Here is a 109,394-nt window from a genome sequence, read left to right as displayed (position 1 = left end):
CTCACCTGTTGCTTGTTACATTTTTGTTTGGATGAAACCCTGTGTTTTATTGTTTAAATGGTAATGGGTAGAGTATGATATTAAGGTACACCACCTTACCATAAGTATATTATCAATTTATGAACAGGATAAGATTAAAAAAGAGGAACTCCCAGTAAGGTAGTCATTTTTGCTATCATTTTGAACTAATATTAATTGAAAATGTGAATGTGATTAAAAAGAAAACCAAACCCAATAGAACTTAATTTCCACATAAATTGGGCTGTTTTGTGAAACACAATTAAAGAGGAATATATGATTTGTTAATTCTCTTTATTTCTAATATTTTCACTGAAAACTTCATTGTATTTTGTTAATATAAACACATTTAAAATTTGATGCCTTTAACATACTCATAAAAGGTTGAGACAAAGGCATGCTTACTCCTGTGTTACACCTGCTTTTCATATGAATGAGACTTTTTATTGGTTTGGGAACTGGGAACACTAATAGCTGCAAAAGATTTGCAAGTGGAATTTTGTTCATTCTAAATTTATATGAATCTCCAGCTGAGTCCATGGTAGCCATCGTCTGATTTTCCTCTTCATGCTACACCATACATTTTTAAGAGCTCATAGTTGCTTTTATATTGTTGTTGTGCAATCTGTCTGTCTTACATACAACCACTTCTGCCAATTTCTACTATTGTATACTAATATATACACACCAATCAGCCATTACATTAAAACCACCTCCTTGTTTCTGTCCATTTTATCAGCTCTACTTACCATATAGGAGCACTTTGTAGTTCTACAATTACTGACTGTAGTCCATCTGTTTCTCTACATAATGTTTTAGCCTGCTTTCACCCTGTTCTCTAATGGTCAGAACCACCACAGAGTATGTATTATTTGGGTGGTGGATCATTCTCAGCACTGCAGTGACAATGACATGGTGGTGGTGTGTTAGTGTGTGTTGTGCTGGTATGAGTGGATCAGACACAGCAGCGCTGCTGGAGTTTTTAAATACTGTGTTCGCTCACTGTCCACTTTATTAATAGACACTCCTACCTGGTTGGTCCACCTAGTAGAGACGATCGCTCATCTGTTGCTGCTGTTTGAGTTGGTTATCTTCTAGACCTTCATCAGTGGCCACAGGACGCTGCCTACGGGGCACTGTTGGCTGGATGTTTTTGGTTGGTGGACTATTCTCAGTCCAGCAGTAACAGTGTTTAAAAACTTAATCAGCACTGCTGTGTCTGATCCACTCATACCAGCACAACCCACACTAACACACCACCAACTATCAGTGTCACTGCAGAGCTGAGAATGACCCACCACCCAAATAATATGTGCTCTGTAGTGGTCCTGGGAAAGTCCTGACCATTGAAGAACAGCATGAAAGGGGGCTAACAAACCATTTAAAGTAACAGATGGACTACAGTCAGTAATTGTAGAACTACAAAGTGCTTCTATATGGTAAGTGGAGCTGATAAAATAGACAGCGAGTGTAGAAACAAGGAGGTGGTTTTAATGTTATGGCTGATCAGTGTATATTAATATTAATCATTTTACAAACAAAACAAAAAGCAAAGCAACAATCTTTTCCCCTTAACATGTTTGATAAAATTGCTTTTCAATGTAATGAAAAAATGCCAAACATAAAACAGCCTTTAGAAGAAGAAACATAATCTCATAATATCACCAGAATAAGGAGATTTTTTTTATATAAAAACTAGTTTTTAAGGTAGAAAAACAGTTTAATGATGTTTTTCAATTTATTACATAATGTAAAGTAATTATGTAAACTACAGATTAATTCAAGCAACACACAGGGCACCAATTAATTGCGGGGCAACACACCTTTACTCACTTATTTAAACATACTGTATGTGCTGTTTAAAAAAAGAACAAAAACACACAAAAATAAGGTGAACACACAAAGCTTACAAACGTGACAGAAGGTGAAGACTACCTTATGCAAACCTGAGATTGTCAGACATTCCATTTCAAACCATGGACTTTCATAAGGAGTTACCCCTCTGCCTGCAGCTATAACAGTCTACACTCATCTGGTAAGGCCTTCCACTAACAGATGTCTGTGATAATGTGCTCATGTTTAGTCAGCAGTATTACCAAGATCAGGCACTAATGTTGAGTCAGAGGGCCTGGCCTCATGAGATCAGGGCTCAGGTCAACAGTCAAAAGGCCAGTTCATATACCTGTTGGCAATGGGTGGTTAAAATTAGGAAGGGGGGCACTTATATATTGTGAAACTTTGTGAAGCCTTGACTCATACCAAGATCAGATCATAATAGTATTAAAATACTGATGCACTGTTACATTCAGCTTACAGACATGCCAATGCCCCACCTTGTCTACCACAACTTCATGTAGGTTACAGTTCAGTTCAGAAATAATGAGCTCATGTCTGGTTTAAAAAAAGCTCATAGTTGTTTAAATATGCATTAGAGCATGTCTAATTAAATCTGGGTGCTGCCATAACTTTCCCTGTTGCTGTGTTGTAACAACCAGGTGTTATTGTGTCTTGCTGGCTAAGCTCACTCTTCAGACTGTCTAATAAGCAAGGGAACGTAGTAAGCTTTTTTTCAAGTTTGTGCAACAGAACATAATCATTTCCCCCCTAAAAGTATTGACCTACAATGTGTATGTCATAATGATGTGGCTACCAATAATATATTATTGCTAAGTTTTGAAAAATATAATAAAGAAATACATTAAAAAGCATCTGTGAATTTACTGACTGGTAAATCCAAAAACCTACAGTAAAAATAATTAAAAATACAGACAGTAGTAATTAGCAAATCTTTTGACCTACATTTAATTAATCAGCTTTTTTTGTAGACAAAAAGCTTATTAAAAATTTTGATGGCTTTATTTCCGAAAAAAGTTGGGACAGGCACATGTTTATTATTGTGTTACATCAACTAAGGATAGTAAAAGTTACAATGTAATTTTTCATTCTTGTCTCCATCGTCGTATACAGTGGTACCTTGTATCTCAACGTCTCCTGAACTCAAAATCTTTAAAACTCAATGCCCTTCGTCAAGAAATTTGTACCCCTAAACTCAACATTTACCTTAAGCTCAACGTGTTCTGCTTTTTTTTTTTTTGTTAAAAAAATTGATTCATTTAATTTCAAATTAATAATGAACAGTTGCTTTGCTCTGCGCTTGGCTTGAGCGGTGTAGTAAAATGTCATCAAAGTGCGCATATGAGACGAATCTGCATTTGTGTGGAATAACCAGCAAATCCACTCTGAAAGCGTCCACATGAATCTGTGTTAGCTGGATTTTCCTCCTGTTTCACTTGTGTTACAGCTCAGGGTTCTGAGAAATTGTAAGCTTTTCCGAGAGAGTTTATTTATTTATTTATTGAACTGTTTTACATCGGCAGGAGGAGTAGTACATTTTAATATCAGTCCATATTCTTGTCAAGCATTGTTTTAGTGCGCTGTTTTATATGCGTTCTTTTCCAAGAGACTCAAAAACGCTTATCGATAAAAATAAAAAAAAAGCTTAGCGTTACTTGAATTAAAAGAATGACACAGGAACGCTAAACTTCTCTTAATTATTACTGCTCATAAATTCTTTCCACTAATGAAATTCCTCACTCGTTGTTTTAGTACAATAAGTCACATTAAGTTTTGTGCACCGCCACATTCCATAGGAAACTTCAATGCCTTTTAAGCTCAGCGCCACTCCCAGAACCAACTGATGTTGATTTTCAAGGTACCACTGTATTGCACTCTCCTACTAGAAAGCAATGCTGTTGTAATACATGCAGAATGAATCTTGATCAAATGCTGCTCTAAATGCATATAAACCTCTCAACATTAATGGTGACATTAAAAATGTCCAAGTTAAGGCATAATGCAAGCTGGCATAGTGCAAGATATGCAAGAAGCAGCATAGTACCTTCACATTCATGCAATTGGCACATACACATCTCCATACCATGACAGACAATGGCTTTTGAACCTTGTATTGGTAACAGTTGGAATGGTCCTTTTTCTGTTTGGCTCAAAGAACACAGTGTCCATTATTTAAAGGTGGACTTGTCTAACTACAGCACACATTCGCATTAGTCCACCCCAGATGAGCTTAGACCACAAGAAATTAGTGGCATCTAAGTGTTGTTACTGAAAAGGGTTTTCAGAAGTATTTTTGAGCCCATGTGGTTTATTCATTACAAAAGCATGTTGTTTTTTAATGCAATGCTGTCTGAAATAATAAAGCTCACATATTTAATATTGGCGCTGACAATTGTTCTAAAACTGTTGGGTTCTTTTTTTATGGAGACCATTAAACCATCTTTGCTTTTATTAAGTTCCTATTTCATACAATCATGATTACAGATGTTTTGATTGTTTCATAACCTTGCCCTGTCCCAACCATTTTTTAAGATTATAATGTTTAACATTAAATATCAATTATTTGTGCTGTTTTTTTTATTAAATCCATGTAAAAGACTGTTAAAATAAGTGCTTTTAATTTTAATTTGGATTTTACCTACTTTCCTAACTGTCCCAACATTATTGTGCTGGTTTCTTAGGAAGAACAATAAACGTGTGTATCTCAAACATCTGCTTCCCCAATTCCTGGTGTTCTATTTCCTCAAGCCTCTCTTGCTCCTGGTTCCTTTGGTACTAAAGAACAGACAGAAACAGAAAGAAGGAACCATTATGTATACTTTGTAGTGTATGTTATTTATTATTTAATGATAATAATGCTTAATCATATGTTTGTGATGTTAGTTAGTGTAGGTAAACTGGTAATTTCGCACCTAAAAATGTAGCCAATTTTGCAAATGTTGATATCATGTTTACTGAGTTTACTTTGAATAAAAGACACACTATGTGGCCAAAATTTTAAGAAAACAAATATTTTTTTGAAGGGTGGGGTTTGAACCAGCAGTCTTCTACTTACTAGTCCAGTACCTTAACTACTAGGCTACAACTGCCACTTATACAAATTATATAAGCACTTTATAATATTCTCCTGACAACAGCTTGCATGATTGATATGACACTGCTAGTCCACCACAGCCAGGATTCGGGTGTGAATCTTAGCAGTGCTATCAGCGAGCCAGGCTTCTATACAGATGTGATGGGGTTTGTCTATGGGGAAAGAGCTGAAGCCTTGCAATTGATTGGTGCCTCAGTATTCCTGCCTTGCACCCAGTGTTTCCAACTGCAACCCTGACCAGAATAAAGTTGTATATTAATTATTAAACACATAGTTCCTTGTGATGTGACAGCTTTTCGTTCTTCTAATGTGAAGAATAAATGCATTTTTGTAAAGTATCAGGTCCAGTTAGCTTGTTTAACAGTAATCCAGCACTGTTTTGTAGTCTATGACCAGAGGAATTATCTGATAATGTAAAAAAGGAATTCTGACTCCATTTTACTCTTTGTTTACATTTACATTTACGGCATTTAGCAGACGCCTTTATCCAAAGCGACTTACATTACAGTTACAGTATACAGTCTGAGCAATTGAGGGTTAAGGGCCTTGCTCAAGGGCACAACAGCAGCAACCTGGCAGTGGTGGGGCTTAACCACTAGGCTACGGCTTGACTGTTTATCCCCTTAAAATCTTTTAACCTTTGTTAAACACTGTCCATAACCTTTGAACTTTCATTAATCTCTGACCCAAAGGTGACAGCTGCTGTCACTCACATATTTCCTCTCTCTTTCCATCTCACATTCTCTCTCACGTTCACTCTCTCTCTTTCTCCCTCTCTCTTTCAGCTGCCGCTTACTCATCGCATTGTCCTGTGCCATCCTGTCTAAAACAGACTCTAATCCCTTTGGCATCTCTGATGTACCTCTGACACATAACCCTGAGAGAGATAAAGATATTATGTGAACGGCTCCAGTCAGGGAGGAGTCTAATGAAACTTTTGAGAACAAATTTACAATAGAGTCGGCATTTGTGCCATCATAGTTGCCAAACTAAATAAATAAAACTGGAATGTAATATTGGGCTCCTTGTTAAATACGAAGGACTGGTGGTAAAATAACAAATAGCTCAGAGGCTTTCTTTATTCATAATTTTAAATGCTTTGGCAGACATCAATTGGTCTAAAGGTGAAAATAATAGGACGTTACCTTTGCAAGCTGGCACAGATCTGGTATGAGTCAGTTATCACGAGAATTAGCACGGAATTACAACCTACTCAGCTTTACTAACTTTAGAAATGAGAATTATATTTCTATAATTATATATATACCTTTTTAGCCTGCTTTTACTCTGTTTCAATAGTCAGGACCCCTACATGACCACCACAGAGCAGGTATTATTTAGGTGGTGGATGATTCTCAGCACTGCAGTGACAATGACATGGTGGTGGTGTGTTAGTGTGTGTTGTGCTGTTATAAGTGGATCAGACACAGAAGCTGCTGGAGTTTTTTAATACCGTGTCCACGCACTGTCCACTCTATTAGACACTCCTACCTAGTTGGTCCACCTTGTAGATGTAAAGTCGATCGCTCATCTATTGCTGCTGTTTGAGTTGGTCATCTTGTACACCTACATCAGTGGTCACAGGCCGCTGCCCATGGGGCACTGTTGGCTGGATATTTTTGGTTGGTGGACTATTCTCAGTCCAGCAGTAATAGTGAGGTGTTTAAAAACTCCATCAGCGCTGCTGTGTCTTATCCACTCATACCAGCACAACACACACTAACACACCACCACCATGTCAGTGTCACTGCAGTGCTGAAAATCATCCACCACCCAAATGATACCTGCTCTATAGTGGTCCTGGGAGAGTCCTGACTATTGAAGAACAGCATGAAAGTAGCTAACAAAGCATGCAGAGGAACAGATGGACCACAGTCAGTAATTGTAAAACTACAAAGTGCTCCTATGTGGTAAGTGGAGCTGACTAAATGGACAGTGAGTGTAGAAACAAGGAGGTGGTTTTAATGTTATGGCTGATAGGTGTGTATATATACAGTATATACTGTATATATATTTGTTTTTAAATACCCACCTTTGAGTTGACTCACACATAGTCAGTTTCAGCCCGGCTTTACAAACAGCTTTACTGAAGCTTCTCACCTGTTCTTACTGCTGGCTTTTAAATCCATCCAGTGCGTTTATGTGTGTTCTTTTTTTAGACACCTTTATTTAACACAGTAGTTTAAGTTAGTTGTCCCAGTGGACAATATTTTTAAGCAGTAAGTTATGGAATGAGCAAATTTGAAGTGACTGACTCGGCCCAAGGCATAATCTTTTCTCTAAATATACATTACTTACTAATCTGTTAACTCCAAAACAGCAATGTTTATTAATTGTTTATTTATGTATTATATAGATTTATTTATTTTTTGTAACCACTTTATCCTGACCTGCACCACATTGCCCTCAAGGTGTAAATGAGTGTGACTGACTGACAACGAATATGACTGAGTATGATAAATGTATGAGTGATGTGAATGACTGGAGGTCTGTCAGGATGAATATGTGCCTTGTGGCCGGTGTTCCCAGGATAGGCTGATGTTGTTCAATGTACACCGACCAAACATAACAGGTTAAGTGAATAACACTGATTATCTCTTTATCAGTGAACATTTTAACCTCAAAGTTGATGTGTTAGAAGCAGGAAAAATGGGCAAATGTAAGGATTTGAGCGAGTTTGACAAGGGCCAAATTGTGATGGCTAGGTGACTGGGTCAGAGCATCTCCAAAACTGCAGCTTCCAGTCTTCAGTATCTATCAGTGGTCAGTATCTATCAAAAGTGGTCCGACAGGGTCAAGGCTCATTGATGCACTTGGGAAGCGAAGGCTGGCCCATGTGGTCCGATCCAACAGACAAGCTACTGTAGCTCAAACTGTTGAAGAAGTTAATGCTGGTTCTGATAGAAAGGTGTCAGAATACACAGTGCATCACAGTTTGTTGCTTATGGGGCTGCACAGCTGCAGACCAGTCAGTGTGCCCATGCTGACCCCTGTCCACTGCCGAAAGCACCAACAATGGGCACATGAGCATCTGAACTGGACCATGAAGCAATGGAAGAAGGTGGCCCAGTCTGATGAATCACGTTTTACATCACGTGGATGGCCGGGTGTGTGTCGCTTACGTGGGGAACACATGGCACCAGGATGCACTATGTAATGGGCAATGTTCTGCTGGGAAATCTTGGGTCCTGCCATCCATGTGGATGTTACTTTGACACGTACCACCTACATAAGCATTGTTGCAGACCATGTACACCCTTTCATAGAAATGGTATTCCCTGGTGGCTGTGGCCTCTTTTAGCATGATAATGCACCCTGCCACAAAGCTAAAATGGTTCAAGAATGGTTTGACGAGCACAACAATAAGTTTAAGGTGTTGACTTGGCCTCCAAATTCCCCAGATCTCAATCCAATCGAGCATCTGTGGGATGTGCTGGACAAACAAGTCCAATCCATGGAGGCCTGACCTCACAGCTTACAGGAGTTAAAGGATCTGCTGCAAACATCTTGGTGCCAGATACCACAGTACACTTTCAGGGGTCTAGTGGAGTCTATGCCTCGACGGGTCAGGGCTGTTTTGGCAGCAAAAGGGGGACCAATACAATATTAGGAATGTGGTCATAATGTTATGCCTGATCGGTGTATATTGCTCATGTTTATACTAATTATATTAAAATACAGTTGATGATTTAAAAAGAATGATGTACATTGATGGATAAAAACAGCAATTAGTGTATATTTATTAAGTTAAAATTAAGTTCTTTATGTTTATGTTGGAAAAGATGTAATTAGTTGGGAAGATTTCATGCAACAACTAGCAATCCAGCGAGTTACGAGCTTTCCTGGTTTATACTTGTCAAGAAATTAGTTTTTAAACAATAGCTAAATTGAAAGGTCACGAGCAATCAACCTGAACATTCTGTCTGTAAAAACTGGTTTGGCACACAAGATTTTTCTGATGTGCTCTCAGGCTAATAGAAAGGAAAGTTTAGAAGAGAGGGAACAGTCAGTGAAAGTAGCAGGAAGTGCTTCTAAAATTTGCACCTAAACATTTTGACAAATTAGAACCACGGTCAGAATTCTGGCAATAATTAAGTTAATCATGTCTGGAAAAAAAGTGTTGCTTGTATGATACTAAGAGCCCAACACTCACAGTTAACCCCCCCCCCCTTCCCCCCCCCCATCTACAGTAGGCTCCACATGCATCTTGTTTTCATTACACGTCTGTGTTCCCCGCCCTGTCTACACCCCTTGTCTGTTATTTGCTCTTGTTTTATATACCTGTGTACACCTGTGTCCTAATCATTTTCTATGTAATACGTCTGTATATATATACCTCACTTGCTGCTTTGTTCTTGGCCATTCCTTGCATTTTAAAGCGGTTACCGTAATTTTGCATTTGTGTATCTTGTTTTCTGTGATCTACCATGTTTTTATATATTGTTCTCCCAATATTTACCCGTTTGGTTTTTGATTTTCAGTATCGATTGTGTCTCAGTTAGAGAGTTCACGATTTAATGCACTTGTGTTCTGCCTTCTCTGTCTGCCCAGCATTACAGATTAATGTAACAGGTCGTGTTGGAGGAGAATTAAATCGTATCGACCAAGAAATACATGCATTGGGTTCATATTGCTAAATACAGTCCACAGAGATTGTGTGTAAATTTAAAGTGAATAAATATTAAATGACACTAAAAATATGAAATGACTAGGGCTGTCGAAGTGAACTCGATAATAACGCATTAACGCGATCTCAATTTAACGCGATTTTAAAAAATAGTGGCGTTAACGCAAATTCTATTTAGCTCTGCGAGTCATCGGTTGTTCATGTTGAGACTTGACCGTGCACGGCATCTCTCATTAAGACAGCGTTTCTCAAATGTAACCGAGCGTCGTAGTGATGCACTTTCTTAATAAAGAAATAAATACACGGTATATTCACAAGTTGTCAGGAGCAGAACACTTTTATTACTTTTTCTGTTACGGTACCGAATAGCGGACAGCTAAAGTCGTTAGCCAAGCATGCTATTCCATGAACTATGGAAGCCCCAAAGGGTCAAAACACACTCACTTCGTGTAGAAACGTCCATCAAACCATTGTCACGATACAACCACAGAAAAGTCTGTTACAATAACTACGCCTTATCCCACCTAAAGCACCGCTGATCTACAATGTTTGCTGATGGAGAAATTTTAACCTACAATCTGACATATATACGAAATCAAGGGTCTCTGCTGGATAGTATTACTGCCTAGTATGTGAGTGAATAAAACTCCCTTACAGTTTTCTCTTGTCCCAGCAGTTTTTAACATGAGTACATTTAGCATAAAATGTGTTCACCATTTTAATTGTAACATTTCACTTAAAAATCCTTGTTTTCTGTAACATTTACACAGATTTTTTTAATGTGATTAATCGCGATTAACTATGTGAAATTCTGAGATTAATCGCGATTAAATTTTTTAATCGTTTGACAGCCCTAGAAATGACAAAATTGAAGGTGGTTCTAAATTATATACTTGGATACAGTATTTAAAAACTCCAGCAGTGCTACTGTGTCTGATCCACTCTTACCAACACAACACACACTAACACACCACCACCATGTCATTACCACTGCAGTGCTGAGAATCATCCACCACCTAAATAATACCTGCTGTGTGGTGGTCCTGACCATTGAAGAACAGGATGCAAGCAGGCTTTAGCATATTCAATTACCCAATTGCATTAGACTTCCTCTCTACTGATGCTGATCCCCGTCTTGATTGAGGAGAGCGATACTGACACCCGACACGTGTGCAGTAGCCGACTGCATCTTTTCAACTGCTCGAGGCGAGTTTATATGCAGGCGCACAATCAGCCGGCAAAGGTCGTAATTGCATCAGTTATGAGGTCCCTGGAGGTATCTGGGGCTCCCACCCTGTATGAACAACAGCCAATCGTTCACGTAGGCGCCCAGTCGGATGGCAGAGCTGAGTTTTGAATCAACGAGTTCAAAATGTCAGCTTTGGTGTGCTAGCATGTTTTACCGCTGCGCCACCTGAGCGCCCTTTAATATTTGTATTTTTAATAAAAGGTGTAGAAATGTTTCTGGGCTTTTGTATTTTATACAATTATAATTAAATGATGTATTTAATCAAGGCTTGATCAAGGCTCTTAGCCCTTAGTTGCTAAGACAGTATACTGTCACAGAACTGTAAGTCACTTTGGATTAAAGCATCTGCTAAATGCAGAAAATGTAAATGAATTAAAGACAGATGAATATCAATATGTTTCAGCTACTCACGTCTTCTGATGGTCGCTGACTCTGTTTCTCAGGACAGTGACCTAAAGTGACAGAATATAACAGGTATGAGACAGTTTCTTTGTCTCTGTGTGAATTTTTTCTCATGCCAGTCAAAAGTCTGGGAAGGCATCCAGGGTTAAGATACCCAACACAACCAGCCTCTCCTGCCAAGTTGGTCGAGGTGTAAATAGCAGTCTTGATGAGTTATACTTTAATGGACCTGTCATCACGCATTCATGTGAAAGTTAACAGAGAAAGCTGTTCTCATTTCATGCTGGTAACAACATTGCTAAGTGTTTTACGTGTGATACTCTGGAATCTCTTTCATGCTGAAAACCAGCCATACCTCATACTTTTGTCGCATGTATTTATACTGTAGTTCAAATTTCTCTGCTTCGAGTTCGTACATCCACTTCCAGAGTTCATTGGCTTTCTCTCTGTGACATGAGACATGAAAAAAGAATGAACCAGCATTACCGTTGACTGCATTATTTATGTTAAAGCATGTTTACATTCGGATTTGTTTGTGTGGGCTTTTCCCTTTGTCTGCCCTGTACCTGAGCTTGTCAGCATTGAGGTTGTCAATATTTAGCTCTTTACGTCGCTCGCTAAGAATCTTTTTCTTCTTCTCTCTCTCTGTTTGTTTCCTTGCACCTCCCCGCTTTTCTGTCTGTTAGCCAAACAAAATAATGAATGTCAGTAAAAAAAAAATCACTCATGTTTATCATTTCTGTAAGGATGTGCTGCTATTACCCTTTGCATGTATCCACTGAACTGAAAACCTGTCAGAACCTTCTTCTTCTTGGCATCATCCTCAGCTTTCCTCTTTGCTTCTTCCTCCTCTTTTCTCGCCCTTTCTTCCTGAGGATAAATACTTTTAAATGAATGCTCTCTGGACACATTATTAAGATAGTAATGCTCTGAAAAGTTGTGACTCACGGCTAGCTTGTTCTGTCGCTCCTTTTCTTTCTCAGCCCGGATTCTCAGCTGCTCAGCTCTTTCTGTCCGGCGCTTTTCCTTATTTTCAGAACAGAAGACAACCAGTACAATATTGACCACAATAATATATTTGTATATAATATTTGGAAATTTTGGATGCTAAATATTCATCAAGTTTTATATTATAACTTCTCTAGAAAACTACAGGTCACATTTAGACTAGGGCTGGCTCGATACCACTTTTTTATGTCAGATACCGATACTGCAAATTGAGTATCTGACAATACCAATACCAATCCGTTATGTCATTTCTCCTCTCAAACAACTAAGCAGTAATAATATGTCTCAATGCACCATGGTTAAACTATCTATCTAAATAACAATGCCTACAACATCACACTTATGCAAAACTGCTGTTTTTATTTTAACTGTTACACACAAAACATTTAGCAGCATTTTTGGTTTCACTTATGTTCGGTGTGTTGTCCAAAGTGTCTACAATTGGAAGATGTGGATGTCAATCACACGTGATGGACCAATTAAAATTGACGCAGAGATGAGATTTTCCATTAAAGTTCTGTCAAATTTTTAGATTATTAAAACCTGCTGAATTTTGAAGACGTCTGTGGCTAAACGGGAAACGATGTAGTTTGTTTTATTTCATAACACTCATGGATTAATCGTTGAGGATGTGAGAGATCTCCAAGCCGGGACAAGATAGGTTTTGTTTGTCTCAGCTGACTGATTTATAAAGCGATTTTTATTGTTTAAACAGTGTTTTTAGATGTGGCAGTAGTACATGATTTTTTTTAAATGCTAAAAGTTTAAGTAGATCAGTGTTTTTTTTTTGTTTTTTTTACCCCTTTTTCTCCCACTTTAGCACATCCAATTTCTACCCGTCAATCATCCTCTCACTAATGCTGGCCCCTGCTCCTGATTGGGGAGGACGAGGCTGCTCCACACCCCCTCCGAAACGTGCACAGCAATCGAACATCTTATCACCTACACTTGACGAGTGCAGTGCAGTAGAGCGCTGTGCACGGAGGGCCACACCCCCTACCACACTCCTTCCTCATCTCTGTGCAGGCGCCACCAACCAGCCAGCAGAGGTTGTAATCGCACTGGTCTGAGAGAAAGTCCCCATCCGGCTTTTAGTCCCGCCCCTTATCTGAACAACAGGCCAATTGTTGTTCATGTAGCCATTCAGCCTCAGTCGGCAAGGCAGAGCCGAGATTCGATACGATGTATTTGAGATCTCAGCTCTGGTGAACAGTGTGCGCTTTACCGCTGCGCCACCTGAGCGGCCCCAATCAGTGTGTTTTAATTTCTGAATGGCTGTTGCAGATGAGTTGTAGATCAGTGGCACATGTTAATGATGTCATCAAGATGCACCTTGATACGGCAGTTGCAGAGTGAGCTGGTAATAAACAGCACTCTGTTGGAACGTATCTTCGTGTGTTATTTGCTTTACACACAAACAATGGCCTTATTTACATTGTGTTATTTACTTAAGCAACAGTATCGGATTAGATTATTAGGGGCCAGTGATAGCTCAGTGGTTAAGGTACTGGACTAGTAAACAAAAGGTTGCCGGTTCAAGCCCCGCCACCATCAAGTTGCCACTGTTGGGCCCTTAACCCTCAATTGCTCATTGTGTTCAGCTCATCGTGTAAGTCGCTTTGGATAAAAGCGTCTGCTAAATGCTGAAAATGTAAATGTAAATAGATTACATGTGGGTTTCCTTCTGATATCCGATCCAGTGATTTGGGCCAATATCGGACCGATACCGATACAGAGTTTCGGATTGGTGCCAGCCCTAATTTAGACACTTGAGAAATTGTTTAAAGCTAGCATCTTCATCCATGGGCTCAAACTCTTCTGAGATGGACAAGTGCAATAGATAAATGTGTGCCATGGTCTGACAAGTCTACCTTTCAGATTGTTTTTGGAAATTATAGAGCTTGTGTTCTCCAGACCAAAAGAAAAAAGACTATCCCTATTGTTACCAATGCTTTGTTTAAAAGCCTGGATACCTGGATAACCTGGATATCTATGAAGGCATCATGAATGCTGTGGTGTACCTTTGCATTTTGGAGTAATCCATGCCTTCATTTAGTCATATTTTACAATAACATTGCTGCTTGTTTCCAAGCCACATTCTACATGTGTAGCAACAGCATGACTTCATAGTAATATAGTGCAGGTGCTAGAGTGGCCTGCCTGCAGTCCAGATCTGTCTTCTCTTTATATTTACATTTACATTTTCGGCATTTAGCAGACAGAGCAGTTTTATCCAGAGCAACTTACAGAAGTGCTTTCATAGTGAACATTACCTTACTCTAGTTTAAGTAGATAACAGTCCAAGAATACAGGACTGTATGAAACCCTGTTAGAAACAAAGGGTGGGAGCTAGGAGGTGGGTTTAAATCATCTTTTGAAGACAGCAAGAGACTCAGATGTTTGGATAAGGGAAGCTCGTCCACCACTTTGGTGCTAGTACAGAGAGAAGCCTTGGTGCTTGTCTTCCTTTAGTTCTGGGTGGAGGATCAAGTCGATCAAGACTAGTGGCTCGGAGGTTGCGTGGTACAGAAAGGGGTTTTATTAGACCTTTAAGATAACTTGGGGCTGGTCCATTTTTGGCTTTGTAGTCGAGCATCATTGTTTTAAACTCCTAAAAACTGTGTAGCACATTATATACTGTAGCACTATTTTAGCAATGGAGACCCTGGGCTGTTGAGCAACTAAATTTTTTAATCAAGCAGTAATATTAAACTGTAATGGGCCCATCGGCTGTATAGACCAGCAGAAGGTGTGAATTATGGTATTGTGGATAATGAGGCCAATATTTAAAAGCTTTTGATTTTTGTTGGCATATATGTCACCTTTACTTTACATTTCAACAAAGTAATCAGTGTAACGATAGACTGGGAGAAGTGGCAGGACACAGGTGTGAAGACGTAATAAACATATTGAATTTATTGAATTACAAGAGCATAACAATAGAATCTACAGGTAAACAGACAGCAAAACTAAGAACATGGGAAAACAGAACATAACGGCTAACCCCAAGAAAAACATGAAACCATAATCCCGACGCTAAGCTACGCTAATTGCTAAACTAGGAAAACATGTCATACTTATCCCTATGCTAAGCTCTGCTAATCACTAAATGCTAAGATTCTTAACTAAACCCAACAAAACCATGGACTGTGGAAAAACACAAGACCACAGAAGGACACGAGGAGGTAATGCCTGAAACTAGGAGCTAAAGAACAGAAAGGATAAATAATCAACTGTAAAACAAGGCTGCGAAAAAATTAAAATAACAAGAGAAACCAAGACAAGGACATAAGGAACCATAATACCAGAGATGAAGAAACAGAATAAAATGGGTTCTTTCATATACTGTAACTAATCACAGACAGTAACAAAGGATCATTGTAATAGTCCATTTCAGAAAAGGGAACAGAACAGAAGGTTACTATATACACAGAGTAATTAGAGATGACATGGGGAACCAGAAACTCTACCACAGAATCTTCTGGTAAAAAGTTCACTGTTCCGTCATGGTATCATCATGGCATGGCGCTTAATATAAACCAGCAATTTATTTATTAGGGTTTTAACATCATGTTTTACACACTTCGGGTACATTCATGACAGAAACGGTAGTTACAGGTTACACAAGATTCATCAGCTCACACGTTTAATGTCAAACACAGTCATGGACAATTTTGTATCTCCAATTCACCTCACTTGCATGTCTTTTGGACTGTGGGAGGAAACCCAAGCAGACAAGGGGAGAACATGCAAACTCATCACAGAAAGGACCCGGACCGTCCCATCTGGGGATCAAACCCAGGACCTTCTTGCTATGAGGCAACAGTGCAACCCACCAAAACACCGTGCCACCCTTAAACCAGCAAAGCTTGCTCATTCACTTAGCTGGAAAGGTTTTTAGGGGAGCATTATTTAGATTGGAGACTGGTTGCGTCTAATCTAAGTTAACACAATAATGAATTACATTTGGTGTTTTGGTTGATTGAGCAGCAATTACTTTTGTCCGTCTAGTTTTAATCACATTAACCAGATACAGAGGAATTCTACTTACAAAATTGAAGAGATTGTTGTAAACAAACAAGATGCTTGTGTGTTTTTTATAGTTTACGGTAAGATAAAATGAGTAATGATAAAATAATGCATTATAAATTTAAATAACATGATGGTCATTTGGAATTACCTTCAAAATATACCCTTTTTATGATGAGTATTACAGTCAAGCCGGAAAGTCTGCACACCCCTTTCACCTTCTCCACATTTTATTACATTACAGACTCATTCTATAATAGATTAAGTTTATTTTATGTATTATATGAATTATGTATTGTATTATGTGAAAGCAGGTTTTTAGACATTAGTGCTAATTTATTAAAAATCTAAATGTAAAATATCATACGTGCACAAATGTGCACACCCTTTGATATGACACCCAAAAGTGAGCTGAGATGCATTTTTTCACTGATACTGCTTGAGATGTGGCTACAATTTAATTAAAGTACACCTGTGGTAAATTCAATTGATTGGACATGATTGGGAATTGCCATCACCTGCCTATATAAGGTCCCACAGTTGACAGTGCATATCAGAGCAAACTCCAAGCCATGGGGTCAAAGGAATTATCTGCAGACCTCAGAAACAGGATTGTGTCAAGGCATAGATCTGGTGAAGGGTACAGAAAAATTCCTGCAGCTTTACAGGTCCCAAAGAACACAGTGGTAATTTTGTAAATGGAAGAAGTTTGGAACCACCAAAAATCTTCTTAGACCTGGTCGCCCGGCCAAACTGAGCAATCGGGAAAGACGGGCCTTGGCCAGGGAGAAGAGCAGGAACCCGAGGGTGACTCATTTTCCCGTGAATTTAGTAGGGCCCTAATTATAACCAAGAGTTTTGAACCAGAGTACTATGTAAAACAACAGATTGCAAAGAAAAAGAAAAAAACCTTTGTTGTTTACAACAATAACAGTGACTAAAACTTAATGGATTCTCATTGTCATTAAAGAGCTAAATATATCATACTTTCTTTCAAACCAGTTGTGAAAGTGCTGTTTACAACTTCATGAGTAAAATACCTTGTGACTTTGTGACTCACCATACGGGCACTAAGGGCAAGGAGCTCCTCTTCCTCTTTTTTGCGACTTTCAAAGTGTGACTCAATTAGTGACTGTAGCTCAGTCAGGTCCTTCTCCATTCGCTTACGGTGGATATCCTATGACCATCATCAAATGTTAACTTATTTATATTAGTGCCATCTGTTTAATAAAAAGAAACTTGTGATGATGTAAATTAGCCGAATAACCTACTGACAGTTTTATAGGAAATAGCGTGAGTCCAGAGTATCTAAAAGAATCCAACCCATGTGATCATGGGAAGAACTGTCAATACTGAGTACATACTGAATACATAGCTAGTGTACAAAATTAAAGCATGGACTTTGGATTATAATACAATTCTAACAAAGCTGCAGATGATAATCATTGCACCACCCTATGCTTGCTGTGGAGGGCTACAAAAAAACACCCATCTTCTTTAATATGTGTAAAATCATTGGACACTTCTTTACACTAGGCAGTGGTGGAGTCTCACTGAGAGCTGTAATATGTATGGAATCATTCCACTACTTGAGTTGCTGTTGTAACAGCAATGAAGAGAAACCCTATGCATATCCCTCCCATCATGGACACAGCCAAAGGTGTCTCTTGAGCACTCAGCCAGGCCAGTAACACTGCTGAGACTTCAACTTGATTTTTTTAATCTCTATGGTACTTACATTGAATGATTAAACCTTTACGCAAGCCATAATTATTGTATAAAAAGGAATGTTCTATCATGCAGAAAGATAATCAGTAGTTGGGAAAATTTTGGTGGCACAGCTGGAGGAAAGTGTTACACACAACAACATGTGTTTTTTACCAGGATAAAGCACGAAAAGAATGAAGGAGTTTACTGTTTAACTTTTAATACGAAGTCCCTGCATGCTAAGTGAAATTACTGCTTAAGCATGACTAAAAAGAATGAAATGCTCGTTCATGCTTCAACCTGTACTCACGTCGAAGTCAACCTTCTCCCCATCAGGTATTTTGGGAGGGACCATGGGTGGCAGAAAACCTCTGAAACAAAAACAATAACAGAACAAGAAGTTTTCTTTTGAAAAACATGAAATTTGATATTTGGATATTGTATTCCACACCCACAGTGACTCACTTTGGTTTGGGTTTTGCTTCTTCTGTGCTTGCCAAATAATGAAAGAAATATAAAGTTAAAAGGAACTAAAAACAGTTTACTATAAAGCCAAGATAAACACTTGAATTATTACAGTTTTGAAGTGATGTGCTCCTTTACCTTCGTCTACATGTTCTGTGTCAAGACATGAAAAAGGAAAGACAATGAAGTATAAAAACACAGGTTATACAATGTTATGAGAAGTGCTAAAGTACATGGGTGGGTAAATAGTGGTTGCTTCAGTTGCGGGTGCATAGCTGCATATGTTACACATGGACAAGTGGCATCATCAGAGAGCTACCGAGCTCCCGGGTCTGTCAGGAATAGGCAAATGTGGTAAATTCCCCCAAAATATAACCACAGAACTATTTCAGTATTTCACAGAGCTAGTCTTTCTAAAGATGGAATTCATTACAAGGCTGCCATTCCATAATGGATGCATAAAGACGCCTTGTACCATACTGAGGACCGTAACTGGACCCTTAAGCAATAAAGTGTGACAGAATATTTCTAACAAGTAAATACAGTGTTACCTTGTAACTCAACGTCCCCTAAACTCAAAATCTTTGAAACTCGAGAAATTTGTACCCTTAAACTCAACGTTTCCCTTAAACTCACTGTATTTAGTAAGTTTTTTTTAATGTATTTATTTAATTTCAGATTAACAATGAACAGCCACTTTGTTAAGCACTTGGCTTGAGCGGTGTGGTAATACGTCATCAAAGTGCGAATATGAGACGAATCTGCATTTGTGTGGAATAACCATCAGATTCACTCTAAAAGCTCCACATGTATCTGTGTTTATCTGGATTGTTCTCCTGTTTCACTTTTAAACTTGTGTTACATGTGGATATTACACTGCCTGGCCAAAAAAAAGGTCACACACTAATATTTGGTTGAACCACCTTTAGCTTTGATTACGGCACGCATTCGCTGTGGCATCGTTTCCACAAGCTTCTGCAACGTTACAACATTTATTTCTGTCCAGAGTTGCATTAATTTTTCTTGTATTGATGATGGGAGATTTGGACCACTGCGCAAAGTCTTCTCCAGCACATCCCAAAGATGGTGGTGGCCAATTCATGTGTGAAAATGATGTCTCATGCTCCCTGAACCACTCTTTCACAATTTGAGGCCGATGGATCCTGGCATTGTCATCTTGGAATATGCCCGTGCCATCAGGGAAGAAAAAATCCATTGATGGAATAACCTGGTCATTCAGTATATTCAGGTAGTCAGCTGACCTCATTCTTTGGGCACATAACGTTGCTGAACCTAGACCTGACCAACTGCAGCAACCCCAGATCATAGCACTGCCCCCACAGGCTTGTACGGTAGGCACTAGACATGATGGGTGCATCACTTCAGCCGCCTCTCTTCTTACCCTGATGTGCCCATCATTCTGGAACAGGGTAAATCTGGACTCATCAGACCACATGACCTTCTTCCGTTGCATCTTTTGGTCACAAAGATACCAGTATTCACTGATCAGCCATAACATTAAAACCACCTCCTTGTTTCTACACTCACTGTCCATTTTATCAGCTCCACTTACCATATAGAAGCACTTTGTAGTTCTACAATGGTCAGGACCCCCACAGGACCACCACGGAGTAGGTATTATTTAGGTGGTGGATCATTCTCAGCACTGCAGTGACACTGACATGGTGGTGGAGTGTTAGTGTATGTTGTGCTGGTATGAGTGGATCAGACACAGCAGCGCTGCTGGAGTTTTTAAATACTGTGTCTACTTACTGTCCACTCTATTAGACACTCCTACCTAGTTGGTCCACCTTGTAGATGTAAAGTCAGAGACGATCGCTATCATCTATTGCTGCTGTTTAAGTTGGTCATCTTCTAGACTTTCATCAGTGGTCACAGGACGTTGCCCACACGGTGCTGTTGGCTGGATATTTTTGGTTGGTGGACTATGCTCAGTCCAGCAGTGACTGAGGGGTTTAAAACTCCATCAGCGCTGCTGTGTCTGATCCACTCATACCAGCACAACACACACTAACACACCACCACCATGTCAGTGTCACTGCAGTGCTGAGAATGACCCACCACCCAAATAATACCTACTCTGAAGTGGTCCTGGTAGAGTCCTGACCATTGAAGAACAGCATGAAAGAGGGCTAACAAAGCATGCAGAGAAACAGATAGACTACAGTCAGTAATTGTAGAACTACAATGTGCTTCTATATGGTAAGTGGAGCTGATGAAATGGACAGTGAGTGTAGAAACAATGAGGTCATTTTAATGTTATGGCTGATTGGTGTATATAAATTATTTATTCCTGTATTGAATTTACTAGCCACTTTATTCTGGTCAGGGTTGTAAACTCTGGAAATACTGGGCATAAGGCAGAAATAGTGTTGGACAGGGGGCAATCCATCACAGGACACCACTTACCTATTTATTTACTTGGTAGCCAAAGCATCTATGGGTATGCTTTTGAAGGTAAAAAAAAATTGAGCACCTAAATGAAATCCTCGATCATACACTGAAAACATGCCAGTATTTTGGAATGGAAAGTTCAACAAGTACAGTGTCAGCGGTCCACATACTAAACTGTTGACATTTTTTAGATCAAAACATGTTCACTCTTTTTCATCTTTATTTTAAAATAAAAAGATTTTTTTCATAGTGAAATGTGTTTGTCAGTCCATGGCTGACATAAATAAATGTTACCATTTAGTCATGCGAGTGACATGATAATAGCTATTTTAGCTGGCTGTAGTGCATTTAACCTGTCCAAACAGCTCCAAGTTGCTCTAATGTCAACTCCTGTTTGTCATTACCTGGGCATGAATTTAAGTGAAATAAATATTTTGATGCAGTCACTTAATATCAAAGCTAATGTTGTCTCTCAGAAATCAAAATCCATAAAACTGGTTGATCAACCACTTTTTGGATCAATTCCAAACCTTAATTTTTGTAGCGTATGCCAACTTAACTGAGGATGGGGAACCGGATGGTTGAGATTGTTTCAGGACCCATCCCATTCCTGTGAATAATTTCAACACTTTTGCCTACTGGCATGATACTGTTGCTTGGCAACAGACTAAATGTATTGGACTTTCACATGCTGTCATTGACAATTTAGACCAGGGGGCACATATTTAATCATAGAAGGTCAAATTCTGGCAAAAATTTGTTGATTTTCCAGCTCACCTACTAAATCTGCCATTTAACCAATTGGCTTTTTCATTGGTAAATTGGCACACATGATACTGAATTATATTTTTAACATTTGTGCAAAAGTGGCACAAATGAATATTGGTAAAGTGGCACAATGGTTAACTAAGCAAGTTTTTCTCTGGTCCACTCCATTCAGTAGTTCCTCAATAACAAAAAGGGAATTTACTTACAGTGCAAGTCAATGGTTTACACACATATATAGGACACGTCTGTTATATTTTGCTAGGATTTTGATTTATCCAGCAAGGAACTGTGATGGACTTTTTCTGTGATGGAATGATTGGAACACAAAATGTATGGCAAAATATGCAGAGTCAAAGGTACAGTAAATACACTGATCAGCCATAACATTAAAACCACCTCCTTGTTTCTACACTCACTGTCCATTTCATCAGCTCCACTTACCATATAGAATCACTTTGTAGAAGTAGTTTGTAGTGGATGATTCTCAGCACAGCACAGCACTGGTGTGTTAGTGTGTGTTGTGCTGGTATAAGTGGATAAGACACAGCAATGCTGATGGAGTTTTTAAACACCTTACTGTCACTGCTGACCTGAGAATAGTCCACCAACCAAAAATATCCAGCCAACAGCGCCCCGTGGGCAGCGTCCTGTGACCACTGATGAAGGTCTAGAAGATGACCAACTCAAACAGCGGCAATAGATGAACGATCATCTCCGACTTTACATATAGAAAGTGGACCAACTAGGTAGGAGTGTCTAATAGAGTGGACAGTGAGTGGACACTGTATTTAAAAACTCCAGCAGTGCTGCTGTGTCTGATCCACTCATACCAGCACAACACACACTAACACACCACCACCATGTGAGTGTCACTGCAGTGCTGAAAAGGATCCACCACCTAAATAATATCTACTCTGTGGTGGTCCTGTGGGGGGTCCTGACCACTGAGGAACAGGGTGAAAGCAGGCTAAAAAGGTATGTAGAGAAACAGATGGACTACAGTCAGTAAATGTAGAACTTGTAGAATAATTGTAGAAGTACTAATTGTAGTACTTCTATATGGTAAGTGGAGCTGATAAAATGGACAATGAGTATAGAAACAAGGAGGTGGTTTTAATGTTATGACTGATCAGTGTATCTCTAATAGCCATTCACATCAAGTTCCATCAAATTTGTTGGATACTTTAAGAGAACTATTATTACTGCAGTTCATGATATGGTCTTGGCCAAGACTAAGAAGCCATTCTCGAGACCTAATTTTAGCATGATTTTTGCCTTTCCGATACCATCTTTAATGTGTGTTTTAGGTCATTGCCTTGCTAAAATACTCAATTGTATCCATGAATTAATAGTTCTCTTTTCTTCTGGCAGGAGAGTAAATTACTGCCAATATCATGCTTGACAATATGTACAGTGTTGTTGGGTTTGAATGCTCCACCATTGTCCTTCAAACATTTTTTGGTCACATGGGCCAAACAAGTTCATTTGTTTTACTTGACCACACTGAGGTTATTTTCTTAATCTACTGTATGTAATCACCAGTAACCTTCAGTCAAGCTTTAAGGTGCTATTTTTGGAGCAGGTCTTTTTTTGTGTAGTTGCTTTAAAACATAACGATATAAAGCACATGTGACACATGTGAATGTTGCTTCTAATTCATGGCACACCTGTTTTTAAGTGTTTCCAAGACATGCCATTGCAAGTGTATATAAATACTTGCTTTAGAAATTTCTAAGCAAAAGAGGGCGGCATGGTGGCTCGGTGGGTAGCACTGTCGCCTCACAGCAAGAAGGTCCTGGGTTTGATCCCCAGGTGGAGCGGTCCGGGTCCTTTCTGTGTGCAGTTCACATGTTCTCCCTGTGTCTGTGTGGGTTTCCTCCGGGAGCTCCAGTTTCCTCCCGCAGTCCAAAGACGTGAAAGTAAGGTGAATTGGAGAAAATTGTCCATGACTGTGTTTGATATTAAACTTGTGAACTGATGAATCTTGTGTAACGAGTACCTACCCGCTCTGTCATTAATGTAACCAAAGTGTGTAAAACATGACGTTAAAATCCTAATAAATAAATAAAATATTCTAAGCAGAGGTATAAGAAAGTTCATTTTTAAGTTTTTTTTTTTTCTTTTTGTTCTTTTAATTTAAATGTGTGTAGAAAATGCCCTCAAAAAGGGTACAATGTCATATTATATTATTTATTTTTATTCAACACATATTTTTACCCTATTATAAATGTAATTCTTCATACATTTTAGGAATATACTGTATATATAATATTGAATATATTGATACAGTATTAATATGGAAAGCAATAGGCCATTAACCAATTTACATAAATTCCAAGTTCAGTTCTCAGTCACTGTGAGGTGTTATGTTTGTTCTCACAGTGTCTGTCTGGATAACCTGAGGTAATCTGTTTTTCTCCCACACTACAGAAGTACATGCAAAAGTGTGCTTAAATTGCTCCTAGGTGTAAGTGACTAAATATGTCAGTGTGTGTGGCCCTGTGATGGATTGGTGCCCCATCCAGTAAGTGTTTCTGGCTTGTGATCAGTATTTCCATTGCAATTGAGTGGCATAAAGCAGTTAGTAAACATAAATAGATGAAGCAGTCACAGATTTGAAGAGTTCCACCCAACTTTGTTCAGAAATTATGCACAAAAACACACCTACATTCACAAAGCACAAAGTCCATCAAAATCATGCAACAACCTGTTACTGAACTGTACATAGCGGAAATAACCACGCCATTGTACCCTTCTTACACATTTACTGCTCATCTCAGTGTTATGAAAAGGAACAAATGCAAATCAAGTACATGTGAACACAGTGAATTACTCACTGCAGAACATGAACAAGGTCTAATAGTACCAGATGTACCATCTCTCTTTCTTTTTTTTCTTTTAGCTTATTCCTTTTGCTCCAAATGGAGCTTTATTACATAAGACTGAATGCAAAAGTTTAAAAGGTCCAGCTGTAGGGGAAACCTAAGCTTGTCTACGGGGAGCCAAAACCAGGAGACAGACTGAGATTAGCTTTGTGCAGCTAACAACAGCTCCTCTCTCCAGGGACCTCGGGTAACACGGCCTCTCTCTCCTAACACAAAACGGCATTCTCTCACCGCCAACCAGAGCAGAACGATTATGATTGCACTCTTCTACACATTACCTATGTGCTAGGAGGAAACATAGCAACCAGATAACATTAATCTTGTTTCTTAGGAAATAAAAAAGAGCAAAGGTGTGAAGAGTGAGAGTGAGGGAGTGTTTCTGACTGCAAGTCTTTATTACAGCTGTTTCCAAAAAGTCTTTTGTATTGATTAATGTACACATTGGAATTCGGGGAGTGATTTTGAGGTTTCTATGGAAATGTATTTAAACCCCATTTACAAAAGACCTAAAGAACAACACCCACTTTATGTATAGCTTGCCAACTGAAAAAGTAAAAAAAAAAAACATTGCCCATCTTGTGTTTCACTTCTGGATGTTTGTTCCTATGCCAAAACCTGCAGCGATTCCTGACTGGGCTGAGCAGGCATTGCCCAAACAATACCACACCTATGCAAAGAGCTAAGCCTTTACTAACAGGCATTATGGGAAGTGTAGCCCATGTGTTTAGTGGGTGTGGTTCTGTATCGCTGTTATTGTTTTAAGGTTAAGGCTCCACTGTAAATCTGTCTGTCAATGCCAGTAAATCATTACTTTTTCTCTGACAAAGGGTTTTTTGTCTATCTCTGTCACGTTTTCCTCAGCAGAGTTGTCAAACAGCAAACTGAGATTGTTATCCATGCTCAAATGCAACCAGTTAAACAATCAAATATGCACAAATAGAATGTCTTGTTTGTGCTATGTAAGATGCATCTTCGGTCATCAGTAGGCTAATACAATTTTTATCATTATTTGTTCATTTAGGTTCCTGAACCTGTTGGCAGATTTAAAAACCTTCATATTTTATAAACATACAATACTGGGAGAACTATAGATTCCATACAAACATTTAAGATACTGTTTAAGATACCATTTACACTTTTAGCCAATAAATCATTTTAAGCTTTTTATAAAAATGTAAGTTAAACAATGGTCTTATTATTCTGGCCATAATAACCAGGTTTAATTTCTGTTTATAAGTTTTGTTTGGGGTAGATGAATGATCTAGAGAGTTTAATGACTTTTCATTTGACTGACAAATGCTTATATTTAACAAATGTTTCATTCTTACCAAATGAAGTGATTTTAAGGAGTCATGCACCAAGTTATGTTGCTCTGATACTACTAAAATAAGATGTGTTTGCTGCATGCTATTACACATATACACTGATCAGCCATAACATTAAAACCACCTCCTTGTTTCTACACTCAAAGTCCATTCTATCAGCTCCACTTACCATATAGAAGCACTTTGTAGTTCTTTGTAGTACTGACTGTAGTCCATCTGTTTCTCTACATATCTTTTTAGCCTGCTTTCACCCTGTTCTTTAATGGTCAGGACCCCCACAGGACCACCACAGAGCAGGTATTATTTAGGTGGTGGATGATTCTCAGCACTGCAGTGACACTGACATGGTGGTGGTGTGTTAGTGTGTGTTGTGCTGGTATGAGTGAATAAGACACAGCAGCGCTGCTGGAGTTTTTAAATACCATGTCCACTCACTGTCCACTCTATTAGACACTCCTACCCAGTTGGTCCACCTTGTAGATGTAAAGTCAGAGATGATCGCTCATCTATTGCTGCTGTTTGAGTTGGTCATCTTCTAGACCTTCATCAGTGGTCACAGAACGCTGCCTACGGGTGCTGTTGGCTGGATATATTTTTGGTTGGTAGACTATTCAGTCCAGCAGTGACAATGAGGTGTTTAAAAACTCCATCAGCAGCACAACACACACTAACACACCCCCACCATGTCAGTGTCACTGCAGTGCTGAGAATGATCCACCACCCAAATAATACCTACTATGTAGTGGTCCGGGGAGAGTCTTGACCATTGAAGAACAGCATAAAGGGGGCTAACAAAGCATGCAGAGAAACAGATGGACTACAGTCAGTAATTGTAGTGCTTCTATATGGTAAGTGGAGCTGATAAAATGGACAGTAAGTGTAGAAACAAGGAGGTGGTTTTAATGTTATGGCTGATCAGTGTATATCTGTGTGTGTGTGTGTGTGTGTGTGTGTGTGTTTGTGTGTGTGTGTGTGTAGATAGATTGCTAGATTATATAATTTAGATTATTTATGTTAGTGATACAAAAGTAGCTCCTTACCCTCATGTTCCCTAGACATAGAAGAAATAAAAAAACAATGTCACTTTCTTACATTAACAGCTACAATGATTTATAATAATTGTTTACATTGCTTGTCCTTGTCATAATCAGTCATTCTGAATGGCTATGGAACAGCAAAGAAAACAATATTTGGCCAGTACTTACTCATATTCAGCTTCCTCTGTATCCAACATGTCTGTATTAAAATCTGTTTGCATAAAGATAACCAGTTAGTTTTTTTTATTTAATAATTTATCTGTAGTAACACAGTCACAATACAGTAATAATTATCATGCTATTACTATTAAAGTAAATCATTATCATTATTATTATTAATTGACTCATGCTTACACCTGGAAACCACACAAAAGAAAATCTTAAACATAACAAGAAAAGCTTTTTAATAACGTAATAATAATAAAAAGTTATGTGGTAACATATGAGCTGTATTGTATTAAAACCAGATTAATGTAGAACAAATAAAATGAGGTATAGTTTTACCTGTCTCAGTAGGATGTCTGTGTAGTAAGTTCAGATTTTTTTAAGAAGTTGCTATACCATTTGCTTTTAAACACAGGGCTGAATCTGAATTGGTCTATAAACTTGACTTACTATACACTTCTACTTTCACAGGTATGGACACATATAAATATGTTCACACACACACATGCCTTTGTATGGAACAAAGGGTGGGTTCAAATTCACAATACATTCATAGTGTCTATTTATACATCCAAAGCTCAATTGGTCAGCCATAAACTAATCCCCCCAACATGGCTTTCTGTCACAGAATCGGCATGAAGAGGGTTAGGGGTGAAGATAAACAGTGTGAAGCACTGATGTGAAGCTGCAGTACATGTGGCCTTGTTGGGTAAACAGATGTATCAAGAGAGTCATACAGATTAGTTAGAGAAGTTAGTCCACATGCCATCAGGATCCCAAACCTGGTCTTTGTTTACCTGGTAGCACTGGTAACAGTCTGCAGCTGACAGCAAGCTTAATAAAAGTACCATGGCAAAATGTAAATGACCCTGCTACTGTTCTTGTGTGTCTTGTAAAATAGTCAAAACAGTGGGATTTGATTGCAGGTAATTACATGATCATTACAGGAAATAGGTCCATAAAGCGCAGCCAAAAATAACAATGAATAATACCCACATAATTAAATGAACACTTTAATTACCCAGTGTGGAGGGGAACTGGCGCCACACATCATTACTTTTACTTAGTAACTTGCAAAAAAAAACAAATGGCTGATTTTGTGTCAATTTATACTATAACCTCTGAAATTAAATCAAGCAGCTTTATTGCTTTCCACTGTGCAGTACTTCAAACATGTATACTTCACTAAAAAGCAGTCATTACAGTGAGAAAATTAATTGCAATGCAGACAAGACTGTGTTTAAATCTGACTAATGTCAAAAACATGCCAAAATTAAAAGTAAAAGATCCATTGCATTGATTTAACTTCACTCAACCTCTTAACAGAAAAGCAATACATATAAGTTTGCCTTAAATTAAAAGAAATGTTTAATTTCTGCTGGTTCTGCTGGAAAACCTGCCATCCATGTGGATGTTACTTTGACACTTACCATTTACCTAAGCATTGTTGCAGACCATGTGAATTTACTGATTCCAGTTACAAGTGCATATTGTAACATTTATACAAGCATCCTGTCATTTAACTTATATCAGTCTATATTAACCTAAAAATAGCATTTAAAAAAATGCAAACGACCTTTTTACCTGCTGAAGCTTATTTGGAAAATATTTAATTCATTGTTCAGTTCTTCCTTGAATATGTTAAGCATAACAAACAAAAAAGAGACATTAGCCAGGGGTATTAAAAACCCCTTTTAAACACAAGTTTGATCAGTCATTAGACTAAGGTTTGAAAAGACAAACCCATAATGCACTCACTTTATTTAGCCGACATTCACATTACATGGTTTATCAAGTTCAGAAAGTAAAAAAAAAATTATATTTGCAGATATTTTACACGGCACCTAAAACAGCTTAATAAAAGTTCACTATTAGTTATTTTACCAAGATTTTAAATTATAATTATTAGTATAATTATTAGTATAATAATACATTAAACCATTTAAATATGCAGGGCATAATACAAAATCAACATACTACAGACCTAATTAATGAATGGCAAAAGCTTTCCACTTGTCATGCCTAAAATTAATATAGATATAAAATTAATTCATAATATACACAATGTCCAGCCTTGGTAGGAGCAGCAGTTTAAAAATATTACTATTCTGTGAAAAAAAAAAATTTGTGCACGAAATATTTAGCAATATACTGGAATAAAAGCTTTCAAGCAAATATATATATATATAATATATATATAATATATATATATATATATATATATATATATATATATAATCTTAATGATTATTTTAACAAACACAGTGAACAAGTTGTATTAAGTAGGAGAGTTTACCTATTAGTTATGTTACCAGGATTCTAAATTGGAGTTGAGTTATTATTAATATGGTCATTATTAAAAAAATAATGCTATAAGAATACATAAATATTTAAATATGCACAGCATAATAAAGAAACTATATACTACAGACTTGGGTTTTCTTGTAATACATTGTTATGTAACTGTAATGTGTATAAAATAAAATACAATGTCTTTGAATAAAAATGTGAGAAGACCCCCTCTTTGTGTTTTAAATACATGCTGTTTTACAATCATGGCTCATATTTTGCATCTTGTTATTCAGCCCATCAATCTGTCGTATTCACAATTCATGTGATTAGGTTTCAGTGTACGTTTAACTCACTGCCTCTGTGTCTTGTTAAGCTGCAGTGTGAGTGTCGAAAGTTTGGATTGACTATGTACCCGAGGGTGACCAGCTTCCAGTGACACTTGCCTAAAGACTTTCCAACAATGCATTACTGAATCTTCCTGTTGTCATTAAATGTCTAGAGTGGCCTTTATCACCCTGCCAAACCGTGAAACCTCCATGGGGTTTCTATTTATAAGTAATACCATTGTTTTGGCATTTCAGCTCTTTCAGTGATGCTGAAATGTTACACTGCTGCCATTTGCTTTATTTCCAGGTCAGTGATTCATCACACACACACACACACACACACACACACACACACACACTTATAGAGTCATCTAGAGAAATCATTAGAGACATTAGGAATTTGTTTCATTTCAATTGTCCCTTTGAGTAAATGTCTTGCAGTATATTGGTGCCCTGGCCCTACGTATTTCTGCCTTGTGTTCATTTTTTCCAGAACAGCTTCCTCACCAATCCCTAACAAAAGCAGTTACTAGTAATGAAGAAATGTATACAAATAATTGAAGATCAAATAGACTATATTTCAACATACTCATAATTGCCCAAATTACCAAAACCACTAATAGAGCTGCATAACCAATTTAAAGAACTGACTTTAAAAAGAAAATTTGTCTATTAATCTAGTTGTTAAAATTCCACAGCAAAGTAGACAATAGGTTTTGTAAAATGTAACTATTATGTCATGCAGTTAAGCTGTCAGTTCATTTGCTAAAAAAAGCATTTTTCCCCTTCCTCTGGATATTTAGACACCTCTAAATGCCTGCAGTCAGATGTTATTACTTCTCACCCACCACCACATTAGTGCTTTCCCCTGAGGAAAAATAGCAACAATGACCTGACCTACACTGTATAAACAGTGAAAATACCTGGGGAAAGCCAGTAGCTGAAGGATTAAGAAAAGGTTGGTTGTAGATTAATAAAAAAATAACTAAGCTGATAGCCTAGACCAGAAGACATAATATAAACTTTTATCAGGTTTTATTGACTCTTTTTTATGAAGTCGATTATTTGCTCGGCCTGGTTTATGTTGAGTCAAATGCAACAAAATGACACGCAATGATTGCAAGGCAGGAATACACCCTGAACACGGTGCCAATCCATTATTTTTTGCATACTATAGTAACATATTTAACACTTAAAATATTTAGGTTAATTAAATTTGAGTTAATTAAAATTGCATTTTATAAAATGTAAAACATACAGTGTAACAAACTGATGAACTGAAAATGTAGCCTGTGCATCTCTGCCCTTCTAGACGGAATAGAACTGTGCGTTACTGCATTGCGGCCAGTGATTTCAGGAAAACCGGCCCCACCACAACTCTGACCAGGATAAAGCAGAGGTAAAAGATAAAAATGTAATAATAATAATAATAATATTAACACTTACAGTTACATATTAAAGTAAAGTTGTTTTTTTTTTTTTTATCGTGGTGTATGTATATAATCCCTCCACAATTGTTGGCACCTCTGGTGAAGATGAGTAAAATATATATATAGAAAATTCACATATTACATTTTTTCTGAATTAAAATTAGCCATCATTTTTTTTATGTGCCACAATCATTGGCAACCTTAGAAACAAAAACAAAAAATACAAATCCTTTTTTTAAAGGTTGATCAGAGTTTCTAGGAACTTTTAAGCAGTAATCCATGACTTTTACATTGGGGTGCACATGAATTAGCACAGATTTCAAATGACCTTAGTCATTAATCAACATGGGGAAGACAAGAGAACAGACAAATCCAAAAAACCTCAGGATTTTATTATACAATCACACAATTAACAAATCATTTATTCAGGTCAGGGTTGCTGCGTATCCTGTTCCACTGGGAAACCCTGGGCACAAGGCAGGAATAGCCTAAACAAGACAGTAATTCATTGCAGGGCATGTGTAAAATGTTTTACACATAAAGTACATGCACAAGTATTAGAAGGAAATGTGCGATTACAAACTGACAAAATGACAGAGCAAAAAATTAACCTTGACCTTCTCAACAAGAGTTTTTGATCAACTAGTACTGATTCCTTTTAAAAACTTAACACATTTACACAGTCCTGCAATAGTCGTGTGTGTGTGTGTGTGTGTGTGTGTGTGTGTGTGTTTTGCTGGTTAACACTGCCACCTGGCATCAAACTACACAAAGTGCACTTCTAGATCAACCTCAAAAATCATGAACTTTGCATAAATAATCTGTTATGCTAAGTAGCTATATACAGATAAAATGATACAAATATATGCACTAATTAAATGATTAAGGAGTGTTACTTGCTGTATTAGTAATTATCTTTATTCATTTGACAAACACTAACTTTTTTTGATGCAAAGAGACTGACCATTTCTACTTTTCATGGTCCAGATCTGGGAGTTAAACTATCACACATATTGCTTGTTACCCTGTATGCTTACTGTTCTAACCTTTATTATTTTTACCTGTTGTAAAACATGCTCCACCCTGTGAAGGAAAGCATTAGTAGTTCTATATGAATTGAGAATATAGAGCTACTGGAACTTTATCAGCTCAGCAGTGGCTTTTCAAGGAAACAACTGATGATGACACTTGATGCCAGAGATTTATGTGTCACATAAAGTCAACCATTCCAGTTGTAATATGTAAGTCTGTTGGACCCTCAATCCTGCTGTTCTAATAAAACATTATGTTTAGCCAAGGCAGATGTATATTGCTTATTCTAGGCTACATTCATTCATTCATTCATTCATTCATCCATCCATTTAGGCTACATATTTTGCTTTGAAAATGTCTTTACTTTGCAGTAGTGAATTTGCTGAATTTTATTGTAATTACAGCATCTGGTGCAAAATGCACATCAGACTAGTATTTTCCCTTTAATTATATTTAAAGTACAATCTCTGTTGTTAAAAAAACTTTTAGGCTCTGAACGTTTTTAAGGTAAACCTGTTAAATGAATTATTATTTTACTAGTTTAAAGATGTAATCCAACCTATTTTACATATGTTGTCATGTTTAACCTTTAGTTAATTCTTTTAAAATTACAAACATTTTGAAGAAAATTTAAGCAAGCTTATTGATAAAAATGTTTTATTGTGGTCACAAGCAAACAATATTGTAAATTGACGAGTTTACATGAAATAATTGGGTTAAACATGATTCAAGAGATAAAAGTAGCCCATTCTAAATACTCAGATACAAAGGGGTCTAATTGTATACACACTTCAACCTGTATTAAAAAGAAACTATATAAGGGTAAATGTTTTCCCAATGCAGTATAGCTTGTCTTCTACAATACACCACATCCTTTAGGGTCCTCCATAGGAAAAAGTCCCGGATTGTTAAATAAGAAGAACTGGGGGGGATCATCTCTTACAAAATGTATACATTTTTGCCCCCCTCTGTATTTGGATTTTATTTTGTGCAGAATCTTTTATATGGCACAGCAAAGCCTTTTTCAAAATACAGATACGTCCATAGCAATTAAAAAAAAAATTGACAGTAAGAAACAAATATTGAATAGAATTATTTGTATACAATATATGTATAAGCATTAACATTACAACCTGTGCCAATGTTCTTCATCAAGCAGAAGTGAGCAATACCAATCTTTCATTCATAGTCAATCCAAATGACCTGTTAAAAGAAAAACTGTGTTGGTCAGGAAATATATTTTAGCGTAAAGTAATGTACTGAAACTTAGCTAGGCATCCTGTGGTCTTAATTTTGTACTTCATTTATGCAGTTGTCTTTAGTCAATAAACCATACAAAGCAGCATTAATTCAACGTTCCATTTGATTATGTTATGGCAAATACATTGTTTTAAGATTAAAATGACATATAGCAACATTATGTCATATTTAATATTAATATTATTATTATTATTATTAGTCTTTAATTTTGGTCAGACCTTCATGTTAAATGTTGTCTTGCAATATATATATATATATATTATATATGTGCCCAAAGTGTCAATATTTTGTGTGACCACCATTATTATCCAGCACTGCCTTAACCCTCCAGGGCATGGAATTCACCAGAGCTGCACAGGTTGCTACTTAAATCCTCTTCCACTCCTCCATGATGACATCACGGAGCTGGTGGATGTTAGACACCTTGAACTCCTTCACCTTCCACTTGAGGATGCGCCACAGGTGCTCAATTGGGTTTAGTCCATCACCTTTACCTTCAGCTTCCTCAGCAAGGCAGTTGTCATCTTGGAGGTTGTGTTTGGGGTCGTTATCCTGTTGGAAAACTGCCATGAGGCCCAGTTTTCGAAGGGAGGGGATCATGCTCTGTTTCAGAATGTCACAGTACATGTTGGAATTCATGTTTCCCTCAATGAACTGCAGCTCCCCAGTGCCAGCAACACTCATGCAGCCCAAGACCATGATGCTACCACCACCATGCTTGACTGTAGGCAAGATACAGTTGTCTTGGTACTTCTCACCAGGGCGCCGCCACACATGCTGGACACCATCTGAGCCAAACAAGTTTATCTTGGTCTCGTCAGACCACAGGGCATTCCAGTAATCCATGTTCTTGGACTGCTTGTCTTCAGCAAACTGTTTGCGGGCTTTCTTGTGCGTCAGCTTCCTTCTGGGATGACGACCATGCAGACCGAGTTGATGCAGTGTGCGGCGTATGGTCTGAGCACTGACAGGCTGACCTCCCACGTCTTCAACCTCTGCAGCAATGCTGGCAGCACTCATGTGTCTATTTTTTAAAGCCAACCTCTGGATATGACGCCGAACACGACTCAACTTCTTTGGTCGACCCTGGCGAAGCCTGTTCCGAGTGGAACCTGTCCTGGAAAACCGCTGTATGGCCACCATGCTGTAGCTCAGTTTCAGGGTGTTAGCAGTCTTCTTATAGCCCAGGCCATCTTTGTGGAGAGCAACAATTCTATTTCTCACATCCTCAGAGAGTTCTTTGCCATGAGGTGCCATGTTGAATATCCAGTGGCCAGTATGAGAGAATTGTACCCAAAACACCAAATTTAACAGCCCTGCTCCCCATTTACACCTGGGACCTTGACACATGACACCAGGGAGGGACAACGACACATTTGGGCACAATTTGGACATGTTCACTGTGGGGTGTACTCACTTATGTTGCCAGCCATTTAGACATTAATGGCTGTGTGTTGAGTTATTTTTAGAAGACAGTAAATCTACACTGCTATACAAGCTGTACACTGACTACTCTAAGTTATATCCAAGTTTCATGTCTATAGTGTTGTCCCATGAAAAGATATAATGAAATATTTGCAGAAATGTGAGGGGTGTACTCACTTTTGTGATACACTGTATATATATATATATATAAATATACAGGGGTTGGACAAAATAACTGAAACACCTGGTTTTAGACCACAATAATTTATTAGTATGGTGTAGGGCCTCCTTTTGCGGCCAATACAGCGTCAATTCGTCTTGGAAATGACATATACAAGTCCTGCACAGTGGTCAGAGGGATTTTAAGCCATTCTTCTTGCAGGATAGTGGCCAGGTCACTACGTGATGCTGGTGGAGGAAAACGTTTCCTGACTTGCTTCTCCAAAACACCCCAAAGTGGCTCAATAATATTTAGATCTGGTGACTGTGCAGGCCATGGGAGATGTTCAACTTCACTTTCATGTTCATCAAACCAATCTTTCACCAGTCTTGCTGTGTGTATTGGTGCATTGTCATCCTGATACACGGCACCGCCTTCAGGATACAATGTTTGAACCATTGGATGCACATGGTCCTCCAGAATGGTTCGGTAGTCCTTGGCAGTGACGCGCCCACCTAGCACAAGTATTGGGCCAAGGGAATGCCATGATATGGCAGCCCAAACCATCACTGATCCACCCCCATGCTTCACTCTGGGCATGCAACAGTCTGGGTGGTACGCTTCTTTGGGGCTTCTCCACACCGTAACTCTCCCGGATGTGGGGAAAACAGTAAAGGTGGACTTATCAGAGAACAATACATGCTTCACATTGTCCACACCCCAAGATTTGCGCCCCTTGCACCATTGAAACCGACGTTTGGCATTGGCACGAGTGACCAAAGGTTTGGCTATAGCAGCCCGGCCATGTATATTGACCCTGTGGAGCTCCCGACGGACAGTTCTGGTGGAAACAGGAGAGTTGAGGTGCACATTTAATTCTGCCGTGATTTGGGCAGCCGTGGTTTTATGTTTTTTGGATACAATCCGGGTTAGCACCCGAACATCCCTTTCAGACAGCTTCCTCTTGCGTCCACAGTTAATCCTGTTGGATGTGGTTTGTCCTTCTTGGTGGTATGCTGACATTACCCTGGATACTGTGGCTCTTGATACATCACAAAGACTTGCTGTCTTGGTCACAGATGCGCCAGCAAGACGTGCACCAACAATTTGTCCTCTTTTGAACTCTGGTATGTCACCCATAATGTTGTGTGCATTGCAATATTTTGAGCAAAACTGTGCTTTTACCCTGCTAATTGAACCTTCACACTCTGCTCTTACTGGTGCAATGTGCAATTAATGAAGATTGGCCACCAGACTGGTCCAATTTAGCCATGAAACCTCCCACACTAAAATGACAGGTGTGACAGTATATATATATATATATGTGACAGTATATATACAGTGTATCACGAAAGTGAGTACACCCCTCACATTTCTGCAAATATTTCATTATATCTTTTCATGGGACAACACTATAGACATGAAACTTGGATATAACTAAGAGTAGTCAGTGTACAACTTGTATAGCAGTGTAGATTTACTGTCTTCTGAAAATAACTCAACACACAGCCATTAATGTCTAAATAGCTGGCAACATAAGTGAGTACACCCCACAGTGAACATGTCCAAATTGTGCCTAAAGTGTCAATATTTTGTGTGACCACCATTATTATCACTGCCTTAACCCTCCTGGGCATGGAATTCACCAGAGCTGCACAGGTTGCTACTGGAATCCTCTTCCACTCCTCCGTGATGACATCACGGAGCTGGTGGATGTTAGACACCTTAAACTCCTCCACCTTCCACTTGAGGATGCGCCACAGGTGCTCAATTGGGTTTAGTCCATCACCTTTACCTTCAGCTTCCTCAGCAAGGCAGTTGTCATCTTGGAGGTTGTGTTTGGGGTCGTTATCCTGTTGGAAAACTGCCATGAGGCCCAGTTTTCGAAGGGAGGGGATCATGCTCTGTTTCAGAATGTCACAGTACATGTTGGAATTCATGTTTCCCTCAATGAACTGCAGCTCCCCAGTGCCAGCAACACTCATGCAGCCCAAGACCATGATGCTACCACCACCATGCTTGACTGTAGGCAAGATACAGTTGTCTTGGTACTTCTCACCAGGGCGCCGCCACACATGCTGGACACCATCTGAGCCAAACAAGTTTATCTTGGTCTCGTCAGACCACAGGGCATTCCAGTAATCCATGTTCTTGGACTGCTTGTCTTCAGCAAACTGTTTGCGGGCTTTCTTGTGCGTCAGCTTCCTTCTGGGATGACGACCATGCAGACCGAGTTGATGCAGTATGCGGTGTATGGTCTGAGCACTGACAGGCTGACCTCCCACGTCTTCAACCTCTGCAGCAATGCTGGCAGCACTCATGTGTCTATTTTTTAAAGCCAACCTCTGGATATGACGCCGAACACGTGGACTCAACTTCTTTGGTCGACCCTGGCGAAGCCTGTTCCGAGTGGAACCTGTCCTGGAAAACCGCTGTATGACCTTGGCCACCATGCTGTAGCTCAGTTTCAGGGTGTTAGCAATCTTCTTATAGCCCAGGCCATCTTTGTGGAGAGCAACAATTCTATTTCTCACATCCTCAGAGAGTTCTTTGCCATGAGGTGCCATGTTGAATATCCAGTGGCCAGTATGAGAGAATTGTACCCAAAACACCAAATTTAACAGCCCTGCTCCCCATTTACACCTGGGACCTTGACACATGACACCAGGGAGGGACAACGACACATTTGGGCACAATTTGGACATGTTCACTGTGGGGTGTACTCACTTATGTTGCCAGCTATTTAGACATTAATGGCTGTGTGTTGAGTTATTTTCAGAAGACAGTAAATCTACACTGCTATACAAGCTGTACACTGACTACTCTAAGTTATATCCAAGTTTCATGTCTATAGTGTTGTCCCATGAAAAGATATAATGAAATATTTGCAGAAATGTGAGGGGTGTACTCACTTTCGTGATACACTGTATATATAAAGTGGTGGAGCTCGCCTTTCTAGTATATGGGTGCAAGCAAAACCTGCAAAACCTAATACGTTAGATAAAGACTAAACATTGACCAAATACACAAAACTAATCTAATCTAATCAAACTAATCAAATCTAATCTATAAAGTCACATATGCCACTTAGCAGCATTACATATTTATGGTGGTACCGTAATATTACAAGTATGCAAACACTTTTGTTTTTGTTACTCAATAAACATTACATAAATATCCATTTGAAATTATCCGCACAATGTCTTCAGTTTTCAGACACCACAAATGAATAATGTACTTTGTTGCACAGCTGTTGTTAGCAATGACCACTTTTGTACCTGAGGTGGGTTCACACAGAGAGCAGTATAACCTATAGAGTCATGCACTGATCTCTATTATTCACTATCCACCAGCCAGTATAGGCTGTAATTGCAGCAATAATGACTAATCCATTTGGCTCCTCCACCCTCAGACAAAGCCATTTACGTTTGTACAGGTGCCTGGCTGGCTGATAGCTGAGCTGAGAGATGAAGATCCTAGTGGTGGTGGGCTAGCACATTAGACCACTGCGTTATTCCATTTTACTGGCTGTGCCGCTTGATTTAGATAAACTTTTATATAAAATATAAATACATAAATAAATATAAATACAAATGATTATTTCAGGACGTAAAAGGGGGGGGGGGGGCACTGGGCACAGGTAGAACATTTACATTTGTTCTGAACATTCATTACACTTGTTTAGCTTGACCTGTGTCAGCTGTTTGGTTAAAGGCTGTCTGGTTTTTGCTCTGTTAAGAATTGTCCAATATGTATTTTAAACATTGGGTATTATTTCTTTATTAAAATACAACTCTCCTTTTTTATTAAAATACATATTTTAAAGGTTTGTTATCTCTCTAATTTGGCAATACTTTTAAAACATTAAAGAAACCACAAGCTTTCTGAAGCACTTACTTGTTTATTGTGCAGCATCAAACATTTTCTTGCGGCCTTCCATTCCAGACATAGCCTCCACATTTTTCCTCCAGTCACTAACCTCCACTGTCTTTTCCTGCCATGCATACACAAAGATAAAAATTGTTTTAAAGCAAGGTTACAGGTGATTTTGGTCTTCAATCCTACATTTTGTATATTTACACTTTAAAAAATTAAGTCAGGATGAACAACATCTCTATTACTCACCTTCTCTGTGTCCTCTTTCTTGACAGATTTGAGATTTGCTCTGAGGTCTAGAGAAACCTTGTGTTTGGAACCTAAAAGAGAACGCAGGATGGCATCTGCTGATACCCTCACTCTTCTCAGGTTGGGCCGCTTGAATTTTCCTCTCAGGTCTAACACTTTAATGTTTAGATCTTTTATCTGCAACATAAAGAGGTGAATGTTTGCTGATGTTTTTATAATTCAAACTAAATGGCCAAAAAAACTTCATATATTTAACAGTATTCTGAAGTTGTGAAGTTCAAGGGCTGAGATTTGGTACACCTTATTTACAATAGGAAGGAAACTAAATTTTATTTACTAAATTGACTAAATTTTTAAATTACTAAATTTACTCAATTTTGTTTGTGTTCATCATAATTTCAGTGCATATATCTACGTCACATTTACACATTCAAGTGTTTATGCCTGTTTATATCTGCTTTATTCAATGCATGCAATAAAAAAACATCACCTTACCATTCATTATATTCCTAAGCATGACATACACAGTTGTTACTAAACAATCACTGCCATGCATATTTTGGGTGGTGGTTCTAATGTTTAGCTCATTAGTGTGTACACTTAAAAATGTTTTGATTGGCATCAACATATATATTTGAAAAGATAGCATTAATACTTGTGTTGTGGTGATGTGAAGTGACATAACATGTGGGAAATGCTGTCTAGTATAAAGGTCCAGATACCCTTTCTTGACTATTGCTATATACCGTATATCATACATACTGAGGTTATCACACTGCATGTTGGTATGTAATGGCCTTACATATGTAATGGGCCTGTGGTAGCCTAGTGGGTAGGGCTTTGGGCTATCAACCGGAAGATTGGCGGTTCAAATCCTGGCTCTGCTATGTAGCCACTGTTGGGTCCTTGAGCAAGGCCCTTAACCCTGTCTGCTCCAGGGGTGCCGTAAGTTGGCTGACCCTGCGCTCTGACCCCAGTTTCCAACACCAGCTGGGATATGCGAAGAAAGAATTTCATTGTACTGTACATCTGTATATGTATATATGACAAATAAAGGATATCTTTCTTTCTTACTTTAAAAGAGTTGCGGACAAGCAGCCTCACATCATGAAGCCCTGTATGATTTTGCTAATTGTTGTGTGAAATCGTAACCAGATGTAATGAATTCACTTTGTTTTTTGCAAACATGTTTAGTTTATGCTCCTTAATGCATTCTTCTTTTGTTCATATTGAAAAGGACAAAGCCAAAAGACATTATTTGTGTACACATGGATATATGCACTGAAAGTATATTAACCAACAAATACAAAGTGCTTGAATACCTGTTCTCAGAAAATTATTTATTAGCAGCTAAATGTCAAATTATACCATCCTAACATCAGCACACTTAAAGGCCAGCTTACTAATGGATAACAAATACAGCTTTACATTGGCATAGTCAATTTTCACTACGTATTTTCCTATGCTATTTTTAAATAGAAGCAAAACATGGAAATTTACATAGATATTGTTATGTAGATAATGTGAGCACATAGCTTGTAAGAAGTGTAGCATCAGCTAATAATCTGCATATAAAGGTCCCAACTACAAAATTCATTGTTATTGCAGTGTTGAAGTCTTTATTTTATTCATTATATTCTCAGCAATGTATTAAATTATAGTCAAAATATAGTAAAATAAGCAGACTTGTATATGGGTAACGTTAGCAAGAAATTCCAGCCCCACTAACAAACCACATTCAAAGTTAACAAGAACATTGTTATTCATTAATAAATATTAGATGTAACTAGACTCCAGAACTTTGTGCCAAAACAGAAATGTCCTGACTCAAGTAATATGACACAAAAACCCAGGTCAAGTTTTTTGACACAGTTGAGTTAACTATTCTTAAAATGAGGTCTAAAAGTAAATAGTTGTTAAGCAGTTGTAGCTTAGTGGTTAAGGTACTGGACTAGTCATCGAAAGGTCGCTGATTCAAGCCCCACCACTGTCAGGTTGCCACTGTTGGGCTCTTGAGCAAGGCCCTTAACCCTCAATTGCTTAGACACTATATATATTGTCACAGTACTGTAAGTTGCTTTTAATAAAAGTGTCTGCTAAATGTACATGTAACAGTATGTATGAGGATTATAACCGCTCTGGTGTTGTGCAGCACTTTAGCTTCAATGTCGTAGCGCTCCTCATCAACCACATCTATCTTGGCATGGAGATCTCGACACAGTTCCTGTAAATGGGGTGGAAGAAAATCCAGCACACAACAGTCAAAATTATATTTGTCAGTTCTGTGAAGTGAAGATTGATGATGGTAAATGCTGCAAGCTTCAAGGGTTCTTAAAAGCAGTATTTGCTTTGTAATATAAGGATAAGGATCTCACATTAGGTAAATGTAATTTAGTTTGATTGTGTGTAAGCGTAGGCATACCTGGAGCTCAGCAAAGGACATTCCACTAGTCTCTACAGGAGGAGCTTTCTCCTCCAGATACCTCTCCTTCTCCTCCTCCTTTTCAAGCAGCTCTTGCTCCAGCATCTCTTTAGCTTTAGCAACCATCAGACTCTGCAGTCAGACACAAGGGGATGACAACTCTACATACCATGCATTGTCATGTTGAGCTGGTGAGTGTTTGAATTCATGTCTAATTTTCTAATTTAAAATTTTTATTGATCAGGTTTCTTTAACATGTACATACCTTAAGCATTAGCTTGCGAGAGGCTGAAATCTTGGATTTCTTCTGATGGATATAAAAAGTGTACATAATGGTTAAATACTAATCCCAAACCTCAGAATATGCTTGTAAATAAATTATTGCAAGGACACAAAAATATTTAATAAACATTCCATGTTAAGATAGTACTATTAAACATGTTTTTTACTTCTACAGTTTTTAAATTAGTGGATTATTCATGCTATTAGTACCTCAAATAGGTTTTAAAAAAGTCCTTTTAAACTGGACCTCTCTAACACTTGAATATAAAATATTATATAGTGTATACACAGATCAGCCATAACATTAAAACCACCTCCTTGTTTCTACACTCACTGTCCATTTTATCAGCTTCACTTACCATTTAGGAGCACATTTTAGTTCTACAATTACTGACTGTAATCCATTGGTTTCTCTGCATGCTTTGTTAGCCCCCTTTCATGCTGTTCCTCAATGGTGAGGACTCTCCCAGGACCACCAAGATGTGGTTTTAATGTTATGGCTGATCGGTGTATATATTAATAGTAGTGCTGGTTGATAAAAGTTCTTGTAAATAATTAAGTCAGCTATTTGCTATGTTTTACCACGAGTATATGTAACACCAAATTGGAAATTAATAAAATATGGATGATATGCCCAAACATTTTACCCTCCTACATTCCCAAAGTTAACTGTAATGTATTAGCTAAAATTAAGCAACTTTCCCTACAGCCAGGTGCATAGAAAGTTCATCTGAATATGAAGATGTGAAGCAACACAATAAAAAAATTAAAAATAAAAACACACACACACACACACATACACACACCCACAAATCACAGGTGGATAAGTAATTAACCCAAACAAGCAATATCTGCTTGGCAGCAACAATGTTACCAACATAACATTGCACCATATACTATCTGCAAGCTGTAGCGTAGTGGTTAAGGTACTGGACTGGTAATCAGAAAATCACTGGTTCAAGCCCCACCGCTGTCAGGTTGCTACTATTTACTGTAATGTAAGTCGCTTTGGATAAAGCTGTCTGCTAAATGCCGAAAATGTAAATGTGCTGAATAATCAAACCACAGTTATTATCTAAAATGTGTTTACACCAGTGGTCATAATCAAAATAACCACATTATTTAGTTTACAGGAGGATATTTGGAACACACAAGCCATGTGCAGCCTAATGCATTAAGTTTTATGCTAATATATAATAGTAATGTGATTCTCCTCATCCATTTTTTCTTTAGAGGGTTGTTTGGGTGTGGTCAGCCATGACTATGGTAAATCTAACACAAATGTTATTGCAAGGGCCCTGAAGTCCCATGTAAAACAAAAGTGTCCAGAACACAGGGGCAAATGTAGAAACTTATTAGGGGGCCCAAATTTCGATTGGACACTACATACTCAGCTATGGGTTTTTTCTTGTATTTTCTCTAAATGTCTTCTAAGCCAGTGTTGCAACCAACCTAATGGCCAAAAAATGTGTTGCAGATAAAAATACTAATAATTAAATTAACCTGTACAAGAACGCCCCCTTGTAGAGGCTTTATGTTACATCTTGTAAACTACAGTGGGTTGTGTTTCCTGGGTCGTGTGGAAAATCATGGACAAAATCTGGGTTGCTTAAAAAAACGTTTGAAAAACCCTGCTCTAAGCCATCAAAAATAATCTTATAATTAACAAATACATAAAGCATAGTATTCAGATTAGATTTAGGTGTTATTTGTACCACTGATCCATTATTGTAGACTTTATAAATGACTTACCTCTAGTCTGAAAAGGAAAAAAAATATATAATAAACACTGGTTATTCCAAATAATAATGATGAAGTTAATTTTATTTATCAAGAATGTCAGAATATGTAACAATTTATTAAACTGCATAGAACAGTTATTAGCAGATTCATCCAACTCAGAATAGATTTACAGTATTTGTGAGGATAATCATGGTTATCTTTTTACACAAAGAAGATTGACAAACACCAGAAACACAATCTACTCACTCAGGCATCTTTAGAATGTGTATTCAATCTAGAGGACAAAAATAAAAGCTTATGTTATCGAATTGTAAGACTATTGGGAGAATTAAGACTTCTGAATTGACACTATAAGATTGCAGTCATGCTTATTGATAAACTGAGGTCAAGTCTTAATTGCCAGCATTTTTATAATAATACAGCAAACACTAGAAGATGACTTTCTGAAGTTGTAATTCCCAGTCATTTAAACAATTAAAAATTAGTCATTACTACTCTCCTCTCTTCAAAATCCTTATATAATTAATTATATTATTGGTAATCCTATTTTCTATTGTTGAAGAGAATGTAAATTCCTAAAGCTGCTTTGCATCTGTGGACCACTTTGATGTGATGACTCTGGCCACACACACCGACAAAGTTACCCCCTTAAAAAGAAAGTGTTGGCAGACACACAGTGTGTTGGGAGATAATGACATGCCAGCTATTTTAGACAGATAACAATCCGGCTTTCTCCTGCTTTTTTCCACTAGTACTGGGCCATAAATAGACCTTCATTAGCTCCTTTTAAACAGTTACAGACTGGCTAAGACATTTATCAGGAACTGGTAAATAACTCAGTGAAAGTAGCCTTAAGTGGCTTAATATACCATCATAAATAAAATTTAATTGCTTTCTCACTGTGAGCCACTGTAATGTGATGATTTTTATACTGTCTAACACAAACTTAAAGAAAGTTTGCCACTTAAAATAACTCTTGCTGATACACAAAGAAATTTATGGAACAAGCTAATAAAGATGGTTTACCAAACATTAGTGCCTCTGGAACAGAGACTCTTAACCTTTTTATCAGCTGAAGGGCTACAATAGTAACCAAAAGCCTTATAGATCTGCACACGTTCATTAATTGATAAAAGAAATAAACCTTAAGCATAGATATGTGATCTAAACTTCCAGGCATCACAGGGTGAAAATGGCCCATGGGTCGAGAAACCCTGCTGTACAGAAATGGAGTGTGTAGAACATTATGAAACTAAAACCAAAAACAACAAAATGTTCGAATCATTTAATACATCGGTAACAAACTAATTAATAATACCAAAAAAATATGGTCTTACCTTCAAGAACTGTGATAGCTTTAGAAGAACAGCTCACAATGATGCTCGGAAACAATGTCTTGCTCCTCTAAGCCAGCCTCTTATTGTTCTTGCTTTGCTTTCACTGGATGGTATTAATAGACACACACACACTACTCTTATCCAACACATGGCTCTGATGTTTTTTTTTTTTTTTTGGTCTTGGCCAGTGATGACCAGTGCCTGGACTATCAACTAGTCATTGCATACAGAATCCTTCCCGTCTATCACCATTCCCGTCTTTGTTTCCAGTTAGGCCTAATTTGTGCAACACTAATCTGTCTCTGCCATTTTATTATAGATAAAATATTAGTAGCTATCTAATGGTCTTTAGTCTTTTGGACTATAATTACCTTTTTAACATAACTGTTGCTATCCTGTTTCAGACTTAATGTAAACTTAATGTTTGCTCTCCACCAATGTTAGGCAGTATATAATTTCATTGTTATTTTCATCAAACGCTTTGTCCTGTTCAGGATCATGACAGGTCTGGTTTCACCAAGAAACACTGGGCTCAAGGCAGGAATACCCTGGACAGGGTGCCAATCCGCCTCGTACATTTCCAGTAATTTCTGTGTAGACTTACCTGTCAGATTCGAACCCAGATCTTAGCAGTAGTGGGCTAGCGTAATGGACCACAGTGTGAAATATGCTATTACTAGGGCCCTACTAAATGTGCTTAATTTCACAGACCTCGTTTTTCAAAAATCACAGATTTCACAGATTTTTAAACAAACGTGCCACATTTTATGGCAGTCATTAAATAACGTACAGAAATTGAATGATAGAAGAAATGGAAGCTACAATACACAGCACAGCCTACCTTAATAGTTGAAAGACGAATATTATCATCAGTGTTTTGAGACCCTGGCACGTCCACAGAATTAGTTGGGAGTTTTCTAAACTCAGTTAACCAAATAGTATTTTTAGCTGCTTTAGACTTCGACATCTTGGACATTTTGTCTAACCGATTGCTAGTGTAACGCACTGGACTGAGTTTATAAAGAAAGTAAGACACTTTACATAAACAAACTATCAGGAATATAATACTTTACTGGCTTGTCTTTTGAGGCGCAGCACAAACTACAGAGAGATGATCATGTGTGTAGAGAAGCAACAGAATCCCCAAAGGGACAAAATGCACTCAATATGTAAACACATACATCAAACATCGTCAGCACACTACACCACAGAAAAGTCTGTTACACTAGGCTAGGACTGCCTCATATTGCGCCTCATATTTTATACACTACATGAATGAAAAATGTTAAATTGCTAAACACAAACCTTAAATTTTGAATTTCACCACAAAATGGCTCATTTCATGGTTTGTGATGCGATCTTTACAACCATGAATTAGGTAGCGCCTTAACCATTACTATAAATTAAAATCACAATATATTTTTAATTTTGCTATTTTACGATAGTACTTTTTAATGTTGCTTGTGTTTCTTTCTTAAAACTGAACAATATTTAAACTAAGTATTAGGAGACAGACACAGTAATCACTCTAATCTTGCCCAGTCCTACCTAGTTGGCCCAGATGCAGGTAGGTGGTAAAATATTGGTAAAACTGCTGTACATACAAACAGCTTACTGCAGCACAGAAACCAATTTTGTTTTCTAATTAAACTAATTAGCAACAGTCCACTCATTAACATTAGCCCTCTCAGAATACCAACTGATTTGCAACTACATACTAACATTCCAAAAGTTATAGAACTTGGAGTAGTCAGCTTTTAGGAAAGTCTGTTCCAGAGCACTTGGTGTCTTTGTATCTGAAAGATCTAGAAGTTTGGTAAGGTTTTGCATGTTTGTGTGCACTCTCAGAAAGCCCTTACAGGTTTTTAATAATAAGTGTGCTACAAGAGATTTGCTCTGTCTTTATTAATTGCCCCTCCACCCTGAAGCCCATTCTATAATTAAAATATTAACTGCAGGCAGCTTTAATCTCTCCGCCTTGACAGGAATTCAATACGGTTGATACTATGGCAGAGCTAAGTATAGAGCAGCGTGCCAGCTGATGCTGCCGTTCCTGTTAAAGAGATTGTTTTATTGGCTTATAAATGTCTTTTTTATTGACATCAAAATAATATTTGCATATATTCAAGACATTGGTAACAAGCCTGTGCGGCAGCAGCATAGTGACAAACATGTTTGTAGATTGTTGTGTTTGTACATGCTGGAGAAATTATTTTGAAGATATTTAGTATATGTCATTTTTGGCCACGTCACCCATGCTGTAACAATGTACAGCATTTGTCTCAAACTGAGGTGCCAGATTTTACCCTGAAGCACAGAGGAATCTATTAAAATGAATCTAAGTACATAAGGAAGCTCAAGCGAACAAAAAGCTTTAGAAATAAACCCCAAAAATCAGTTAAATCAGTGGCCAATAAAATACCAAGAAGTGAGGCTTGAACTCATGCCTAAAATTGAAGGGGCTAAAATGATGTCAAAAAAGATAAAAGAAAGGCAATAGAAGTATGGAAGCAGTAACAGTGGATAACGTGACCTGACCACCCAGAAGCAGAAGGGGAAAGGCACTCGGATTAGAGGAGCATTACCACTGGAATGCACACAACAAGATCACCAGGAAACTCCAGTACAAACTCCAGTTCAGATTAACAGTCTGGAAAAGAAACAAAAGAAACAGAATTTAATCTGTCCAATAAGGGAAAGTAGACCCAGACCTGAGCTGTGTCTCAGGAATGTGTTGCCCCAAAAGCAGTGAACATCACCCACTGAGTCCAAGGAATAACACTGAGTACAGCTTAAAAACCTAGACCCGTTGCTGACCAGGCACAGCAGGCCATGATGGCACACCTGTAGTTATTTTCCTGGCCTATAAAAGTAATAATTTTGGACTTACTTATGATCATTTTCTCTGCAGGTTGATTGTCTATCAGACAAAATAAGCTCAACAGACACGAGAATGCCCCTTTTATAATTACTCTATCTTTTATCTGAGGGTAGGAAGGCTGGCGTATGAGATTCCTCATTGCTGCGGCAATTGTGGCCTCTACTGGCTGGTCGATATAACCTGTACAGGGATGGGAAATAATGGAGATCAGTGCATAATTCTCTGTACATGATTACCAGGAGTGGGGTTCGAACCCACGTGGGTATACACCCATTGGATCTTAAGTCCAACGCCTTAACCACTCGGCCATCCTGGTCACATATACCTTTAATCCCATATAGAAAACACATGGATGTTTAGATTTGATCCCAAAAAATATGGAAATGATTTTATAAACATACATTAACTTACCAATTACCAAAGTTTTCTAGATGTTCATGGCCCTTCATGGCCCTGACCAGGATAAAAATGTCTGCATAAACACTAAATACCAAAAGAATGGCAAAACAAAAATGCATTAGAGGATAATCTTCAGGCTAATTATTGTCTTATAGGCTAAAAGTTTGTGTTTAAAAGTAATTATTGGGTTCTTAAGAAATACTTAGTTTTTGTTTAGAATGGAATAAATGTAGTGCAGTATGTAGCACTGTTGCTTCATAGCATGAGGGGCCTGGGTTTGATTCCTCAGCCAGGGTCCTTTCATTAAAGATATCGCATAATTACCAGGAGTGGGGTTCGAACCCACATGGACATATGTCCATTGGATCTTAAGTCCAATGCCTTAACCACTCGGCCATCCTGGTCACATGTATGAACATGAGTTAATTCCGACTGAACTCCGATAAAAATGACTGTTATAAGTACTAAGTTATTTAGGGCCTAGGTTTGATTCTTTAGACAGTTCACCAGGATCCTTTCTGTGTGGAGTTTTTGGTGTGTGTCCTGCAGGTGCTCCAAATTCATGTAGTCAGGCTAACTGGAGCTACTAAAAAGTGTAAATGTGTGTGTCTGTCCAGTGAATCTGACCCACCACAACCTAGACCAGGATAAACTGGTGGTCAATGAATGAATGAATGAATGAATGAATAAATGAATGAATATCAATAGTTATTCCTAATCTAACAAAAACAAAATACTAATAATTCTCTTCAGAAATAAATGTGTAGATCTTTTATACACACAATGAAATGCTAACGGTACCAAAGTTGACTGGCTGGTGGAGTGAGAAGGCCCGAGATCACAGCCTGATATGCACTGCCAGCACATTTAGCTTTTCCAGTTGATATAATGGAATTTAATGATGATATAGGGATTTAGAAAAGTAAAACTACCATGAGGAAATCCTGTTGGTTGTCCTGTTGATAAGCGCAAATGGCAAACATCATACTTTTGGGCTGCATGAATAAAGATATTGTTCTATTATTAGCACAACAGCAAAAAGGCTACTTCTGAGCTGCATGAAAAATACATTAAATGGGTGAATTAAATGCAGTAAAAGAAGATATTGTTTACAGATCGACTTCAGGGGTCTGCAGCAGTGGAGGAGATACAAGTGGGTAATTGGATGGGGAAAATGCATAAATATAATTTAAAATATATTAAATCTATGTACAGTGTTTAAAAATATATATTATTACATTAAACCTTTCTACATCGTTATCACACGTTAAACATATCATTAATTCCCTACATAAAAAAACTGATTTGATCCCAAAACATATGGAACTGATCCCTTATTAAAGGTCTAATACAAACTGGGATAAACAAAATCTGAAACTAACATTAAAATGATTTTATAAACATGCATTAAACTTTTTACCAAGGGTTTCTAGATGTTGCTGGATGTTCCCCACTGTGGCCCTGACCGAAATAAACACTAAATACCAAAGGAAGAGCAAAACTAAAATGCAGTAGAGGATAAACTTTAGATTGATTATTGACTTTTTAGGCTACAAGTGTACGTGTTTAAAAGTAATAATTCGTTTTTTAAGAATTAAGAAATCTGTTTTGTTTAGAAAGGAATAAATGTGACCTGCACTGTGATTAATAATTTGACCCAAATGTCAGTCTATGTAATTGTAGTTATGGAAGAGCCATGTAAAAATCCTTCAGGGGTAATTCAGGGGCAGTTTAAGTTTAAGCATGGTATTCCTGACAGGAGTGCATTTTGTATCGTTTTGAAATTTGCCTTGCGGCACATCTTGCATTGGATGTCAGTCATCCAGTGTGTTATTATTCTTTATTGTTTCTAAAAGCTGATTTCTGAAGTTAATTGCTGCCTAATGGGCATTAAACAAATCTACCAGTTACTACCCATTAACTTTAACATTGATCTTCCTCAATAATGATTCCAACACTGCAGGCCTTCAGACAGTTGTTACCTTTTGAACATATTAATGTAGCATTAACATCCATGGCTGCATGACTAGAAACAATGCCAGCCAAGCTACAACTTGTTTAAAATCAGTAGGCATTGGTGTGAAATAAATTTGTGTAAACTGAATTTATTCTTAGAATAAACAGGATCACAGGCAACATGCAGCACTTTTGCCTCATAGCATGAAGGGTCTGGGTTTGATTTCTCATTGTAACAATGCCAGCCAAGCTATAGTACAACTTGTTTAAAAATAATAGGCATTGGTGTGAAATAAATTTGTGTAAACTTCATTTATTCTTAGACTGAATATTAAGGGTGTCATGGTGGCACAGTGGCAGAGTTGCCTCATAGCAAGAAGAGTCTGGGTTTGATTTCTCAGTCAGGCTCTTCATTAAAGGTATTGCATGATTACCAGGAGTGGGGATCAAACCCACGTGGACATTTGTCCATTGGATCTTAAGTCCAATGCCTTAATCACTCAGCCATCCTGGTCACATATGCAAACCTCAAACTGATTCCGACTCCAGGCAAATCCTCTCATAATGTGTCCAAAACTAGACAGCTTCAGTCAAAAATCTTCACCAGCAAATAAATGCAATATAAGATTATACTGTTTTAAGATCGACTCAAACAGAAACAGACAAATGGTAATGTGTTGCCGGGCTGTTATTACCATTGTGTCATAGTGCATGTGCACGTAATGTGATGTCACTAAAACAGAGAACAGATCTGGCACTGAGGCAGAGAGTACATCTGGGTTTAAGTGCTTTGAGTGCATGTCTGCAGCTATACTCTACTGAGTAGTGTACTTATGCTGATCTTGCCCCTTGACAGCTCAAGGCTTTTACCCCTGATTATACACTCTACACTGGGCAGATTTTATTCCAGGGTTTTATTTGGTTCATCTGTGTAGTCAGATTTGTTACACCTCCTCATTGATGGTACCATAGCTTATGTACCTTAAACCTAAAGCATGAGATGGTAAATATGGCATATTCTCGATATGTCTGCAGGGGTTCTGGTTCCTTCTTGCATAGATTTTCACCTTACTTGTTTTTGGATAGTTAATGACCCACTGTAACCAGCATTATCCTCCTATTTAGTAAAATAATCGTATGCAATGTAATCATTATGGGGACGTTTTGTCTTTAAAAAAGACCTGCAGACTTGATGTGTTGTCTCTGAGCCTGTAATTAAAAGCCTGTCACTGCCCTGATGATGGACATGCAGCCATGGAGACAAACATCCATTGTTCGTTACCAACACTCACTGCTTTTTATAAATCAGTGATGTCGGAGGTAAACAAATAGGTCATCTGCTGGAACAGGTTTACAGTTTCAGTCATCGTCAATATGTATTAAGGTTGTAAATAACAAAAATATAATTATAAAAATAAAAAGGAATTTTCTATCTTTTATAAACATACCTGCAAAACAATCTTACAATTTATAAGTAAGACCTTGCTTTGAAACTATATTAATGTACTGTATTTGCTTTTGAGATTGGTCACGAATGGCACTACACACTAAATATTATATCTAAATGGTAATAATACTACATATGACCAAAATAATTTGGACACCTGACCATGAGCTTGTTGGACATCCCATTGGTATTACAATAGAGACCTCTTTGTGATCTTTCAGCTATAACAACAGCTTCACACAAGACCTCGAAGTATGTCTGTGGGGAATTTGTGACCATATGGCTGGCTGGGCACTGATGTTGGTCAAGAAAGCCTCAACTGTTGTTCAAGTTCATTCCAAAGCTGTTCAGTGGGGCTAAGGTCAGGACTGTGCAGACCACTAAAGTCTCTTTAAACCAAGCTTTTCTTCTGTGTTTATAGTACATAGTCATGCTGGCATAGGGAAGGGCCAAAGCTCCACCCACTAGGCTACCTCTGTCTCATTAAAAGTGACGTGTGATTACCAGGAGTGGGGATCGAACCCACGTGGACATATGCCCATTGGATCTTAAGTCCAACGCCTTAACCACTCGGCCATCCTGGTCACATATACAAGTAGCAAGTTGATTCTGACTTCAGGCAACTTCTCTCGTAATGTGTCCAAATGCTAGACAGCTTCAGTTTGGTTATCTGGGCTTCAAGTGAATGGTTTGGTTTGATTTGGTCAAGGATCATTTTGTTTGTTTTCATTGCCGCCAAGGAAATCTCAAAAGTCTTCGCCAGCCGCTCAGGTAGCACAGCGGTAAAATACACTAGCACACAAGAGCTGAACGTTTGGCTGTTGTTCATCCAGGGAGAGAAATGCTGGATAGGGACCTCATAACTGATGCAAATACAACCTCTGCTGGCTGATTGATGGCGTCTGTGCATGTGCATGTGAAAAAATGCAGTCGGCTACTGCACACGTCTCGAAGGGGGCGTGTGTCAGTTTGCTCTCCTCAAACAGGGGTGGAGGTCAGCACCAGTAGAAAGGAAGCATAACGCAATTGGGTAAAAATTAAATGCACTAAAAATCACGAGAAAAAGGGAGAAAATGCATTAAAAAAATCTTTGCCAGCACCAAAGTTAAAAAAATTCCTCCAGTCCTGTTTTTTATTGTACAGCTTTCATATCCATAAAGAACCACAGAGAGGACCATAATCTGGACAATGCATTTATTTATTTAATGCTGTTATTATCATTTCATTGATATTACAGAAGTTATGAGCATAAAAATAGCTGTGTTATTTAACAAGAGCTCTTTTGTGCTAACGCTTTAATGTGCTAACCCTAGCCAGCTAGCATCTAATATCATAGCCAGCTGTTTATACTAGACCTTGGTTTGAGTTTGTTTTCTCTTTTCAGTGCCTACTGTGGCTCTAAGGCATTTAACATCTTTTATGTGGTCTATCCTCTGGGGTTGATAGAGATAAGTTAACTGACTAACATAATGTCACTACCTAAACACAGGCTCATGTTATCAGTCAAAGACAGTCAAAGTCCCATCTTTCATTACTCCTGCCCAAATAATCTGTTTTACTCAGAAGATTACATAACACTAGATTACATTGCTGAGTATTTTGTTGTATTTAGGCAATATCTTTAAATAAAAATAAACTCGTTGTTACCATTTAAAAACAGACATATCATAGACTTACAGTGATGCAAGTAAAGATTTAGTTCTGCTGCTTTTTGTGACTGTTCATTGTTTTTAAGCAGTGTTGCAAAGGTCCTCATAACAAAGAAATTGCTATTTATTTTCCTTTTCATGCCAGAAACAGCAATCTTATTTTAATTCTACTTTTAAACCAAGAACTAAATCAGGTTAAGATAATATGTGAAATCTGTGGGAAATTTCCACATACAACTATTTTAACTTTACATGGTATTATTTTTAAGGGCAGCTCAACTAGCTCAATCATTATTTGTGAAGTGTAACTTAACAAATAAAAGCTTAAAAACAAATAAAAGCTAACTTAATAAAAGCCAGAATCTTTTAACATCATGAAATGACAAATGTTAGATGACTTTTAGGATTCAGCCTACCTTTGATTATAGCTACCTTAACATCTAGTGTTATCAGTTCTTCAGCAAATGTATACTAGTCAAAACCATCTAAAAATCTAAAGTTTTGCTAATTTTACAGTAATTTAAAATATTATTAGAATTAAAAGTTTATATGTCACCTTCATATCTAAATAGATAGGAGCCTGATAATATTTAAGTGGAATTGCCTGCCTGTAGCCCATAAATGACTAAGTGTAAAAACAAAGTGATATTTTACTGCTTCACTGAAATTAGTTATTTGAAGCAGTTTATGGTAATTCTTGCATGTAATTTTTAAAACTTAAAAATAAACCTCAGAAAAGTGATATAAAACAGCATGAAGCCAACCTGATTTTTTAAAAACTCATCTTAAGCAGTGCGTTTATGCTGCTTCTGGGATTTGGTTCATTTCAAATCCTGCTTTTTAAATAAAAATATTCATTTAAAATGCAATTTTCATGTGTAAAATGCAAGCATGTAAATGTTTGGTGTGTAGTGTACAAATATTAGTGTAAGAAGCAGAGAGTTTATATCCTCTTGTCTTGTCCACTGCTTGTCTACTGGGCATGGGCTAGAGCTCCTGCTCCCTGGCCAAACCCGAAGCCCTTTGGCCCAAAGTTTTTGGCGTAGCACCCTGTGGATCCAAAGCAAATGACTAGGTTATGGGATTTGAACACTTACTATTGCATAGTACATTAATATACTGTACACTGATCAGCCATAACATTAAAACCACCTCCTTGTTTCTACACTCACTGTCCATTTTATCAGCTCCACTTACCATATAGAAGCACTTTGTAGTTCTACAATTACTGACTGTAGTCCATCTGTTTCTCTGCATGCTTTGTTAGCCCCATTTCATGCTGTTCTTCAGTGGTCAGGACCCCCCACAGGACCACTACAGAGCAGGTAATATTTGGGTGGTGGATCATTCTCAGCACTGCAGTGACACTGACATGGTGGTGGTGTGTTAGTGTGTGTTGTACTGTGCAGGAGTGGATCAGACACAGCAGCGCTACTGGAGTTTTTAAACACCTCACTATCAATGCTGGACTGAGAATAGTCCACCAACCAAAAAAACATCCAGCCAACAGCGCCCGTGGGCAGCATCCTGTGACCACTGATGAAGGTCTAGAAGATGACCAACTCAAACAGCAGTATGACACGGTATTTAAAAACTCCAACAGCGCTGCTGTGTCTGATCCACTCATACCAGCACAACACACACTAACACACCACCGCCATGTCAGTGTCACTGCAGTGCTGAGAATGATCCACCACCTAAATAATACCTGCTCTGTGGTGGTCCTGTGGGGGTCCTGACCATGGAAGAACAGCATGAAAGGGGGCTAACAAAGCATGCAGAGTAACAGATGGACTACAGTCAGTAATTGTAGAACTACAAAGTGCTCTTATATGGTAAGTGGAGCTGATATAATGGACAGTGAGTGTAGAAACAAGGAGGTGGTTTAAATGTTATGGCTGATCAGTGTACATATCATTTAGTTCAAATGGAATGCCAATGATTTTTTAAATAATCTCTCCCGACCAAGGAGTAGGATCAATTGTGTTCTTGAACTTTATACAAATTATTTTATACACATATTATGGGATGGGCTAAACACCTGAAACAAATAAGTAGAAGGGCTGTCCAAATACTTTTGTATACAGTTTGTATATAGCTATCTGAAATGCTTACCTTTACAGTAAATCTCTCCATCTTTATCAGCAAGGGTGGTGGACTCCAGACTCTTACCACACTTGGCACACCTAAAGCAGCTCTTATGCCATGACTAGAATAACAGAAACACACAAAAAACTTACTAGCACCATTTGTCCATGATTTGTCATGACTGTCCAGTAAATTCTAAAATAGCCAATCATGTACAGCATGTCCTTCATGAAAATAATTGGTCAGAAAATTCCACAATGCTTTAACAATACTGCTATTTAAACATGACTAGAAGACTTATGGCACTTACATTGCCAGCACCCACAATTTTCTCGGCTGCATAAACCGCTTTGCTACAGCGAGGGCAGACATCAGAGCTGCCAGATGTCTGCGCAAATTTGGAGGTATTGGGGTTGTTGGTAGGACGATGTGCCACTTGCCTGTGTGAGAAATATGGTTAGCTACTTCTAAGTTTCTCATTTTTTAAAATTACTTTTGCATGTCCCACTTTTTGAATGCCAAAGAATTAGGAACATTTTAGAACTTGAAAGATTAATGAGCATCTTAACAGTATTAGATCTTTCAAACACAATAATCAGTAAGAACAGCATCTACTTACTCAGCTGGTTTGATTCCCAGTCCTTCACCTGTATCCATACTCAAGGTCCCTGCACCACCACCAAAACCATAGCCTTTTGGACCATATTTCTTGCCATAGCACGACTTGCAGTAGATCTCATCCACATGTACAGCTACCGTGGTGCTGTCCAAATTCTTCCTGCATACCACTGTGAAATAGAGTGGAGACAGCTGCTTAGCTACATCCTGTTCAAGTCATTTAAAATATTAGTAATTTGTCGTTTGTTCACTCCCACATAAATATTGTAGCCCTAATCCCAGACTGTATTATCTTGTCAACAGTGTTTCTTCTCACTTTTACTTTCTGTTGACAGCCCATACTTAAAACATCTTCTTTTGCACTTGTTGACAGATATCACAGCTATTCTAACACTTATTGTTGCCAGACAGTCATTTTGCATGTACAATATTGTTAACATCTGTGAGGGCCATTTGAAAAGCTTTGGCTTGCTTTTCTTTTCTTTAAGCCCTAGCCTTGTGGTTAAGGTACTGGACTGGTAATCAGAAGGTTGCTGGTTCAAGCCCCACCACTGCCAGGTTGCTGCTGTTGGGCCCTTGATCAAGGCCCTTAACCCTCAATTGCTCAGATTGTTTACTGATTTTTGCCCTAATTTTCGCTCGGCTAGATTTCCCGGCTCGGGAGCAACTCGGCGTTCGCTCGGCGATCGAAACTCGGCTCTCAATCGCTAAGTGTGAACTACTCAACAACTCGATCCGACGAGAGATTTCTAGCTTGCCAGGTATCTACATCCGAGTTGCCCGACTGGCAATGAGTGCTATGTCGAACAGCCAATGAGAACGCAAGATATGGGGTAAGGGGAAACGCAGGCGAGGAGTTGTACATACCTTTGATTGCTCGCTACTTGTTGACGTGCATTTTTTTTGTGACAGAACGTAGTTTGGGAGACCAGAGAAGCTCGCCTGCGATTCCAGTTGGTTATAGATCGTGTAGTGTAAAACCCCCTATCGCCGATCAGTCGTGTAGTGTGAAAGCCACACCGACTTGAAAGACTCCAGATTACAAGAGATCCAGTCAGTAAGAGATCCAGTCAGTAAGAGATACAGCGACCTGACGACTTGGAAAGTCGTGTAGTGTGAACTTGGCATAAATCGTTTTGTCTGCTAATCAGGTGCTAGTTATGTTATCTACATAAAGTCAGTTATTGTTGATTTTTGAATGTTTAAATTTGCGGTAATTTACCAGTTCCTATAATATAACTTGATAATATATTTACCTCTGTTAGGATTGCACTAGTGATCTTCAGCTAGTCAGCATGTTAGGTTCTTCATATGTGTCTCAAATTGCAAACTACTTAGGATCACAACTAACACAGTTAAGTATTCTAAATGCAATTAAGCAGAGTGCAGTGGTTTGGAACATAGACAAAATAATGGATTAAATATGGCCTTGGCCTGGCCTGCTATTATATGATGACCAGAGAACAATAAGCATGTCCAGTTTTCATATTGGGGTGGCACGGTGGCTCGGTGGGTAGCACTGTCACCTCACAGCACGAAGGTCCTGGGTTTGATCCACAGGCGGGACAGTCTGGGTCCTTTCTGTGCGGAGTTTGCATGTTCTCCCCATGTCTGCGTGGGTTTCCTCTGCGAGCTCCAGTTTCCTCCCCAGTCCAAAAACATGCAGTCAGGTTAATTGGAGACACTGAATTGCCCTATGGGTCTGTGTTTGTGTGTGTATTTGTGTCTGCCCTGCGATGGACTGGCACCCTGTCCAGGGTGTTACTGTGTGCCTTGCGCCCATTGAAAAGCTGGGATAGGCTCCAGCACAGTAATTATCTCTTCATCATGGCACCTGTTAGTGGGTGGGATATATTAGGTAACAAGTGATTATTTTATCCTCAAAGTTGCAGTTAATGTGTTAGAAGCAGGAAAAATTGGCAAGCATAAGATTTTGAGCGAGTTTGACAAGGGCCAAATTGTTTATGGCTAGACGACTGGGTCAGAGCATCTCCAAAACTGCAGCTCTTGTGTGGGGTTCCTGGTCTGCAGTGGTCAGTATCTATCAAAAGTGGTCCAAAGAAGGAACAGTGGTAAACCAGGCGACAGGGTCATGGGTGGCCAAGGCTCATTGATGCACGTGGGGAGCGAAGGCTGGCCCGTGTGGTCCGATCCAACAGACGAGCTACTGTAGCTCAGATTGCTGAAGAAGTTAATGCTGGTTGTGATAGAAAGGTGTCAGAATACATAGTACATCACAGTTGCAGGGCTGTTTTGGCAGCAAAAGGGGACCAACACAATATTAGGAAGGTGGTCATAATGTGATGTCTGATCAGTGTAATCACTGATTGGTGTAATCATGAGGCCTGCTGTTATCTGCGATGACAAAATAATATTTAAAGAATTGTTGTTCCAAAAAAAAAAAATGCCACTGGTTTAAATGGGCATAGTCAGAGGTACTTTATATCTTGTTACTTGTATTTGCTTTAATCTACATGAAGAAAGAGTTATCACTCAGTCTGTAGTCTTTGATTTGAGAAATGTGTATTTAAAAGCAGTTTCTGCACAGCTACAGGAAATACCTGACACAATTATTACAAGGATGTGAAAGTCAGATGCTTTAGTTCAAAAACATTTAAGAATCACTAGTGCATTGCTATGACAGTGTAAAAATATGTTCAGTTGTGTACTTAGACAAATACAGATAATCTAATCTGCTACTGAGTCTTAAGTAGGTGCTCTTACTGGAATCCCATATAAGGTAAACACATCCAGAATGACGTTCATTCACTGACTTCCAAAAATGGCCACACTTGTTCACGTTGAAGAGATTTAGATGTTTGCCTTCTTGACATGCAGCCTAAGAATTCAAGGCATTTCAAGAGTTCTCGGGTATCTGTGATGTTTTATTTTATCCACTGCTGCTGATATGCACACTGTTTAGAAAATAATAAGCAGACATGGAGCTTTAGATAATAAGCAACTCAAGGATGTAATAACAGCTGGTAACTTACTGCAGAGAAAGCAGGACTTGTGAAAAAACTTGCCCTCGCACTGGACTTCCTCTGCAAAGTACACAGTTTTCTGGCAGCAGCCACACCTGTTTCCCCCTCCGAGGGGCATCCTGAAATCATTCACGAAAACAGTAATGATAAACAGTTACAGTGTGGACTAAGGAGGGCACACTGATGCAATCTAAGGTTGCCACACAGCTCCAGGGTCATAAGGACTTAACTTTAGATTATGGCAGGGATTTTTAAACTTTTTTAAGTGACCCACATTTTGTCTATGATTTTTGACGTGACCCAGGCAACACAATGCATCTTACTCTCTCTATAGAAGATGTAACATAAAGACTCCACAAGGGGGTATTCACATACATTTATTTATTTATTAGGATTTTAACATCATGTTTTACACACTTTGGTTACATTCATGACAGAACAGGTAGTTAATCGTTACACAAGAATCATCAGTTCACAAGTTTCATGTCAAACACAGTCATGAACAATTTTATATCTCCAATTCACCTCACTTGCATGTCTTTGGACTGTGGGAGGAAACCGGAGCTCCCGCAGGAAACCCACGCAGATGCAGGGAGAACATGCAAAGTCCACACAGAAAGGACCTGGACTGCCTTACCTGGGGATCGACCAGGACCTTCTTGCCTTCTTGACTAAGCCACCCGCGTTAGCGTACACGTTTATTTAATTATTAGTATTTTTCTCTGTGACCCTTTTTTTGGCTTGTGACGCAACTAAGGCTTGCGACCCAGGGTTTGAAAGACCCTGGATTACAGCATAGAGTAAGTCTGTGAGGAGTTTGGTTTGTTCTCTCTGTGTACTCTGTTTTCCCTACAACTTAAGACATATGCCAATAGATGGATTGCTCCTAGGTGTAAATGGGTAAGTGACCCAGATTTTTTATAGGTAGGCTTCGGACATATTATGGTCCTGATTTGAATAAAGTGATATCAATAAAGTCTGATAAAAATAGACAGTACAAATTATAAATATCTAGCAATATTTAAAGACATGTCGACAACCACATTTTGTTCTTCTTGATACTGGAAGCTTCCAGGCAAAGCTGCATTTTAATATATTCAGCGTGCATTAAAGTATTTCATGGTAAAATAACACAGTATATGTTTTGTTATATTACAGCACTGCATAAATGGTAGAGTTTATAATGTGTAGAAAAACATAGTGAAAAAAGCATTGAAGCCACAGTATTTTCCCCTTGAGGTTTTGCAGGCTATTGTAAGTAACCCACAAAAGAACCGTTTTGTTTAATGCCAGTTTTAAAAAAACAAATTTTTCTTACAAACCTTTTAATCTGTTTATGTGTAGTGACAGTATGAAAGTCAGAATGGTGTTAGAAGGTGAAATTATTTCTTGGTGAATGATGTATAAGTGCCAAAAATGAGTAATGACACCAAATTTGAGCCAACTGCTCTGAATATGAATTGCTATTTTTGGCTTTTATGGTGACTTGCAGAAGTCATGCACTAGAAAATTTGCATTCCTTATATTTCTAAACCCAAAAAATTATATAATGCATCACTGAACTGAAATTGTAACCTGTTGTGCCTTGACTTAAGACTGCCTAGTGCCCTAGTGAGTATATGTGCAGCATCAGTATCTCTTACCTGAAGTTAGTCTGCTGTTAGTGATCTAGATGGATGAGGCTGAGTAACGGTTTTGAAACTTTCAGCAGTGCTCCCTGTAATTTCAGAGGTTTTTAACACTAGTGTGGGTGGGACGAGCATGGCAGAGAGACGGGAGGAAGGGAGGGAGAACGAGAGGCAACTCCCTGCTTCATGGAGTGACGCAGGATTCTGTCATATCTAACCTTCATCTGGTTCCTCTCACAGTTCTGTTAAATCCAACCAATTAACTAAATATATCTGAATAACTCTTATTTATAATTAGTTCTCTATTAATATCATGGCATTTGTGCTGTTCCTTGACCACTTGGATTGGCCTTATTTATTCAGTTATGGTTATTTATCAAAGTGACAGATACAAATACTAGAAACAATATTTAAGCATCCCGAACATTAAATGTCACATCCAGCACATTCCAAATAGGGACACGTGCCTTTTCTTTAAACAGTGTTTTGTAATTGTTTGGGAACTGGTGACACCAATTGTTAAGATTAGTTTTAAAAGTGCATTTTTACATTCTTGCTTGATATAGCACTTAGCCATGGGTGGCTCAGTGTGTAGTGCTGTTGCCTCATTGCAAAAAGGGGGTGGCACGGTGGCTAAGTGGGTAGCACGGTCGCCTCACAGCAAGAAGGTCCTGGGTTCGACTCCAGTCTGGGTCCTTTCTGTGTGGAGTTTGCATGTTCTCCCCGTGTCTGCGTGGGTTTCCTCCCACAGGTCAAAGACATGCAAGTGAGGTGAATTGGAGATACTAAATTGTCCATGACTGTGTTCAATATAACTTTGTGAACTGATGAATCTTGTGTAATGAGTAACTACCATTCCTGTCATGAATGTAACCAAAGAGTGTAAAAACATGACGGTAAAATCCTAATAAACAAACATTGCAGGAAGGTCCTGGGTTCAATTCCTGTTTGTGTGGGTTTCCTCTGGGAGCTCTAGATTCCTCCTACAGTCCAAAGACATGTAATTTAGGTGAATTAAAGATACAAACCTGCCTGTGATAATGTTTGACTTTGAACTTGAACATTCAAGCAAATAAACCCGTCCTGTCATGAATGTAACCAAAAAGTAAATCGTGACGTTACAATTCTGATAAACATACAAAAACAGGATCTCCACAGTGCTTCATAATGCTCAACGTTTTTATTAGGAAACAGATCCAGACTGCAGACAGAATGTCTGTTTACAAATCCTTTCTTTCTGTTTTTCTATTGGGATTTTAATCTACCTATTTGGAATTAGGTCTGTACTTCAGGCATGTAGTGTATTAATGTAGTAGTGAATGGGTGAGGAAATTTATTGTACTTAATAGATCATAAATCCAAACCTGAGGAAGTCCTGCTGTGTTGCCTGAATTTCCATACAAGGTGTTTGTTATACTTAACTGAGTCAGCGTGAGTCCACCAAACCCCCACCCCTTACTCACTCTTTCCATTTAACACTACACCAACACATCTGCTTAATTCACACAGACTACATTAATGCTATTTACCATACAACAATTGTGGAATTGCTCTTTCACTATTTTAAAGTTGTTTTAAACTTGCTGAACGTGGTATTTTTGTACACACTGTGTCTCCAAACAATTTGAAGCCTTATATTTGTGTTTTTGGCGGGCGGCACGGTGGCTTAGTGGGTAACACTGTTGCCTCACAACAAGAAGGTCCTGGGTTCGATCCCCAGGTGGGGCGGTCCGGGTCCTTTCTGTGCGGAGTTTGCATGTTCTCCCCGTGTCCGCGTGGGTTTTCTCCGGGTGCTCCGGTTTCCTCCCACAGTCCAAAAACATGCCACCAGGCTAATTGGAAACACTAAATTGTCCTATAGATACCAAGCCGCTAGATGCACAAACCAGTGCATTGTAGTGCCGGTCCCAAGCCTGGATAAAATAGGGAGGGTTGTGTCAGGAAGGGCATCCGGCGTAAAAATTGTGCCAAATCGATGCGCGGATCATGATCCGCCGAGAGCCGACCCCACAACCAAAAGGCCAAGGAAAAGAAGATATTTGTGTTTTTGGCAATGGTGGAGGTGTCTGTATTTGTAAAGTAAATCAAAGTTCTTATCCAACATTCAAAATGCATTTATCCCTAGAGGAAACATTTATGTTAATCAAGGCGGGACTAAGCCGGATGGGGTCTCTCTCTCATGACTGGTGCAATTACGACCTCTGCTGGCTGATTGATGGCGCCTGCACACAGATGAGAAAAAAGTGCTCTTAGGGTGTGTCCCTCCGTACACGCAGCTAAGCTGCACTGCACTCGTCAAAGTGTAGGTGATAAGATGCATACGGCATGCTGCCCACGTGTCGGAGGGGGCATGGGTTAGCTTCGTTCTCCTCAATCAGAGCAGAGATCGGCATTGGTGGAGAGGAAGCATGATGCAATGGGCAATTGGACGCACTAAAAAGGGGGAGAAAAAGGGGAGAAAATGCATTTTTTTTAAAAATGCTCACAGAGTAAGAAAAATATTTGACAGTAGCTTATGAATTTGGGGTTTATCTTAGTCATCTTAACCAGAGCACAAATTATCTATTAGACATACTGAAATACCTGGATATCTAAGTCTTTATTCAAACAAAGATAGGTGTATGTATGTATATATGTATATGTGTGTAGGTGTCCCAATACTTTTGTCCTCAACAATTCATTAATCTTTATTCTTGAACTGTAAAATTTTCTGCTCAAAAAGGCTTTCACAAATAAAAATAAAACCTTACCGAATTGCAAGAAAAAACATATCTCCATTTCAGGGAGATTATTATATTATTAAAATAATAAAGAGCTCATTTCCCATACACATCTGAAGGTGATTTACAATGACAACCCACACACAAATTTAAAAAAACAAATTGTAGGGAATGAAAATAGATACTTGCACTGTCTGACCTGCCAGTTTAAGTATAGACCTCTAAAATGCGTAATTAAAATACTCAAACACTCTTTTTTTTTTTTTTTTTAATTATCTATTTTTTTCCCACTTTTTTCCCCCCAATTTTTATCCCTATTCTAGTCATGTCCAATTACCCTGATTGTGTCCTCTATACTGATTCGACCCTTTTGTCGCTGACTGAGGACGCCACTCAACTGACTTGTGCCCCCTCCGGCACGCAATCATTACAGCCTGCATTTTTCACCTGCACAAGCCGAGTTCATACACCGAGAGACACGATGTATCTAGAAACCCAACTCTGGTGCGCTAGCACAGGGGTTTTCAACCGCGCGAGTACTTGTCTGGGGGGGTGCGAGTGACTGACCGGGGGGGGGGGGGGGGTCAGTCACTCGCATGTTTCTAGATACATCGTGTCTCTCGGTGTATGAACTCGGCTTGTGCAGGTGAAAAATGCAGGCTGTAATGGGGGGGCGTGGCATTACGAGATTATTATTATGAACCGGTGGCACACGAGATTGAGCCGTGCTTCATCAAGGGGAGGGGTGCGTGAGCCGTGCCTCATCAAGGGGAAGGGGGCGTGGAGGAATCTGCGCTTGGTATCTGCGTCTGAGCCGTGCTTCATCAAGGGGAGGGGGGAGTGGCGGAAGGAAGCTGCGTTTGGCATACGCGATTGAGCGCTGTCTCACCAAGGGGAGGGGGGCGTGGTGCGACAAGTCGCGCTTGGCCCACGAAGGGGGGCACATGCCTAAAAAGGCTGAAAACCCCTGCGCTAGCGTACTTTACTGCTGCGCCACCTGAGCGGCACTCAAACACTCTTGAGTGATTTTTTGCAACTGCAATACTGTGAACAATTGGAACATGCAAACGCTCACAAGTCTGATTATCAATTCATTATGTTTTTTTTTAAACATTTACCATCAAAATTATATACGAGGGTTCTTCAAAAAGTTTCTGCACTTTTTTTTAAAACTCTATTTATTAAGAATTTCAGAAACAAATGACATCACTTTTCTACATAGTCACCTTCCGATGCATTTTCGTCAACGTCGTACCAACTTTTTAATCCCATCAGCAAAAAATGTTTTTGGTTAAGTGTGCAGCCACTGATGCACCGCTGCTTTCACATCATCATCACATGAAAATCTTCTTCCCCTTAAAGCTTCTTTGAGCGTCCAAAAAGGTGGAAATCAGATGGTGCTAAATTCGGGCTATAAGCTCTCTCTCAGTCTCTCAGACACGACCAATAACTACTCCTCCCGCCCTCACTGTTTCCAACCAAAATATAAAAGTGTGGAAACTTTTTGAAGATTCTTTGTTTATATACAGCAACACAAATATGTCCTGTGACATAAAAACTGTGGAAATATAAAATACACTGTCCAGCCAGCTTTGTCTCTGTGATTAGCTACGAACATTACAAATTGGTGCAAGGTTGCTGCCACTAATCTGATGGCGATGTGAACCAAAAATCTGTTCTGTCATTTTTGTATTACATTTGACCATTTGAATACATTTTCTCTCAGCATTAGGTGACAATTTAAGTTTTCCTCCTGATCATTAAGTCACAGAAATAGAACATGCATCATAAAAATGATGATAAACATGTTACATAAGTGTATAAAAATGTTTTACTTCAACTGTATGTATAGCTGAAGAAGAGAATTACTTGTACAATATTTGTACAGTGTATGTAAGTATATAGGATGTTGTAGTATAAAACTAGAAGCAACTTTTTATGTTTTATTTTAAAACATCCCAGAGCACTATCCATGCACAAATCATTGTGCATACAGTAAACTTAATATTCGGAATATCTGAGCCTTCAATCGAACAGAGACAAAGGATCTGTAAGTAAAGAAAGACAGAAAATAAGAGCAAGCAGGAGAGGGAGAGAGAGATTTATTTTTAGAGGTCATCGTAGTACAAAAGGCATTGTTTTGGTTGCAGCTGTACATCTGCATATACAGCTGGTTATGCATTCCTTATAGGGGAAGAAAACACAAATTTTATGGACAGTCTGAATGCCAGCCCATCACACTTCTGTAAGTACATTTCTTTTGTGTTATAGTCATTCTTGTGCACTGCATTTACTTTTTATTAAATTAAAGACTATTATCAGCAATCAGCATGTAAATTACTTAAACATACACAGTTTTATGGTCTATGGTGGAAAAATTATATTGTGCCCGAAAACATAAAAACTGGAAAACTGGATCTTAATTGGCTGATTATCCTTCTACGCCCCTTTTGGGGTCCTAAAGTCCTACTTTTTCCATTTAAAAATTGCCCAAATAAACTGGGCATGATGTTGCAATTAAATGTAATAACACTTAAGTTATCCTATGTTTCTCATTTCTTATTAAATATCTGCTAAATCATGATTGACATGCTTAGATATTGTTGAATAATAAGGAGTATCAAGACTACAATATGAACTCTTTTTTGCATTTGAATAAAGGAAGCTAGTTCACTAGCAGTTAGATGGACAGTCTTCTTATATTAGCGATGATAAATGGTTGTGATTCTTGTTTGTTTGTTTGTTTATTAGGATTTTAACATCATGTTTTACACTTTGGTTACATTCATTACGGGAACGGTAGTTACTCATTACACAAGGTTCATCAGTTCACAAGGTTATATTAAACAAAGCCATGGACAATTTAGTATCTCCAATTTACTTCACTTGCATGTTCTTCGACTGTGGGAGGAAACCGAAGCACCCAGAGGAAACCCACGCGGACAAGGGGAGAACATGCAAACTTCGCACAGAAAGGACCCAGACCGCCTCACCTGGGAATCAAACCCAGGACCTTCTTGGTTGTGATTTAAAACACTTATTGCACATTTAGCAGACAATTAATACCACCATTGGTAGTACAGTTATATGCAGTTTATTATACAGACAAAATCATTCTTGTAGTTTGTTTTGCATTTTTTATTTATATTACAATGCACATTGAGACTCCAGTGGCAGCACCTTACTTGTTTTCTTCCACTGTTTATATACTTAAAATTGTCTTAAGTAGATGCAAGTACTATTTTACCATCTTTTTAGTGCATATACACTGTAAAAATACACACACAATGGCTTAACTTATCTTTTTAACAGAAATGTAAGTTTAAAAGGTCTTACTACACCTTAACAGGCCTTATTGGACCTTAACAGACCTTACTAGACCTTAAGAGGCCTTAATGAACCTTAAAAGGCCTTACTAGACCTTAAAAGACCTTAATAGACCTTAACAGACCTTACTGGACCTTACCAGACCTTATTACACCTTAACAGGCATTACTGGACCTTTACAGATCTTACTGGACCTTAACAGGCCTTACTACATTTTAACAGGCCTTACTGGACCTTAACAGGCCTTCATGGACCTTAACAGAGTGTACTTAACCTTAACAGGCTTTACTGGACCTTAACGGGCCTTAATGGACCTTAACAGACCTTACTAGACCTTAACAGGCCTTACTAGACCTTAAAAGGCCTTACTGGACCTTAACAGGCCTTACTGGACCTTAACAGGCCTTAATGGACCTTAATAGACCTTACAAGACCCTAACAGACCTTACTGGACCTTAAAAAATCTTTAATGGACCCTAAAAGACTTTACTGGACCTTAACAGACCTTACTGGACCTTAAAAGGCCATACTAGACCTTAACAGACCTTACTGGACCTTAACAGAACATACAGGACCTTATCAGACCTTCCTGGACCTTAACAAACCCTACTGGACCTTACCAGACCTTAATACACCTTAACAGGCCTTACTGGACCTTAACAAACCTTAAAGGACCTTAAAAGGCCTTCCTGGACCTTAACAGGCCTTACTGGACCTTAACAGGCCTTACTGGACCTTAACAGGCCTTACTGTACCTTAAAAGGCCTTAATGGACCTTAACAGACCTTACTAGACCTTAACAGGCTGTAGGAGCCGTAACTGACGTAACAGATGACGTCACTTGATGTCATAGATGTCAATTATAGATGCGTTCTATAATTAGACAGTTTACGTTAAATAGTATTGGGGAGACGGGGGGACAACAAACAGTTTTCCGACCGCATTATACACGTTAACCGGATTTGTTTCATGAACTGTTCTGTACGCATTCCACTATATTTGTTTCTGAAAGTCAACCGGAATTTGTTCAATAAACAATTAATTGCTGGGACTTATTCTGCGCGTGCTTATTAGAAATGCGAGTCGGGATACCCTTCAACCTCAGCCACCAAGTAGGATCCGTTTGGAATAGCCTTAACATTGTTGGAAAACTTCGATTGATGACCGACGCTTCAAAATGAAATTTAACTGGCGGACAGAGGAAAGTCAGCGGTTACACGCAGAACGGAACGGACGCGACGGATGACTGCCGGTCGTGAGTAACGATTTAAATATTTGGATTAAGCGAAGTTATAACTGACGTTTACATCTCGAAATCGTTTGTCGTACAACTAACGGAAATAACAGTAAACGAATTAAACTGGAATCATGAGCGAGAAACAACCACAGAACGCCGCGGAAGCCGCGGATCTTCTAAAAGCGCGGATTGCGTCACGGAGGGGTAAATTAGGAGTATGCACGCGTAAAATGAATGAAATCAAAGCTCTAATGAAGGACGGTGGGAACATCGACCAGATTGAAGACTACATGAAAGTGTTAACTACTTGCATTCAAGATTTAAAAAACTTGCATAAATTAGTCCAGGAGCTTCTATCAGAGGAGGAAAAGGAGAATGATTGTGTGGACTGGTACGAACCGCGTGCAACGAACTTTGACTACTTCTTTAAAGAGGTGGAAATGTGGAAAAGTGAACAACAGCACCTGCAATCGGCTATAGAACCAAAAGACAGTATATCTAATGTTTCTATAGGGTCATCTAAATCTAAGGCCTCCTCTGCTGCTAAGATAGCTGCTGCTGAAAGGGCTGCTCTGGAGGCTCGCTCCAAAGCCCTCCCAACTTTACACGCCTTACAGATGGAAGAAGCCATTATAAAATCAAAAAAGGAAACGGCGGAACTTCAAACACAAATGGCTGAAGCAGAAGCGAAGCTCAAATATTATTAACTGATGACCAAGCCGAACAAAATGGCGATGCTATGAATTTATACTATGAGGCAAACAAGAGGAATCTCGCTGAATCCACTCTTGTAGAGACCTTTACCATAGAATTCGCTCCTCTAATCACAGTACCCAAGACTCCACTTCAAAGAACTGTCAAGCAAGCACAAGGCAGCTCACAAACATCCACAGATTCATCCAGCCAAGAGGATGAAACTGACCACGGCTTTCAAGATACATCTGCCATGCTACAAATGCAAAAGGAAATCACTGATTTGATGATCAAACAGCAAAATGTTGCTCTGCTACCTAAAAGAGAGGTTCCAATATTCAGTGGTGACCCATTATCCTATCAACCTTTTATTAGTGCCTTTAAATATCTCATTGAAGACAAGACTAGTAGTTGTCAAGATAGACTCTACTTTCTTGAACAGCTCACATCGGGAGCTGCCAGAGATCTGGTTCGAAGTTGCATGCACATGGATCCTAGTAAAGGATATATTGAGGCCAGGCAGCTATTGAAAGCACATTTTGGCGATGAAGTAAAAATCGCTAATGCTTATATAGAAAGGGCACTAAATTGGGCATCCATCAAAGTTGATGACGGAAAATCTCTCCATGCCTTTGCACTGTACTTGAAAGAATGTTGTAATGTCATGCAAGATCTGGAATATATGGATGAACTGAACGTAGCATCAAACCTAAAACTAATTGTATCCAAACTTCCATACAAGTTCCGCGAGAGATGGCGAACTACAGCTTATGAGTTATACCAAAAGCTAAACACACGTGTCAAATTGAAACATCTTGTAATATTCTTGGAAACCCAATCAAACATCTTACTGCATCCAATATTTGGGGATATAAAAGATTCAATCTCCACTAAAACCACAGCTATAAGACCAAGGGCTGTTAACACAAAGACACCCAACAGGAGCAGTAGCTTTGTTACCACTACGAAACCAGCTAATGAACAGAAAGTCAAACCGACATTAGAAGGGCAACAGCATAATCAAACCTACATTACTGCACCTGCACATCAGCTATGCAGCTTCTGTCAAGGTAAACATGAAATACTCGACTGCATTAAACTGAGTTCAGAGCCGCATAACAAAAAGGTGGAACATCTTAAAAGGAATGACAAAGGACATTGCTTTGCATGCTTAAAAAAGGGTCACTTAAGCAAAGACTGCAATAGGAGGCTGGACTGCAAATCATGTCATCGTAAGCATCCAACATTACTGCACATTCAGACTGAAACTCCAAGCTCGGAAATTAGCCCAAACCTCGCACTAAGAAGAGGAAACCTTGTCAACAGTGCACTAGCATCAACTGACCACGCAACAGGGGCCAGCAAGGAATGTGCACTAGCAATTGTGCCAGTTCAAGTAAAGGCTGCAAAAGGCAGCAAGATCATCAGCACTTACGCTTTCCTCGACCCAGGTAGCTCTGCTACATTTTGCACAGAAAACCTCATGAATCAGCTGAATGCCAAAGGTCGCAGAACCGAAATTCTTCTACGAACGATGGGACAAGAAAGATTTGTCAAGAGTTATGAGCTCAAAGGACTAGAGATTGGTAATCTAGATGGCACTGTATACATCAATCTTCCCAACGTATACACTCAAAGAAAGATTCCTGTTTCCAAAGAAAACATAATTACTCACAGTGATCTCAAAAAGTGGCCTCACTTAAGTGGAATCCACCTGCAAAGGATCGATGCTGACATCGAAATTCTCATAGGTGTTGATGTTCCGAAGGCTATGGAACCCTGGCAATTAGTGAACAGTCAAGGTAATGGACCATATGCAGTTAAGACAATGCTTGGATGGGTGGTCAATGGCCCTCTCAATACTCACAAGTCTTTGGGAAAACAAGGAATAGTGTCAGTGACAACCAATCGTATATCAATGGAGGACCTCAAAGGTCTGATAATCAGACAATACAATCATGACTTCCCTGAAAAGGATTATGATGAAAAAAGGGAAATGTCAGCTGAAGATAAAAAATTCATGAACATGGCAACAAGCTCAGTTAAATTTAAAGATGGGCACTATCATTTACCATTACCATTTCGAGATGATAAGATAACTTTGCCAAATAATTACGAGTTGGCATCCCAGCGAATGTTGAACCTCACAAGAAGATTTAAAAGGGACTTCACATATGCTCTGGAATACAAAAGGTTCATGGAAGAAGTGCTAAAAAGGGGCTACGCTGAACAGGTACCTCAAGAACAAATAACCAGAGATGACGGAAGAGTATGGTATATACCACATCACGGCGTTTATCACAAACAAAAGCAGAAACTTCGAGTGGTATTTGACTGTTCAGCTTCATTCAAGGGCAAATCTCTTAATACAGAACTTCTTCAAGGTCCCGACCTAGCCAACTCACTTCTAGGTGTTATTCTATGATTCAGACAAGGAAATACCACTATTATGGCAGATATTGAAGCAATGTATTCGAGTTCAAGAACATCACCGAGATTTTCTTAGATTCCTGTGGTGGCCACAAGGGAACACAGAAAAACCACTGAAAGTTTACAGAATAAAGGTTCACCTTTTTGGTGCGACATCCTCTCCTAGTATTGCCAATTTTGCCATTGACAACTCGGGTCAATGTGGCACTGAAGTGCTCGACACAATTAAGCACAATTTCTACGTAGATGATTGTCTAAAGTCTGTAGATTCAGTGGAACGAGCCATCCAGCTCACTAAAGATCTTACAGAGACATGTGCCAATGGAGGGTTCACGTTGAAAAAATGGGTGAGCAACAGACACGAGGTGCTCGCAGAAATTCCAGAGCATCAAAGAGCTGCAGTGGTTAAACACCTAAACCTAGACAGAGAAAGGCCACCAATTGAAAGAGCATTGGGAATTCGATGGAACATTCAGAAGGACACTTTTACCTTCCAGATAGCCATTAAAAACAGAGTTCCCACAAGATGGGTTATCCTTTCTCTGGTTAGTTCCATCTATGATCCACTAGGTTTCCTTTCTCCATTCATTCTCAAGGCCAAACAAATTTTGCGAAAACTCTGTCAAGAGAAATGTGGATGGGATGCGATCATCCCAAAGGAATTGACCAAGTTATGGCAAAGATGGCTCGAAGAGTTAAATCAATTAAGTAAATTTGAAGTGGACAGGTGTATAAAACCTGAGAACTTCGGTGCTATAAAAAATGCAACTCTTCATCACTCTCTCAACAGAGCCAATGGAGACATGTGAATTCCAAAAACAATCCGGCAGACGATGCCTCACGTGGATTACATATAGAAGCACTCTTGAAATCAACTAGGTGGCTCAATGGACCTCACTTTTTTTCAGAAGATGAAAATAAATGGCCTGTAATAGAAGAGGTAGGCAACATACCTTTAGATGACCCAGAAGTAAAGAAAGAAGCAACTATAAATTACATAAATCTGCAGAATGATGCAACTACTTACTTGATTTCATACTACTCATCATGGAGAATGTTACAGAGAGCCTAAGCGTGGTTTCTAAAGCTAAAACGACTCTTACTTAAAAGGCATAAAAATAAAACCCTGGGTGCTACATCTAAAATAAAGGAGGAACAACTAAACTTAACCATGGAAGATTTGGATGAAGCAGAAAAATCTATTATTTGCTATGAACAGGGAAGATACTTTAACACAGAACTGGATCTGCTAAAAAAAAGGGCAAGTCGGTGAAAGCAAGTAGTCCAATAAGCAAACTAGATCCAATCATTGATGAGGGCATCATAAAGGTCGGAGGTAGAATAAATAAAGCAGCTATGCCTGCAAATCTTAAAAATCCAATCATCCTTCCCAAAGATTCACACATATCCAAATTGATTCTATATGACATCCATCAACAAGTAGGACACTCTGGAAGAAAGCACATGCTCTCAAAACTCAGACAGAGATTCTGGTTACCTTCTGCCAATTCCGCTTCCAGAAAAATAATAAAATCCTGTATCTTCTGTAGACGAGTGCAAACCAAGAGTGGAGCACAAAAGATGGCCGATCTACCAATGGACCGTGTCACTCCAGGGCTACCACCCTTCTCACATGTTGGTATTGACTACTTTGGGCCTATTGAGGTAAAGAAAGGTCGATCATTAGTGAAACGGTGGGGAGTGATATTTACTTGCCTAGCCAGCAGAGCTGTTCATTTAGAAGTGGCAAGCACTCTGGACACAGACTCTTGTATCAATGTAATTAGGCGGTTTGTATGCCGAAGAGGACCGGTACTTACTATTAGAACAGATTGTGGCACAAACTTTATTGGTGCACAAAGGGAACTACAGACTGCATTGACTAGTATAAACGATCAAAAAATCCAGCACGCTCTGTTAAATAACCATGTCAAGTGGTTGTTTAATCCACCATTTGCAGCCCACTGTGGAGGTGTATGGGAAAGATTAATTAAACTTGTTAAAAAGGTGCTTCTTTCAGTATTGAAGCAACAGACACTGGATGACGAAATGCTACAAACAGCTTTGTGTGAGGTGGAATCCATTCTAAATGACCGTCCCATTACAACAGTATCTGATGACCCAAACGATCTAGAGGCTCTGACACCGAATCACCTTCTTCAGCTGAAAGTTCAACCTCTGTTACCACCAGGAATCTTCAACAAAAATGACTTGTATGCCAGGAAACAATGGAAACGAGTACAATACCTAGCAGACCTCTTCTGGAAAAGATGGACTACTGAGTATCTTGCACTGACGCAACAACGACAGAAATGGGTAGATGTCAAAAGAAATTTGGAAGTAAATGACATAGTCATCATAGTGGATCATACAGCACCAAGGAACTCCTGGCCCTTAGGTCGTATAATGAAGACCCTGCCAGACTCGAAAGGACTCATTCGTAGTGCCTTGGTAAAAACTAAAGGCAACATTTTACAAAGACCCATCAACAAACTCTGTTTGCTATTAGAAGCTAAAGGACCGGATATGGAGCCAATGGGCGTCAGACCCTAGAATCCACTGCATGCGCATGCTCACTTCTATGTGTTTACACATTCGTACAAATGGACTTTAGAATTGAGCTTTGAATTGAATTGATAATTATTGATTTTCAAATACATGGACTAAGTATTTCATTATTTGTTCATAAACTAAACTTTGAAGAAAAGACAATAAGAATGAACTTGGAACTCAATTTATATTTGTATGTGTCATGATATAAATGAAGTGTATTTGATTATTTATCTTTCTTATAGTTTAATCATGATATAAATGTAGTGTATTTGATTATTTATCTTTCTTATAGTTTAATCATGATATAAATAAAGTGTATTTGATTATTTTGGCTCCTTTATATATAAGTTTAGGTATTCGTTCTCCTTGAGTATAACAATTAGGGGCCAGTATGTAGGAGCCGTAACTGACGTAACAGATGACGTCACTTGTCATTTATTTACGACATGACGATGCGTTCTATAATTAGACAGTTTACGTTAAATAGTATTGGGGAGACGGGGGGACAACAAACAGTTTTCCGACCGCATTATACACGTTAACCGGATTTGTTTCATGAACTGTTCTGTACGCATTCCACTATATTTGTTTCTGAAAGTCAACCGGAATTTGTTCAATAAACAATTAATTGCTGGGACTTATTCTGCGCGTGCTTATTAGAAATGCGAGTCGGGATACCCTTCAGTCAACCTCAGCCACCAAGTAGGATCCGTTTGGAATAGCCTTAACACAGGCGTTACTGCACCTAAACAGGCCTTACTGGACCTTAACAAGCCTTAATGGACCTTAACAGACCTTACTAGACCTTAACAGGCCTTACTAAACCTTAAAAGGCCTTACTGGACATTAACAGGCCTTACTGGACCTTAACAGGCCTTAATGGACCTTAACAGGCCTTAATGGACCTTAACAGACTTTACTACACCTTAACAGGACTTTATAGACTTTAACAGACCTTACTATAAATTAACAAAACTTACTGGACCTTAACAGATCTTACTGGACCTTTACAGGCCTTACTACATCTTAACAGGCCTTACTGGACCTTAACAGGCTTTAATGGAGCTTAACAGGTCTTACTACACTTTAACAGGCCTTATTGGACCTGAACAGACCTTACTAGACCTTAAGAGGCCTTAATGAACCTTAACAAGCCTTACTAGACCTTAAAAGGCCTTAATAGACCTTAACAGACCTTACTGAACCTTATCAGACCTTACTACACCTTAACAGGAATTACTGGACCTTTACAGATCTTACTGGACCTTTACAGGCCTTACTACATTTTAACAGGCCTTACTGGACCTTAACAGGCTTTAATGGACCTTAACAGATTTTACTAGACCTTAACAGGCCTTACTAGACCTTAAAAGGCCTTACTGGACCTTAACAGGCCTTACTGGACCTTAACAGATTTTACTAGACCTTAACAGGCCTTACTAGACCTTAAAAGGCCTTACTGGACCTTCACAGGCCTTACTGGACCTTAACAGACTTTATTACACCTTAACAGGACTAAATATACCTTAACAGACCTTACTGGACATTAACAAAACTCAGGAGACCTTAACAGATCTTACTGGACCTTAACAAACCTTACTGGACCTTAACAGGCCTTACTACACCTTAACAGGCCTTACTGGACCTTAACAGGCCTTACTAGACCTTAACAGGCTTTACTGGACCTTAACAGCCTCTACTAGACTTTAAAAGACCTTAAAAGACCTTAAAAGACCTCACTAGACCTTACTGGACCTTAATAGACCTTAAATGGCTTTACTAGACCTTAACAGACCTTACTAGATTTTAAAAGGCCCTTCTGGACCCTAAAAGACCTTACTGGACCTTTACAGACCTTACTGGACCTTAACAGGCCATACGAAACCTTAACAGACTTTACTTGACCTTAGCAGACCTTACTGGACCCTAAAAGACCTTACTGGGCCTTAACAGACCTTAAAGGCAATACTAGACCCTAAAAGACCTCACTGGACCTTAACAGAACTTACTGGACCTTAACATACCTTACTGGACCTTACCATACCTTACAACACCTTAACAGGCCTTACTGGACCTTAACAGACCTTACTCCACATTAACAGGCCTTGCTGGACCTTATCAGGCCTTAATGGACCTTAACAGACCTTAATAGACCGTAACAGGCCTTACTGGACCTTAAGAGGTCTTACTACACCTTAACAGGCCTTACTGGACCTTAACAGACCTTAATGGACCTGAACAGGTCTTACTACACCTTAACAGGCCTTACTGGACCTTAAAAGACCTTACTAGACTTAACAAGCCTTAATGGACCTTAACAGACCTTAATAGACCTTAACAGAACATACTACACCTTAACAGGCCTTACTGGACCTTAACAGACCTTACTAGACCTTAACAGGCCTTTCTGGACCTTAACAGGTCTTACTGCACCTTAAAAGGCTTTACTGGACCTTAAAAGACCTTAATAGATTCAACAGGCGTTACAAGACGCTAACAGGCCTTACTGGACCTTAACAGGCCTTACTGGACCTTGAAAGGCCTTAATGGACCTTAACAGGCCTTACAGTACCCTAACAGACTTTACTAGACCTTAGCAAGCCTTACTGGACCTTAACATACCTTACTGGACCCTAACAGGCCTAATGGACTTCAAAAGGCCTTTCTAGACCTTAACAGACCTCACTGAACATGACAGGACCTTAACAGACCTTACTAGACATTAAATGGCTTTACCAAACCTTAACAGGCCTTACCAGACCTTAACAGGCCTTACTGGACCCTAACAGACTTTAATGGGCCTTAAAAGACCTTAATGGACCCTAACAGACCTCACTGGAACTTAACAGATCTTAATGGACCTTAATAGACCTTACTTATCCCTAAGAGACCTTATTGGACATTAACAGACTTTAATGGACCCTAAAAGACCTTACTGGACCTTAACAGACCTTACTGGACCTTAACAGGCCACACTGGACCTTAACAGACCTTACTGGACCTAAACAGACCTCACTGGACCTTAAAAGACCTTACAAGACCTTAACAGACCTTCCTGGACCTTAACAGGCCTTACTGGACCTTAACAGGCATTATAAAAAACTATAACAGGCCTTACTGGACCTTAACAGGCCTTAATAGACATTAATGGACCCTAACAGACCTTACTGGCCCTTAACAAGCCATACTAAACTTTAACAGACCTTACTGGACCTTAACAGACCTTACTAGACCCTAACAGACCTTACTGGACCTTAACAGACCTTACTGGCCCTTAACAGGCCATACTAGACCCTATCAGACCTTACTGGACTTTAACAGACCTTACTGGACCTTACCAGACCTTACTACAGCTTAAAAGGACTTACTGGACCTTAACAGGCATTAATACACCATAACAGGCATTACTGGACCTTAACAGGCCTTAATAGACCTTAAAAGGCCTTAATGCACCTTAACACAATTTACTAGACTTTAACCGGCCTTTTCTGGACTTTAAAAGACCTTACTTGACCTGAACAGGTCTTACTGGACCTTATCAGACATTACTAGACCTTAACAGGCTTTAATGGACCTTAACAGATTTTACTAGACCTTAACAGGCCTTACTAGACCTTAAAAGGCCTTACTGGACCTTAACAGGCCTTACTGGACCTTAACAGATTTTACTAGACCTTAACAGGCCTTACTAGACCTTAAAAGGCCTTACTGGACCTTCACAGGCCTTACTGGACCTTAACAGACTTTATTACACCTTAACAGGACTAAATATACCTTAACAGACCTTACTGGACATTAACAAAACTCAGGAGACCTTAACAGATCTTACTGGACCTTAACAAACCTTACTGGACCTTAACAGGCCTTACTACACCTTAACAGGCCTTACTGGACCTTAACAGGCCTTAATAGACCTTAAAAGGCCTTAATGCACCTTAACACAATTTACTAGACTTTAACCGGCCTTTTCTGGACTTTAAAAGACCTTACTTGACCTGAACAGGTCTTACTGGACCTTATCAGACATTACTAGACCTTAACAGGCCTTAATGGACCTTAACAGGTCTTACTACACCTTAGCAGGCCTTACTGGACCTTACCAGGTCTTACTGCACCTTAACAGGCCTTACTATACCTTAACAGGTCTTACTACACCTTAACAGGCCTAACAGGACCTTAACAGACCTTACTATACCTTAACAAGCCTTACTGAACCTTAACATACCTAACTGGACCCTAACAGGCCTAATGGACTTTAAAAGGCCATTCTAGACCTTAACAGGCCTTAATAGACCTTAACAGACCCTTTAAAACCTTAACAGGCCTTACTGGACCTTAACAGGCTATTCTGGACAATAACAGGCTCTGCTGGACCTTAACAGACCTTACTAGACATTAAATGGCTTTACCAGACCTTAACGGGCCTTACTGGACCCTAACAGACCTTACTGGACCCTAACAGACCTAAATGGACCTTAACAGACCTTAATAGACCCTAACAGACCTTACTGGACTTTAGCAGACCTTACTGGACCTTAACAGACCATACTAGACTTTAAGAGACCTTATTGGACCTTAACAGACGTTAATGGACCCTAAAAGACCTTAATGGAGCTTAACAGACCTTACTGGACCTTAATAGGCCACACTGGACCTTAACTGGCCATATTGGACCTTAACAGACCTTACTGGACCTTAACAGACCTCACTAAACATTAACAGACCTTACAAGACGTTAACAGACCTTCCTGGACATTAACAGGCCTTACTGGACTTTAACAGGCATTATAAAAAACCTTAAAAGGCCTTACTGGACCTTAACAGGCCTTCATGGACCTTAACAGACCTTACTTAACCTTAACAGGCTTTACTGGACCTTAACGGGCCTTAATGGACCTTAACAGACCTTACTAGACCTTAACAGGCCTTACTAGACCTTATAAGGCCTTACTGGACCTTAACAGGCCTTACTGGACCTTAACAGGCCTTCATGGACCTTAACAGACCTTACTTAACCTTAACAGGCTTTACTGGACCTTAACGGGCCTTAATGGACCTTAACAGACCTTACTAGACCTTAACAGGCCTTACTAGACCTTATAAGGCCTTACTGGACCTTAACAGGCCTTACTGGACCTTAAAAGGCCTTAATGGACCTTAACAGACCTTACTAGACCCTAACAGACCTTACTGGACCTTAAAAAATCTTTAATGGACCCTAAAAGACTTTACTGGACCTTAACAGACCTTACTGGACCTTAAAAGGCCATACTAGACCTTAACAGACCTTACTGGACCTTAACAGAACATACAGGACCTTATCAGACCTTCCTGGACCTTAACAAATCCTACTGGACCTTACCAGACCTTAATACACCTTAAAAGGCCTTACTGGACCTTAACAAACCTTAAAGGACCTTAAAAGGTCTTCCTGGACCTTAACAGGCCTTACTGGACCTTAACAGGCCTTACTGTACCTTAAAAGGCCTTAATGGACCTTAACAGACCTTACTAGACCTTAACAGGCATTACTGCACCTAAACAGGCCTTACTGGACCTTAACAAGCCTTAATGGACCTTAACAGACCTTACTAGACCTTAACAGGCCTTACTAAACCTTAAAAGGCCTTACTGGGACTTAACAGGCCTTAATGGACCTTAACAGACTTTACTACACCTTAACAGGACTTTATAGACCTTAACAGACCTTACTGGAAATTAACAAAACTTACTGGACCTTAACAGATCTTACTGGACCTTTACAGGCCTTACTACACCTTAACAGGCCTTATTGGACCTTAACAGACCTTACTAGACCTTAAGAGGCCTTAATGAACCTTAACAGGCCTTACTAGACCTTGAAAGGCCTTAATAGACCTTAACAGACCTTACTGGACCTTACCAGACCTTATTACACCTTAACAGGCATTACTGGACCTTTACAGATCTTACTGGACCTTTACAGGCCTTACTACATTTTAAAAGGCCTTACTGGACCTTAACAGGCCTTACTGGACTTTAACAAGCATTATAAAAAATCTTAAAAGGCCTTACTGGACCTTAACAGGCCTTCATGGACCTTAACAGACCTTACTTAACCTTAACTGGCTTTAATGGACCTTAACAGACCTTACTAGACCTTAACAGGCCTTAATAGACCTTAAAAGGCCTTCCTTGAACTTAACAGGCCTTACTGGACCTTAACAGACCTTACTGGACCTTAACAGAACATACAGGACCTTATCAGACCTTCCTGGACCTTAACAAACCCTACTGGACCTTACCAGACCTTAATACACCTTAACAGGCCTTACTGGACCTTAACAAACCTTAAAGGACCTTAAAAAACCTTCCTGGACCTTAACAGGCCTTACTGTACCTTAAAAGGCCTTAATGGACCTTAAAAGACCTTACTAGACCTTAACAGGTGTTACTGCACCTAAACAGGCCTTACTGGACCTTAACAAGCCTTAATGGACCTTAACAGACCTCACTGGACCTTAACAGACCTTACTGGACCCTAACAGACCTTACTGGACCTTAACAGACCTTAATAGACCTTAACAGGCCTTAATGGACCTTAACAGGCTTTAAAACACCTTAACAGGCATTACTGGACCTTAACAGGCCTTAATAGACTTTAACAGATTTTACTGGACCTTAACAGACCTTACTGGACCTGAACAGGTCTTACTACACCTTAACAGGCCTTACTGGACCTTAATAGACCTTATAAGATTCAACAGGCGTTACTAGACCTTAACAGGCCTTACTGGACCTTAACAGGCCTTAATGGACCTTATTAGACCTTACTAGACCTTAACAGGCCTTACTGGACCTAAACAAGCCTTAGTGGACCTTAACAGGTCTTACTTTACCTTAACAGGCCTTACAGTACCTTAACAGGCCTTACTAGATCGTAACAGGCCTTAATGGACCTTAAAAGGTCTTACAACACCTTAATAGTTCTTATTAGACCTAAACAGGCCTTACTGGACCTTAACAGGCTTTACTGGACCTTAACAGGTCTTACTACACCTTAACAGGCCTTACAGTACCTTAACAGACCTTAATGGACCCTAACAGACCTACCTTACTGGACCTTAACAGGCCTTAATGGACCTTAACAGATCTTATTAGACCTTATAATGCCTTACTCCACCTTAACAGGCTTTACTGGACCTTAACAGGCTTTAATGGACCTTAACAGGTCTTAATACACCTTAAAAGGCCTTACTGGACCTTAACAGGCCTTACTGGACCTTAACAGGCTCTACTTGACCTTAAAAGGCTCTACTGGACCTTAAAAGACCCTAAAAGACCTCACTAGACCTTACTGGACTTTAATACACCTTAAATGGCTTTACTAGACCTTAACAGACCTTACTATACCTTAACAGGCCTTATTGGACTCTAAAAGACCTTACTGGACCTTAACAGACCTTACTGGACCTTAACAGGCCATACTAAACCTTAAGAGACCTTACATGACCTTAACAGACCTTAATAGACCGTAACAGGCCTTACTGGACCTTAAAAGGTCTTACTACACCTTAACAGGCCTTACTGGACCTTAACAGACCTTAATGGACCTGAACAGTTCTTACTACACCTTAACAGGCCTTACTGGACCTTAAAAGACCTTACTAGACTTAACAAGCCTTAATGGATCTTAACAGACCTTAATAGACCTTAACAGAAAATACTACACCTTAACAGGCCTTACTGGACCTTAACAGACCTTACTAGACGCTAACAGGCCTTACTGGACCTTACCAGGCCTTACTGGACCTTAAAAGGCCTTAATGGACCTTAAAAGACCTTACTAGACCTTAACAGGCCTTACAGTACCCTAACAGACTTTACTAGACCTTAGCAAGCCTTACTGGACCTTAACATACCTTACTGGACCCTAACAGGCCTAATGGACTTTAAAAGGCCTTTCTAGACCTTAACAGGCTTTAATAAACCTTAACAGACCATACAAAACCTTAATGGGCCTTACTAGACCTTAACAGACCTCACTAGACATGACAGGACCTTAACAGACCTCACTAGACATTAAATGGCTTTACCAAACCTTAACAGGCCTTACCAGACCTTAACAGGCCTTACTGGACCCTAACAGACTTTAATGGACCTTAAAAGACCTTAATGGACCCTAACAGACCTCACTGGAACTTAACAGACCTTAATGCACCTTAATAGACCTTACTAGACCCTAAGAGACCTTATTGGACATTAACAGACTTTAATGGACCCTAAAAGATCTTACAGGACCTTAACAGACCTTACCGGACCTTAACAGGCCACACTGGACCTTAACAGACCTTACTGGACCTAAACAGACCTCACTGGACCTTAACAGACCTTACAAGACCTTAACAGACCTTCCTGGACCTTAACAGGCCTTACTGGACCTTAACAGGCATTATAAAAAACCATAACAGGCCTTACTGGACCTTAACAGGCCTTAATGGACATTAATGGACCCTAACAGACCTTACTGGCCCTTAACAAGCCATACTAAACTTTAAAAGACCTTACTGGACCTTAACAGACCTTACTAGACCCTAACAGACCTTACTGGACCTTAACAGACCTTACTGGCCCTTAACAGGCCATACTAGACCCTAACAGACCTTACTGGACTGTAACAGACCTTACTGGACCTTACCAGACCTTACTACAGCTTAACAGGACTTACTGGACCTTAACAGGCTTTAATACACCATAACAGGCATTACTGGACCTTAACAGGCCTTATTAGACCTTAAAAGGCCTTAATGCACCTTAACACAATTTACTAGACTTTAACCGGCCTTTTCTGGACTTTAAAAGACCTTACTTGACCTGAACAGGTCTTACTACACCTTAACAGGCCTTACTGGACCTTAACAGACCTTACTAGACCTTAACAGGCCTTACTGGACCTTAACAGGTCTTACTACACCTTAAAAGGCCATACTGAACCTTAACAGACCTTACTGGACCTTAACAGACCTCACTGGACCTTAACAGACCTTACAAGACCTTAACAGACCTTCCTGGACCTTAACAGGCCATACTGGACCTTAACAGGCATTATAAAAAACCTTAAAAGGCATTACTGGACCTTTACAGGCCTTAATGGACCTTAACAGGCCTTAATGGACCCTAACAGACCTTACTGGACGTTAACAGCCCTTACTGGACCTTAACAGGCCATAGTAAACCTTAATAAACCTTACTGGACCTTAACAGACCTTACTGGACTTTAACAGGCCATACTAGACCCTAACAGACCTTACTGGACCTTAACAGAACTTACTGGACCTTCACAGGCTTTAAAACACCATAACAGGCCTTAATAGACCTTAACAGGCCTTAATGCACCTTAACAGAACTTACTAGACCTTAACAGGTCTTACTGGACCCTAACAGGTCTTACTACACCTGAACAGGCCTTACTGGACCTTAACAGACCTTACTGGACCTGAACAGGTCTTACTTCACCTTAACAGGCCTTACTGGACCTTATCAGACATTACTAGACCTTAACAGGCCTTAATGGACCTTAACAGGTCTTACTACACCTTACCAGGCCTTACTGGACCTTAACAGGTCTTACTGCACCTTAACAGGCCTTACTGGACCTTAACAGGTCTTACTACACCTTAACAGGCCTAACAGGACCTTAACAGACCTTACTGGACCTGAACAGGTCTTACTACACCTTAACAGGCCATTTTAGACCTTAACAGACCTTACTGGACCTTAACAGGTCTTACTACACCTTACCAGGCCTTACTGGACCTTAACAGGTCTTACTGCACCTTAACAGGCCTTACTGGACCTTAACAGGTCTTACTACACCTTAACAGGCCTAACAGGACCTTAACAGACCTTACTACACCTTAACAGGCCTTACTGGACCTTAACAGACCTTACTGGACCTGAACAGGTCTTACTTCACCTTAACAGGCCTTACTGGACCTTATCAGACATTACTAGACCTTAACAGGCCTTAATGGACCTTAACAGGTCTTACTACACCTTACCAGGCCTTACTGGACCTTAACAGGTCTTACTGCACCTTAACAGGCCTTACTGGACCTTAACAGGTCTTACTACACCTTAACAGGCCTTACAAGACCTTAACAGACCTTACAAGATGTTAACAGACCTTCCTGGACATTAACAGGCCTTACTGGACTTTAACAGGCATTATAAAAAACCTTAAAAGGCCTTACTGGACCTTAACAGGCCTTCATGGACCTTAACAGACCTTACTTAACCTTAACAGGCTTTACTGGACCTTAACAGGCCTTAATGGACCTTAACAGGCCTTAATGGACCTTAACAGACCTTACTAGACTCTAACAGACCTTACTGGACCTTAAAAAATCTTTAATGGACCCTAAAAGACTTTACTGGACCTTAACAGACCTTACTGGGCCTTAAAAGGCCATACTAGACCTTAACAGACCTTACTGGACCTTAACAAACCCTACTGGAGCTTACCAGACCTTAATACACCTTAAAAGGCCTTCCTGGACCTTAACAGGCCTTACTGGACCTTAACAGGCCTTACTGTACCTTAAAAGGCCTTAATGGACCTTAACAGACCTTACTAGACCTTAACAGGCGTTACTGCACCTAAACAGGCCTTACTGGACCTTAACAAGCCTTAATGGACCTTAACAGACCTTACTAGACCTTAACAGGCCTTACTAAACCTTAAAAGGCCTTACTGGACCTTAACAGGCCTTAATGGGCCTTAACAGGCCTTAATGGACCTTAACAGACTTTACTACACCTTAACAGGACTTTATAGACCTTAACAGACCTTACTGGAAATTAACAAAACGTACTGGACCTTAACAGATCTTACTGGACCTTTACAGGCCTTACTACATCTTAACAGGCCTTACTGGACCTTAACAGGCTTTAATTGAGCTTAAATATAAGCGTAAACAAATGTTAAGAAAAAAACAATAGAGTAAACAAAAAAAATCAATCCTAGGTTTGTTGTTCATAATCTTTCAAAAAGGGTGGCACAGTGGCTTAGTGGGTAGCACTGTCGCCTCACAGCGAGAAGGTCCTGGGTTTGATCCCCAGGTTGGGGCTGTCTGGGTCCTTTCTGTGTGGAGTTTGTATGTTCTCCCTGTCTCTGCGTTTCCTTCAAGAGCTCCAGTTTCCTCCCACAGTCCAAAAACATGCAAGTGAGATTAACTAGAGATGCAAAATTTTCCAAGACTGTGTTTGCCTTAAACTTGTGAACTAATTAATCTTGTGTAACTACCTGTTCTGTCGTGAATGTAACCAAAGTGTGTAAAACATAATGTTAAAAATCCTAATTAATAATAAATAAATCTTGGTGGTTTCACTATTTAAAAATATCCTTTATTTATTTGAATGAGGTTGGGCGGCACGGTGGCTTAGTGGGTAGCACTGTCGCCTCACAGCAAGAAGTTCCTGGGTTCAATCCCCAGGTGGGGCGGTCCGGGTCCTTTCTGTGCAGAGTTTGCATGTTCTCCGCGTGGGTTTCCTCCGGGTGCTCCGGTTTCCTCCCACAGTCCAAAAACATGCCACCAGGCTAATTGGAAACACTGAATTGTCCTATAGATACCTAGCCGCTAGATGCACAAAACCAGCCCCAAGCCCGGATAAAAATAGGGAGGGTTGTGTCAGGAAGGGCATCCGGCGTAAAAATTGTGCCAAATCGATGCGCGGATCGTGATCCCGAACGGGACAAAGGCCAAGGAGAAGAAGAAGAAGATTTATTTGACTGAGGTTGAAGTCAGTAGAATGACTAGACCAAGCACTGCTTTTCTTGATACATTCATGTATGTATATAAAGTAAATAAAAATATCTATAAATGTAAGATTTATTAAACAGAAACACATATAATATAAGACATTAAATATTTATCTTCTAATAGAGGCAAACTTGATGAGACATCTCTGTTTCCCTCTTGACCATAGTTTTCTGGCTTTTATTTTAAAACATTAATGACAGCTTTGCATTGTGGGATGCATTATTTCATGAGGATAGCTTTGGTAGCATATCTGAAATTTTGATATACCAGGAATAATTAATCATCGTTAAAACCCTAATTATTTTACTAATAAGTTTGTACCAAGCTGAACACTATCTCATGATTAAACGATTACATGTTATTGATTTGGCTGTACTACTGTAATCAATATGAACTCTTGGATTGTGTTTGGTTGCTGTGCATCAACTATTAGAAACGATGCAGATATAAGAACAAACGTACATCAATACATAAATCATGCAGCAGTGCTTTGAAACATCCAACGAAGAACTGTAAGCATTTATTTTTACATTTTAGATGTCTTATTAAAGTTTAGGGCATTGTTTGCTTAAGATGTAGATTAACAACTAGAAAATCTATGTTTATAGTAAACTTTGCCTAAGACTTTGCCTAGACGTAGTTTTACGAGAACGTGGCAGTACATTGACCACAGTATTATGTTGGGCATGTATTTCCAACGTTCAACCACTAGATGGCAGTGGCCATTCATAAATAAGGTAATTGCTTTTTACAAAATCTGTTCACATTAATCTGTGTTATTAACGTTTGGAATTGTGTTTATTAAATGTTCTATCGTTTTAAAGCCTGCTTTTGTTTACATGTGAGATAACGATTAACTTGTATTGTTATAGGTATTGTCACAGATTTTGTTGTTGCACATATTACGTATTAGTTTGCACAATATAACCAAATCCAATATCACCAGTTTTTTCTTCAAAAGTACAGTGGATATAAATAACACCCCTGTTAGGTTTTTGTGATGTAAAAAAAACCCAAGAACAATCATTTCATAACCTTTTTCCACTTTTAATGTGACCTATAAGCTAGGCAATTCATTGAAAATACATAAAAAAATTTACAAACTTTAAAGGGCGGCACGGTGGCTAAGTGGGTAGCACTGTCGCTTCACAGCAAGAAGGTCCTGGGTTCGATCACCAGGTGGGGCGGTCCGGGTCCTTTCTGTGTGCAGTTTGCATGTTCTCCCCGTGTCCGCGTGGGTTTCCTCCGGGTGCTCCGGTTTCCTCGCACAGTCCAAAGTTTGTTTGTTTATTAGGATTTTAACGTCATGTTTTTACACTTTGGTTACATTCATGACAGGAACGGTAGTTATTCATTACACAAGTTTATTCGATTCACAAGGTCATATCAAACACAGTCATGGACAATTTAGTATCTTCAATTTACCTCACTTGCATGTCTTTGGACTGTGGGAGGAAACCGGAGCTCCCGGAGGAAACCCACGCAGACACGGGGAGAACATGCAAACTCCACACAGAAAGGACCCGGACCGCCCCACCTGGGGTTCGAACCCAGGACCTTCTTGCTGTGAGGCGACAGTGCTACCCACTAAGCCACCGTGCCGCCCACAGTCCAAAGACATGCAAGTGAGGTGAATTGGAGATACTAAATTGTCCATGACTGTGTTCGATATAACCTTGTGAATCGAATAAACTTGTGTAATGAGTAACTACCGTTCCTGTCATGAATGTAACCAAAGTCTAAAAACATGATGTTAAAATCCTAATAAACAAACAATAATGTAGATTCAAAAATATGTACAAGCTTAAACCACTACTTTGTTGAAGCTCCTTTTGATTCTATGACAGCATTCAGTTTTGGGTCTATCTGCATATCACATCTTGACTTAGCAATCTTTGCTCACGCTTCCTTGCAAAAGAAAAAGTTTTGTTCCAAAATTGACTGATATTTGGAACTATTTTCTCCACCTTGACCAGTTCCAGCCAAAGAAAAACAGACCCAAAACATTATGCTACCACCACTATGCTTCACTGGTGTTTTTAGGTGATGCACAGTTTTGTTTCTGCACCAAACATGCTTTTTTGAAATTATGACCAAAGAGGGTGTAATAATAATGCAACCACATTATTTCAGTTTTGTTTTTTTTCCCCTCTAAACGATTTATTTTTCAATTGAATTGCACAAATTATGGGTCACAGTTAAGGTGGAAATACATGAAATTATTTGGTATTATCTTGGTCTTATTTTTTACATCATAAAAACCTGACAATTTAATAGTGGTATGCAGACTTTTTATCCATTGTACTTAAAAACAAGGTGGTAGCTAAAAAGGTATAAGCTGTTTATTCACATTTACATTTTTGACATTTAGCTGACGATCTTATCCAGAGCGACTTATGGAAGTGCAAAATATTATCACAGGCAGTTTTGGATCTTTAATTCATTAATTTTAAATTACATGTGTTTGGACTGTGGGAAGAAACCAGAGCTCCCTGAGGGGAACCCATGCAGCCAAGGGCAGAACATGCAAACTCTTCACAGAAAGTACCAGGACCACTCCACCTAGGAATCAAACCCAGGACTGTGTTTGACACAGCTAAAATGGTGCCACAAAAATTCCAAGTAGCTTAAATAGATGATGTATGCTATAGATGATGCAAAACACATTAACATACTTCAAGGTTAAAATAACAATGCCAATACATGACAGTAAATTTCAGCTTTGCAATTCCTTTACTCCCTTCTCTCCTCCTAAGGCACTAGTAATCTTGTGTAAGTCAGCAAAATGTGGGAGGAAAAACTACAATTTACTGGCAAATGGGAGGTTAAGTGCATTTTTGTCATAGTAGATATTTGATGAAGTAATATACATGCATCATCAATGCACCTTTATCCAAAGCGACTTACAGTACTGTGACAGTATACAGTCTGAGCAATTGAGGGTTAAGGACCTTGCTCAAGAGCAGCAGCAACAGCAGCAATCTAGTATTGGTGGGGCTTGAACCATCGACCTTTTGATTACTAGTCCAGTACCTTAACCACTAGGGTACAACTTCTAGGCTACAACTATTTGTGGTTATGCCTACCTTTAGTACTTTGTACAGCCTCCCTTTGTAACAGCATTGGTTCTTCTATAACACACAAGATGGATAGGATAATATAGGAATATTAGAGCTTCTAATTTCCAAGCATTCTAGATTCTTCAGGCTATTTTGTTTACTTGGTGGATTGGCAGCTGATTCAAAATAAAAAATGTACATAGATGCCAAGCTATGTAATGTGAATGTGCCATTAGAGTCGATCATTTAAAAATAAAGTACTCTTAAGTATTTGTAGTTTTAGAGAATGAACAGAAGGAGGCGCTATTATCCATTTATTAGACATGCTGCTCACAGCGACACACCCTTCATCAAAGCAGTCAGCGAACATTTCATTTTCTTACCCGACACCGAGTAAAATGATTTATCACCATTAGACAGGTAAAAGATCAGTGTCAGCAGTTTTGTTTTTAGTTGCACATCGATCATTTGTTATAATATGTTCATTATTAAACTGGTAACCCAATTATCTTTAAATGCATAAAGATCTCAGGTCTTTTGATGCATTGCAGGAGTCCAGTGGTGTGCCTCTGTGTAGGGTAAAGTTTACTGTCTGCAAAATGATGTATTTATACAAGAAAAACACACAAAAATGCCTCTTTTTTGTCCTCTTGTCATCTCTAATTCACCACTATATTTCCACCACTGCACCACCCCTACACTCCACAGGCCAATCTGAACTCCGTGACGTCTGTGTTACTGGATTCTCACAGAGCAGTACAGTGTTCGGAAAGTCACACTTTGCCCTACCTTAACTCCTTCCAGTGCCTTCACCAGACTGCAGAGGCTGCCATTACTGTGGCAATGACGAGAAACCAAATCCAACCTACACTTACTCAGACATGGCCAGTTGTCTGTGAAGTGCCCAGCCATGCTGGTACCACCACTGAGATTTGAAACACTGGATGATGTTCTTTCTGGCCCAAAGAGAAAAAGAATAATAAGGACTGATACCAACACAAAGTTTAAAAGCCAGCATCTGTCATGATGTGGGGATGTGTTAGTGGCAAAAGCATGGGTAATGATAATGAAGGGTACCTACGCATTTTGAAGCAACATATGTTGTCATCTAAATCAGCGGTCCCCAACCTTTTTTGCACCACGGACCGGTTTCATATACGATATAATGTCACAGACCGGCGGGGGTGGGGGGATTTAAAATACTCACAAAACTGTACTACTCACAAATGAGGTTTTTTTGTTGCAATGAGGCGCTGCGTCCACCTAGGGGTGACTGGAGACAATAACACCCATAAAAAAAAGTAGCGTTTTCATTGCTGATGTAGTAATCTCTAATTATTTATTCTTTCTGTGCAGCCCGGTAATAAGTGACGGGTGGTTGGGGACCACTGATCTAAATAACGTCTTTTTTAAAGAGACGTCCCTGCTTTTTATATCAAGGTAAAGCCAAGCCACATTGTACACGTTACAATAAGAGAATACATGTGCAAGACTGGCCTGCATGCAGTTCAGGTCAGTCTCCTATCAGTATCCTATGTGGTGCGTTACAAAGTGCAAAGGACTATTGAGGCAAGAATGGGGAAAAACTCCACTTTCACAACTACAAGACTTGCTGTCCTCGGTTCCCTAACAATTACAGAACACTAATTAGTTTTAATCTTTCAAAAATCATTTGCAAATCAGAAACCTATTTGCAGAAAATATCTATTTGCCACCCATCTGTATATAGTCAGTTGTGTTTTAAAATAGAAAGCAGTCAAATGAAATTGTATTTGAATATTAAATAAATATTACATAATATTAACTAAATATTACAACTGATTGTTAAAGAAGAATGTAATTGTGCCTTATTCTTCTTCCTCAAAATAGTACTATTCTTACTGGAGATGATGCTTGTTTATAGCTATTCCAGCTTTCTGCTGATTCAGATCTTAGACCTCAGAAGGTCGAGAGCTTTAGACTCAGGTAAAAATATCCACTCAGATTGGAGCTCGGCCAGAGAGTCCATTTCCTGACTGAGAAAATCAGTAGTTCAGTTCCAGCCAGCATTGCTGGCACATTCGTTGCATTTTAAAAAGGCTAGTGGCTTTTTTCAGCCAGACAGAAGGTGGTGGAAGCTAAGCTCTTAACGAGTAGACGGCTTAACAAAGCCAATGTTTACATTTGGACTTAAATTAGATCCAGTGTTTTTATTTTATTCATCAGGGCATGGCATCTCACCATGGATGTACTGCGGCTGAAAAGTGGAACCAGTGACTCCTTTGTATGTGTCAGCATTTTTCGTGGGTCGGCTGCTGCTCCTCCCTCCAGAGTGAGTATATAATTACTCAAAAGATCAGTCACATCTTTGCTTTTTGTGAGAGTACTCTCCGCTAATGTGTGCTAACATCCGTGCAGTCATAGACATGTTTGATTTGTCTCCCTTTTTAATTAAAATACACATATTGAAAAAATGATGTATTTTTAAAGTTACGTTTATGTACATGGGCGATGGACACGTATGTCACTGCTGTCCTGGGATTTCAATGATTTTTGCAGCTGTTTTGTTTCAGCAACACAAGCTTTTATAAAATTGAGTCATTTTAAAATGCTGGACAGTATGTTACATACATTTGTTTTATTGATTCCTAGTCAATAAAACTGAATATAATTCAGATAATACTCACTTTGAAGTACAATTACTGACTGTAGTCCATCTGTTTCTCTACATACCTTTTTAGTCTGCTTTCACCCTGTTCTTCAATGATCAAGACCCCCACAGGACCACCACAGAGCAGGTATTATTTAGGTGGTGGATGATTCTCAGCCCTGCAGTGACACTGACATGGTGGTGGTGTGTTAGTGTGTGTTGTGCTGGTATTAGTGGATCAGACACAGCAGCGCTGCTGGAGGTTTTAAATACCGTGTCCACTCACTGTCCACTCTATTAGACACTCCTACCTACTTGGTCCACCTTGTAGATGTAAAGTCTGAGACGATCGCTCATCTATTGCTGCTGTTTGAGTTGGTCATCTTCTAGACCTTCATCAGTGGTCACAGGACGCTGCCTCTGGGGCGCTGTTGGCTGGATATATTTTTGGTTGGTGGTATTTTCTCACACCACCACCATGTCAGTGTCACTGCAGTGCTGAGAATGATCTACCACCCAAATAATACGTGCTGACCATTAAAGAACAGCATGAAAGGGGGCTAACAAAGCATGCAGAGAAACAGATGGACTACAGTTAGTAATTGTAGAACTACAAAGTGCTCCTATATGGTAAGTGGAGCTGATAAAATGGACAGTGAGTGCAGAAACAAGGAGGTGGTTTTAATGTTATGGCTGATCGGTGTATAAATATAATTTAATTTCTCAAACACACTTAAAAATGTGGGACTGGGGCAATTATTGTTTATAGAATATCTAACTTGCATCATTTTTAACATTCCACAGTTTAATTGCTAACAGGTAGGGGTATCATGACTGGGTATAAAAGTAGGATCAACCAAAGGCTCAAGCAGAGATGGATTGTGGCTCACGACTTTTTGCTCTTGATAGTGAACTTTATGTTTTGATTAATTAGGCACAGTTTTTACCAGATGTTCGTCCTAATACAACCCTTCTTATTTGTATTTAGGCTTGGGACTGGCACAGAGAGCACACTGACAAGTATACCTCCCAGTGACACCTCCTTAGCTTCTAAAAAAACATGTCCGTTTAGACTTTTTTAGAGTTTTGCCACCTACTGCACCACCTGAGTGCTCCAAATGATGCATTATATCTAATGTTCAGTATTTATTAAATTGCTAAAGGAAGATTATGCACTTGAACAGAAAAACGTGTGATTATTAGTATTAAATCTAGTAGTCCAACTACTACTGTTTTCCAAAATGGAGAAAAACAGTGTCTGCTCCAGATGTCTGCACTATATTAAGTGTGGATAAACATGCAGTCATGTGCATTCATGCATGTCACAAGACAGCAGTGTGATCATCCTGAGCAACAAGACTGATCTGGAGAAAGAGAAGTTCAACTGTTCCAGCTAGCTCCACAGACTTCTGCACTCAGACACTATAGTTTTGTTTTGTTACAGCAGCAGGAACACAGAACTCTACACATATTGCACAATCATACAAAAAAATTAGAAAGGGATATACCAGGGCACTGCTACAGTGTATCACAAAAGTGAGTACACCCCTCACATTTCTGCAGATATTTAAGTATATCTTTTCATGGGACAACACTGACAAAATGACACTTTGACACAATGAAAAGTAGTCTGTGTGCAGCTTATATAACAGTGTATATTTATTCTTCCCTCAAAATAACTCAATATACAGCCATTAATGTCTAAACCACCGGCAACAAAAGTGAGTACACCCCTTAGTGAAAGTTCCTGAAGTGTCAATATTTTGTGTGGCCACCATTATTTCCCAGAACTGCCTTAACTCTCCTGGGCATGGAGTTTACCAGAGCTTCACAGGTTGCCACTGGAATGCTTTTCCACTCCTCCATGACGACATCACGGAGCTGGCGGATATTCGAGACTTTGCGCTCCTCCACCTTCCGCTTGAGGATGCCCCAAAGATGTTCTATTGGGTTTAGGTCTGGAGACATGCTTGGCCAGTCCATCACCTTTACCCTCAGCCTCTTCAATAAAGCAGTGGTCGTCTTAGAGGTGTGTTTGGGGTCATTATCATGCTGGAACACTGCCCTGCGACCCAGTTTCCGGAGGGAGGGGATCATGCTCTGCTTCAGTATTTCACAGTACATATTGGAGTTCATGTGTCCCTCAATGAAATGTAACTCCCCAACACCTGCTGCACTCATGCAGCCCCAGACCATGGCATTCCCACCACCATGCTTGACTGTAGGCATGACACACTTATCTTTGTACTCATCACCTGATTGCCGCCACACATGCTTGAGACCATCTGAACCAAACAAATTAATCTTGGTCTCATCAGACCATAGGACATGGTTCCAGTAATCCATGTCCTTTGTTGACATGTCTTCAGCAAACTGTTTGTGGGCTTTCTTGTGTAGAGACTTCAGAAGAGGCTTCCTTCTGGGGTGACGGCCATGCAGACCAATTTGATGTAGTGTGCGGCGTATGGTCTGAGCACTGACAGGCTGACCCCCCACCTTTTCAATCTCTGCAGCAATGCTGACAGCACTCCTGCGCCTATCTTTCAAAGACAGCAGTTGGATGTGACGCTGAGCACGTGCACTCAGCTTCTTTGGACGACCAACGCGAGGTCTGTTCTGAGTGGACCCTGCTCTTTTAAAACGCTGGATGATCTTGGCCACTGTGCTGCAGCTCAGTTTCAGGGTGTTGGCAATCTTCTTGTAGCCTTGGCCATCTTCATGTAGCGCAACAATTCGTCTTTTAAGATCCTCAGAGAGTTCTTTGCCATGAGGTGCCATGTTGGAACTTTCAGTGACCAGTATGAGAGAGTGTGAGAGCTGTACTACTAAATTGAACACACCTGCTCCCTATGCACACCTGAGACCTAGTAACACTAACAAATCACATGACATTTTGGAGGGAAAATGACAAGCAGTGCTCAATTTGGACATTTAGGGGTGTAGTCTCTTAGGGGTGTACTCACTTTTGTTGCCGGTGGTTTAGACATTAATGGCTGTATATTGAGTTATTTTGAGGGAAGAATAAATTTACACTGTTATATAAGCTGCACACAGACTACTTTTCATTGTGTCAAAGTGTCATTTTGTCAGTGTTGTCCCATGAAAAGATATACTTAAATATCTGCAGAAATGTGAGGGGTGTACTCACTTTTGTGATACACTGTATATACAAATATGGAGTTAAAACACAACATGGTGCATAATATAGTGTATACTATGAGCATATGTATCAACATACATATATTTATTTATTAGGATTTTAACATCATGTTTACATTTAAGTCACACTTAAGTTTAATGTCATGGACAATTTTGTATCTCCAATTCACCTCACTTACATGTCTTTGGACTGTGGGAGGAAACCGAAGCTCCAGTAGGAAACCCACACAGACACAGGGAGAACATGCAAACTCCACACAGAAAGAGAGCACCCAAAAAAGAGAGGGCTGCTCTCTTTAGGTGAGGGGAGAAAACCTGCCCCTAGTAGAGAAGCTCAAGTACCGCATGATCTTGCTCACAAGTGATAGCAAAAAAGAGCATCAGATTAATAAACGGATTGTGTCTGTGGCAGCAATTTTGCAGTTATTGTAACGATGTGTGGTGGTAAAGTAGGAGCTTAATCGTCAGACAAAGCTCTCCGTTTTCTGGTCGTTCTATGTTCCTATCCTCACTTACGGACCTTGTTTTTCAAAAAACACAGATTTCACTGATTTTTACAGAAAAGTGCCACACTTCATGGCAGTCATTAAATAACATTCATAAATTGAATGATAGAATAAATGGAAGCTACAATACGCAGCACAGCACACATACCTTAACGGTTGAATGTAAACCTCCAGCGTTGGTCTAAAAGACGAAAATACTCGTCCGTGTTTTGAAACCCCTCTATCCTTTACCCGAGTAGTGTTTTTAGCTGCTTTACACTTCAACATCTTGGACATTTTTCCTAACCGATTACTAAAACAATTTCCATAGGATTACTAGGACCGCCTTATAGTGCAAATTAACCAGTAAATATGAGGCACTTAAATGCTACGCGAATGAAAAGCGTTAAATCTTACCCTAAATTTTGAATTTCACAGCAAATTGCATATTACATGGGATTTCACAGTGACACAATTTTCACGACTGTAAATTAGGTAGGGCCTTAGTTATGAGTTTTGGGTAATGACTGAAAGAGTAAGGTCACGGGTACCAACAGCTTACTCTCCGTGACTGGGTGAGGAGCTGAGCAATCTGGGGGGCATTTGAGCAAAGCTTCTGTTCCTTTGGATCAAGAGGAGCCAGTTGAGGTGGTTTAAGCATTTTACAAGAATGCCTCCTGGTCAACTTTCACTACAGCTGTTCAAGGTGTGTTCTTTTACCTGGCAGACCTAGGACCTGCTGGATGTAATTATAACTCACAGTTGGCATAGGAACCTCTGGGGATCCCACAGAAGGAGCTGGAATATGACTCGGTATATAGAATTCTGGGCTGATCTCAATCTGTTGCCACTGCGACCCTCACCATTATTCTAAAAACAAGTAAAATTATCTGTTCTTATTAAAATTCTATATGAATTGATGAAATGTTGTTCAGGGAGCTCCTTGTGGTCACTTTGCCTGGCTGCCAATGACATGAGTTACACTCTCGCCTAGACACTCTGTCTCCTCTGAAATATTGACGCCATCAGGGGTATTAACTCTCCTTGTCTTTGGGGAACTGGGTACTTAGCCAAAAGCCAAGTCTCTAAATTATGTACTATTTTGGCTGTTGCACATAAGATGTACTTAGCTGAAAGGTTACTTTCACTTTATAGATTATAACTTTATATTTTATTTCATAATATGGCTTTCTTTTTTTTAAACCTACAGTAAGGGTGTAAATCCATACATTCCCTGCAAGTCATTCAGTCATTTATTAATGTATTGTCTGTTTTACCACCACGGTATCCAATTTAGGGTTGCAGTGGGTGCAATTCACTGGGTGAAAGGCAGGAAACACCCCCTGGACAGGTCGCCAGTCTATCACAGGGCAAACACACACATTCACACCTGGGGCAATTTAGTATCTCCAATTAACCTGACTGCATGTCTTTGGACTGTGGGAGGAAACCCACACAGACTAAGGGAGAACATGCAAGCTCCACACAGAAAGGACCCAGACCACTCCATTTAGGAACTGAACCCAGGACCTTCTTGAAAATATTACATTCCTTTATATTCATCATGGCATATTCACAGCATCCTTACTGAAATAAGAACCTACATGTATTATACATATTTATTTATCAGTAGTTACTGTTAACAATATAACAGAGATGAAATGACCATATATCAGCATTTTTGTACATTATTCAGCATTGCAAACATTAACAGGACCTGTTTATTTGTACTATGAAGTGATCTTGCTTTATTGATCTAATTTCCCACCGCTATACAGTACCTTCTGAATATGAACCACCCACTCTTTTTTATTTTTAGGTCCAGTTTCGGTTTCACATCCAAACTATGTCAGTTACAAAACCTCTTTTTTGAGGATGATAGGACAGCTCTGATTCCTACAACCTGGTAAGTTGTTAAAATATTAAAATGAACCATGTGACTAATGATTAATGAATTTTTCCTAATCCATACCATCCATATTGATCACAGGTGCATCTAATGACATTTACTGTCATGTAATCTCATGACAGGCGGGGCGGTCCGGGTCCTTTCTGTGCGGAATTTTCATGTTCTCCCCGTGTTTGTGTGGGTTTCCTCTGAGAGCTCCGGTTTTCTCCCACAGTCCAAAAACATGCAGTCAGGTTAATTCGAGACACTGAATTGCCCTATAGGTGAATGGGTGTGTGTATGTGTGTGTGTGTCTGCCCTGCGATGGACTGGCGCCCCGTTCAGGGTGTTACTGTGTGCCTTGCGCCCATTGAAAAGCTGGGACAGGCTTCAGCAAAATCCCGCGACCCTAATTGGATAAGCGGTGAAGAAAGTGAGTAAGAGAGTGAATAATCGCATGAATGTTTTGTACTGAAGATATCAGTGACATTCAATATTGCACTGTCATAGGAAGCCACCTTTACAAAGTGGTATTAAAATGTGGACATTTGTAGTAATAGTTCACCAGATTGATGAACAGAAACCCAAACAAGGACCAGATAAAAATAAACTTGCCCTTATTGTACCACTTGAACCCAATTTTCCAGCTGTTTCCATGGCCAAACAGCTGGCCAAACAGCTGCACAAGTCTAGGATTACCATGTGCAATGCTAAGCAGTGACTAAAGTGGTGTAAAGCACACTGTTATTGGGCTCTGTGGCAGTGAAAACACATTTTTAGAGTAAATCATTACATTTACTCTCAGTCAGTGTAATGCACAAATGTGTGTTTGGCTTATAAGAGTTAAAATAGGGCGTTTTCAAGTTGGAAAATAATGTGCACCTCCAGCCTGGTAGCCTCACTTTGGAGAAGGAACATACCTATTTTAGCATGACAGTGATCCTATGCAGAAAGCAAAACTCATAAAGAAATGGTGTGCTGAGTTTGATGTGGAACAACTTTACTGGCCTGCACAGAGTTCAGACCTTAACCCTAAACAAACTGTTACATGATGAACTATAGTTTACTTCAAATTTACCCAAATTTACCTTTTGACTTCAAGTGAAATGTATATAAACACAAACAGATACAATTCCCATTTCAATAAGTTGTCCAATAAATCCAGTGAAAACAAATGAATGGGTATTTTCTTGAATCTTTATTTAACTGACAAAAGTACAAATAATGAATGTATTTTGTAAATATGGACAAAGCATGCAAATTATAGTGTGGACAGGTTCAAGATAGAACTACAATTAGCAGGTAAATCAGTAACAAGTGAGTGTATCATGATTGGGATTAAAATGTAAATGCACGCTGCTCAGGTGGCGCAGCGGTAAAGCACGCTAGCGCACCAGAGTTGGGGTTTCGAATACATCGTATCAAATCTCAGCTCTGCCTTTCCGACTGGGCTGGGCGGCAGCATGGACAGCGATTGGCTGTTGTTCAGGGTTAGAGGGTAAGAAAGTCAGACCATAGGTCCTCATAACTGGTGCAACTGTGGCCCCTGCTGGCTGACTGATGGCGCCTGCACAGGGCTAAGGAATAATGTTGATGGGGTGTGGCCCTCCGTACACAGTGCCCGTCTAGTGTATGAACTCGACTCGTGCAGGTGAAAAATGCAGTCTGTACTGACTGTACGTGCCGGAGGGGGCATATGTCAGTTGAGAGGCGTCCTCAGTCAGCGGTGAAGGGTCGAATCAGTATAGAGGACGCAATCAGGGTAATTGGACACGACTAGATTGGGGGGGAAAATTGGGGGGAAAAATGTGAATGCACTGAAGGCTCAGTCCTTGCAAGTTAAGATGGGTCATTGCTTAACACTTTGTGCCAATCTTCATGACAGAATTGTCAACCAGTTTAAAAAGAACATTTATAAAACGGTCCTAAAATCTGATTGGCTGAGCCGCGTTCGAAGCCGTTGTAAAATCCTCGATAAACGCACACCTATGACCACCTCACATCATTCCATATTAATACGCCACTGAAAAGAAAAAGTTAATGTTATTTTCGCCCTCATGTTGCCTAGCAACACTGTTAATCGAACTACCTTGCGTCGCGGAAGAATGCTTTATTGTAAGTTTATACACAATAAATACATTTATGAATTAAACATTGTTGTATTTGTTGTATTTTATGTTGACCGCCGTTTTATAAAAGCAATAAGCCACTCGAGGCCATGCGTTACTGCTATGATTTTAGCACGGGAAAGAAGTTTTAGGCACTCCGCTTCGCGTCGTGCCAAAAACGTCATTCCCCGTGCTAAAATCCCAGTAACGTACGGCCTCTCGTGGCTTATTGCTTTATTTTAGGCCACTCAGGTGGCGCAGTGGTAAAAACACACGCTGGCCTGTTGTTCATTTAGAGGCGGGCATTAAGCCGGATAGGGACTCTCTCATAATTGATGCAGCTACGACCTCTGCTGGCTGGTTGATGCTGCGTGCACAGAGGTGGGGAAAAGAATGCGGATCAGGGTGTGTTTCTCCGTACACAGAGCTGGTTCGCAGCTGATCTCGTCTAGTGTTGGTGAAAAGATGCATACGGTTGCTGCCCACATGTCGGAGGGGGCGTTTCTCAAATCAGAGCCATCATGCAATCGGGCAATTGGACGCGCTAAAAGTCGTGAGAAAAAGGGGAGAAAATGCAGTACATAATATAGTGAGAAGATGCAAAGCATCCAGAAAAAGCTGAGTCCATGTAGGGCGAAAGCAGATTGTATTGCAAACTGTCATGATAGTGTGATACATGTAGCCACATGGGCTTTGGATTATTTCAGAAATCCATTGTCTCTTAACACAGTGATGATGCACTCACCTCTATATTTCAGTATGGTGTTCTTGGTATCATATGTGCAACCTGTTTTGGTTTCATCTGACTTGTTTTCATTTGTCTTATTGATAGTGTATAAATTTTAGACACACCTTTTTTAGCTTAGGAGTTTTTCGTAGGCTGTATGGAGTATGGCGGTCGAATGGAGATGGTTGCAGTGTAATTCAGTGTGTATTTTTTTATGTAACTGTTCCTGTGCTGTTTTCAGGTCATCCTGCAATTCTTTTTCAAACACTAGCTTTAAACATGATTGAACGCTAAGGTTACACTGTAGATAGGCTGTCTTTATCTCTCATGGAAATATTTATGAATGATTTTATATAAAATTACCAATAATTTGGGACTTATAGTACAATATTTAACATGATTTGAGCTGTCCTTTGAAGACTGGTCCTACTCAATATTAGCTCTTTGAACTGTCCATTGCCTGTACCTCATATTAAGTTATTTATTAGTGCTTATGCTTACTCACTCATAAACATCTTTAGGGATTTAGCTGTGGGCATTTTGCAGTGAATCCAGGACTGAAAACACATGCTGTTAACCAGCTTAACAGAGGTTTAAAACTTAGAATGCCACTCTGTCTGAAAACTGCTCGCAGGACAAATCCAATTCAACATCTGCTACTTCAGCTGGGTTTAGCTCCTTCAGTCAAAATAAGTAGCAACATGAACACTAGAACATTTAAGGGATGATTAAGCATGAAGGATGGCGTATTGTTTTTGAAATAAGGCAAACTGTTTCTTTTTTTCCCCCTTTAAAAAGATAATTACAAATAATAAATCCTCTTTTCCAACTGATTGTCATGAAACCAGACTAATGAATCAGACTAATGAATCAGACACTGGTGGATAAAGCTTAGGTGTTTAAATGATATGTACACAAGTATCTAAAATAACAATGGAAGGATGATCCAAGAGATTAGTGCACACTGCACACTTAATATTGCAGTGTTGTGGACAGTGTGACACTTAATATAATTACTAGGGATGCATCGATACCATTTTTTCCCAACCGAGTACGAGTACAAGTACATGTATTTTTGTACTTGCCGATACCGATACCGATACCAATACCTATTTAGAATACCGTTTTTTTTTTTTAAACAAAAACACACGTGAGAAGTGACGAGGGGTTTAATGATACCACGTCCAAAAATGCACGTCAACAAGTAGCGAGTGATCAAAGTGTTTGTGCGCTGATGTGATGAAATCAAGGAGGAAAAATAAATGAATCTGAGGGGATTTGGCAACACGAATAGCAGGGATTGTTCTGTAGTGAGTTGGAGGTTAATAAATATTTTTGCAATGTTGGTGTTTTGTTGTTATGTTTTGTAGAGAACGATCAGGTCAGAAATACTGTAAAACGTGTGTGTGTGCCGGTGTATTCTGATATAAACTATATTATCCCCCTGTCCCACCTGTTTACACTCCTCTCCTGCGTTTCCCCTCACACCGTATCCTGCGTTCTCATTGGCTGTTCGACATGTCACTCATTCCCAGTCGCACATCTCAGATCAGATATCTGACGCAGAGCCGTAGATTCTCTCTACCGCTCTGATCTGACGTGCTAGAAAACTCGGCGAGCCGGTCGGATCGAGTTGTTGGATAGTTCACACTTAGCAATCGAGAGCCGAGTTTTGATCGCCGAGCGAACGCCGAGTTGCTCCCGAGCCCGCAAATCTAGCGCCGACCAGTCGCCGAGCGAAAATCAGGGCAAAAATCGTGTAGTGTGAACCAGGCATAACGCAGCAACGTGCACTAGGCACACGGTATCGGATGTTTAGTATCGGAGCCTCGTTTGCGAGTACGAGTACAAGTTAATGAGCGCGGTATCGAGCAAATACCCGATACCAGTATCGGTACTCATGCATCTCTAATAATTACATTTGTCAAAGTTGCAATTTTACCTTTAATGCAGAGGCCAGTGCATTTAGTCAGATTGCTTTCATTTTGGGTGGCATGGTAGCTGATGGGTAGCACTATCACCTCACAGCAAGAAGGTCTTGGGTTTGATTCCCAGGTGGAGTGGTCCAGGTCCTCTCTGTGTGGAGTTTGCATGTTCTTCCCGTGTCTGTGTGGGTTTCCTCCCACAGTCTAAAGACATGCAAGTGAGGTGAATTAGAGATACAAAATTGTCCATGACTGTGTTTGATATAAAACTAGAACTGATGAATCTTGTGTAACCAGTAATTACCTGTTCTGTCATAAATGTAACCAAAGTGTAAAACATGATGTTAACATCCTAATAAATAAAATAAATGCTCTAATCGTATCTCATTTAAGTATTAAACAAATATATGTTCATGGGTATTTATCTGATGAGTCTTTTTAGGCTCTGTAAACAAGACAGTAAGCACAATGAGGCTTAATGACTGGGGCATGTCATTAGACTGGTACAGCTTAGACTTCTTTTTTAAAAATCAGAGACATGCGCCCAGGTGGCACAGCGGAATATTCCGCTAGCACACCAGCGCCAAGATTCTGAACTCCTCGGTTTGAAACTCGGCGTTGCCACCGGTCGACTGGGTGCCATCTGGCGGGCATAATTGGCAGTGCCTGCAGCAGATACTAATTGGCCAACGTATCTGCAGGGTGGGGACCGGACTATGTGTGGGTGGGTGGGTTTTCATACACTGTGTAAGGACCCTAACTGGCGGAAGAGACGCCTGTGCAGAATGCAGGGGCGAGAAGAGGAGGGCTGTACACATGTCGGAAGAGCAGCGACGTGTGCAGCGATGTGCTCTCCTCGGAAGCAATCGGGCATCCCTCACCAGCGGAAGACAAATTGAGAAAATGCATTAAAAAATCACAGACATCCGTTTTATTATGTTGTGAAATTTGATTTTTAATTAATAGATTTCTTACCCATTAACTGAATTTTTACCCATTACCTTAAAAATGTTTGCAACAGCAACAGCCCTGTACACTTTAAGACGTGTTTGCATGAAGAATGGGACAAAATAACATTTAAAACACTTAATCTGTTGGTACCATCGGTGCCCAAATGTCTTTTGAGTGTTGTGAGTAAAAATAGCAACATTACAAAGTGGTAAATGCTTTACTGTCCCAACTTTTTTTGAAACGTGTTTCAGACCTGAAATGCAGTAATAAATGTTAATTAACAAATGAAATGAAGTTGACCATGACAAAATATGAAATATATTGAGGTTATACTGTCTGCAGTGAAATAAGTCAAAGTAAATGTAAGAAACACTGCAAGTATTTTTATATTTAAATTTGTTTATACTGTCCCAACTTTTTCTGATTTGGGATTGTATATACTCATAGATAAAGTCAATTAAGAGAAGCCAATTCAAATCCTGCCTGTTTTCAGATTTGAGAGGAAACACTGAGGCAATAATTAGACACAGAATCTCAGGACCCATGTTGCTATATGGCACCCAATTTAGAGTCTGCACCTCTCTGCACAAAGATTCTTTTTGGAATGTTAATTTGTACTACTGTGGTGTACAGTATATACACATCAAAATATTGCTTGTTTGGTTTATTTGCTAGTTCTTCAATTTCACTTTCATTTATTTCTATTTGATTTAAACTGGAAGCAAATTTGAACTGCATTATAGAAGTATGTCAGTATTATAACACGTTGTCGATGTGTCCCACATTCATATTGTTAGCTTCTTTTTTAGCCCTGTGTTAACCTTCCTGTTCTGTTCCCTGTTCCCCTTATAATTAAATAGGCTACTAGGAACCTCTGGAAGACAGATCATGTGTTTTAATTATGTTAGTTGTATGACAGACTAAGGGGGAAGACTAGATGCTGAAGGGAGAATTAAATTAACAGTGTCTGGCTCTGAGACAAAGAGCCACGTTTAAGCCAGGTCTCAACTGTTGGGTCTATAACATTAGCAGTATTAATGATGTATTCCTATGTACTTTAGAGTGTTGTGCGCTGATTATTGAAATTGTAAGTTACTATTATAAATTAAGATGTTTGATTATCTCTAAGTGCTTTACTAATTTTAGATATCATATAAAACAATCACATAGCTGATGTGATTAGGTGATTATCTAAATTGATATAAATCATTAGTTCGTACATAGAGGTTTAACTTGAGACAGGGTGTCATAGTGGTTAATAGTGAAAATTGAACAAGCTAACTAAATGAATTGCCTTTATTTATTTGATGGACCTGTTAAGATCATGGCATCACACTCACAAACACTTGCTTTGGAGTAGTTTACAGTTCATCACCAGAATGTTTTTGGGATGTACATGACTGGAAAATGTTTACATCCTCCCATTTTTCATCTTTATTAATATTTAAGCTGCTCAAGAACAGTAATTATCATGAAAACGTTTAAAGGTAAAGAGTAAACTAATATAAGGTTATTTAAAAGTTATAACAAAAAGCTTTATTAGGTCAACAAATCATTGATTAAGAAGGTAGTAGTTTTGCAGGAATTAAAGTAAATTAAGCATTGAAAGGTCATGCAAACAGTTTCCACAGGTATCCCAATTTTTGGTTGAGTACTTTCAAACCCCCTTGGTCTGTCTGAAAGCCTAGTGAGCTGCCTTGCTTCCTTACCTACTACTTAGGCAGCTGCAGAGGATTTTTAATAAGACATCAAACCTATAAGGCAGGTTTTTTAGACGCACTACTTAGCAATCGCGGTGAGTTTTTGCTTACTAAGCTAACACAGTTAGCCTCAGGTCATTCAAACCAATGGGCTGTAGGCGATACAACCCTTCCCTTCCGTGTACCAGAAACGTTTAAATTGTCACTGACAAACCCGAATTTGCAAATAACAATTACAATTATTTACTCTGTTCGTTTTCATCCGCCGTATTTGAAATCTTTGGCAAGGAAAAGTGTGCCACACAAAATTCTGGGATTGCCATTACCGCTAAGGAAGCATTGGATGCTCTCTCATTATTCAGTCAGATTATCGCTTAGAATTAAGGCATCTTAGTAGGCAGCATTTTAAGGTGTCTAGGGATTCTGACAGCCTTTTTTTTTTTAATCGAGCATAGGATGCCGTGAAATGCATCTATGTAGGGAGCTCACTAGGTTTTCAGAGACCCAATGTTCCTAGGTGTTACACCAACTGTCAAATGTGGAGAAAGAAGTGAAATGGTCTGGGGCTCTTTTGCTGGATCTAGCTGGAGTCAGCTACTTGCATAGAGTGACTGGAATTCTTACCCACATTTTGCAGCACCATGCAATACTTATTATCTATAAAAACTGGGAAAATAGGGAAAATCTGCAGCTTTTAACTGTCAGAGTAAGTAGAAACAGGATTAGCCAGACAAACAGCAAATCCATACAGACATTAAGGCGGTGGATTAAACCAGGGATGTCAACGTTGTGTGTCATTTACACTATATGCATAAAGTGTATATGCATAAAGGATGTTTCACTTCATAAATGGAATTGCAAAAGTATGTAAATACTGTACGTACATCCGATACTGTCCTAGCCTGCACTGTTCTAAAAATAAATATATTTAGGTCATTGTTGAGGGCATAATAATGGTAGAAGGATAATAGTGCTGCTGTGATATTGCTCTGTATCCCTGCCAGCAGTTTCAGTTCCACAGTGATGGAATACTGTGAATCCAGCCAGATCAGCCATTAGATATGATTCAAACCTTTAGCTTAACATTATAACACTTGTTTAAAATAGAAATGCAGAAAAAAATGCAGTTTTCAATAGTGATAGTCTGATATCACCAGTCCCAGTCACGTTTCTGACTGGCAGACATGATGTCAGAGGTCCATGACTCCTCTCGCAGCGTCATCTCCTTATGTCTCATATATCAGGTATAAGACCCTACCTAATTCACAGCCGTAAAATCGCATCACAGACCATAAAATGAGCCTTTTCCTGTGTAATATGCAATTTAGGGTTTAAGTTTAGCAATTTAACATTTTTCATTCGTGTAGCTTTCAAGTTCTTCATGTTTACTGGTTAATTTGCACTATGAGGCGGTTTTAAGGTAACTGAGCGTGTTTAGAGTTTGCTAAGTTTGTGAAGTAAGATAATCTGTACATAGACAAACTATCAGGAGCATAATACTTTACTGGCTTGTTCTTTTGAGGAGCAGCACAGTCTACAGAGAGATGATCACGTGTGTAGAGAAGCACATTTTTCTATTGATTATGGAATCCCCAAAGGGACAAAATGCACTCAATACGTAAACAGCACACTACACCACAGAACAGTCTGTTACACTAGCAATCCTACGGCAATTCAGTTAGCAATAGTTTAGTCAAAATGTCCAAGATGAAGTCTGGTTGTAAAACTCACAACCAGTTCTGTGGACGCAGAGGGGGTGTGTCAAAATACTGACGAGTATTTTCGTATTTGAGACAGAGCCTCGCACTGTCGCTGGATGTTTTAGGTTTATGTTCAACTGTTAAGATTAGTGATGGGTCGTTCGTGAATGATCCGATTTTATTGAACGGCCCTTAAAAATGAACGAAAGGAACCGAGTCGCGCCTCTGGGAGCCGTTATATATATTTCTATTTGTGCGCAGTTCTTATCAGCGGTAATCCACCCATTCCGCTTAGCAGAAACAAACACAGGCATCACAGACATCTCTGCACAAGAGAGGATTTTTCTGAAACTAAATGCAATGCAACCACAGTATGTCTCTTCCCTGTAGTTTTTTCTCTATCACGTATTACCGAGCAGACCTTCAAAAGTCAAAGAACTTGTTTTTTTTAAAGCAAACTTGCCCTAAATGCAAATTTTTGTACATTTTACTAAATAGTTTTTGTGTTTCTAATGTTTTTTATGCTTGAAATGTAAGCCCAGTTTGGCTACAAGTTATACAACAGATGATTTATTGCAATTATTTTAAACTATTTTTGTTATTAAAATATACTTGTTGTCAATTTGTATACTTTTGACAACAATCTTTTTTTCTCATTTAAGTGTTGTTTGAATTAGGCCTACGTTTAAGGCAAGGTAGCAAAATTTGCATGATTGTTCACCATTGATATTAATATCGGGGGTGTCTTATAGTTACCCAGTAGCGCCTCTCGCTGCCTGAAAAAAAGAACGAAAAGCCATTTTTTTGAACGGCTCTTTAAAAGGAACGGCGCCAAAAGATCCGGCTCCCTTCAAAGATCCATAATTCCCATCACTAGTTAAGATAGGCTGTTCTGTGTATTGTAGCTTCCATTTATTCTATTATTTTTTAGTGTAATTTACTGACACTTGAAATGCGTCACTTTCTTTAAAAAATCTGTGAAAACTGTGATTTTTGAAAAACTAGGTCCGTAAAATTAGGCACATTTTCCCGTGAATTTTTTAGGGCACTAGTCATATAGAGCAAGGGTTGAGATAGCAGTATTTTACGGTGCTACGTTAGATAATCCTGACTTTGCTTAACAAATAGCAATCCACTGAAACTGAAGCAGATTTCGAAGAGGAATCCCAATAATCAACCAGCTTGTTTAGCGTAAGCTCACATGGTTCATAGTTCATCTGTAGTTAGTTACTTGAGGCACAGTTTAAGGCATAGAAGGTGTAGGTATTATATCAACAACAGTCCCAATATCACCAGTCTATAACTATCATCATAGTTTAACCCCCCTGTTCCCTTGCATACCAATAAAAATGCACCTTTTAGGGTTCCACACTCAACAGGGATTTTTTCCTTCCGTGTGCCACCGTGGCTCAGTGGGTAGCGCCTTTGCCTCACAGCAAGAAGATCCTGGGTTCATTTCCTAGGTGGAGCGATCTGGGTCCTTTTTGTGTGGAGTTTACATGTTCTCTATGTGTTTGTGTGGATTTCCTCCGGGTTCTTTGGTTTCCTTCAACAGTCCAAAGACAAGCAGTCAGCTTATGCCTAGTTCACACTACATCATTTTTGCCCTGATTTTCGCTCGGGCGACTGGCAGGGGAGGAGATGTAAAATGTGGGGGAGGGGCATAATATAGTTTCTATCAGAATACATTCGCACACACGTTTTACAGTATTTCTGACATTATCATATCAAAACGTAATACCCTATCGCCGATCAGTCGTGTAGTGTAAAATACACAACGACTGAAAAGACTCCAGAGTGCAAGAGATCCAGTTGTGTAGTGTGAACTGTACAGCAACCTGGACAACTTGAAAGTCGTGTAGTGTGAACTTGGCATTAATTGGAGATACAAAATTGGCCTAGCTGTGACTTTCAGGGTGTTTCCTGCCTTTCGCCCACTGAATTGCACCCACCGTGACCTTGACAATGATGAAGAAGTGGTAAAACAGAATGAATAAATATATTAAGGGTTGATACATAACATATGATACAAACTCCAACCTTATCTCTCTGTACAGACTGACCAATGTGAGCTCATTTCTGATCTAAAGCATCTTTTGCCTGGCTTGCCACGTTCTACCTTACTCCCTTGAACTCACTTTGACAAAACTAAATCTGACACAAGGAAGGAAGTCAGTCCGGGGCACACCAATGCATGCTGAGAAGAATGTTGGTTCTGAATCCTTATTCTGCCTCAGTGTAGGCTCTTTAAGGAAATCTTGCTCATACACAGCAGTGTTATCTGATCTATTTACCGCCTGTGTGCTATTCATATGATTTTGGTATAGTGTGCCTCCTTAGGGCATGTAATGTGTAGTGTGGTTTTAGTAGGCTGTAGCATGAATAGGGGTTAGCTGTCACGGGAAGTGTGACGTGTCTCAGGGCCATGCTGTCGAGTGGATAGTGGACTGGTGACTAAAGTCAGACTGAAAGAGAGGTCAGTGCTGTGCAAAGGAAGCGACCCCAGAGGCTTTTGGCATGATGTCATTTCTTCAAGAAATATGAGTCAGTGGTGTGTGTATGGGCGAGTGTTATGTCTGTAGTGGTGGCTATTGTTGTTTTTATGCCCGCTGTGTAAGAGTGTGTCAGCGTGCCTTTCAAGCGCAGGGACAGAGCGCAAGCGGAAGAGAGAGAGTTCCTCTGGGTCCAGATGTCTTCAGTCTCCTCCCTCATTACTGGAGTAGCGGCATGTGGCTCTCAGAGGCTTTGTTAGACAGCATTAAAGCTTTATTTCAGCCTAGTGGATAAGAGTTGGCACCACTGACACATGCTGTACTGCACCTAGGACTGTTAGAGGACACAATAGTAGGAATACACAGGTTCCAGGTGAGAGGAATATTATTATTTTTTTGTTTCTTATTGTGTATAAAGTGATAATAACGTACTGTGTTTGGGGATCTCTGAGCAACTGCTGTTTTTCTGTGCCAACATCCTTAGTGAACAGAACTGCCAAGTCATGAGTAGCCAGCAATGCACCTGCTACTGTCTGTACTGAAATGAATGGCTTTTGTATTTTAGGTTTGACTTTTTAACTTAATAGAAAAAAGTTCATTCATACTTTGTACTAAACCATTTTCTATATAATTCTTAAGTCGAGTTTAAAAGGCGTTGAGTTTCAAGGTATTTTTTTCCATAAGGATGTATGGAAAATCTGTTAATGTGTTCCGTGGTCCTGTGGACTTACATATATTTCAGGCTTATGTAAAATAATGGGGTTGTTTTTGACATGTATACACTGAAAATAACACAAGTATAATATAAAAAACACGGAAATTAAAAGCTGATTTTTCTGAACCCCGAGCTGTAACACAAGTTTAAAAGTGAAACAGTGAGGAAAAGCCAGCTGAACACAGATACATGTGGAGCTTTCAGATTAAATCTGACGGTTATTCCACACAAAAGCAGTTTAGTCTCATGTTCACACTTTGATGACGTATTACCGCACCACTCAAGCCGAGCGCTGAACAAAACAACTGTTAATTGTTCATTTGGAATTAAATAAATAAAATTTTAAAAAACAAACTGAACACGTTGAGTTTAAGGGAAACGTTGAGTTTAAGGGTACAAATTTCTCGACAAAGGACGTCAACTTTCAAAGATTTTGAGTTTAGGGGACGTTGAGTTACAAGGTACCACTGTACTATAATTTTATCATTTATGATAGGCTACATATCAAGGGAATGCTGGGTAAATAAGTTTGCTATTCTTCAACAAAAACTAACAAATAAATA

The 109,394-nt window shown here is 39.3% G+C and overlaps 3 protein-coding genes and 4 non-coding genes across 8 annotated transcripts; all 7 read right to left on the bottom strand.

Moving 5' to 3' along the window:
* Positions 1-4,607: 4,607 nt before the first annotated feature.
* Positions 4,608-19,629, bottom strand: tnnt2b (troponin T type 2b (cardiac)). Its single transcript, XM_062997164.1, has 10 exons — positions 19,598-19,629; positions 18,454-18,480; positions 18,299-18,359; positions 17,342-17,458; positions 12,193-12,270; positions 12,007-12,114; positions 11,811-11,923; positions 11,600-11,690; positions 11,254-11,294; positions 4,608-4,647 (listed from the first exon to the last, which is right to left on the bottom strand). The coding sequence occupies exons 1-10, from the start codon at positions 19,627-19,629 to the stop codon at positions 4,608-4,610; spliced, it is 708 nt and encodes a 235-aa protein (XP_062853234.1).
* A 13,637-nt stretch (positions 19,630-33,266) lies between these two features.
* On the bottom strand, positions 33,267-47,902 carry tnni1b (troponin I type 1b (skeletal, slow)). 2 transcript variants are annotated; one of them, XM_062996678.1, is made up of 7 exons: positions 47,855-47,902; positions 41,786-41,827; positions 41,521-41,652; positions 41,233-41,322; positions 39,099-39,275; positions 38,871-38,967; positions 33,267-33,331 (listed from the first exon to the last, which is right to left on the bottom strand). In XM_062996678.1, the coding sequence occupies exons 1-6, from the start codon at positions 47,900-47,902 to the stop codon at positions 38,875-38,877; spliced, it is 582 nt and encodes a 193-aa protein (XP_062852748.1). In that variant the 3' UTR covers positions 33,267-33,331; positions 38,871-38,874. The 2 variants fall into 2 exon arrangements, with proteins under 2 accessions (XP_062852748.1, XP_062852749.1); XM_062996679.1 differs by lacking the exon at positions 47,855-47,902 and having other exon boundaries at positions 41,786-41,881.
* Positions 47,903-47,996: 94 nt separating this feature from the next.
* trnal-uaa (transfer RNA leucine (anticodon UAA)) lies at positions 47,997-48,079 on the bottom strand. The gene has a single exon. It is a non-coding gene; the product is annotated as a tRNA-Leu (tRNA).
* A 404-nt stretch (positions 48,080-48,483) lies between these two features.
* trnal-uaa (transfer RNA leucine (anticodon UAA)) lies at positions 48,484-48,566 on the bottom strand. The gene has a single exon. It is a non-coding gene; the product is annotated as a tRNA-Leu (tRNA).
* Positions 48,567-50,549: 1,983 nt separating this feature from the next.
* Positions 50,550-50,632, bottom strand: trnal-uaa (transfer RNA leucine (anticodon UAA)). The gene has a single exon. It is a non-coding gene; the product is annotated as a tRNA-Leu (tRNA).
* A 1,434-nt stretch (positions 50,633-52,066) lies between these two features.
* Positions 52,067-52,149, bottom strand: trnal-uaa (transfer RNA leucine (anticodon UAA)). Its single transcript has one exon. It is a non-coding gene; the product is annotated as a tRNA-Leu (tRNA).
* Positions 52,150-54,094: 1,945 nt separating this feature from the next.
* csrp1b (cysteine and glycine-rich protein 1b) lies at positions 54,095-60,602 on the bottom strand. Its single transcript, XM_062996677.1, has 6 exons — positions 60,548-60,602; positions 58,914-59,023; positions 55,922-56,090; positions 55,613-55,742; positions 55,330-55,423; positions 54,095-54,264 (listed from the first exon to the last, which is right to left on the bottom strand). Exons 2-6 carry the CDS (start codon positions 59,020-59,022, stop codon positions 54,188-54,190), a joined length of 579 nt encoding a protein of 192 aa, XP_062852747.1. The 5' UTR covers position 59,023; positions 60,548-60,602; the 3' UTR covers positions 54,095-54,187.
* Positions 60,603-109,394: the final 48,792 nt, after the last annotated feature.

The sequence above is a fragment of the Trichomycterus rosablanca genome, chromosome 6 (genome assembly GCF_030014385.1).
Source record: "Trichomycterus rosablanca isolate fTriRos1 chromosome 6, fTriRos1.hap1, whole genome shotgun sequence".
Taxonomy (NCBI): domain Eukaryota; kingdom Metazoa; phylum Chordata; class Actinopteri; order Siluriformes; family Trichomycteridae; genus Trichomycterus; species Trichomycterus rosablanca.
Note: the sequence above shows the minus strand (reverse complement) of the source record. Positions and strands in the feature narration are given on the sequence as shown.

Coding starts and splice junctions, on each gene's coding strand:
- tnni1b (XM_062996678.1), bottom strand. CDS start 47,902: ATGAGGAATCTCATACGCCAGCCTTCCTACCCTCAGATAAAAGATAGA. Junction 41,653..41,785: donor CTCGCAAGCTAATGCTTAAG/GTATGTACATGT, acceptor GTCTGACTGCAG/AGTCTGATGGTTGCTAAAGC. Junction 41,323..41,520: donor TGTCCTTTGCTGAGCTCCAG/GTATGCCTACGC, acceptor CCCCATTTACAG/GAACTGTGTCGAGATCTCCA.
- csrp1b (XM_062996677.1), bottom strand. CDS start 59,022: ATGCCCCTCGGAGGGGGAAACAGGTGTGGCTGCTGCCAGAAAACTGTG. Junction 56,091..58,913: donor CAAGTCCTGCTTTCTCTGCA/GTAAGTTACCAG, acceptor TCTATTTCACAG/TGGTATGCAGGAAGAATTTG. Junction 54,265..55,329: donor TGGAGAGATTTACTGTAAAG/GTAAGCATTTCA, acceptor TTGGATCCACAG/GGTGCTACGCCAAAAACTTT.
- tnnt2b (XM_062997164.1), bottom strand. CDS start 19,629: ATGACAATGCCAGGATCCATCGGCCTCAAATT. Junction 11,691..11,810: donor CTCAATGCTGACAAGCTCAG/GTACAGGGCAGA, acceptor CTCATGTCACAG/AGAGAAAGCCAATGAACTCT. Junction 11,295..11,599: donor ACATGCGACAAAAGTATGAG/GTATGGCTGGTT, acceptor CTGTCACTTTAG/GTCACTGTCCTGAGAAACAG.